At 37.1% G+C, this 144,179-nt stretch overlaps 1 protein-coding gene and 2 long non-coding RNA genes across 4 annotated transcripts; all 3 read right to left on the bottom strand.

Moving 5' to 3' along the window:
• Window positions 1–59,203: 59,203 nt before the first annotated feature.
• LOC112641953 (60S ribosomal protein L22-like) lies at window positions 59,204–59,696 on the bottom strand. The gene has a single exon (XM_049098781.1). The coding sequence runs from the start codon at window positions 59,652–59,654 to the stop codon at window positions 59,268–59,270; it is 387 nt and encodes a 128-aa protein (XP_048954738.1). The 5' UTR covers window positions 59,655–59,696; the 3' UTR covers window positions 59,204–59,267.
• Window positions 59,697–71,133: 11,437 nt separating this feature from the next.
• On the bottom strand, window positions 71,134–105,181 carry LOC112641964 (uncharacterized). The gene is made up of 4 exons (XR_003124906.3): window positions 105,078–105,181; window positions 90,855–90,919; window positions 90,224–90,333; window positions 71,134–71,225 (listed from the first exon to the last, which is right to left on the bottom strand). It is a non-coding gene; the product is annotated as an uncharacterized LOC112641964 (long non-coding RNA).
• Window positions 105,182–110,157: 4,976 nt separating this feature from the next.
• LOC118351767 (uncharacterized) lies at window positions 110,158–134,275 on the bottom strand. 2 transcript variants are annotated; one of them, XR_007404439.1, is made up of 3 exons: window positions 134,120–134,275; window positions 117,272–117,331; window positions 110,158–110,308 (listed from the first exon to the last, which is right to left on the bottom strand). It is a non-coding gene; the product is annotated as an uncharacterized LOC118351767 (long non-coding RNA). The 2 variants fall into 2 exon arrangements; XR_004807697.2 differs by lacking the exon at window positions 134,120–134,275 and adding an exon at window positions 130,503–130,640.
• Window positions 134,276–144,179: the final 9,904 nt, after the last annotated feature.

The following is a 144,179-nucleotide window of genomic DNA, read 5'->3' as shown; positions in this document are numbered from 1 at the left end:
TCTGTGACTTGCCTATTTATATCCTCTGCTTATTTTATACTAGATTGCTTGTCTTTTTCGTACTGGAATTTCTAATACATTCTGGATACTAATCTTTTGTCAGTAACATCTTTCTTTTTCCCCTCTGTTCTCAGCAGAGTTAACGATGTCAGTCTTTTCCGTAATGATGTGTGATTTTGTCTAAAAAAATCATTTCTGACTCTGAATTTATAAAAATGTTTTCTAATACTTATTTGATATTTTCTACGTGAAAATATTATCCCTTAACCATTTATAGACTAATCCACATTCTTTTTCCACCAACATATAATGCTGTGATTTTATACTAAGCTTCCATACAGATGTGTACCATGTTTCTGGTCCACCAGGAGGGAGGCAAGGGTACAGACTTCCATTGGAGAAAGCAAAAGAAAAAACTTTTAAATCAATAATAAAACTGGATCTAACTTCTTCTTTTTTTTTTTTATCATGCATAAACAATTTTAAACAAAGTCAGTCACAAAATACTCCGGACTGCCAGGGTAGGCTGTGCCTCTGCTCTCCTCCTCTATCTTGCTATATATGCACACAGCTCTATTTTCTCCTATTGATAAATTTGTGCACCAAATCTAAAATTTGAAATTTGTACAAGTTTGTGCATATGAACACATATGCCACATTGTTTATTTATTTTTTATTTGTATTTTTTTTTTTTTGCCACATTGTTTAAATCCTAAAATGTGTCAAAGGCATTGATATCTGATAGGACAGATTTCCCTTCTTTGCTTTTTTTTAAAAGATTTTATTTATTTAGTCATGATAGACACAGAGAGAGAGAGAGAGGCAGAGACATAGAGGGAGAAGCAGGCTCCCAGCAAGGAGCCCGATGCAAGACTCCATCCCAACCCCAGAATCATGCCCTGAGCCAAAGGCAGACACCCAACCACTAAGCTACCCATGAGTCTCTCTTTGCTTTTTTTGAATAAGCCCTGTTCTTGACCTTTTCCTCATCCATTGATTTTGGTATCACTTTGTCTAATTCCACCAAACCAAAACCAGTTGATGGGTTAATTGCATTGGATTGAATTTATAGATCAAGTTTAGGAGAATTGTCATCTTCTGACATTTTTGAGTATTCTTATCCATGTGTATTATTAATCATTTTCATTTTCTTCTGTCTTAATACTCCCAATACTATTTTGCAACTTTCTCCAAAATAAGTCCATGAATCCTAGTTCATTCCTTCACACCATGGAATTTTAGTAGTTATTACAAATGGAATTTTTTCCTGCTATAAATTGGTTATTTCTGGTGTGTTGGACTGTCAGTGATTTTTGTATAATGAGCTTATATACCAGGAACAATGCTGAACTCTGTATTTCTAAAGTTTGTCTATAAATTCCACTACATATCTTCCTCTAAGTTCTGTACTTTTACTTCGTCTAACTGCAAACCTAGGAGAAGCAAATAACAATAGGCCGCATTCTGATTTTAAAGAGCATGCTTCTTAAATTTCATCATTGAATATGATCCTTGCTATAAGGATATATTTATCCATTATAGAGATAAATATTTTTCCTTCTTACCCTACTTAAGAGTTTTTAATCATTAGTAGATGTTGAATTGATATTTTTACATGTAGTAAGATGATAAGATGTTAAAATAGAAAATTGAAGTAACAGATTGTCTAATATTAAACAATTCTGGCATTCCTTGTGTAAGCCCAATAGTGGTGTATTTTGATATATTTTGATATATATATATATATTTGATATATTTTGATATATTTTTACTGATTCTTTTTCAGGACTTTCCATCTATATTTGTTAAGTGAGACTGATCAGTATTTTTCCTACTTTCACTCTAATTGTTTGGTTTTGCTCTGAAGGTTTTATGACCCTGATAAAATATGACCAATGTTCTCACTTTTTCTAGTCTCTGGAATTATTTGTATTACATTGAGATTGATTGGAGCTTGAAAATTGGGTACAAAACTTCGTGACTTATGTGTAATTTTGAAGTATGTTTTTAAAATCTTCCAATGTATACTTTTATGTCATCTTTTTTATTATTGACTTATAACTTAAATGCTTTAAAGTCAGAAAATGAAAGTTTAAAGAGCAATCTTTAATACCTGTTGAGCCTTGCTTTATGGCATAGAATATGGAAGGTATGATTATACACTTGAGAAAAATGTGTAAAATATTCTTGGGTGAACTGTGCTATGAATATTTTTTTGAATTTTTATATTTTCCTTACTCTTATTAATGATTTTATCTATAAGATCTGTCAATTTTTGAGAGAAGTATATTGAAATCTCCCATAATGGTGGTAAGTTTGTCCTTTTCTCTGTGTGTATCTGTCAAGTTTTTGCTTTATATATTTTAATATTATGTCATTTCATGTATATAATTTAAAAATGCTTTGGCTTCATAGTGATAAATACCTAGGAATTAATTTTGCCTTAAAGGCTACTGTCTGTATATTAAGTAAGCTACACCATCTTTCTTTTGGTTAGTATGATTTAAACTATTATGGTGCTGCATCCTATTTAGGTTCATCAGTATGGCAAGTTAACCCCATAAAACATGTAAATATGATTCTAGAAAGATAATAAAATTTTATGAACCTCAAAAAAAAATAAAAAAAATAAAAAAAATTATGAACCTCAATTTCCTCACTTACATAAAGAGTGTTTAAATAATTATGATGATCTTGAATATCCTTTACCACTCAGACATTCTATGATCTTCCACCTTTTCTTCCTAGATTTGTACTGTGCCAAAGTCCTCCATTTATTCCACTTACATTTGGCTAGCTGTGGAATAATGTAAATGTCCAGATATTCCAGGTAATTCTATCTTGCCAAGTGGAAAGAGAGGTCACAAGTCCATGCTATTCTGAAATTACAAAACAAACAAACAGGGATCCCTGGGTGGCGCAGCAGTTTGGCGCCTGCCTTTGGCCCAGGGCGTGATCCTGGAGACGCGGGATCGAATCCCATATCAGGCTCCCGGTGCATGGAGCCTGCTTCTCCCTCTGCCTGTGTCTCTACCTCTCTCTCTCTCTGTGACTATCATAAGTAAATAAATAAAAATTAAACAAACAAACAAACAAATCCAGTTACTTTTACAACTGTGGCTTTCATCATAGTCATGCAAACAAAATATCCAAGTTGAGATCTGTCTTGGATTTTGGTCTGTTCTATAAAATCTTTGGATCATTAATGACTAAATAGAAACAGAGAGAAGAAAGTTCAATGTGAGAGAAACAAGGGCAGAGATGATGCCTTTATCTCAGCAGGAGAAGGCAATTTACAATAATTTGTACACCATTGCCTGTATTCTTGCCAAATACATTTCATTCAAAGGCTGCCGGCCAGCAGGCTTATCATCAAATATGACATAATCCAATAAATAAATATTAATGCTTTATGTCTAACACAAAGAGTAGTAAGAACTTAAAGCCAGAAAAGATACTAGGAGTCATCAAGTCCAGACTTTTCATTTTAGAAACAGAAAATCTGGGATGCCTACATGGCTCAGCGGTTGAGTGTCTGCCTTTGGCTCAGGGCGTGATCCTGGGGTTCAGGATCAGGTCCTGCATTAGGCTCCTTATGAGGAACCTGCTTCTCCCTCTGCCTCTCTCTCTCTTAAATAAATAAATAAATAAACAAATAAATAAATACTTAAAATAAAGAAACAGAAAATTAGAACCCAAAGAGTGATTTACCATATTGTTTGTTTTTAACATAGTATACTTCTGATTTTCATGTATTGATCATCAATTTCTTTTATCTAGAACCTGCCAGAGAAGTCCTCCCTTAGGCCTATGTAGATGTATAACTCCCTTTTACTACTTCAGTATATTTTGCATTATAAGAACTTATTTTTGTTTACACAATTTTTGCTACTATATCCTTACATACATTTTAAGAAAGATTCAAAAACCATATTGAGACATTACAAATACTTTGACTCAAAGATTTTGAAAATCATTTGTGATATCAACTTGAAAATATTTCTTCTTAATTTAACACTTTTCCTCTTCCTGGGGCTGACGGATGCCGGATTTTTGTTCCTTATCATTGACATAAGTGAATATGACTTAGGACTTTTCATATTATAAATTTATGTTGACCCTACTCTAGTTGGATTGTCTCCAAAGTACCTCTTCAAGACCTTGTGGGCTTTAAGTTTTGAGGGGTACATATACCTGGCATTGAATTATATGACTTTATGTACTCATTCTTAATAGTTTAAAATATGATTGGAATTATAAAACAACTAGCATTTTTAAAAATTGATAATAAAACCACCACATCAGAGAAAACATTTAACTAAAAGACTGGCTTTTGGAAACTTTATGATAGCACTATTTCTTGTAGTGCATAGCACTTCAGAGAAAAAATATTCCTAAAGATTGTCTGGGTCAATGGTTCACAGAGTGTGCTCCAAGACCAGATTCTGTATCAGAAGCTCTGTGGGGAAAGTAAGGGGATCCATCAAACTATGTTCTAACATTCTCCCAGGTAATAGACACACAACCAGGTCTAAGAACCATTAATCTAGGCCATCCTCTACCTATCTTTTTGTAAACAAGGGCAAGCAAAGTACAGAGAGATACTACAGTCCCTTGTGCCTTGAATATTCTGATTCCTTGACTTTCTTCAGGTTGCACAAACACCACTAATAGACCAAAGATGAGAACATGTATCTCCTTACTCATGTATAACTGAGGTGTAGAATGATAGAATGCTAGAGGTAAAAAATATCTAAGATCAATGTATTCAATGTGTTTTATGTTCCCCTACACTTCTATTTACTAGCTATTATACTCATAACCGTTAACGTCCATCTGTCCTACTAAATTCAAATATCGATAAAGCGATAGACCATAATTATTTTGATCATCATGGATTCTCCAGTGCCTTCACAGTAATCTGTAATGTGATATCTGCTTAATAATATCTACTGATCAAATAATGATTGACTATATAAACATAATTTCAGAGAATAATGCCAGGATTCCCATAATCATACTGAGTTTCAATCACATCTTTTTTCTAAACTGGTAAACTTTAATAAAACCATTTATATTCTGCTAATCCTTATACAAACATAAATTGAGAGATTTGGAAGAAGTCACTGGCAGGTGGGGAAGAATGATTTATATTAATTAGAAGTATACTCTAAAGTGTCCTGAAATAGAAAATCCATGGCACATTTGACTTACCTCTGACTCACAGAGACCCTGGAACAAAGGAAAACTACTATGCTTGTATAATAAGAACAAATCAGAAGAGAGAATAAACAATTTTTAATATGTGTGAACCTCTATTACTTAACCTTTTCATTTACAAAAAATGCATCTTCTCTTTAACAGATAAATCAACTATAATTCATCTTGACACTAATATGAATGCATATATATGTATATTCATCATATGTCAATTTCTCCCTCTTTGGGTTAATTGAAACCTGTAATTCTAAAAGAAAATCTGAGATTTTATGGGAGTATGTGGAATAATCCTTTGGTTTTTTGTTTTGTTTTGTCTTGTTTTTTTTTTTTGAAGAGATAAAGATCAGGCTTCTAACAAAGAGGAAAGCATGAGAGTTTAGACAGGAATAAAAACCAAAAATGTATCACATCATAGTTCACCAGGTAGGCTCTGCATCCAGACATCTGTATTCAAATTTCACCTCTAATATGTACCAGTTGTGCAATCTTGGGCTCATGCCTCCTTTTTCTTTCTTTAAAATGTTGGGTAGTAATAGTATCTTCCTTGTAAGGATAAGAGGATCAATGCATTAATACATACATAAAGTACTTAGATATAAATATTAGCTATTATTATAGAGAACAGAGTGCTAATTTAGGACCTAAACTAGGTTCTCACTATTAAAAATGAATTGGCAACCAAGAAATTCTTTCAAGTAACTAGATTTATGTTGCAAGTATGGATAGCCCCCTATTGTCTCCTCTGATCATCCCACCTGAATTCACAAAATCCAGGTCAAAAAAGTGACATTTTGTATGAAAGTACTTTGAAAATGGCAAAATACAACAGAAATGAAAGTTAAAAACAAAGTAACAAATATTCAAATTCCTTTTTTTAATTTAAACTCAATTAGCCAACATATAGTACATCATTAGTTTCAGATGTAGTTTTCAATAATTTTTCAGTTGAGTATAACACCCAGTGCTCTTTACATCATGTGTCCTCCTTAATGCAAGTTCTTTACATAGCTTTCCATGCCTCTCTGGCCTCTTTCCTTGCCACTCTCCCCATCCCTTGCAAGACATCAGGCCTCTTAGAGGTCTGTGAACATGTTTCTCTTCCCTCTTCTTGGAAAGCTGCCTCCCAACAAATGTCCTAATCACCAATGCCTTATCCTTTAGGCTCTGCTTAAACATCATTACCTCAAAGAAGCCTTCTTTGGGTAGAAAGGGTAGGGAAGTAGGTCCCCTTTTATATCTTTTCATATTTACTGGACTTATGCTATATTTATGATAAATTATATGTGTAATGTCTATCTACTATGAAGACCTCAAGCACCCCAAAAGTGAGATCTGTGTCCATCCTGTCTTTCACATAGTAGGAACTCAAAACAACAATAACAACTGTTGACTGAATGGGTGAGTAAAACATTTGTATAATCTAATAATAAATAAAGTAAAAGAAGAGGTTAAGGAGAAAAATCAGAATCCCCATGGTTCTCCAACACAATCCTTTTATTTTATGGACCTTAAAAAAATCTTCACTGGGTTTTGTGGGAAAAGAAAATGGTTCTGAAGTTAATCCACCATAAATAGCTGACAAAGAAGACTGGTGCTAGATTTTTCCATAAACATACTGAAAAATTAAGCTGCTTCTGTACACATATTTCTAACTTTGTATAAATACACAATGAAGACATGTTTTCCTTTTTTGTATCTTAGTATGACTATAAATATTGTTTTTGAAATCAGTAATCATTTGATTACTAAATTAATTTTAGATTCTAAAAATAGCTCCCTGGTTCCCATTCTCATTGAAACTCCAGTGGAGTCTTTGCAACTATGCCAGACCCACCACACTTAGCAGATGCACCACACTTAGCAACTGCCAAAGGATAAAGCAAGGATTCAGGTACCTTCTCTTGGGTTCTTTATAGTTCATTGACAAAACTGTAAATTTGGAGGTTGCCCAAATTTAGAAGAAATAGCAAGATTGTTTATTTGAAATACCGTCTTGGGCCCAAATAGTGTCTTATAAGAGAAACAAAATCATTTATCTAAGAAAGGCAGAAGGTACATTTTATCCTCAGCAAGTGTTATAGTAACAAGATTCAACTTGCAGAATGATGAGAGTTGATGTACCTGGGGGGAGGTAATCTAAAACAGAGCTAGTCAATTGCTATAAAGAAACTTGCAAACAATATCAGGGAATAAAACCTGGAGTTAGTAATGGGGAACAAATTGATAAGAATTAACATCAAGACGGTACAGACTCTGCAGAAAGTCAGTTAGGAGTAACTGCAGAGCTTCAGGAAAATGAGGGACCCGAGTGGTTCTGCAGCCACTCCTCCTCTACAAAATGTCCCTGGATCAACCAGTATGTCTTTTTCTTGTTCTTCTCTTTGTATATCTGTTTCACAAAGCACCTTGCACCTTTTTGGTATCTAGCTTCCCCCCACCAACAGATGGGGAACAGTGTAGAACATCAAAAAGATGCAAGAGAAGACAGTGTAGAAGCATGGAGGCAGGAGGAGAGAAGAAACACATTCACTGATTTTCTATATCATTTATTTACAATTTATTTAAAGATTTATTTATTTATTTTATAGAGAGAGAGCATGAGCAGAGGGGCAGAGGGAGCAAGAAACTCAAGCAATGTCGGTAGGGCCTTTTATAGGTGCCATTCAAGGGAACCAATATGATTTTTGGATTTTTCTGGAGTTTTCTTTACTGATATAATAGTACATCAGGTTATCTCAGCCTCCTACCATTAAATATTCAAATCTTGTAATTAATTCCTCTTGTTGATTTCCTGCTTGACCAGTAAACTTCCAATAATTTGGTTTCCATAGTGGCTTGTTCATGGGGATTGAAAGTAGAACTCAGTTTAGTGCTGGCGCGCCTGGGTGGCTCCGTCAGTTAAGCATCTGCCTTCAACTCAGGTCATGACCCCAGGGTCTTGGGATCGAGCCCTGCATCAGGCTCCTGCTCATCTCTCTCTCTCTCTCAAATACATAAATAAAATCTTAAAAAAATACCTCAGTCTTGTCCTATTATTTATTATCTTAAGCAATTACAGTTTTCACTATAATTTAAGAGTCTGGCCTTATTCTCCTGAAGCTTTGTTGTCACAAGCCACTGTTCCACAGGTGCACCCATCTCTGGAACACTGACATGAACAGGTTTTTGAACATGAAAGCCTAAGTTCTAAACCTTGTACAGCAGTGTGTTTCCTCAAGATGAACATGGAACACTATGAACGTAAGTATTCCACTACTGGGAGTTACCTGAGAGAGAACAGGAAACAGAAGTTTAGTCCATTTTCCCTGCCACCCTCCCCTATGCAATTATTCTGGTAGGAGAGAGAAATGCATGGCAGAATCTAATCAATGAGTGAGTAGAGAAGGATGGTCCAGTCACGATGAAGACCATAATTGGCTATTAGAGAAGCAATGTGCAGAGATTATCTATGTCTTTGTTTATGGCTTCATAGACATTGTGGAGTGGTATTAGGTATTATAATTGAAACAAGATTATATTTTTTATTTATTACTATCATAATTACCAAAGTAAAACATGATTCTTGAAAAAAATAAAGAAAATATTTATGAAGAACTTCAAGATAAATGTAGTAAACTAAAAACGAGACCTTATATACGTATTCCTTCTAAATCCCACAAATATTATATTAAAGAAATTGCCATGTTATAACTCGACAATGCTAAAGAGAGCAGACAGAGTGGAATAGCAAAGCAGAATTTTCAACAAAATTCTGAAAGAAAGAAAGAAAGAAAGAAAGAAAGAAAGAAAGAAAGAAAGAAAGAGGAACTAGTGCACAGTTAGTCTTTAACTTTCTTAGATTTGTTGTGTGCAGGCAGATGAGGAAGGCAGAAAGAAACTCATTTTTTTTCTCCTAAATACAAAATTGAACCTCAGGAACAAGAGGCTCCAGTTATTTATCAATGCAAGAAGATATGGAGAGATCATAAATAGGAGAATAGGCTAAAAATTTGTATAAGAAGTTATTAGAAACCAGATCCCCTCTGCCACCTGAAAGAAAGATGGAATTTATTTCCTCCAAGATCTCTGGTGACTCCTTACACCTAGATAAGAAAATGGAAGATTTGTATTGAGAAAAAGCACCCACTGATACGCTCAGAAGTGATTCAACAAAAAGTCAGTTCTCCACCCATCTATTCACAGTGAAGCCTATGAATTAAGAAGCTCTGTACCATCATAAAGATCTTACAATAACCTTTTGTTTTTTAGCAATTCCAACTTAATTATAAAGACATTTCCTATCTCAAGAAAGCCTCTAACCTAAAAGACAGAAGCAAAAGGGAAGAGAAATAAGAAACAAATAAAAAATATGGAAAGCAAGCAATAACTTCAAAAATTAATCTGCCTATTTTCAGAAAGATATATACAAAGTTGAAAGAATATGCTAATTTCTTTAAAAAAGTAACAGCATAAGAAGGAAGCTCTTGAATTAAGAACTATGACTAAAACAGTCAATAGAGGATTGGAGGATAAACTTGGAGAACTCTTCCAGAAACCAGAAAAAATAAAATAAAAAGAGATAGAAACCAGATGAGAAAATCAAAAGCTCAATTCAAGAAGTCCACCATCTAACTCAAATAAGAAAGAGAGAAAGTACAAATAATGAAGTTTTCCATAACTGGGACATAATATTTTTCAGAATAAAGAGATCACTAAATATCCAACACAGTAAATGAAAAAAAAATGTTCAAGAAAGCTCACTATTGTGAAATTTCAGGATACAAAAGTCAAAAAGAATATTCTAAAGATACCTAGATGAAAAAAATGTATTATGTGCAACATTAGTAATTATAATGCCACTGGATATTTCAACCCCAAAAGTGGAAGCTGAACATGTAAGTATGTCTTCAAACTTCTGAGGGAAAATTATTTCAACACTCTAAGATTCAATATCGAACCAAATTATAAATCAAGTATTTGAGCAGAATGACTGTTTTTTCAGATATGAATAATTTCAAATAATTTATCTCCTATGTGTCCTTTGACATGGAACCACTAAAGATTGCGCTTTACTAACACAAAGCAGCAAGCTAAGAAATGGAGAGGAAAAAACAAACAAAACTATTTCAAGTAGGAGAGAATAAAGAAAGTTTCCAGAATAGGAATAAATAAAAGTTCTACAACAGCCGTGAATAATCCCCATCAGTTCATAACAATTATATAGAAAGATAGAAGATTCCAGAAATGAAGTCTCAAAAAAAAAAAAAAGAAAAACCCAACAAAACAACAAAACTGGTATGTTATTATATCTGTGCATAGAAAGAGGAGTTCTATATTTCTATCAGAGAAGTTACAAAGATTAGGCTCATGAAAAATTAACAAGACAATTACTAGCTTCAAGAAAAAAAAGTATGAATAAGAAAGACTATGTAATCATAGTAAACTATGCAGTTTAACAATAAACATTATTTTTTACTATAATAAATTCAACACAGAATACTGAGCATTCAAAGTTTATGATATAATATATTGATATGGTTGATGGAAGGGGAAGTGTTTGTGATTGTTGAGTGAAACAAAAGGAAGATAAATCCTAATGTGATTTTATAAGAAGTCAATAGAATACATCTGGAATCAACAACAGAGTCAAGAAATAGCAAGTAACTTACATGGAGGTAATCACAAGGAAAAATAGCTTTAAAAAGTTGAGTTGTTGCTTCAGGGAAGTTGAATAAGGAGGTGGGGGAAAAGCAAAATTTTATTTATTTTTAATCCACTTAGTGTTATTTGAAATTTCAAATTATGCATGTGTATTGAATGGATAGAAAAAAGTACTTAATTAAAAGGAAAGAAAAAAACAGTTGAGAAATGAAAAGACAAAATTATTTGCCATTTCCCATTCATTAACAATCATTCTAAAGCATCCTTGTATGAACCCTTTTAGTCAGTTTTGTTTTGTGTATAAGTGCTAATATACATCTTGACAAAGTGACAAGAGAATGAAATTTCTTTTCAATTACAGAATAGTGAACATATTCTATACCACACATATTTCTTTCACATACAGTGAGTGCATATCATTCTACTTTAGGAATATGTCACAATTTATTTAATCATCCTCTATTTTTGGAAATTTAGATATCTTCCAATTACTTATTATTATAAATAGCATTACTATGAAGATTAGCCCTATATTTGCACATCTTCTAGGCATTCTCATTAAAATTAAATTTTTATAATTTTCTAAAAGTTAATATATTTTTTCAGCTATTGACTTCAGGTGTAAGTCAATGCTTCTGAACATTTTTTTCATTATTACTCACCAAAGGGTTTTTTAAGATTTTTTTTCCTAATCATTTCCTCATGTAATTTTAATATTCCTGATCACCCCCTCATGTAATTTTAATATATATATAAATATACACATATACACACACACACTTCATACATTAAAAGAATTAAAATAATTAGATTCCCCCCACCACAAATTTGTCTCCTAGTTGGAGGTGATATCACTGTTGAAAATTATGACATAAACATTCATTGGTTTTCATCACATATTACCAAATTCTCTTCAAAGAGATTATCAGTTTCAAGTTTTATCAGCAACATGTGGAAATATGTTTTTCCACTTTCCCAGCAAATAGGGTTTGTAAAATAAATACATGATATTTTTAAAAATGGAAGTTTCTAAATGCAAAGTTTAAAATTACATAATTTGCTTATAAATACTCTTTAGCACTAAATGCTAAAAATTAAAATGTTTACTTGCTTCCCATAATAATGGGACAAAGGCTCATTTCAAACTTTCAGGCAATTTACATTTAGAAAGTATGCTTCTAAGTGCCATCATGGTTCTCCCTATAATTTAGACTGTTTTTAAGTCAATTTGCTATCGATTCAACCAGAATGGTCAATTATATCCTGTAGATCTTCTTTAGTTCTCAAATTACTGACCTGGTCAAATCAATTTGTAATTAGACAACTTTTTAAAAAGTGCTTTCTCTCCGTAACTATAACGGCAGCTATCAAACTGTTGTGAGTTCTCTCAGACTTCATGATTATCTGGGTCTAATACTGTTTTTATCTACAGCAATTATTTTTTAATGAAGTATACCTTCTGTCTGTAAAAGAAGTTAAAAAATTTACTGAGAACACTCCAATCCTGGACCGGGTTGGGTAGTTCAGTATTAGGTAAAAATCCTATGAAACTGTCATTTTTGAAGTCAAAATGATTAAATACCAGCAATTCCATATGATTCAACCTAATAGTTTACTCTCCTTTTACATGCCCTAGAAAGGAAATGAGTGTGTATGAAGTATTAGAACTGCCCATGCCCTGACATAGATTTTAAATATTATGTTGAGATTTATACTCTTTATAAGGACACAACAGCCAAAATAGCCAAACTAACCTAACAGTAGAGGATTAGAGATGCTATTTACTTCCAGATTGATACAGCTACTGCACAGTCTCTGTCTTCAGAGTCAGGAAAGTAGTTGCAACTCCATCAACCTTGTGTAGGGAAGTGAGCATTGCAACAAAAAAGTTCAGGAACCTGAAACTGAAATGCATTCCAGGCTTTTCCATTTCTGCCTGTGGGAGTATGGGCCAGGCCCCACTGCTTAGTCATACTTCAGGTCTTAGTAACAGGATGGGTATTGGCTCCCCAGAGAGGCCTTCCCTGGGTCTCATTTAGGCTGAGCACTCCATAGTACCCTTTGCTTTCCCTTTTGTGAAAGGGAAACATACTAAACATCATTTATGTCCTGCCAGTGCTCCTCACTAAGTAAGCAGCATGAGGGTCAGGAGATGTTTGTCTTGTTTATTCTTTTATCCCTGGTCTCTAATACAATGGTTGTCACACAATGAATGACCAGTGTGCATCTGTTCATTGAATAAGTGAATGAAAAGAATCTAATGGTTCAAAGCTTCAGTTTCATCATCTGTAAAGGACATAATAGTTCCAACCCTACCACTCACAGAGTTTCTATGGTGTTGAGATAAGATGATTGGGTAGAATGGAGTGAACAGAGGATATATATTTCACTATGACCTCTACCCAAATTGAAGAGAGTTAATGTTTGTGGAATTGTTTTGAAAACTGAACAGCTCTATAATGGGTAAGATTTACTACTGTGTTTCCTATAAGTAAAGACTTTATTATATCCATCATATGAGGATTTCCTTAGAGTGTCATTCCACTGGACTAGGCCTCATGACTACATGCACATTTGCTTTTCCCCAATTTGTTATGTGCACCAGTTCACACCAATCCCCTAAGCTCTACACACTTTGGTGTTTTGTTTTCTTTCCCTGGGAACACATCCCAATTACAAAGACCCTTTATCAATTGGTGCTCAGGCAGCAAAACAGAAGCCATTATGGATGGCCCAAGAAGGAAGGGCTTAATACAGAATTACAGGTTTATTCAACCATCAGAAGGGCTGAGAACAAAGGTCAGAGGAGTAGCTACCAATGAGCCTAGCTACTTACAGCACTGAAGTGGGCTTCCCAGAAGGCACTGCAAATGTCAAGAATCTCCAGGAAGCAACCACCAATGGTCCCAATGGTGTATAACACCATTGATACATCATATACAGGATCGTGTCCAAGAAGCTGCTAAAAAAACTCATGCAGCTTCTCCTATATCTGCTGATAATTTCTCTAGGGAATAATGGTTTCTAAAAAAACTTTAAATACCATGAAAACAGAAATGAAACTGTTTCAAAGATATTGACTAGAGGTAAGCATAGCCACTCCCATTTCTACCTCTTGCTTCCTAGATCCTCATATTTTGGCAATGGGAGAAATTATTTCATATGTAGGTCACCAAGTATAAACAACATATTGATAATACCATTGAGTGGCAAGGTGCCATCACATGACCTGAGGTATAACTGTATCTTTAAGAGTTGCTTTGGCGCAAGAGGCTACCTCTAAGGCCTGTGAAGTCTCTAGGCATGAGCCCAATACTTCTCTACATCTGTTACGTCAATGTTTTTGGAATGCTATGACACAGTGAATAAAATTTGGAGGGTTTCCTATCCTTCCTCAGAAACATATGGGCTTCCTCCTCCAGGGGTAAGGGGTAAGAGGATGTATCATTCTCTTACACTACCACCCCACAAGGGTCTTAAGGCTGTTTCTTAAGAAGAAAGAGTCAGAGAAACAGATATTATGGTCTGCCTGTCTCCCACATCTGCCCATCAAAGGCAGGCTCTTTCTGATATCCAAGGCAGTGATTTTTATGTTTTATTCAGTCTATTTCTATACCTAAATACTGCATGGCTAGTACATAGTAATACTTGATTTTGAGGATTAGATGAGTACATATTAAATAAGGAAGATGGCCATAATTCAAATGATATAATTTAAATTCAGAAAAAAATCCTTAAGTTTGAAAATGTTTAGATAATCTGGCAATTTTTTCTCTATTAAAAGGATGTCCTCATACCTTTCCTGACAATATGAATATCTTACTAACTTGTATATAAAATGTATTATTTTTTTTCAAACCTAAGTTGAAAACATTCACTAATGGCCCATACCATTTACTGTCATTGATATTTTAGTAAGAAGCCCAGAATTTTACACTTACTCACTTGCAAAACTTGCATGGCAGAGCTTGCACAATTGGCCATGTGCAGACTGGGATTTAAATCTCAGATCTTGGGGTGTCTGGGTAGCTCAGTTGGTTAAGTGTCTGCCTTCAGCTCAGGTCATGATCCTGGACCCTGCTAATCAGTGAGTCTGCTTCTTCTTCTCCCTCTCCCTCTGCACCCCTCACTTATGTGCTCTCTCTCTCTCTAAGAAATAAAGAAAATCTTTAAAAATAAGAAAAGATAAGATAAGATAAGATAAGATAACATAACATAACATAACATAACATAAAATAAAATAAAATAAAATAAAATAAAATAAAATAAAATAAAATAAAGCTCTGATCTTTCTTGGGGTACCTGGGTGGCTTATGAAATTGAGTACCTATCTCATCAGGCTCCATAGCGGGTGTGGAGCCTGCCTAAGATATTTTTCTCTCCCTCTGCCTCTCCCCCACCTCTTTTGTTCTTTCTCCCTCTCTTAAAAAAAAAAAAATCTGAGATCTTCCATATTCTAGTTGGATTACTATGAATAAATCACCTAACCTCTTTAACCCTGTTTTCCCTTCTGTGTAATTTAGGTAATTACAATATTTACTAGGGTTACTGTGATTTTTATTTTAAGAATTGTGAACATATATACATACATATATGCACACATTTAAAAACCCATTACAATATTTATTAGTAGTGAACAATAAACAAAACGTTTATTTATCTTGGCTTTATTTTTCATGGTTCTCTGTAAATATATCTTATCTCTATAACAAAACTGTAAATTCTCTAGGATCAAAGGGCTGATTTTGAGATTGTGTAAAATCCCCTCAACAGGAAAATCATGTGTTCTAGGTCCATGATTTTTCACAAATGAATCTTATTGAATATAGAAATGTTAACATGGAGGGCAAAAGTGTTTTCTATTTTTCTCCATTTCTATTCCATATAGCCCTCCTTCCATTTTTTATTATATCACTTTTTTATTGTATCATTTTTTTATTATATCATCCATTTATTGTTCTGATAATTTTCATTATCTGAATTAGAATCCAGTTGAGAAACATTTGTTTTATCTTAGCAGAAACAGAACTAGCACTATCCTCCAGGGAGTCAAATTCCTTTCATTCCACACCCACTTACCTGGTTTTCTCTATGCAAAAGAAACAACCATGAAACAGACACATTTCCTATACCTAAGATCCCTGGGCATTGGGAGTCATTAGGAGCTTGGGCCTGCAACATCCTGACCTTTCCTGCAAGGACAGGAAATCTGTACTCTAACTGCAAACCCCCATGAAACATTTCATCATGGTTTGTTCGCGTTTTTTTCTTTTCTTTTTTTTTTTTTTAAACTTTATATATTCATGAAAGACACAAAGAGAGAGGGAGAGACACAGTCAGAGGGAGATGCAGGCTCCCTGTGAAGAGCCTGATGTGGGGCTCAATCCCAGGACTCCGGGATCACACTGTGAGCTAAAGGCTAAAGGCAAACACTCAATTGCTGAGCCACCCAGGTGTCCCTGTTCTTGCTTTTTCAAAATAATGACACTATCTTATATTGACATGGTGATTCCAGTAACTGAAGGCACATGTTCTACCTCAGTTCATCTTCACCTCACCATATTGTGTGGAACAAATGCTTTTTTTTTTTTTAATGGAGAAATAGAGGCTCAGAAGGGTTACATTTCTTTAAATGAATCACACAGGTTATTATTGCATGACCTGGCGCCATGTTTAAAGTCTTCTGACTTCTTAGCGTATGTTCTTTTCCCAGCAATGTGATAATTAGAAATTACTTCAAACTCTGTAATATTGAAGGGAGGAAAGGTAGGGTGCAAAACAGTAGCATAACTGAGGGTTCAGAGGCATTGTAGTGCCAGTGATCATGATCTTCCTGGGGCAGGATCTGGTGTAGTAAAGTGAGTACAAGAATTAGTGTCAGGAGACTACATATTAGTGTTACCATTTCAAGTAAGAAAATAAAGTGCCCTGGGGGATCCCTGGGTGGCGCAGTGGTTTAGCGCCTGCCTTTGGCCCAGGGCGCGATCCTGGAGACCCGGGATCGAATCCCACGTCAGGCTCCCGGTGCATGGAGCCTGCTTCTCCCTCTGCCTGTGTCTCTGCCTTTCTCTCTCTCTCTCTGTGACTATCATAAATAAAAAAATAAAAAAAAAAGAAAATAAAGTGCCCTGACATTAGAATGGCCAAAATCTAGGACATGAACAATATCAAATGCTATTGAGGATGTAGAATGATAGGGTCTCTCTACATTGTTGGTGGAAATGTAAAACAGTACAATAACATTGAAAGTTTCTTGAAAAACTAAACATACTCTTAGCATATAATATGGCAATCACATTTCTTGCTATTTACCCAAATGAACTGGAAACTTATGTCCACACAAAAACCTGTACATGTATGTTTATACCAAATGTTTATACCAACTTTATTCGTAATTGCCAAAACTGAGGTGTCTTTCAGTAGGTGAATGGATGAACTGTAGTACATCCAGAAAATTGAATATTATTCAGCACTAAAAGAAAAGTTTTCAAGACATGAAAAATATGGAGGTACCTTAAATGCATATTATTAACTGACAGAAGCCAATGTGAAATGGTTATATACCATATGATTCTACTTATATGACATTCTGTAAAAGGTAAAACTCTGGAGATGGTAGAAAGATCATAGATACAGAGAAGAGATTGGTTGTTGTTGTTGTTTTCATACTTGCACCCATCTCAGGATTGCCCTTAGCTAATGGGAGCTACCTACCCCAGAGATGCCTAAGAGGCTCCATTCTGCTTATTCCAGGGAGTCACTAAATTCTCCAAGGAGCCTTGATTCATTGTAATGGAGACCAATGGAAACCAAGGTCTGGGTACAGGGAGCACTCATTTCTTCTGAAGAATGAGTTTTATTGCTAATACCAATTCTGATTCATTATCACAGGGTTCATTCTGACTTTACTCCTGTCCTTTTTAGTAATTTCTTTCTCAGATGGTGAGAAATATGGCTTCTAATATCTATAATATATTTATTTATTTGTTCAACCCTAGTATATATATAAAGTAATTTTGGAATTACTAAAACATACCCCTCTGAGAAGTGATTTTTACCAATTAGAGTACACGATTGGTGGAGAATTTTTTGTTTAATTGTTTGTCTTTAGCTTTTAGTTTCTAATCAAAATACTGCTTTTCAAAATTATGTGGGATGGTTCCTTTTTTTCTTATTCCCTTCAGTCTGGTTATGAGTCATTTGTAACATAGTTAGATTCCTTGGTAATAGTCTGCTTTTCATTTTAGGTAGCTCTCATGACCTGGAAAATAGTTTGCAATTTTCATACAGTAAAATTCCCTCATTGTGACACACAGCTCTATAGGTTTTAATAAATGCAAGGAGTTGTATACCATCACCACAGTTCCATAAGGAACATTTCTGTTACTCCTCAAATTCCCTCACAATGCTCTTTTATAGTAAACTAATCCCAGGCCCAACTTCAGTCAACCACTGATCTGTGTTCCATCTCTACAGTTTTTCTTTTTCCTGGAATGTCATATAAATTAAGCCATGCAGTGTATAGATTTGAGCCCTGTTTCTTTCACTTAGCCTAATAATTCTTGAAATTTATTCACATGGTTTTACATTATCAATAGTTATTTTTTATTGTGGAGTAGTAGTCCATGGTATAGATATTATATAATTTATTTAAACATTTATATATTGGTGGACATTTGGGCTGTTTCTCATTTTTACTATTATGACTAAGGTTGCTATTTAGATTCATATACAGGTCTTTATGTGGACATATGTTGTCGTTGATCTTGAGTAAATAATTAGGAGTGGGATTGCTGGATCATAAGGAACCTCCATGCTATTTTCCAAAGTGCCAATTTACATTCCCACCAACAGTGCACAAGGGTTCGCTTTCTCCACATCCCAGCCAACACTTGTTATTTCTTGCCTTTTTTGCCAATAGCCATTCTGACTGATGTGAAGTGATATCTCACTGTGGTTTTGATTTGCAATTCCCTGATGATTAATGATATAGAGCATCTTTCACATACCTGTTGACCATCTATATATCTTCTTTGGAAAAATGTCTATTCAGATCTACTACTCATTTTTTTTAATTGAATATTTTTTGTGCTGTTGAGTTGTTTGAGTTCTTTATATATCTTAGATATTAGCTTGTCGGATGTATGATTTGCAAATATTTTCTCCCATTCACTAAGTTGCTTATTCATTTAACTGGTGGTTTCCTTTGCTATTCAAAGGAAAACATACATAGATATATATAATGGATATCTATTTATCAATCAATCTATCTATCTATACAGCTATTGAAAGGTTTTTAATGAAACTCTCTGAATTACATATCACTTTCTTCAAGCCACAGGGATCAAGTGAAATACAAAGATGGAAGCCGTGTTTGTTAACAAACTTTATTCTATTGTATTGTCAGATGAGAAGTAGGATCCAAAAGGTCAATAATCCTTTGAATGCTATTAGCAAATGTGGCAACAGAGTGTCATGTTCTACATAGACAGAAGGTCTGAGCGACTCTGTGTGTGTGCACGCATGCATGAGCTTACACACATGCATGAGAGAAAGAGAAAGAGGTCTGGAAAGTGACTAGCATGGAAATCCTTCTTTCATAGTAAACTCCTGAAGGACAATTCAACCTCCTGATATAGACTGTACTGTACTCTCAATTCTTCTAGACTCCTACTCCACTAATTGACGTATTCCCTTCTGTATATTCATACTACTCCCCTGTTGCATATAAATGAATAACTTCTTTTATTTTAAAGAAAAGTAAAGGCCTGCTATTGACTTCATGACACATAGCTCCTTTCTTTTCAGAGGTACTTTTCTGTAAAGAGTATTTTCTGCTTACATGTGGAAAAAAAAAGCACTAGTTGTCAGGGGTTGGGGAAGTGAGGGATGAATAGCCAGAACACAGAGGATTTTTAGAGTAGTTAAAATATTCCATATGATATTTTTGTGATGGATATATGTCACCGTATATTTGTCTAAACCCACAGAATGTACAATACCAGGAGTGAATTCTAATGTAAATTATGGATTTGGGTCATTATGATTATGATGTGTCAGTGCTGTGGATCTTGGTTTTGGCATCTGAGAAATACATGCCTCACTCCTCACAGGCTTGTTATAATGATCAAATAGCATCATATATGTTAAAGTATAAATGTAAGCAAATAGATATGATATCCCTAAACAGGTTAGCCATTGTTACTATGACTTGGCATAGCTTGTGCCTGATATCATAAATTCTATGAAAGCACAAGCAAGGCTCACACACTGCCTCGTGCTGCCAGTGTAATTACTGTTCCAAAGTCGGGACATAAAAATAGTGGGAGAAAAAAAACAATCCAGAACAACATGACAACAAAAAAAAACTACATTGTGTCAGACTGACTTGGACTAGAGTTCTGGTTCAGAGATACCTGAGATGGGTGGTCTGGAGAAAGTTCTTAAATTTCTTTTAATGTTTTCTGATTTTTAATATGAAGATGGAATATACTTAAAAATATATATTTTTTTATTTATTTGAGAGGGAGAGAGAGCACAGAGGGAGAGTGAGAGGGAGAAGCAAACTCCCCACTGAGCAGAGAGCCTGATGTGGGGCTCACTCCCAGGACCCCGAGAGCATGACCTGAGCTGAATGTAGATGCCCAACCAACTGAGCCACCCAGGGCCCCCGAGATATACTTTTTTAGTATTCTTGGGAGGACTAAAAAGAAATGTAAATAAGACCTTCACTATCATGCCACAGATAGATGTTCTAAACATATTAGCTTTATCATTTTTGTTTTTATTTGTTTATATGTTTGTTGAGTCATATTTGAACACCTGCTTTGTGCTGGACACTGGCCTTTTGTCTCTTCTGCCTCTCACTTTAGAAATGACGCTTCCAAAGGCTAAGAGCCCTTATCAATATCCTGCTTCCACAGATTACGATTCAACAACTCAAACCCTCTCTTTCAAAAAGCGTCATTGATCAGCAAGTCCAATGACAAAATGTATTGTGATTTGGCAGAAGAAACACCATGATTAAAAGAGAAGAAGAGAAGCAGGTATACTCAGCAGAGCATGGGAAGAAGGTCAGAGATGGGAGAAGGAATAACCAGGTAGCAGGCAGATCGAATACGCCACACCCAGGAGGAAGTGAGAATCTGAAGAGATCTCAGTACAGAGGAAAGAATATTTTTCTCTTTGTTCATCCTTTCACTGAGTATCTATGTATTGAGTCCTATTTTTTGCCAGCCTTCCTCAAGGTGCTGAAGCTAAGACACCCTTATTGCGACCAGGTGGTGATGTCTGAGAGGAACTTAAGATTTATTACAAGCCATGGCTTCAAGGTAAAAATTTTCAGATGCCATTGCCAATCCCTGAAGTCATTTAGTCATCAGTATGGGCTATAATGGATTATTGATCTTATGGACTATAAAAGCTCTCGAAGATCTATCATAGGCTATTGGGTTAATCTGGCAACTGAACCTGCATACTTATTTGTCCATTGTCTGTCCTCATTCTCATGTGTAATTCTCCATTCTGGAGTTAATGGGAGTCATGTGCCTGTTTCCAAGGGGAAAGAAACACTTTTTTTAGGTTTCATGCTTCAAATCCCAATGAAATAATAGCTCAGAGAATAAAGCCTCTGAACGTTTAAATTTAAGTCCTTCAAATGTTGCATTCATTTATGTGTCCATCATCATTAAAACAATGGAGAAATAGGGGTCTGGCAAATTTAATTTTAATTCAGATTCTTTGTGAAGCTATAGCATACACATGTACTAGATGTTGTATCTGTAGTGGTTTCACGTCTTTGTTTTTAATTTGTTTGTGGGGTGTGTGTGTGTGTGTGTAAGAGAGACAGGGAAAGTGAGAGAGTACTGTGAGGCTTTCTGCCAACATTCTAAAATTAAATATCCTTAACCAAGAGCCCGTGTCATGATTTGCCAAAAGTGGACCTTGACTGAAAAGGTCTAAGCTCTTAAAAAATGAGCTACATAATGGAATACCTGTGCAGTTGTCACCATAAAGCAGCAAATATGCATCACCAATAGTCTTGCTCTACATGAGAGAGACATCTCAATAAAGAGCACAACAATGTCACAGTGAACACATCTTTTCTGTATAGAAAGTCAATCAAGTGGCAAATTCATCCAAGCCAAGCCATTGAATTAAACAGGAGTGATTATGTATTGGGAATATCTATCTGTATTTCAGAAATTCCTTGTGCAATATCCCAGAAACTCAGGAAAATCATGACATGAGGTACAGGGGTTGTTTCCTCTCAGTATCACTCCAGGCCGAGGCAGGACAAAGGAGGCTCATAGATGCTCTAACATCGAATCAAAAACATAGAATCATGATCTAATCTTTCATTTTGTTGATGTACTGCAGACCCAGAGAGGTCATGGGATTTTCTATTTCCAGAAATGGGGCAGATTTTAGTAAGAATTACTTCTCTATTTCTTAGACCATTCTTCTGTTCCCTCTCTTATATCTCCTCTCAAGAAGGATAGTCTGAAGAAAAAAAATACACATATTTATATAAATGCATTTTATATATATATATACATATATGCATATATGTATATATGTGTGATATATTTTACATATATACATACAGACATATTATATATGCATATATATTATATATACATATTATATATGTATATCATTTATGTATAATATACATATTATTTATGTATAATATACATTAATATGTATATTATTTATATGCATATTATATGTATATATGTATAATATATACATATATAATTCATATATTTTATATATATATAGATATACCCATATCTTTAAAAAATTTTATTTAAATTCAATTTGCCAACATATAACATCCAGTGTTCATTTCACCGTGTGGTGTCTTTAATGCCAGTTACCCAGTTACCCTATCCCACATCCACCTGCTGTTCTGCAACCCTTTGTTTCATAGAGTTAGGAGTCTCTCATGGTTTGTGTTTCTCTCTAAAGTTTCCCCATTCAGTTTCCCCCCCTTCCCTTATGGTCTCTTTCACTATTTCTTATATTCCACGTGTGAGTGAAACCATATAACTATGGTTCTCTGATTGACTTATTTCATTCAGCATGATATCCTCCAGTGCCATCCATATCGATGTAAGTAGTGGGTATTCATCCTTTTTAATTGCTGAGTAATATTCCAAAGAAGTACCACATCTTCTTTATCCATTCATCTGTCAAAGGACATCATAGCTCCTTCTTCAGTTTGGCTATTGTGGACATTGCTGCTATGAACATTGGGGTGCAGGTGTCTGATCATTTCACTACACTTGTATCTTTGAGGTAAATACCCAGCAGAGATATCCATCTATCTATCTGTCTATCTATCTGAAACCAGTAGTTTCAGAGAGTCTAGATACAAAAAAAAAATATATTGGTTCATCTGTTTCTATTCTTCATTTTCAAAACTGTAGTATTATTATGATATGCTATTTGAAACCAAGAATACTACTATACAGTAGTATAAGATACAATGTCTATTTATTTCTAATAATCGTACATAAATGTAGCCTTTCACTAATTTTTAAATCTATACTAGAGCATCTAGAATATTCTGAAGAAATCTGGTACAGTTTTTATTTCCAGTACAAATCAGTAAAAATATCCTAAAGACACCTAGTCGAGGTCCAGCTTTAGCTTCATCTTCTCCATGAAGCCTCTCCTCATTTCTTCCCGCTCTAATCTGCCATCTATACCCTATAGTCATACCTACAGCTTATGAAAACAGTGTGCATTTCACTGTTTTCTGGTGTTTCATGGAGAGTCCCTTTGCCTTTCAGACTAGTGTGATTAGAAGGGAGAAAACATTCTCTAGAACTCAGGACCTGTTCATCTTCACCAGCTCTATGGCATCACAAGGTTTTCTTTAAAAAATATGTAAATTGGGCTTTCAGTACACCATAGGGATGAATATAAGAGACATTGTCACTGACTCTTTTTATGGATCCAAGTACTCTACTTGTTTTGACCAAAGACATTTTCTGGCTGTAGACTAATGGGCCATGACTAATGAGCTTGTTCATCCAAGCATGGGTTTAGTTACTTGAGTATGCAGAAGAGGAGAAATTAGCTTGGAAAAGCAAATACTAGTAGTAGTAGTAGTAGTAGTAGTAGTAGTAGTAGTAGCAGCAGCCGCAGTAGTAAATATGCCTCACACTTCACATTAGTATTTATTTTGGAGTTTAACAATCACTTATATTTTCCACATTTACATATCACAATTAATCCTTCCAATAGCTGTTGAATAGGTGGTATAAAATAATGAATCAGATTGTGAGTTCTGTAGTCAGACAGATCCTGGTTTTAATCTAACATTCCCTATGATTTTAGTTTCTTCAATGGGGGGTAATCATTCCCTTATAATAAAGTGAGGATAATAAGGTCCTTAGTTTATGGTAAAGGTTAATAGACATAATGTATATAAAGCAAATAATTCATAGCAGAGAAAAAATGATCAGTAAATCTTAAATATTATTAGCGTTTTCCTTGCAATTATTGATCTGCTGGTATCACAGAAGAATTACTTTCATGCCATTCTTCTTATTTATAAAGTTCTTGGCACCTGACTTAGAGTCTACACTAACCAATTTCTGCAGATATCTTGTGTGATTGTAATATCTACCCACACTTCACAGTTTGTTGACCTTCTCAGGCCTGAAGATTTCTCTTCCACTCACCTCAGCATCCATAGTCATAATTGTGTCTCTTCATTATCCAAATTCTCTGCTCCCGAATCACTAATTTAAGCATCCTTTTTTCTGACAATCATCTCCTGTTCTATCTTGCTTACTCAAAGTCATGTGGAATCATCAGCACCTCCACTTCATTTATACTTCTGCCTAAAAATTTTATTCTCCTCCTGCCTTTAATTACTTTTAATCCAAGTTTAGAACTCATACTCTTCATTTTAAAACTCCTCTGCCAAATCTAATCTTTCCTTCCTGCTCTATTTTTTTAAGTCAAACCCATCTAGAAAATCCTACACCATTTCAAACCTCTTTTCTCCATTCTTATGCCTAAGAAGTCAAACATTGGTATGAAAAATTTACACAGATTTAAACTGGTTTAAATTTGTGATGAATAACCTCAATAGGTCTAAACACCTAAACAATTCTGTGGTATTTCTTAGATAATTCTTAATCTATTTTCTGCAGGACCTTTCTCAGACCTCCTCAATTCTCCTCAAATCTCTGAATATATCAGTTCTTTCTTACTTTAATAGATACCCGTATTGCGATTTACACAATCACACACACACACACACACACACACACACACATGCACACCCTCCTCCTGAAATGTTGATGTTCTTTAGGCTTTGGACATATGTTCCTTTGCCTACACTCTCTTCCTTCTGACTATTGTGCAATGCTTTTTTTTCCCCTCAGGATACTCTCAACATCTATGCCCAAAGCATTACTTACTATTCATATATTATCAGCTTCTTATATATCTCCAGCTAAGATCTTTTGAGTTCCAAACCTAAATTCCAACTTGGTTCCTTAGTATCCCCACTTGAATGCCTCAGTGGCATCTCAAATTTAGCATGCTGAGAACTAAATTTATCTTCCTCTTCAAACCTAATTCTCATTTATACTTTTCCATCTCAACAAATGGCAGAGCCATCTATCCATTCCAATACCTAAGTCAGAAATCAAAGGTGTTTCTTTAATCCCCTTTCTCCTTCGTCAAGTCTCACTGAGGATACCTCAAATTTTTAAAATCTGTCCATTTCTCTTCATCTTCAAAAACACCACTACTACCTGTGCCAGACTTCAGTCTACACTGTCATTGTCTCTCACTGCAACCATTTTTTGATCATATGCCTCCTCATTCATTGGTCATTATCTAGCCAGACTCCACATTTACATAAAACATATCTGATCAAATCATTCTTTTTTTTAAAGATTTTATTTTATTTATTTATTCATGAGAGACACACAGAGAGAGGCAGAGACACAGGCAGAGGGAGAAGTAAGCTCCGTATGCAGGGAGCCTGATGTGGGACTCGATTCTAAGATCAGGATCATGCCATGAGCCAAAGACAGACCCTCAACCACTGAGCCACCCAGGCATCCCTGATCAAATCATTCTTATACTTAAAATCTTTCCAAGGTTTCTTAACCATTTTAGAATAAAAACAATGTTCTTAACATATCTTGAAGGTACCATAGGATCAGGGCCCTATCTATCTTTCTGACACATCTTAGCTTATATACTCCTCATTCTCTATGCTTTCTAGTCTGCAGTGTCTGTGAGGGAAATGCCAGGCTATTTTGTTCCCATCTTATTCTTAGTGTGTTCCAAAATCCCTAGAACCTGGGTGGTGCCAAATATATAAAAATTGATAAATTAGTAGCTAAGTGACTTATTCAAGACTCTTAGTACAACAGTAGGAAAGACCAAATCAAAGACCCTAAAAATTTTCTAGCAGAGTCCAGACTAATCTCATCATTAACATATTAGAGATGAATTGAGCTAAATATGGACCAGGAAAAAGAAAGGCAATAGTATCTTTCTTGCCAGATGCATCCACAATTCCTAATCATTAATATCATTAACCCAGATTGAATTGGCATTTCTAAAATATCACCAGAAAAGGAGGAAGAGGAGGAAGAGAAGAAAAAGGAGACGAGGAAGAGGAAAAAGGAGGGGAGGTAAATAAAAGGCGGGGGGAAGAAGACTGCTGAGGCTTTCAGAATGCACATCTGAACTCTAATTACAAACTATTCATTAGGAAAAAAAAAAAAAAGTAAGATGACCAAACAGAAGAGAGCTTAAGAAAAGCAAAACCAAAACCATTTTGTTTTTATTTTCCCCCTTGCTTCTCTTTCATTTTACCTTCTTTGTAATAAGTCTTGAAAATCATCGTTTTTAGCACAGCAAACTAAACAAGCTCTTGGCATTTCTGATACAAAAGAGGTGCCATAATTTCATGCCTTTACAAACACACACTGTGAGCAATCAAGGGAAAAAGGAAATTAAAAACTAATTCTGGTGTTTATTCTACTCATTTATTTTATCAGTCATCTCAGTCTCACACTGAATAACAATCAACAGTGTTTGACAGACACACCTAGGGGAGGCGAGACATCTTCTCTCAAAATCTCCAGAAAGCTTGGAAAGGAAAGCCAAATAGCAATGCTTCAGGGGGCCGTCTCTAATTATGCGATCAAAAAGCATCAGCACTAACATTTCCAGTAAGTGTAGAACTACTAAAATCAGAAGTTGCAATGAGATATCAACAATTTTAAAAACTGGAGTTCCTTTATCACAAACTCAAAATATTTGACATCCCAAAACCATGACAAGGAAGACTGTCTCTAGAAAAATAGACACTTAAAGGAATGGTAACCAATCACTAAAGTTTATCTGTGGCCACACCTAAATATAATTATGTAGTTTGAAGTTCATCTTGAGGCCCGTGGTGATCCCTTTAGTGCAGATTCCATTTATGCCTCACCAGCATTATGGAAGTGATTCATAATGCATAAAACCAAATTACCCATCAGAGGAGAGCTAGTCATTTGCTGCTTTTGAAACTCTACTCAAGAGCTTGAGGTGGGAGCTAGACAGGATGGGAGCCATTTACTTTAATTATCCTTAAACATCAACATTACAAGTAATAAGGAGGCCTAACTTTACTCAAAACAGTACAAAGATATGCGCAGAACACACAACACAAAAAGAATGCTACTGAGGCATATGGATTTCTGTCTTAATAATCTACCTCTAATATTTGTAGCAGTCAGTAATAAGTACAATGTATGCTTTATTCCAGTCTTTATTCCTAAATAAATCTTAGCAACCAATGAATCAGTAAGTATTTATTGAGAAGTGGTTGCAGGTTGGTTTCCCTGGAAGCAAACTCTGTGATGGATAGTTGCAGGCAGGAATCTATTGAAGATCAAAACTTGTGAGGGAGTGAAGGTAACAGCACTGGATGGAAAGAGAAGCTGAACAGTTAAGTCACAACTTAGGCCTTTGATGATCCTAGATTCCATGTAGAGCCCTGCACTGGAAGAACTTCACCTCCAGAGAGAAACCTTCAGATGGAGGCAGGAAAACTGGGCCTTTTGTATCTCTCTCACCCTCAACAACAAGTTTTTGAATACAAGCTCTCCTCAGTAAAGAAAGCTCCAAAAGAATGACTCCTTGGAATGGTATTGAAGGTCTGGGTGACACGGCATAAAACTTACTAAAAACTTATTATGTATCTGCTCTGTGAAACCCCTGATATTAGTAAAATTATAGGGAACACAAATTGACATCCAGCAAATTCGTACTTACCCTTTGTGTCCCAGCCCAAATATTTACGAGGCCTGTGGAGATTTTCTAGACAAAAAACATTTGCTTCCCACTCTGTTTTCTCATCACCACTGTTTGTGGTAATCCTTATCAAACCCAATCACTCGTCATTGATTCCTGGTCTGTGTCCCACACTGGCCTATGTGTTCTTTGAGGGTAGGTTGCAATTTAGATGTCACTTTCCTAATGAAAATCTTTCAAAACACCCTAAGTAGCCATACTTCATTTGTGATTCTCAAGAACATCAAGCTTATGTTTCTACCTAGCTTTATCCTGACTCATAATTTTTAGGTTTATTTGCCTATTGTGAGACTACTGATGAAACCATCTAAATAAAACTAATCATTTAAATGTTGATGGTTTTATATTTGTATTGGATCTAATTAGTGACCTACAACAAATCAAATTTTGGTTATGTATTTAAACACTGCTGGAATTTAACAAAACTTCCATTTTTTATACCAAGAAGCCAGTTTCTGTATATATATATATATATATATATATATATATATATATATATATATATCTTGTTTATTTCCAAATCTCAATTTGAGGTATTTATTTCATGGCTGCTCCTTCTTTAAGACTATTTTTTTTTAGAAGAGTTTGTAAGTTCAAAGCAAAATTGAGGAGCATAGAAATTTTCCAGTTACCTCCTGCCCCCACACATGCTTGATCTCTCCCATGATCACCCCCACCCCCAGAGGTGTACATTTCTAATAACTGATGAACCTACAGGGACACATCAAAATCAATCAAAGTCCATAGTTTACACCAGGGCTTACTCTTGGTATTGTACATTCTATGAATTTGGACAAACGTATGATGACATATATCTATCATAGCATATCATACAGAGTATTTTTCATTGCCCTAAAAATCCTCTGTGTCCTATTCATCTCTACTCCTCTCTATACCTCGCAACCCCTGGAAACCACTGATTTTTCACTGTCTCCATAAATTTGCCCTTTACAGTACACTATATAGTTGGTATCTTATTGTATGTGCCCTTTCAATATTGGCTTCTTTCACTTAGTAATATGTATTTAAAGTACTTCCATGACTTTTCATGGCTTGATAGCTCATTTCCATTTAGCACTGAATAAATATTACATTTTCTGATTGCATCACAGTTTTCTCACCTACTGAAGGGCATTGTGGTTGCTTCCAAGTTTGGCAGTTATAAATAAAGCCATCATAAACATCTGTATTTGTGTGGACAGAAGTGACCAATTCCTTTGAGAGTGTGATTATTGAATCATATGGTTAGATTATGTTTATCTTTGTACAAAACTGCTAAACTGTCTTCCAAAGTGGCTGCATCATTTTGCATTTCCGCCAACAATGAATGAGGGTTCCTGCTGCTCCACATCCTTGCTAGCATTTGATGTTGTCAGTGTTCTAGAGCTTGGCCATACTAATAGGCGCATGGTGCTATCTCACTGTGGTTTTAATCTGCATTTCTATGATGACATATGATGTGGACCATCTTTTCATATTTGCCATCTGTATACCTATATTGGTTAAGGTTCACTAAGGTGTTTGGTCTACTTTTTAATCAGCTTGTTTATTTTTTTATTGTTGAGATTTAAAGTTCTTTGTATATTTTGGATAATAGTTCATCAAATGTGTCTTTGTAATTATTTACTGCCAGTCTGTAGCTTGCCTTATTTTCTTGATATTACTTTTGCAGAGTGAAAGTATTTTAGTTTTAATAAAGTTCAGCTTATCAATTATTTCTTTCATGGATCCTGTTTTTGGTGTTTCATCTTAATGCATTACCACATCCAATGTCATCTAGGCTTATTCTATTAATATTTTAGTTACTGATGCATTTACTTAAGTCACTTGCTTCAACCCCCAATTAATACATAATTAAGCTGTGAGTATTAGAAAGCATAATTGCCAAAGTGTTTGGATTTCTACAATTCAATGTTTCTCCTCTACAATCAGGATTTATAAAACTACTAAAACAGTAACTTTTTTAAAAAAGACAATCAGGGTAACTCATAGATATGTAAGAGTTTGTCTACTAGATCTTGTAGGTGATATTGCCTTTGGTCATTCAGAGGGAGTTAAATATCATAAATTGAATATATTCAACAGGTGTTTGAAATTTAGAAAGGGGAAATTGGAATCTTTTTTTTTTTCAGTACAGTCCCTTATTTCTTCATCTTTCTCTGCTACAGTAGTATATTTTGGCTGCAAAGCCCTCTGTCCACAGAGATAAATTTTCCTCCAGGTAAATTAGGCTGTTTTATTATTAAACACTCCCTCAGGGATCCCTGGGTGGCGTAGTGGTTTGGCGCCTGCCTTTGGCCCAGGGTGCGATCCTGGAGACCCGGGATCGAATCCCATGTCGGGCTCCCTACATGGAGCCTGCTTCTCCCTCTGCCTCTCTCTCTCTCTCTCTGTGTGTGTGTGTGACTATCATAAATAAATAAAAAAATTAAAAAAAACTCCCTCTACTATTGCTAAAAAGCCTCTAAGAGCATAAGTAGATTTAATGATATCAACAATTACTATATCTGAAATTTAGGTCATTGAAGCTGAGCTCAAGGTCAAAACCAGGCCAGTTTCTGATTTATAAACATTCACTTTGCAAAAAAAGTTTAAAAGGTCGTTGCCCACCTGGTGTGAGATTTCCTATCACCCATCACTCAAGCTTTGTGAAAAGCAATTCTTTGAATTCAGAAATGGAAACTGAATGATATGAAAATAGGAACACAAAAAGGAACTTGATCCTGAAGTCTAGGTTTGGGCTGGACGCATGACATGGTAGTCCACTTACCCCAAAATATCTTCCACAAACTGCTTGATATGCCTAAAATGACAATAATTTATTCAGTCTAACACAGGATAACACAATGGTTAAATGTTTTGACTCTAGAATCAAACAACCTGGATTCAAATCTCAGTTCTACTCTCACAAGGTATTTGTTATAAACACACTTTTATATTCTTCTGTGTTCATTTGCTCACCTGTAAAAAGTGATAATAAGAGGACTTGCCTCATTGGATATCTGTGGAACTAATGAATTCTTCTACAGAAATTGCTCAGAACCATGCCTAATATGTATGAAGTGGTATTAAAGATAGTATGTGAATTACTGTTATTGAACCATGCTTCTATCATCTCTATTTTTTAAAATTTATTTATTTGAGAGAGAGTGAGAATGAGAGAGCACAAGCAGGGGGAGCAGCAGAGGGAACAGCAGAGGGAGAAGGAGAAGCAGGGCCCCATGTGGCTGATCCCAGGATCCTAGGTTCGTGACCTAAGCCAAAGAAAGGCAGACTGAGCCACACAGGTGCCCCTGTCATCTCTTTAGTAACAAATTAACTGAGGCAATAGAAATTCTAATAGAAGGAAAGAAGGGAAGAAGGAAAAACTAGAGTGATATAGAATGAAGAAATATTTATTCAGAAGTGAAGGAAGGTACAAAGTGAAAGAAGGAAAGGCACCAGAAGAAAAGTACAGAGTGGGATGTGGCATGGTGTCAAGAAACATTTAACCTGATCATTAAAATCTTGGCCATGACTGAAATTATATCGGAAGGAAACAGCCACTTCCTTACCCTTCTATATCTTCCTTTCTTTTGCACAAAATGAACCAGTGAGTCTTAAGGTGCAGAACTCAATCTAGGGCTAAGGCCTTCAAAGATCTCTCAGATAATATGAGCCAAATGTTTTTAACATTGTTTCTATTGCAAATCTAAGTTTAAATTATAACTAGGATTTCACAATTCAAAGTTTGGATATAGTCTTTTGCCAAACCTTATGTAACTCCAAGCAGAAATCTGTGGAAAAACCTCCATATGAAGCCCAAGGAATAGAAATACAATGAAAAGGACAAGAGTCCTGATGACAACAGCTGATACACAGAACCCAAAATGGAAATATAAAAACCATCTGTTAAAAATTCACGTTTGATGAGTTGCAAGCCACTGGGACTTTTTAGGGCTTTACTATCTAAGCATGGCTGGAACTGCACTGGTTGCTGGATGCTCAGAGAAGAAGCCGACTCCAGTTTACCTGGAGCTTGGGCACTAGTAGTTAAGCGGAAGCAAGAATAAAGGGAAGATGACCATTAAGTAGCCCTTCTCAGAGAGCAACACAGGAGAAAGAGGAAGGAGGCTGAACAGATCTATTTCCCTAAGAGTGCAGATTCTGATACCTTAGGCCAAAGGGAGAGCCATTTCAAACAAGGTCATGTTAAAGCAAGAAGAGAGAAACTCTTTTTCCAAAAATTATGTAACTCAAGCTTTCTAAGAATCTCTAAGCTTCTTATATTGAGCACTTAGTCTGTGCCAGAATGAAGGCAGATCACTTACATGTAATATCTTACTTAATCATTATTAAAAAATTTTTTGATTGACTGATTTTTTTAGTCCATTTTATAGATAAGGGAACTGAGAACCACAGTGAATAAGATAGTAAGTGGTTTTAATAAGGTCACAAAACTGTTTTGTGGTGAAACTTCAAATTCCTCATTAGAACCTGAAAAGCAATATAGTTTATACTAATAATAGGATATTCCATAAAATTTTTTGTTCTCTATTTCCCAAGCAAAGAAAGAAAAAGTAATAATAACAATTTAGAATTTCACCAGGAAACTCAGACTTGTTTCAAACATAATAAACTTCTGCAATTTCAGATACACTGATGATTCTTAGAGGCAAATAATCACCTCTTGCATATATAATTCAGTAAATTATCTCTCCCAAGTAGATAGCATTACAAAGCTTTGTAACAGATCATGTGAGTTAGTAGATTCAGAAAAAAGTTTATTTTTTCTTTAAAAAAATAAAACTACTTAAAAAAGTGATATAGTCTTGTTTCCTTTCCCAATACATATGATTTCACAGATGCTTATGTACACACACACACACACACACACCCTCTTACATCTACTCATCTCCTCAAGAGAGACAAGAGTCCATTATAAACACATTAGATTAATTTAGCCCTGTCTTTTCTGTATCGTTAACTTGTTTTATTCTGGCTGTCTATATGTCAGTGTACATTAACTTCTAAGAGAAAAATTAGAATATCCATCCCAAAGCTTAGCTAAACTTCATCATCATTCTTCCTTGACAACTCGGTTCTTTGACCCCTTTTTAATCTATGTCCCAAGTTTACAGTTAGAGAAAGAAGCAAGAGGGTGAAGTTGATGTTAAGTAAGAAAGCATTTTTGTCTTTCCAGTGTATAAAATCATTAACTTCAGGAACCAGAATAGGGTATAAAATGCCATCTTTTAATATTATTTTCAAAGATTTTTTTCAAGCAAGCCAGCATAAAAATAGAAATGGTGCAAGCAGACTGATGGAGACATATCAGACATGTAATTAAAGCTATAGGTGTGCAGAGTACTGTCAGCCCAGACATGTATTGTCACTGATAAAGAAAAAAGAAAAGAGCTACAGACTTTTAAAAAATCTTTTACCAGTTAAATATATCAAAAATATTTCCAAGACTTTGGAAATGTTGTACAATATGTGTCAAAGAGAAGTCTCATTCTCTCTACAGCTCTGCTTAATGTTTTATGTTCCCATCACTTCTGTTCCCTCCTCTTTTGGTGATATACATGTTGTGTCTGTGGACCTAAAGGGAAAAATCATGTAAACACAATGTCTGCATTGATATTTTTATAGTTTGTCCAGAGTGAAGACAGCATCTATTGAGTGTGATGCTATTCCATGGCAGTGTATCAGTGAGAGACTTTGTAAAAAAGAAAGGCTAGATGCTAAGTTCCTATTCTGCCTACTAGGTAAATTATGTATATTGCCTATTTTTTAAAAATTCTAATGCCCCAGTTAGATAAAAAATTAGTAATTAAAAGATTTTATGTCATTTTTTAAAATGCCATGACTGGATGTGAAATGGGATAGCCATTCATTGACCTTGTGTGAAATTCCCATTTGGAAAATACTGGAAGTTAATTAATGCAATATTATTCTATTTTATTTTATCAATTTTTAATTTAAATTCATTTTAGTTAACATATAATGTATTATTAGTTTCAGGGGTAGAATTTAGTGATTGACCAGTTGCATATAACATCTAGTGCTCATTACATCAAGTACCGTCTTTAATGCCCATCACCCAACTGCCCTGTCCCCCCACCCACCTCCTGTCCAGCAACCTTCAGTTTGTTCCCTAGAGTTGAGTTTCTTATAGTTTAGGCCTCTAGAATATGCCATTAATTGAGATTTTACAAATCTAGCATTTACATGGAAGGCAACGAAGATAGCAAATATTTGACTAAACTAAATGATCCTTTGGTCAGAAGTGACAAAAATCCAACAAGGCTAGTTTAAACAATACTGAGGAAAGCAATGAAAAAGAATGATTATTGAGAACTTTCTGTATTCTAGGCATCTAGCTAAGTATTTCTCATATATTAGCTCTCAGAGAATATCCCATGGAGCAATGACTATTGTTATCTGTTTCTTGACAGATGAGGAAATGAGGCTTAGAGAGCTCAAGGTACTTGTCCACACCCACAGCTAGATAGTGATGGTTTGAGTTTAGAAATGAGATAGTTTGATACTGATGCCACTGGGAAAGAAAGGAAATGTAGTAGAAGAAAACTAGAGATGTTCACAAATCAAAGGAAGAACATAACAATGCCTCACAAAGGCAGGAAAGAGGACAGGAAATAAAATCAAGAATTCTTTTTCACCAAAATCTTCTTGTATCCTCTCCTCTTATACATTAGCAATGACCACATGTCAAGGAGAGCAGGCTCCCAATTACCTACTTTCACTACTAAACTGGAAAGGACACAGCCTCACTATGACCAGTACCCAGCATTAGAACATTCTAGGGAAAGGTCTATGAATACCTGCCCTTGGCCATGACACTATGCTGGTGAAATGCTACAAATGGTCCATTTGCAGGTTTGAAGGAGGTGGGAAGTGTTTGGAGCCATCATGGAATCTCATGTAGGGAATTGGGAAGGAGAGGTTCCCCCAAAAAAAGAAAAGTAAAAGTGCTGTTAACAGAGAAAATAAAGATGATTGTATTAGAATGGAAATAACAGTGGGTGTCCATTATGCTTGGGCTCAGGTTCTAGATTCCAGCTTTGGCTTAAGTTTGATGTGTCAGGGGTCTTGGGGAATACAAATGTCTTTGCAAATGTCTTGGCATTCCCCATGTCTTTTAAATTGTCTATAAAAGAATAGTCATTCCTATCCAACTTATTTCACAATCCTTTCCAATAAGAGAATGTTTTTAAAAAAATAAAAACCATTCATGTGATTTATGATCATTTCAACAAGGCAATACTTTGTACTATTTATGGAGATAAAAATGTTTATGAACTTAGTAAATTGTGTACAAGATTTTGGCTTGCTGAAGAGACAATTTCTTTCAAGGGCTTTAATAATACCGCATAAAATACCAAACTCCAAGTGTGAAATGTATACTAAATATAATTTTAATTTTTTTTATGAAAGTAGATATAGAAAGCCTTTAGCTGACAGTAAATCCTATTAACACTTTTCATACTTCTATATTAAAATAATCATAACAAAATCTTCTATACACTTTTCACTAAATATTTTTGTAATTTACTCTTTAATTCATCTATGCATGTACTTACTTGTTCATCCAAGGTGTATTAAACTCCTACCACAATGAGCTCAAATTAATAAGTCTGACTCTGTTAATAAAGACACAGCCACTAGGCTCTGTTGATTTCACTCTAACAAATCTTACTAGTAAAAATGACCTCAAATTTGTCTGCTTTACTGATTCTAATAGTCTTGCTCTGCCATCAAATATAATTTTCCCCCCGAGGCAATGAGAATTTCATAATAAAAGTTTAATTTTCTAGAATCACAGGTAGCCTGTGATTTTGTTTTACATGTTACCTTAGCATTCTACCCAAAACTTGGTAGGTCAAACACCATACTACTAGATGGCTCAGCCCATATCAGTCCACTGGAAGAGTTAAAACATGTTTTAACAGAGAAGAGACAAACTCTCCCCCTGGGTTTGAGAGTTTCAAGAGATAATCGGACATTTATAATAACAATTTAAAAATTCCTTGAACCATTTCATTCTTCTAACCCCTCCTAAAATTTACCTAATCATGAGGGTAAATGTCTACTCAAAGAATTAAAATGAGGAAAAAGCATTCCTTGCTATCTCAATTAGTAATATCCAACCTAGGAACAGAAATAACAGCAAAACATAAACATCCTTTCTATTTGTTTCATGCACTATCATTAAACACCCAAGATTATGTTTGCCCATTTCCATAATACTAAGTCTTTTCTTATACATAAATGACCCACATAAATATTATTTTTCTTTACTCAGTGGTTCAAGAAAAACTTCATTTCCACTGCCAATTCTTGCATACATGTCACCATATAAATAAACAGTTCCTATGGATAACTTTACATGTCACATAAGCAGACCTGCATATCTTGAAAGAATAGGTATAAATATTGAGGCCCACTGGGTCCACATTAACAGGGAATCAAAATAGGATTAGAAAGAAACTTCTACAACTCAGAAAGTTCAGCATTGGTTTCTCCCATAGTGACAGGGGTCAGAATAGCCAGTGCATCGTCCTGTCTTTTAAACTTATTTTACTCAGTGGCTGGGAAGAAATTACAAATACACCTTGAAAGTAAAAATAATTCTGAAATCAAAAAGAACCACCCAAATGAAATTTGATGTGAAAGCTCCTGACCCCATTTGGCAGAATAGAAACCTCTGCTCAGATTTGGTTATCTCTAAGGCAAATCCCCTAGAGTAGTCCAATCTATGTTCCCAGAACATTTAAATTTAGAATGTAATTTACACAGGAGCCCTCCAAATCTGACACATTCAGAAGCTCTCACTGAGTGGAGTCATATTTGTATTCAGCACTGGAAGATGCTAACTGCTACTTGCTAAAGTGGTGCAATTTGCTGAAATTTCTATTTTAAATCCAGCATCCTTTATTAAAGAAGTTAGTATGTGGCATTGTGTTCTTAGTTACCTGCCAAAAGGCAACCCCCATTTTCTGGAAGTAGCTGACAGATGCTTCCTTCATGATAGAACCTGACTGCCCATCAATGTGTTTTAAGATGTCCTGTTGAAAGTTGGGCTTTCCCATCAGTTTTATGCATCTCTCCTGACAAAGGAGAAACTGTAATGATAAAAAGAAGCTACCAGAGAAGGGAAAGAGCATATTGTCTTCTACTTGAAACTGAAGACTGCTATGTTTGTTTCTACATCCCCAAAAAGCAGCTGAAATCTAAAAAGAAAATGGGAACAGATTTTTCTTAAAAGTATTTCAAAAGAGTGATAAGCAGAGAGGAGAGCTTATCATTCAGAATAGAATTTCCAAATGTCTGAGTATCATGTCCATTTCTTTTTTTATAATTTTTTTAAATTTTTATTTATTTATGATAGTCACACACAGAGAGAGAGAGAGAGAGAGGCAGAGACACAGGCAGAGGGAGAAGCAGGCTCCATGAACCGGGAGCCCGACGTGGGATTCGATTCCGGGTCTCCAGGATCGCGCCCTGGGCCAAAGGCAGGTGCTAAACCACTGCGCCACCCAGGGATCCCTTATGTCCATTTCTAAGAGTGTTCTCTGACATGCTCTGTCCCTGCCTACTCACTCAGTATCCACACTGTCAAAACTCCTACCTCTCCTGACATCCAGGCTTGCAAGACACAAGGCAAACCCTTCCTCCAGCAAAACCGACAAGGAGTGAAAGTGTCCCTAGGACTTCAAGTCTCCACAGAAGTGGCTCCTCCTCAGAGAAGGCCTTCCCTCACATGCAGACTTGATTAGCTCTCCCATTATAGGTTTTATTGGAATCCTGCACTTTTCCTTCATACTACTTATTCTGATTGCACAAATGCCATTAAATGATTATTTATGATATTATTTGCTTACTGCAGATAGTTTGAAGGAAATGAATAAGCAAATGTCACTAAAGCGTGGGGAAATACCTGGGTTAAAACTATGAGAAATTTAATTATTTAGTATGCTTTTCTACAAAACACCTAATAAAACAGAAGAAAAAGGAAGAAGGAAACAGCAGAGTGAGAGAGAGAAGAAGGGAGTGAGGGAGAGAAAAACAGATTCACCTGAGGGAATAGCCCATGGTAAATACAGTTTAAGATGATGGTGCATCTGGAGTTAAAACAATGTGACCACATCTGGATTCCCTCTCTCTTTTCTGAGCTCTGTTTCTACAGGTTGGCTCCTTTTGGTGGCCTTGCTTCATGCTTTCATGCTTACTGGTTAGTGCAAATAAAAGAGTCTAGTGCAAAAATAAAGAGTCTGCTTCTTTAACAGCAGCTGAAGTCATAGAATTGAGTCCTTTTGGCCATGAGTTGACTTGGCACATGTGCCCATCCTTGAGCCAGTCACTGTGGCAGGGATTTGTGGACATGCTAATTAGCTTAAGCCAATCAAAACTCATTCTCAGAGCCAAGCATAGGCTATTCCTTTCCAAATCTCATGCTTGGAAAATTCAGGGAACTATTCAAAAGATCAAAAGTAAAAATGGATGCTCTGAGCACAGGAAACAAATGTTTGCATCAATGACCTATTACATTTTGCACTGGAAGCCACAACAAGGTTTTCCATGGAGAAATAGCTAATCCAGATTCAGGTTTTTAACTGGCATCAATGTGAAATAGGTATCAAGGGAAGAGCATATTCAAAAAAGCACTGAATTCCAGTTCATTGAAACAAAATGCCTAACTCCATTTCCCCGTATTTTAGAGAAGGTGTCAAAAACTAGGCTACCTTTGAGCAGCCTTTGAGCTGCAGCCTTTTACTAATGTAAAAGCTGCAACTCAAATAGATGCATCCACCTAATTTACTACGGACTGAATATTTATGTCCTCCTCCAAAAATTCATGTGTTGAAACCTGGTCCACAGTATGATGGTACTTGGAAGTAGCCTTCTGTATGTGATTAGGTCATGGGGGTGGAGCCTCATAAATGTGATTGGTGCCATTATAAAAGGGACCGCAGAGAGCATCCTTGCCCCTTCTGCCATGTGAGGGCACAGTGAGAAGATGGCTGTGATCCAGGATGTGGGCCCTCACCAGACACCAAATCTTGTACTTCCTGGCTTCTAGAACTGTGAGAAATAAATGTTTAGTCGTCAGTCTATGGTATTTTTGCTATAGCAGCCCTAACAAACTAAGACATAATTCCAGTACTATTTGTGCTACACACAGGAAGAAGGGGAAACTTTCCTATCTCAGCTGATGTCACACCAACTAAAAAAGTTTATCAGTTAGCTTTGCTGCATAAAAATTCACACCAAAAGTTAACGGTTTAAATAGCAACCAAATATTCAGCACACAATCTTATAGAATGCAATTTGAGCTAGGCTTAGCTAATTTGGGCCTACAGAGTTAACCTTAGCCAGGAGTCACTAAAGCCAGCTATCAGGTCATATGGGGTCCCTTATTTCTCCTTAATGTTATCTATCAATGTTCAGTAGGTTATCCCAAGTTTACAAACAGAGCAGCAGTCTTCCAGGGGAGGAAGAAACCAAGAACCAATGTGCAAGTGCTTTTCAAATTTCTAGTTACATCACATTTGCAAATATCCATTGGCTACATCAAGCCACATGGTCAATGCCCAAGTTAGTGTGAGAAACCAGTACTCAGAGGCATGGAGAGAGGAATATGTGAACAAACTGGGGATATCTTGACAAACAATCTACCACAGTGACCAATAATTTGACCCAAAGTATTAACCACAGGATCGCTTCTTACTTTTAAACTTGAAAAAACATTATTTCTAAGTACGACTTCATAAATTCTTAGTGCTGTCAGGATTTAGAATAGTATTTCTTATTCAGACAATTACCCTAAGACTCCAGTTCTGGAACATTGGAGGGATAAGTTTTCGCTTTACTATCTCACTTAACATCACTGCATTAGCCCTCTCTGACACAAATATTCACAACTACACTGCTAGTAAAATTCATAAGGCTTTTTTTTCCTTAGCTAAAAAATATAACATAGAAATTATAATTAGTGCTAATTTAATTTAATTCTGATCTTAATATTATCAGTGTTGTTTTCATTATTAATCTGCACTCACCAGTTTCAATCAATTCTCAACAGTGAATCTCAATCTAAAAGCTCATGATAACCTGTTCAACTTGCAAATCAGGTACGATTAAGTTCCTGACAATAACAAAGTCTACTAAAAACTCCATGAATCGGGTAAATTAATATCTATCTTAATGAAGCTGAGAAAGTATTAAATCAAGAAATCTAAAAACCCAACTTTCCTTTTTAGCCATGAGGGAATGACAAGGACCAGATTTACTTTCTCACTTGAAATAACTAAAAACCATAGAAAATGTATGAAAGAATAATTTTCAGATTTCAGACAACAGGTAGTGCAGGACAGTGATCCTTTAGAGAAAGGAAACATACAAACTAAATCTACTATTTCCCACTTAGTGACTGAAGAGAGTTTCCGGGTTGCAATACAAGGGAAGAGAACCCAAACAGAGCCTAGAGTCTTCCTGATTTAGAGAGAGAATTGAGAATTCAGAAAGGCCATGGTGACTAGAATTTATAGGGCAGAGTATCAGAGAGGACAGGTATACAGATGGGTGAAAACTAGAAAGAGAACGGGATGGTGGGAGTTTCAAAGATTGCAAAGTTCCTCTCATGTCTTCAGCAGAGCACCTAAGGCCAAGTAAAGAACTACCAAAAAGGAGCAGATGAAATAATCTGTAGGGTTCACAGAAAGCTTGGAGGGGTTTGTGTTCTCATCAGCTAGAGTGGAAAAACCTTGTGATACATGAGTAGGGTACTGGGGCGGGGAATAGCCCTAGGTTAAAGATTTCTCTGGTTATGCCTAAAAAGGCTTAAGAGCAAGCTGTAAAAGAATCAAACTGTTTCTAAGCAATTGAATTACATTCCAGAATATGATCAAGAATATTTATAAAAATGCAAAAATATCCAAGGTTAAATTCAATTCTTCATTCCAAAAAATTATTAAATTTAAAAAAAATTATTAGGCATGGAAAGAAGCAGCAAAATCCACAATAAAGGGGTAAAACATTAATAGAATCAGGAATGTAAATGGCACATGATAAATTGGTAAACAAAGACCATAAAACAGTTGTTGTAATTCTAATCCATATAACTAATGTCCATACATTAAAGAGGATAAAGGAAATCATGAGCTCACCGAAGTTTTTCATAGAAATTGATTTTAAAATTTATATAGAAAATCAAAAGACCTACTGTACCCAAAATTATTTTAAATAATTGTTAGAAAATTATTCTAGCTGATTTTAAGATTTACTATCAAGCTACATAATAAGACAGTGTGCTAGTGATATAAAGATAGACAAACAGACCAGGGGAATAGAACTAAATTATACCCACATGTACATTGTTATGATCGTTGACAAAGATGCCAATGCAGTTAAGTGGGGAAAGGATAATATTTTCAACAAATGGTGATAAAAATATATATACCATAACCCTTACATCATTTATAAAAATTATCTAGAAATAGACCAGAGACTTAAATGTAAGAGATAAAATTATTTGAGGAAAGGAAAAGGGACATTGGTTTTGCAGAAGTTTCTTAAATGTGGCACAAAAAGCCTAAACTATAATAGAAAAAATGTTTAGGGGCACATGGCTCAGGTGGTTAAACTTCTGCCTTCAGCTCAGGTCATGATCCTAGGGTCCCTGGATCACCCTTCATCAAACCTGCTTCTCCTTCTCCTCCCCACTTGTGCTATCTCAGTTGCTATCTCTGTCTCTCTCTCTGAAATAAATAAATAAAGTCTTTAAAAAGAGAGAAAAATCAATAAATTAGACTTCATCAAAATTTTTAAACTTTGGTTTTCAAAAGACACTGTCATAACAATAAAAAAGCAACTCAATGTTTATGGGGAATATTTTTGAAACACATATCAACAAAAGACTTGTATCTAGAATATAGAATAAACTCCTGCCACTCAATAACAGGAAAATTTGAAGAGATGCTTCACCAAAGAAGATATACTGATGGCAAATAAACAGATACAAGTCATTTTGAGAAATGTAAACTAAGACTACAATAAGACAGTAGGACAGATCCACAAGAAAGGCAAAAATTAAAAAGATTGATCATATCAATTGTTGGCAAGGATGTGGAGCAACTGAAACTCTCAAACACTGATCATGGGGATATAAAATAGTTAAGTCACTTTGGGAAACAGTCTGGTAGGTTTCTTTCTTTCTTTCTTTCTTTCTTTCTTTCTTTCTTTCTTTCTTTCTTTCTTTTTCCTTTTCCCCTAATAATCTTAGTCCTAATTTATGTCATTGAACCAACTTTGATTTAAAAAAAATCCAAAACAAAAACAGGAAATGTAGGAAGAAGTAGAGGAGTAGAAGTGTTTTTCCCTATTTCTACCACTGGGTGCAACTGAAATTCCCAGACATATATACAACAAACATGAGAAGACCAAAATGTAGAGAGAAAAGATAGATGAGCTAGAGGCTATAGGACTCAAGCAAGGAATGACTCAGTGATAAGTCTCCTGGTTTTCTTTTCCTTTTTTAAATTAATGAATTAATTGTTTTATTGAAGTATAGTTTTTGTTTTTGTTTGGGTTTTTTTGTGGGTTTTGGGGGAGTAAGCGGCCTGGCTAACAATAGTTTGGCAGTTTCTTTAAAAAATACATCTACCAAATGATCAAGCCATTACATACCTAGGTGTTTATCCCAAATAAATAACAGGATATGTCAAAATAAAGACTTGTATATGAATTTTTCCTGGTAATAGACAAAATGTGGAAACAATCCAAATGCTCATCAACAAATACATGGATCAACCAGGTATCATAGGTCTATCCATTCAATGAAATATTACTCATCAATGAAGGAATCGACTATTGAAAAATACATCAACATGGATGAATCTCATATAATTAAACTAAAAAAATACATAATGTACAATCCCACCTATATAAAATTCTAGAACAAATTGATCCATAATGATAGCAGGCAAAACAAAGCTAGTAATGTGTTCTTTTTATTTGCTGAATATATTCTATTGTACAAATATAGCATGATTTGTTTATCTACTCATTTTTTGATGAAGGGTTATTTCCAGTTTGGGATTATTAAGAATAAGAATATTATGAATTTTCTTATACAAGTGATTCTGTGGACAAATGTTTTCATTTATCTCAGTAAAAAACCCAAGTGGAATTTCTGGGCTGTGTAATAAGTATTTGTTCAATCTCACAAGATATTGCTAAAGAGTTTCTGAAGTGGATGCACCATTTCCATTCCCTGAATGAAACTGAATATATGAAATATATGAGTTTCAGTTCTCCACATCCTCATCAACAGTTAGTGTTGTCAGTCTTTTTCATTTTCACCATCCTAGTGAGTGTGAAAGGGTGTTTCATCATGATTTCAATTCAAATTCCTCTGATGACTTATGATGTTAATAAATTTTCATATGCTCTTAATTCATTCATATGTTATCTGATGTGGAGTACCCAAGTCTTGCCCATCTTAATTGGGTTAGTTATACTTTGATATTTATAGAAGTTCTTTATATATTCTCAGTCTCAGTCCTTTGTCAGATGTATATGCTATAAATATTTTCTCCAGGCTAGTTTACCTATTTATTTCCTCAATGGTGTGTTTTGATAAGTACGTATAATTTTGATACTAAAAATTATAATTTTTTTTACAGTTAGTACTTTTATGTGAAACCTAAAAACATTGCAAGATGTACCATATTCATAAATTGGAAGGTTAAATATTGTTAAGATGTCAGTTGACTATATTGCTCTCTGGGTTCAACATAATCCTACTGCAAAATACAGCAGTTTTTTGAAGAAACTCACAAGTAAATTCTAAAATTTTAAAGAAAATGCCAGCTATATACCTCTAAGCATCAGATTAGTATTGAAAAAAGAGAACTAGTTTAAATCACCAATACCATTTTATTTTTTTAACTTTTTAAAAAGATTTTATTTATTTATTTCAGAGAGACAGAGAACATTAGCACAGAGAGAGGCAGAAGAAGAGGGAAAAGTAGACTCCCCACTGAGTGTGGAGCCCAATGCAGGGCTTGATCCTAGGACCTCAGAATCATCAATGGAGGTGAAAGCAGATGCTTAACCAACAGAACCACCCAGGTGCCCCCCAATACCACTTTATCTTAATAATTGCTATAAAATCACAGTAATCAAGCCAGTATGATATTTTAATGAGGACAGAAAATAGATCATGGGACATTATAAAGAGTTCATATTTTGACACACATAAATATGGTCAATTGATTTCATCAAGACTCCTAGTCAGTTAAATGGGGAAAGAAAAAGGATCTTGAACAGTGTTAGAAATCTTAGGTGTACATAAGGAGAAAAACAAAACAAAACAAAACAAAAACCTTGATCACACTGTATTCCCAAGAAGTGATTTAGAATGGATAGCGAAGGTAAACTTAAAACATAGAACAATAAAGCTACTACAAGAAAACAGGAGAAAATCTTCATGTTCTTGAAATAGGCAAAGATTTCTTGGACAGAAATCTTAATTATACTTTTTCAAATTCTTCCCAGGCTATGGAATGAAACAGATTGGATTCATTCATCTGAGCTCATTTGTACATGATGTATAAAAGGTGTAAAACATGGCCTCTCAGAAAACAGCAAGAGAATATTTGGATAAACTAATCTTAAGAGGAATTTAGTACATAAGATTAAGAAGAAATTATATTGAAGCAGAAGAAACCTCCCCAGGTGCCTTTGTAATAAAAAGACTGCTTTCTTACTTTTGGGGCACCTGGGTGGCTCAGTCAGTTAAGCACCTGCCTTCAACTCAGGTCATGATTTCAGGGTTCTGGTATCAAGCCCCACATCAGCTTCCTGCTTCTGCTTTTGCTTCTTCCTTTGCCTTCCCCCCTACTTTTATCTCTCAAATAGATAAATAAAATCTTTAAACAGGAGACTGCCTTCTTACTTTTAAGTTGTATCTTGCTGCATGAATAGTTATGCTGCAGTGACTAATGTACTGTGGAGACCTTCCAGGACTGATCTGCATTATTAGGGTTAATGAGTGAGATTTCCTGGAAAGAGAGGTCATTTCCCAATGTCAATCATCTGATAAGAGGTGGGTCATCAGGTAGGAAACAGGAACCAGGAGGCATGGTGAATTTTCTACTTTTCTTGGTTTAGATAGAGACCAAGAATTTATCAAGCAATGGCAAGTACCTAGTACATGGTGTCTCATTTAAATCTTTGCAGTCTTGGGCGGTGGCCTAGCAGTTTAGCACTGCCTTCAGCCCGGGGTGTGATCCAAGACCTGGGATAGAGTCCCGCATCGGGCTCCCTGCATGGAGCCTGCTTCTCCCTCTAAATGTGTCTCTGCCTCTCTCTCTCTCTCTGTCATGAATAAATAAATAAAATCTTTAAAATAAATAAATAAATAAATAAATAAATAAATAAATAAATAAATAATAATTCTTTGCAGTCTTTAGAAGACACAACTAATCTAACATGTATCTGTCCAACTGAGTTCAGAAATGGGTTCAAAAATCTTATTGCATATAATGGCTTAAATGATAACCACATATTAGACTTGGCATGTAATATTATATGTTGGCAAACTGAATTTAAATAAAATATTTTTAAAAACTCAGGGACATTCCTGGTCTAAATGATTAGAAGAGGTCTCCTAAGTGGTATGTTTTAAGATAGTATCTATTAGGTGAAGTCCAGCTGTCTCTCTTTCCTAGGGAGAAACATAGAGAAGATTTTTCACATGGATGGTACAGACATTAGAGGCTCAAGAAAACAAATTATAACATTCCAGACTTCTGACACTCTGTATTGATTGGTTTTGGTTATTTCCTAGATTTTAAAAAATTTTACATTTTAGCTCGGTCTATGCAATGCAATATTCATTTCCCATCTTCTTTCTGCCTTCCTAGCAAAACCCTGTTCTGTTGTATAACCTAACCTATTTCACATTGCCTTGTGCTTCAGACAGTCTATTGAGTCCTGATTGGTCGAAAATAATTATGGACAGTCTCAATTTTGTTATCAGTGATTGGTGTTTGGATAGGTATGTGATACAGGCTGGCCGATGAGACACAAAAAATCTGAGGGCATCTAAGAAAGACTCCCTTACTCTTTAAAAGGAACACATGAAAAGCTAGTTCTCTACTTCCCCTGAATATCCTCATGCCTAGAAATGACTTCTGAAATTGTTGCAATTATCTTGTGACTCTAAGTGACACCAAACTTAAGAAGATGAAACTTGATGATATCACTGAATCTCTGATCATATGGTGCTGTAGATCTGCCTTCCTCTGGATTTCTTGATATAGTCCCATAAATTAAAGTAACTTTGAGTACAAAGTTACCATTTCTTGCTACTAAAGCCACTCTAAATAATATCCTTTTTTATTAAAAAATTCTCATCCCTATCCCCATTTTAACAATTAGGCCATGGGGATATATGAAACGGGCTTTGGTTCATAAGTGATCTGAGTTAAAAGTGGAGTAGAACAGTTTCATGCCTTTCTGTCCCTGTCCTCACTTTGCCCAAAGACAGTGCCAACTTTGGAGAGTTTCAGTTTTAATTAAGGAAGACACTATTTCTGCTCAGACCTCCAAATCACACTAACGAGATCATTCTCTGGCAGTTCAGCCTTTCTGCACGTGGCCATTCTGCTCCGTAGCAGTAAGTAGGAGGGAGAAAAGAAAGCTACATAGATGTCTGCTGGCTGAGCAGGTACTTATCCAGGGAAGGAAAGTCAGCTTCATTAAACAATGATTATCAGATTCCAAAAAGTCACTCCTATATTTGCTTTTGTGTTTTAGAAGTTAGAACATTTAGGAGGCAAGATGGTTTTTATTTTAAACTTTCTTTTTTTTTTTTTTAAACTTTCTTTTTTGATGCTAATCACTAAATAACATTTTTTCCTTCTGGCCTGAGGTTTTCCACATTTGGTCTCTGTCTTCTTTTTGGCTTAATTAATTGGAGCCAGAATACCTTTCCCATCTGCCCTGTGTTACCCACTGATTTTCAGAGCAATCTTACAGAGGTGAAACAAGAACAAGAATGTGGTTCTTGGCTGAATGTGGTTCTTGGCTGATGTAGCAGCCGAGGAACTAGAAATCTGGTGGCTGGAGATATTGCTGGCTAGAGACCACATTATGAACATTCATAGGGAACCAATGGACTCCCCACACTGCTCTTACCCTACAAAACTCTGGTGTGTCCCAGCAAGTGAAGAGGCCACATCTGAACATGTTTACACATCCTAAGGTTAATCCTTTCACATACTGATGATAGTTATCATTCATATTGGCCCTAAGTGCTTTCAATTCAGCATTCCACTTATAGTAATGGTCCATCTTTGAACACTGAGTATGTGCCAGGCACTATGCTACCTGTTTTGCAGGTGATTAATCTTATTCAGTCCTCACAGCTGTCTTGCATAGCAGAGATTATATTTCTTTTATACCTGAGAAACTAAGTAAAGGAGAGTAATCTGCCCAGAGTCCCATACAATCTAAGTAGCATAGCCTATATTTCACTTTAGTCCTATCTGACTCCTAAGCCAATTCTCTTAAGCACTAAACTTCTTTCTTTTTGTTTGGCATACCTCTCCCAAATATATGTCCCTGAGGGTATATACTCAACAATTAGCTCAAACTAAGTAGGCACACAAATGCTCAATACCCAGTTGCTGTTATTAGTATGGGATAATGTGAATAATATAGGAAAAAAAGCAATTTTATTGATCCAGAAACAAATCTGGCTGAGTAACTCCTGTCTATGATGAAATTATCTTAAGTATGGCACTTATCTTGGTTATTTAAAATACAATTTTCATTAATCTAGGTCTAGGAGTTGGTGGCTATAATAGCTGCTTAGCCAAACTGTTCTTGGTAACAGGCTGAATCTAATTTGTGCCTTTGTCTATTGAAAAGAACATTAATTGATTAGTAGGTCACCCTATTACAGTGTTAATAAATGGGAAAACCTTGAGAGTCTACTGTTGGCAATTCAGTTCACATTGTTTTTTCATTAGTGTATATCAACAACTAGAATCTAAGGTTCTTGTGAGACTAAGATTGTCCTAAACGATGAGCCCTTTGGTGGCAAGAACTATGTCCAATTTATCTCATTTCCCCCAAGAAATAACACACTGCCTGGCACATAGAAAATACTCAATAAATATTTGTTAAGTTGAATAAAATGTTTTACTTAGGTGGAATGAAAGTACATTTTATTTCTATAATGAAAATAATTTTTAATATAAGTATAAAGGGACTTTTAGCTGAATTTCTATTTTAAATGTATTTTGTGAGTCTGATATTAAAAGAGAATAGAGGTTGGCAAGTCAGGAACATGTGCTCAGGTCTTACTTCTTTACTAAGAATTTTTTGATTCTGAATAAAATGACTAACTTCCTAATCCTGTTTTCATAGAAATAATATAGAAAATAATACCTCGTGGAGTTATGATTAGAAAGATAGACATAACAGTTCATTCAGATTATATAATCTATATGTGTAATATATGTATAATTACATATGTATACATACATATGTATACATATACATATGTATATCATATGTATATCACATGATGACACAATATATAACACCATAGCACGGTGTGTTTGGTCTTTTTTTCTTTTTTTGTAGTAATCAATTCTAAAATCTCAATGATCTACAGTAATGAATATTTACTTCTTGCTCACTTTACAGGGGGGCTTTGAGATGTAGGCTATAGTTCTGCTCTAGGTTGGATATAGACCTATACCATGTGTCACCCAGAACCCAGGCTGAAGGACCTACCTGAAGGCTCATGGAAGAGAGAAGAAACACAAAGGACTAGTAGAAAGTTGCCATGTTTCTAAAAGCTTTTCCCATTTAGTTGTTCACATGGCCAAGCCAAAATCAGCGCGTCAGGAAGCATCCTCATCTACAGGGAGAGAGGAAATTAATAATTTGACTAATTATGTCTACTATGATGTATTTTAACCTACTATATGTATATATGATGTACTATAAAGATGAATTTTAAAATTTAGTTTCCTTTTTCATTAACAATCAAACCAACCACGCACCTCTTGAGTGTTAGCTATGTTCCAGACATTGTGCTGGTGGCTAGGAGCCACCGGATTTAATTCTGTTCTCAAGGAGCACAAAAATGTTTCCTAATTTTTACAATCTTAGTCTGGTACTATTGTGTTCCAAGCTATGCAAAGTGTTGAACAAGAAAATAATATTTTTCTAGTTAGTGTCTATTAGAAAGTATATTTTTGCTAACTTCTCTCACTTTAAAATTTTCATCTAAGTGACCTGAAAGAAACAATGTTGCTGAAAAACCATTTGACATTAAAGATTAGCAGGCAGCATCCAAGTTAGGAACTAAGTAGTTACATAAGTTAGCTCAATTTCTCTATATTCCATATTTTCAGCTACTTACTATCTTGTTAAAAGCTTTTGAATACTACCTGTTAAAGATGATTGTATTCAAATTGACATGAAAGACACTATATTTCCTTATTTTCCATTTATAACTTTTAAACATTGTTCAGAAAATAGTTTTCCTATTTCATTTCCTAATGAAAATGTATTGTTTCAAAAGGCCAGAAAGCTGACAGAACTGCTAAATTGGAAATGTGGTCTGGGTTTTGTGAAGTTACTCTCTAAAAGCAGTGCTGAGCTTGGAAGTGCACATGTGTATTTATAAACACATGCAAAAACTTTCAGCAAAAAAGTTTTAGGCAGGTCTTGCATCAAATTACCGCATTTCGTGAGTTGCTGTGGAAACAGATTAGCCCTCTGGAAGTGCAAAACCGTGTTTAAGTCTAATGCAAAGAACAATCCATAGCATGAAAGAGAAGAACAGCTGGGAGCTGAGGTAGCATAAGCTGACATGTCAGACAGTAGCCAGACAAAGTGAGCCAGGCACTGTCTGGAAAAAAAGGGCAGTGGGGGTTGGGAAGAGCAACAGAACACTGTCAACAGAGTCAACAAAATGGACCAGCTGTTCACTCTCATCATAACAAGAAAATATAGAGAATTCCAGGGATGAGGGTTAAATGTGCTGAGAGAATAAAAATTTTAAAAATCAAATGAATAAACAAGATTACCCAAAGCAACCTCTACTGAGAAGCTTCTGACAGGAAAATGCAATGCAAGACTCTAGGTTCTGGACCCTGTGCACTCACTGTTGACTTGTTTGGGATATAAACACTGATACTAGTTTCTCTCTCTTCTTAGGATATTACCCTCTTGCTTCATGGCTCTTTGGGAAATTGCCTACTTCAGAAAAGTCATGCTGCAGCACCTCTCTTCTCGCACCATCTCGAAGAGGAGAGGAAATGTCTATACTGAAATTGACTCAAGGAGGCATCTTGGGAGCATAGTATTGATAGAGTATTTTGGCAGAATTTTCTGGGAGGCAGGACATCTAGAGCTAAGTTAACTTGCTTTTCTGAGTTGCATTTTCCTTGCTGGGCAAAGGTAGGACAGCATATGTCAAGTGTGCTGGTGTCAGAGAAAAAGATTTGGGGATCAAATGGGTTGAAAAACATTATCTTCTTGAATTCTAAAGATTCACAATATCCTCTTATACACTAAATGTGCTAAGAAATCTCAAAGAGGGGAAAGGGCTGTTCAACTATGTTTAATCCAATGTGTCTCTCATTATTTGGCCAGAGAAGCTTTTTATTATTTAATATCTATTAAGATCCCCCAGTGACATTGTACCCTAGAGTTTGTGTTGGGAAATAATGGAGTAACTTTTCTCAAGGACATTTGCAGCTCTGAAATCTGCATTCTAGTCTATATTTTTCAACAAAAGTTGACGTGTGTCAATGCTTAAAAGCCCAACCTTGGCTAGCACATGAGAGAAAAGATTCAGTATCTTTGAAATGATCATTAAAACACAGAAGATGGCGTTGGTTTCACATATAAAGCATGGTCAGGTGATAAGTACAAATAGATTATTTTAAGGAGTAGGTGCTCTTCCAGCCTCCAGAGTATAATTGAAATGCAAGTCAAGCTCTTATCCACAGGCAGCATCAGGATAATATAGTTTAAAAATAGCATAAAGAGCAAACACTCTACAATCCCACAGTTTAAAACTTAGCTCTATCATTAATTAAGTGTAACGATAGGCAAGTTACTTAACCTCCCTACATCTCAATCTCTTTTTCTAGAAAATACAAATAACCATAGTGTTCACCAACACAATACCTGACACATAATAGTTGTTTGGTAAAGGTTAAAAAACACAATTCAATTAATAAGAAATTAGGATGAACCTTAAAAAAATAAAAAAAGAAATCCTTAAGTCAGACCTTTTGATGACTTTCTTTCCAGTTTGAGTTAAGGAGGATATCTAGAGTTAACAACCAACACTGAAGCCACAAAACTGGTTTTTTCTTTTACTTTTACATGTTCCCCCTCCAAATTTATTCTCTCAGTGATACTCTTTCTAAAATCCAAATAAATATAATTGTGTCATCTGCCTACTTAAAGTCTTTCAATATCTCTTTATTGTCTGAAAGGTGAAAGTTAACTCATGTCACAAAGGACCTCACTTTCCTGGTGACTGTCCTCCCCTGCACGTCACGTCCCTGCGTGCTGAAGTTCTCACCTAACCCCCTGGGATATTCTGAATGCACTGCCTGTGTCCTAGGTGGATGTCTTTCACACTTGCTGCTCCATTTGCCTGAAATAACCTCACACCCTCACTTGCCTGCAATTTTCTGAATTCCAGACTCAGCTTCCATCACCTCCTCTATCACCCTTCTCAGAGCTTCCTCCCACTCCAGTCCTCCCAGAGTCAAGTCTGCCCTCTGGGTGTCCTTACTAAACTCTCATATCCCATTGCATCATCCTTGGGCTGCACTGAGCCCATCTTAATATGCCAAACTTTCTGCTCTAGTGTTCCTCCTTCTAGCGATGCCATCCATCTACCTCTAGACTATTGAAAAAAAAATCTGCTAACTGAAGACAGAAAGTAATAGGGAAAAATTTCTCGAAACCCTTATCCTCGATAAATGTCTTTATGGCATGGAAAGATGTTTCCCTGAAATAAATGTTTGTATGTAATAAGTGTTCATAGAAGAACTGGAAGCTCAGGCGGTGCCTAGGTTTAAATCCAGGTTCCTCTTCTTCCCAGCTCAAAAAAAAAAAAAAAAAAAAAAACCTTGAGCATATTCATTTTCCTCTGGGCCTGTTTCCATTTCTGTAAATTATCATACCCACTCCAGTCTTTGTACAAGGTCAAGTCTAAAGTAACTGCTTTTTAGTTGTTAGTTGTGCTGTTTTTACTATTAGTTGTAGAATTTCAAGTTTTTCTTTACTATAAGTTCAAAAGATTCAATATATCATCCCCATGTGAAAGTGTCTACAAACTTTAAAGAGCTATTGAACTGTTAGCTATTGAACTCAACTATTGAGTTGTTAGTATTGCTTATTTTATTAAACTCAACAGAATACTCAGTCAGTTGTGAACTGGCCTCTAGGTGTGGTAGTTTGGTTTGGGGCTGTAAGTATCATAAATAGTGTAGGCTACTTAGAAATTAAGATTGGGAAAGAATTTCTGAAATATCTCACCAGCCTGAATATTCAGTGTTGGGAGCCCTCACTGGTTCTGTGGCCTTAAGACTATTGTTCCCAGATGGCATCCCAGATTTGCTCTAAGCATTGCAAATTCCATCTTCTCTAAAATGATGGGTAATTGAGTAAAGAATGAAACTGACACCGCAACTGTCTGGCTCATCCATGTTTCCTCATTCTCAGTAATTCAGTAATTTAACAGAGAGCAGATGAAGGTTGAAGAACCAAATCCTGAAACTTCATTCATTCAGCAAACAGCTGTGACCTTGGGAGAAAAGTAAATGGGAACCCACATATAATAATTCTTTTTTCAGTTTGTTTGTTTTTATTTTCCCTTTTAGTAATGACGTGGCTCTGGAGAGATTCTCTTGGGGGAGAATCTGACTAAATGGTGAGCTGGGTGATTAAGTAACAAAGTGTTGTGTTTCCATTGTCTCACAGATGAGCACAACTCTCCTGTCCTCTAATCTGCTAATTCCTACATCAATAGGGTATCTTATAAGTCATGAATAAACATAAAATTTACAGAGCCCAATTAAGGGATTTATTTTATTACTTACACTGAATTATAAGCACAATTATTTCCTCCCTTCAACTATAACCACAAAGGACATTTTAAATTAGGATGCCTAGACTGAACAGCCCAGAAGACCGACTAGCAGGAAACAGGGACAAACCTAAGGCTGGATTTCTAGGCTGGCTTCCAAGTTTATACTCCTTCCAGAGATCAGAAATGAGACCTGGGCAGCATTTAGACTTTGAGGCCTCAGACAATAGATTTTTCCCGCTGACCTTTGAATTTAGGTGGCCAATTGGACGGCTATCAGTTATAATTAGGAATGCCAAGTGGAATACAGAACATCTGCTCAAAAATAAATTTCATATAAACAACACTTTTAGTATGACTAGAGACATACAGTAAAAATTTGGAATATACTAAAGAAATTGTTTTTCTGAAATTCAAATTTAATTGGGTCCTATGCATTTTTATTTGCTAAATTGACAATCCTGGTTATAATCAAACTAATGGCCTTATCCAGCTCCCTACATAAATTTTCCAATAAAGAAAAAAATAGAAGTTAAGTTCTTCCAGATCGTGGAGTGCTAGTCCCTGGCCACCGCCTCCCTTATATTCTACTTTCAAATCCAGAAAGAAATAGTTCCTTCGATGGTAATAAGGTACCAGTTACTTCCTTTGCCTAACGGACCTCTTCCCCAGTCTTCCCCTTAATTCTTATTCAGGTAGGAGTAGAGAATGGGAAGGTGATGGAGTATTTCAGCCAACGTGAAAATGTGCAAATTGCAAAGCAAACACTTGTAACAGAGAGAAACTGTTTCTAGATTTCTGTACTTTCCTTCTGAATAATTTATCTAGGCAAATAATGTAAGAAGATACTTTCTTCTTTTGGGAGATATTTCAATATGGAAGAAAGAACATGAGTTTGGGAATCAGGGAATATCGTTTCAAATCCAGCTCCCGTGATTTACAAGCTGGATGAGCTCTGTTTCTCAATATTTTTGATCTATAGGGATGCCTGGGTGGCTCAGTGGTTGAGCTGCTGCCTTCAGCTCAGGACATGATCCCGGGGGGTCTGGGATCAAGTCCCACATTGGGCCCCCTACATGGAGCCTGCTTCTCCCTCTGCTCATGTCTCTGCCTCTCTCTCTGTCTCTCTCTCTCATAAATGAAATCTTTAAAAAAATATTTTGACCTATTATATGTAACAATAATACAATATCAGTCTTATAGGGTTATTGTGAGGGTTTACATGGTATGATGTAGGAGAAGACTCAAAATGTTGGTTTTAGGTTCTCCTCCTCCTTTCCCATGAGATAGTAGAAAAAAATATGTATTTGTTTCTGCTCTGGCTTCTGACATAGAGCTCTTAAACCCCTTGTAATTTCTTGGGTGATAGGACTGTGTATTGTGTTTTAATGAGGTAACTCTGGATGGGCTTTTGGAGGACTCCTGGATGGGGGCTGATCAGTTGGAAGGCCAAGCTGTGATTGGAAGCTTCAAATGTAGGGACACCTGGTAGCTCAGCAGTTAAGTGTCTGCCTTCAGCTCAGGCATGATTCTGGGGTCCTGGGTTCGAGTACCACATCAGGGTCCCTGCATGGAACCTGCTTCTTTCTCTGCCTATGTCTCTGCTTCTCTCTTTGTGTGTCTCTCATGAATAAATAAATAAAATCTTAAAAAAAAAAAGGAGCTTCAAATGTTTAGCCCCATACCCTATTTGCTTGAAGAGGGTGGAGATGTGACAATGGAGTTAATGACTGATCATGCCTACATGATGAAGCATCCATAAAAATCCCCAAAGTATGAGGTTTTGGGAGCTTTTCACATCTATATACTGAGAAAGTGACCCATCCTAATTCTGCAGGAACAGAAGCTGCAGCACTCAGACCCTCATAAACCTTGCCCCATGTACCTTCTCCTCTGGTTGTCCATCTATATCTTTTATCAAATCTTTTAATGAACTAGTAATTGTTAAATGTTTCTTGAGTTCTGTGAACTGCTCTACAGTTTTAATTGGCATCTAAAGTAGTATGAGGACGAGGGGGTCAGGCTTATGTGACTGAGTCCTTACCCTGTGGGATCTGACATTATCTCCTGGTAGACGGCATCAGAACTGATTTAAATTTATAGGATACCTAACTGGTATCACAAAGAATTGGTTGGATGGGGGCACATCGTTTGTGACCAGACGTGTCAAAAGTGAAGTGCTGTCTATGAAGGTAAAAGAAGATACACAGTCATTCTGACAGGTGTAAGGTATATGCCATCTATGTTTATTGCAGCATTATTTACATTAGCCAAGATATGGAAGCAGCCCACTTGTCCATCAATAAATGAATGAATAAAGAAAATGTATAAACACACACACACGCACACACACTATTACTCAGCCATAAGAAAATAATAAAATCTTGCTATTTTTAACAATATAGATGGATCTAGAGAGTATAAATAAGTCAGTCAGAGAAAGACAAATACCATATGAATTTAAGAACACAAAAAAATGAACAAAGAAAAAAGAGACAATCCAAAAAACAGACTCCTAAATGCAGAGAACTGGTGGTTGCCAGAGGAGAGGTGGATGAGGGGAATGTATGAAATAGCTAAAGGGAGTTATGAGTACTATCATGATGAGCACTAAGTAATGTATAGAATTGTTGAATAATTATGTTACACATCTCAAATTAATATGTTTGTATGTTAATTATACAGACTTCAATTTTTAAAATTATACTTCAATTTTTAAGAACAGGAAAACAGAGGAGACACACAGTGAAGAAAGACATAGATAGGGAAGAACTGAATTTTTCCCCATGCAGAAAGGTGGAAAAGAGTTTTCCTTCACATTCTCCTTCTGGATTCTTAATTCTTTAGAGGTTTATTCATTCATGAAAGAATGAAAAGATGAAACTTTTCATCTTTTAAACATAAACATAGCACTGCTTCCCTATTAATCATAATTTCTCCTATTAATCATAATTTCTCACTATATTTTCCTAACTTAGAAATAAGTCCATCCAATCAGGAAAATGTGAAACTATCCATTCCCTTTGCTTGTCTATCAGCATATTTTCATACAGAAGATTTTGATCTTTGTTATCACGGCTGCCTCCATTCTAATATCCATTCTGCCATAGCTAAATACCACTTACACATGCATAACAATCTCATGTGAGCACTCAGAGAGGAGTGCTGCCTTAGAGATAATCTCTTCTACACCCTGCCTAAAGCACAAATGCTTTTAGATGTTCGTCCAACTTGGGCCTGAAGAAGATTAGTGCCAGGGAATTGCTATTTGGCAAAGCCGTTTGGAATACAGGAAATGGTTAGAATATGTTTGCAAAATTAGGCTGAAACCTGCCTAACTGCCACTTGTTCAGAGGTAAGCTTTCTGGACTCATAAAATTCTTATCTCTTCTACTTTAGGACTGCCTTTCAAATGTTTTTAGACATATCAGGAATTGCTAAATGATTTTCTTCCCTTCTTTTGGCTAATACTGTAAAAAATATTAAGCCTCCTCCTCAACTCTCATCTTCATGTAACTTTTGATTTCCTACCTTGTTTTTGGTATCTTGAAGTAATATGAATATATTAGAGTGACACCAGCTGCTATAACAAGCAGATCCAAAAAATATACGGTGTCTCAAATACATCAGAAGTTTATTTTTTGCTAGTGCAACAGTCCAAGACAGCTGTTCATGGCTGGCAGGTAGCTTTTCCCAACTTGATGTTATAGACACGCAGGATCTTCACATCACTTGACTCTCCGATGCCCTAGACCTTCATTAGCATTGTCTGCATCCAACAAATGAAAGGAAAAAGAAAAGTGTGGAGAACATACACATTTTTCTTAAAAACCCTTTCCTAGATGAGATAATCATCACTTATGCTTATATTTTAAGTGGGAAAAAAATCATATGTTCTCATCTAAATGCAAGGAGGGGATGAAGATGACCTTGGGAGGTATGGCCTCCACCTGGGTTGTCTCTTTCCTGCAACAACCTTATATCGTTGCAAAACAATTTTTTTGCCACAATAACTATTTCTGCTATAGTGTGGGCGTAAATCAGATTTGGCGATGGAGTCGCAAAGTGCTATGAGCGTCAGATGACAAGAACCACTCCTCTATCGGCCTTCTTTCTTGGCTGTGGCTGTGCTACCATCACTTTTACCTTCACACTCCTTCAGTATCTTCTACTCTGTTCCACCAAAAGACTGACCCATTTAGCCCCGGTGGCGTAGCTGCTTAGTGCTGCCTGAGCCCGGGGTGTGATCCTGGAGACCTGGGATCGAGTCCCACACTGGGCTCCCTGCATGGAGCCTGCTTCTCCCTCTGCCTGTGTCTCTGTCTGTCTGTCTCTCTCTCTCCCTCTGAATGGATAAATAAATATTTTTTTTTTTAAAAAAAGACTGACCCATTACTTTATGTGCCCAAAAGACAAGAAAAATGCTGTTAATTATTCTGACACAGTAGTTTCATAGTATGACTATATATCTCAATTTCTAAGATTTTAAAATTTGAAAAAAGAAGAATCTTAAAATCATCACATATGTTATCTGCTGTTTTACACACACACACACACACACACACACACACACATACACACACACACACAGCAATGCATACCTTACTTTGTTGGGTCTTTTTTCCCCCCTTTACTTCAGAACTTCCATGTATTATTCCTCTTATCCAATATACCTACAGCACATAGGGGATTGTTTTAGCAATTTAAGAATCTCCTAATCACAGGATATTCATTGATCCATTCTGCCAAAACTGTGTTATAAGAAGTGTGATTTGAGATTGGGATTTAGAGTGTTTATGTTTTCTAACCTTATCACTGCAGTTAGTCACATTGAGCTAAGCAATGACCAATGTAAGTGGCCTGAGAGTTTGAAACTCTGTGAACTCTCATCTCACGTTTAGTTCATTAAGATCAAACCACACAAGCAGTCGTGTCATTCACTTTTAATTTTAACTGAAGATAAAAGTTATAGTGAATTCCACAAAATGGGACAACCCTTCTGCATAAAAAGAATTGAGAACTTTCCTTCTGCTAAGTTTTGCAAATGATGAAAAAGCCTCTTTGGGCCTCACAGATACTCTTTCAGTGGACTCTCATGGGCCATAAAGATTTCACTATAAATCACTACATGGGACTGAGGCATGGAAGGATCCAATAAAGTGGAGATATGTTATTTGTGAGGAGTAAGTTCCTATGAAACTTTTTTTTTTTTTTTACCAGCCAAGTCAATAAATATTTATTGAGAAAGGTCTATGTAAAAAGACACTCTTTCAAGTGTTGTTTTGAATAGTAAGAGAAGGGAGTTTCAGGGACAAGCAAGTTGCAGGGATCTGGCAGGGGTGAAATAGGGCTCTCTGGGCAGTCAAGGGGGAACATTGTTTCTTTGTTTTTTAAAGATTTTATTTATTTATTCATAAGAGATACACACAGAGAGGGGCAGAGACACAGGCAGAGGGAGAAGCAGGCTGCCCACAGAGAGCCCAATGTGGGACTCCATCCCAGTCCCCAGTATCATGCCCGGAGCCTAAGACAGATGCTCAACCATTGGAGCCACCCAGGAGCCCCTGTTTGTTTTTTAAGTAGGTTCCATGCCCGGAGTGAACCCAGATGCGAGGCTTGAACTCATGACCCTGAAATCCAACACTTGAATTGAGACCGAGTCTGATGCCTAACTGACTGAGGCACCCAGTTGCCCTGGCAGTCAAGGAGAAATGGTAGCCCCTCCACGTCCAGACAGGCAGTGTGGAGTTCACTCCAGTATGAATTGCACTATTATTATAAGGCTCAAAACTCAAACAGCAAGTTTGAAGATTTTCTTTTAATTAGGCTAAATGATCGTAAATATTATTATTTTTTTGGGGGGGTTCCAAGTTTTATTCAAGAACTCATACAAAATATTTGAGGTAAATGAGTTTTAATCCTCATCTTCCTCCTCTTCCTCGTCCTGGTTAATCTGGAAGTAACGCAACTCGTAACTCTCTTTGCTGTTAGCAACTACGCGCAACCAGTCATGGAGGTTATTCTTCTTCAAATATTTTTTGGTGAGATATTTCAAATACCTTTTGGAAAAAGGCACCTCAGAAGTTACAGTAATTTTGCTCTTGCTTCTTTCGATGGTTACATCCCCTCCACCGAGATTCCCAGCTTTTCCATTCACTGTGATTCTCCCTTGAAGAAACTGCTCAAAATTGGCAGCCTCCATGATTCCATCTTCTACCGGGTGGGTGCAATCAAGGGTAAACTTCAGAACTTGCTTCTTTTTTTTACCCCCCTTCGCCACAAGCTTTTTCACGGGTGCCATGGCGGCAGCAAAGGCAGAAAGGGAGCATGATCTGTAAATATTAAAGCATCTTGGAATTCCTTAGCCAAACTTATGGCCCAAGGTTGGTCCTGTGTTCAAGCAGAGGTGGATTGCTAAAGGACAACACAGACAACGTGGAACTGCATTTGAGCCAGCAAGGAGACCTGAAGAGAGCAGACAATACAGGTCTCTAAGATGCCAACCATGCCCAGTATACACTCTTGGAAACAAAAACAAAAGACAAACAAAAATAACTGTTTCCTTTAAATTATTCATTCTCCCAATGCTATGGATATGAGCTAAACCTTAAAACTGGAAAATCCAGTTTTAAAAAAAAATCCTCTTCTTCTCTTTTTTAGAGATGAGACAGATGAATACTGTTAAACTCTCTCATTTTCCCCCTTGCCCAGTCACTATTTATTCATTCAGCCACCTACATTTTTGCAAAGCTTACTTTTTGCAGTAAAGGCCAAAGGCTTCCTAATGGACTCTGAAAATGGCTGCATAGCCATGATGAGTGATCAGAACTCCTTGTCTCTGTCAGGAAAACAACCCGGGAGCTGCCTGCCATTTCCATTGGGGAGTTTTGGAAAGTTTCACTTCCAATAGCCCTATGAATGCATTGTTTTGGGGGCAGAGGAGAGCTCAAGAGGCTTGTGGAACATGAGCCCTGGCTTTTGAAGTTACTTTTTCCTGTACATTGATTTTTCAGAGTTTGATTTTACTTTTAAGACAGGAAATATAGAGCTAGGTTCCATTCACACTGTAAGTCATTTACCAGAAGAAAATCAAATCAGAAAGCAACAGAGTTGCCCCAAAGGCCCTAGGGCAGGCTTGGGGGAGAGGGACATGGGAGCAGTGGAGGAGAGAGGGAAGAAGGAGGAAAAGAAAAGGAGACTGGAACTCCAGACTGCAAGGAAAGCCTATAAGCCTTTAATCTCTTAAGCACTGCAAAATGATTAAACTCACCTACCCAACACCTGCCTTAAAAAGAATGCAGATATGTGGAAGAAAAGAAAATTCAGAAATTTACAAAAGTGCACTTTGGACATCATGAAATATTCATTTGGGATTCAGAGGGCTGATCCCACTTAGCATGTTAAACACATATAGGTTCTGCTTGCAGAATTGGAGAAGAGTCTGAGCATTTATAAAACAGAACCCTGTCTCACATTTTTCCAGAGGGAGTGGACTAAGAACAATCCAAAGTAGTAGGTGGTTTCTGGAAGGACAGGTCTGCAAATGGAGCATAAAAGGGCATTCCTTAGGTTGCTGAGGATTTTCTTGGATTGTACTCTGCTAATATGTGCTCAAGGCAGATATAACAGATGTGTGGGGAGACTCTAGAGGCATTTCTTACAAATTTTGTCTGGTTTTAGGGAGGATTTTTCCTCCCATTACAGTGTCATTATCACGGGTTGGATTAAGAAGGTTAACATAAGGGCTGTGTGTGTCCTTTACAGGACCATGTTCACTGTACCAAGAGAGATGAGTTCACTGCATTTGCTTCATTTTTTGTGATGGTTTCATTTTGTCCTCTAACAAGTTCAATATGCATTTCCAAAAATTAAAAATGCCATTCAACATAATCTTATCACTCTTACTTTTAAAACTTTTCCATTATTTTTCAAGTGATAGAATGGTTAATATAATTGTTTCAGTAGATAATTAGGCGCAGAATACAATAAGCAGCTGGAAACTCAATACACCAGTGACAAAAGAATATGATGAGGGAAAACTAAACAAGTGCCTGGCCAATAGAAATATATGCAGTAAAATTAGAATTATTAAATGGTCTTCTGCAAAAATAACAATCTGAAGACTTTGCATTTCTATACCATCATTATCATCATTATTAAGATTTTTATTATTGGGTCTGATCCTATGAAGAGCCAAAGAAAATAAACTACTATCTGGGAGTAATTTGTTCCCCCATATGATGTGAATTAACTTTGCTTGGAAAATAGGGTCCCATTCTGAGCACTGGGAAGAGATCACCTCTAGGGAGTCCATCCAATGTGAGTGCAGCAGCAGAGGCAGCAGCCAGGAAAACAGGAAATTATGAGGCCAGCCCTTGACCAGAGGGAGTCCCAGTCTGCTACAGCTCACAGAAGCTGTGTCTGACAGTATATTCCCATGGTACCGCAATCTCTCCAGGACTCCCAATGGGCTACATTACTTCAATATTTATTGCAGGGATTGCAGATCGTAGAAAGTTCGGTTTTTTCAGGAGTGGCACAGAAGAAAAAGCAAGGACTTGATATCCTATGTAAGCCCTCATCTATTATCTGAGCACACAGTAGGGAAGGGGAAAGTAAAGAACAATTTTTTTTCTTATTTCAGGCAGCCTCTCCCTTCTATTTCTTTCCCTAGAGAGGTCTCAGACCCTTTCTACCCAATATATGCCTTATGCATGCTTGCCAAGTCAGTGCAATCATATCACAACTCAATCACTGGCACAAAAACTATTGACTCATGATTGAGATAGTCTAGTGGTCAAAAGCCCAGGATTTATCATGAAAACAACTTTACCACTTATGAGCTGTAGGCAAATGGTGTAATAATCACAAAACTGCCATTTTCTCATGTGTAAATTGGGTGATATTGAATTTAAGTTAAATAGATGAGGCACAGCATATGACCCAGTGTAAATACCCAATAAATGGCAGCCTTTAATATTATTTGATGCAGTCTTAAGAAATGACATAGAAGCCCTTTAGGCCTAGTATGTTGCTTCATTTGACAAAATTTTCTCTGTCCATCAAATGCTTTATGTTGGGTATATGAAAGGGATCATTGTTTCACCAAGGATCTTTTGTTTGCGTTAACTTAAACGAACTTGGTCTAGCTACAGCAAAAGAAAAAGGAGAGGAATGGAGAGGTGGAATATATAAGTGGTAGTACTTCTTAAAATCAAAGTAGCTACATCACCACAGAATCCTATTTCCTCAAAGCACCAAAAGTGACCATGTTGATAAAGAGACTGCTTTCAGCTATTTCAACTAGAAGATGCTAGTGTCCTGGATTATACGATTTAATTGAAGGAAATTCTGATGCAAACAAGATACATTTTGAGATGGATGGCTTACTCAGTGAAAGAATGAGTTTGTCTCTACTTGCTGGTGAGGTTTCAGATGATATTAATACTAGAATATATTAATAGTATACATGTAATATATATAATATATAGTAAGGTTATATTAATAACAGAAAAAAGAAATTTCAGGTGTTGTAGAAGGAATGAAACTAAATTCTTCAGTTATAGCAAAGAATGTTTTGATGAGGAGCCCTGAAAAAAAAATATACAATCACAAAATAACATCTCACAGGAAAAAGAAACTAAGATTGCTCAGAGAGTACCATCTGAAACTAAAAGTCTCACTACTGAATGCCAACTTCTTGATTCAACAGGCCTGAACTGCAGTAATACATTCACTCTGGTGGAGAGGAGACATTACCAGGCCAGACATTTCCTATGGTGATAACCTATTTACCTTTGTACTTCTAGGCCCTCAGTGAAGAACAACCAGAAGAATTTTGAACTTAAAAATAAATCCCAATATTTTTCTTCATATTATCCATGCAGTGATATATTCTTAGCATATGTAAAAATTGAAGAGTATTTGTGTTCAATTCTGTTCAATGAATTTGTATGTCATCATATAATGTTCTAATATTCAGTGTTCATCCAAGTATATTTTAGATATGATACTGTTTCTTGAGGGAAGTAGGGATATTCTGCACATTTACCATGCAGAATTTAAAATGTATTTTAAAATTTCTAGTAGGCACATTTTTTAAAGTAAAAAAGTCAGTGAAATTAATTTTAACCTATTTTAATATATTAATTAATATAATAATTAAATATTAATTATTTAATATATTAATTTTAATATATCCAAAGTATTATCATTTCACATGGAATAAGTCTGAAATATTGATGATATATTTTGTATTTTTTGTACCAAGTTTTTGAAATTTGGTGTACATTTTACACACACGCTATAACTCAATCTGGACTAGTCACATTTCAAGGGCCTAATAGCTACAGGTGGTGGGTGGATACTGTATTGGAGGGTAGCTCCAGTGTCTTCCCGAAATCAATCACTAGAAATCTCTCAGTAACCATGTACTAGTCTCTCTGTCTGATTCTCTTTTGCTCTTTGCTCATTTTCTTCTCCCTTTGGGATCATCTTTCTCTGATTTCTCTGTGCATGCTTAAAATGACTGACCCACAGCAAGAATATTTAACTCTACTTAAAATCTAACCACACTCAGATGCTAACTATAATCCAAATCCCTAATCCATCAGGAAAAAAGAACCTAATTACTTAACTTGCCATGTGTCCACCCCAGTTCCTATCAACTAAGAAGGACAGGAAGAGGTATAATCACTATGGTTATCCGGTTTGAAATAGATCGCTTAAACCTACAATAAAGCGCTAATTGACTGTTTTCTGGGATTCCTGCCAAGACTAACATTTTCTGCAGACAATAGCACCTACCCTGAATAAAAATTGTTAAACTATGTTGGTGTTTGATCTTTTTTTTAAAAATTGAAGACATTATTTTTTGTTTGTTTGTTTAAGGCCAGATAAATATTGTAGGCTCCGTGGGTCAGGAAACAAAATTAAGGACATTATATATATACTGTGTAACCATTTAAAAATAGTAAAGAACATTTAAATTGGGAGATACCGTGTTCTGGTTAAGAATGAAAAAGTCACAGGGAGGAAAGGCACCGCACAGAGAATATAGTCACTGATAGTGTAATAGTGTTGCATGGTGACAGGCAGTAGATAGATACACTTGTGGTGAGCACAGTATAAGGTATAGAGTCCTTGAATCACTATGTTGTACACCTGAAACTAATGTAACACTGTACGTCTATGTACTCCAATATAAATGCATACATAAGTGCATACATATCATTCTTGGTTCAAAGGCTGTGCCAAAACAGGCCAGGTTTGCAGGACAGGCCATAGTGTGCAGACCTTTTCCCTCCTATCTCTGTAACGTACTATTACTAAATGATGGCCTAGGTTAAGCCTGATTCTTTCATCATCCTGTGAAACCTGCAACAGCCTCTAATGCTAACAGTATGATGAATTTTAGCTCTGCTGTTCAGAAATTTAAAAGAAAGAGACTGTGCTCTGTTGCAGCCAAGTGATCCCCATGATTAAGTGGGCCATGCTTCCTCCCATTGCTTTTAGGTTCTCTACAGTCAGCTTTCGAAGGGGCATTTCTCTCTCTCACACACACAGAAGGTAGAGCTACTGAGGAAACCCACCTTCTAACAAGCCACGCCTGGTCACACAGATCCTGGCTCACCCCCAGGTAAGCTACTGCTACAAGTTTCACACTGGCAATTATCCTCACTAGCAATGAAATCAAGCTACTTTCCAGGACAGGCAGAAGTACCAGAGCATCTTCTGTATTTAGTTCCTTGTCTTGGACACGTGGCTGAACCTGAGGTCATGTTCCATTATATGAAAATTAGAGTTGGGATGCCTACCTCACAGGGTGGCTCTAAGGACAATATGACTAATGCAAATAAATCCCTCAGTACCATGATTGACTGACATATGTGAAACCTCTGAATATATGCAGCCATGATGACAGTGGTGGTAATATGACAATGTATGATGACAGTACTAGCGATTAAAATTAGATAATCAAACCAAAGAGTTTCTCCTAGGAACACATGAAATCACCTTCACATAATCTTAAGTTCCAAGGCCTGTTGCCCCATGAGCAAGCATGCTAATATCTGAGACTTACTTATATGATTCAGATCTGGAATTCCCACATCAGTGTCCATTCCACACATTTCCAGTCATTCCCACTTCAAATATTCTAGTGAGGGGCAGCATTTGCCAGCAATGTGTCCCATGAAAATTTAATTCTGTAAGTCAGACATTTTATACCACACATGTGCATGCATGCACCATATATATACAACTTCTCTGGAACAAATGAGTTTGGGAAATATTGAGCTAAATTAAGTTAAACATGTTTCCTGAAACAGACTTTTAAAACACTTATACTATGATAGTATACACTGTGACTCTGTATGAGGGTACTAAAGAAAAGTATCATTTTCCAAATTTATTTGACAGAGATAGCCTCACTGAGCTGCTGGTAGTGCCAGCTTTCTTTAAAATACCATAATAGACATTTATTGATCAATTAATATATGCCATGCTTTCTACTAGAACTATTATTTTACTCTTAAAATAATCCTATGAGGAAGGTACTATTCTATACTATCAATTCTGAGGGGAATCTGAGGAAAACTCTCAGATAATTTATATTCTCCAAGCTCAGATAATAGAACACAGATCTGAACCAGGTAATCTAATTCCAGAGCCTGTGCCCTTGATCCTCACTAAATCATTGAGAAGACCAGTATGTGATATCCTATAGTCCAGATTAGGAGCTAGATAAAGGCAAATCAACAGGTAAAAGTGGATGCTTTAGACTCATAACAATAACTTCCAGAGCAGCCCCGGTGGCGCAGCAGTTTAGCACCGCCTGCAGCCCAGGGCGTGATCCTGGAGACCCTGGATCGGGTCCCACGTCAGGCTCTCTGTATGATGCCTGCTTCTCCCTCTGCCTGTGTCTCTGCCTCTCTCTCTCTCTCTGTCTCTATGAATAAATAAATAAAATCTTAAAAAAAAAATAACTTCCAAACTCTTTCCCTTTTCTTTAAAATGGTGACTTTCTCAAAGTCCATTTTTTTTTTGACAGTATGAAGCTCAACCCACTTTTGCCCTGAGCCATTATATCGAATAATATTGAATTCGGATTCTCAGATTAAATGGCTTCTATTTGGATTGTGGGCTGTCTGCTGGAGTGCTCATGGTATAAGATCATATTCTTAGAGATATACAACCCTGCTTTCAGGTACTGGTTCAACCACTCAAAAGCTATGAGACCTTGAGCATATTATAAAACTTCTCAGAGGCTGGTTTCCCCATCTATAAATTGAAAATAATAATAGTTTTGAGCATCTTTCTAGATAGATCTCTGGAGGCAAGGAAAACAAAAGCAAAAATATACTATTGGGACTACATTAAAAAATGCTTCTGTATAACAAAGGAAACAACTAACAAAACTAAAAGACAACTTACTGAATGGGAGAAGATATTTGCAAATGACATATCTGATAAAGGGTTAGTATCCAAAATATATAAACTTATACAACTCAACACTCAAAAAACAAATAACCAATTAAAAATGGGCAAAAGATGTGAACAGACATTTCTCTAAAGAAGACATCCAAATGGCCAGCAGACACATGAAAAGATGCTCAACATCATTCATCATCAGGGAAATGCAAATCAAAACCACAATGATATATCACCTCACACCTGTCAGAATGGCTAAAATCAAAAACACAAGAAACAAGTGTTGTTGAGAATGTGGAGAAAAAGGAATGTTCCTGTATTGTTGGTGGGAATGCAAACTGGGGCAGCCACTGTGGAAAACAGTATGGAGGTTCCTCAAAAAATTAAAAAACAAAACAAAACAAAAAAACTAACCTGTGATCCAGTAATTTCACTACTAAGTATTTACGCAAAGAATACAAAAACACTAATTTGAAGGGATACATGTGCCCCTATGTTTATAGCAGAATTATTTATAATAGCCAAATTATGGAAAGAGCCCAAGTGTTTATTGACTTAAGAATAGATAAAAAAGATGTAATACATACACACACATGTGCACAGACACACATGCAATGAAATATTAGCCACAAAAAAGAATGAAATCTTGCCACTTGCAACAACATGGTTGAATCTAGAGAGTATGATGCTAAGTGAAATAAGCTAGTCAGGGAAAGATAAATACCATAAGATTTCACTCATATGTTTAATTTAAGAAACAAAACAAATGAACAAAGGGGGGGGGGAGGAGAGAGAAACCAAAAATCAGATCTTAACTATAGAGAACAAACAGATGGTTACCAAAGGGGAGTTGGGAGGATGAGTGACATAGGTGAAGGAGATTAAGACTACACTTATATTGATGAGCACTAGGTAATATATGAAATTGTTGAATTATTATATAGTACACCTGGAATGAATATAACACTATGTTAACTATACTAGAATTAAAATTAAAAAAAAGAAAAGCCTGTAAATTGGGAACAAGAGTGACACAGGAGGGATAAACTTAAAACTTCTCTAATTTCAGGATCCCTGGGTGGCTTAGCGGTTTGGCGCCTGCCTTTGGCCCAGGGTATGATCCTGGAGTCCTGGGATCGAGTCCTACATCGAGCTCCCTGCGTGGAGCCTGCTTTTCCCTCTGCCTGTGTCTCTGCCTCTCTCTCCCTTTCTCTGTGTATCTCATGAATAAATAAATAAAATCTTTTTAAAAAATGCTCTGATTTCTTTGAAATGCACATCAATTTCTATAATTATTAGCAACAGATTACTAGCGATACAACTTTTATTTGAGACCATGAAACAATGTGTCCTGATTCAGAGGGTGTAAACCTCTGCTTACAAAACTTGCCAGAAGAGTTAGGTGGTGATGGGAGGAGCCATTAAACTTGGAACATATTTCCCTGACTACTCATGTTGCTAACCTTAATTTTACTTGACAAAGTGATAGGTATGATTTTTCATTATTCCAGTAATGATGTTTGTACACACAGCAAGTCAAATTGCAGCATTCAATAAATCCTATGTTCCTGTTCAAAACAGAAAACAAATAAATACATAAATTACATATGTATTTATTTACATAGATAATTTCATATAAAATAATTTTTTTTGTAAAAAATAACAGTTTTGAGAAGTGAATGAGTATATGCATGTAAATATTCATTGGATTTAATAAGTTAATATTGGTATATAGTTCAGTAGAGTATCTGGTCTATAAACAAGCTTTATGTAAGCATTAGTTAAATAAAATAAACAAATAAATACAGAAAGTCTTTTTTAAAGTACACAGTGACCATTTGCTAATATTAGATATTACTATTATTGTGTTAGGAGAATTCATAAAATCTTACCAACTATAGATAATTAGGAAGTTGATAATTACTTTCATTAATAGAGAGTACCTGTATCCTTAAGTCTTTTGTAACTTAGTTCCTTATATACCAGCAAATTATTCTTTTTGTCTGGACACATCAATCATTATTAGATCCTTTGGGAACTGGAAAATAAAAGAAACTCCTTAAATCCTGAAATAACTGCTTAAATCCTTTGTACAAAATTTTAGTATTTTGTGGAACAAGAGAATATTCTTTCCATTTACACACAAGCCTACATGTCTCAATCACCTGAATTCTCACAGTTGCGCAGATTAGGAATCATGCATTAGAAGGCAGATTGCTACATGAGGCAAGCAGCCAGACCCTACAAATAACAGGACAGCTACAAATGAGAAAGAGAACAAAACTTATCCAATTAGAACTTGATGCAATTACTGATTGCTGTAATGCTCATTTTGAGTCAGTGAAAAAATGTCACATTATGATCTATACTTTTAAGAAAACATGAAGTTAAACAGTATAGAAAAATGTCTTCCAGGGACGCCTGGGTGGCTCAGGGGTGTAGCATCTGCCTTCGGCCCAGGGCATGATCCTGGAGTCCAGGGATCGAGTCCCACATTGGGCTCCCTGCATGGATTCTGCTTCTTCCCCTGCCTGTGTCTCTGCCTCTCTCCCTCTCTCTCTCTCTCTCTCTCTCTCTCTCTCTCTGTCTCTCATGAATAAATAAATAAAACCTTAAAAAAAAGAAAAATGTCTTCCAAAAATGGTTGAAAACATTTGGTCAAATGGTAAAATTTCAGTTACATCAGAACTTTTATTATCCCAAATTGCTCTGCAGTGACATGTCACTGTATTTGATTTGGTTAATGAGGACATGGGTTTACAGTATAAATTGTAACTTTTGTAACTTTGCCTACTAAATAAAAGAGAGATTGGTTGTTTCACCTGTGTAAAATTCTATTTGGGCATTATCTGGAAAATAATAAGATTTCTCTAAGCATAAGCCAAATACTTGGAAAATGGTGTGCTCATGAAATAAGTTTCATAAAAGTGATGAGTAAAAATATACCCCTGGCAATTATGTGTGGAGGCCTATTCACTAAAAATTGAAATTTTAGCAGGGTTTCTGGAGTGGTTTATTAGGTTAAGCAACAGACTCTTGGTTTCAGCTCAGGTCATATCTCAGGGTCATGAAATCAAGCCCCATGACAGGCTCTGCACTTAGCACAGAATCTACCTGGGGACTCTCTCTCCCTCACTCTGCCCCTCCCCCCTGCTCGCTGTCTCTCTCTCTCTCTCTCTCTCTCACTCTCAAATAAATAATATTTAAAAAATTGAAATTTTACCTTTTTTGCAGGTTTTTAAAGGCTCAAATTACAATGGATTAAATTATTGAACAATATCAAGTTGCTACCCAGTAATTATAATGCATAAAGAACTTTACAGGATGCTGTTTAGCTATTGTTTCATTTGATTTTCAGATAATAATCACAATAATAATGATGTTAGCAACAACAACAGTTATGTGTGGAACACTATCCTAATATTTTATATGGATTATCTCACTTACTACTTCAAAATAATCCTAAAGCTAAGTATCATTTTACCTAAGAAGAAACAGGTTTAGGATATTAGGTAACTAGTCACCCAGCTAATTATTTGCAGAGATTACATTTCCAACATAAGCAATACATTCTACATCACAATATACTATTAATTCCCAAAACTCTTTTTAGTATGATCATTTTTGAGAAAAATTAATTGTAAAGAAATTAAATAATTTCCAAGATAATTATCAGCAAGTAAACCCAAGCTTAAACTGAGACCTTTTTGACTAGTGATCCCATGCTTTTGTTATGTCCTTTTCACTTTCCCAGTTCAAGGAAGCACCTTATGTTTTCAAATTCTTAACTCAATAAAACCTCACACAAATAAACCCCCGCAGCACAGCTACAAAATGCCAAGCGAAGTGATCTCTAGGGTTTATAGGTAAGAACTCCTTTAAAAAAACAGAAATGCAGAAGTGACTTGGTCAATGACAGCTAGTGCATCAGGGGCTCTCTAGTTAAAATACCAGTCTCACTTACTCTGAGGCTTTAGCTCTAACTCCAGAAGCACACTCCTTTCTACATCTGATCTCAAATCATTTCTCATGAGCAGACAATTAGCATCAAAGTATCATTTACATAAGACAGGAAGGGAATGTGCTTATTATTTCGAGCCTGTTCCTCCTGCTGCAAATTTGTTAAAAGGAATGCCACTCTTGGAAAGGAAATTTATAGTCTGAGGACCAGTTTAGAAGTAATAGGAAAAAAAATGTAACATAATATAAAACATAATCCTCTACTTTCTGTTTGTCTCTGAACTCACTGGACGACTTCCCAGGTGAATGGGACGGACAGAGCCAGTGGTGGTCATTATGGCTGCTCAGGCTTTGGAATGATTCACAGCCTATACTCCACTTACCCACAGATCCTTATTAGACAGCCAAAGTAAGAGACTCACAAAAATCAAGGTGGCTGGGAGGTATGTTTCCATTTCTGAAGAGATATTCGCCCACCATCCTATGTAATTAAGACAAAAAAGTAGGTTGTTCATTGATAAGTCCACTGTGATATACTTCAGTGTTTAATTATGACATTCATCACCATTTGCCTTTGACTAAGAGAAATCCTGCCATATTTCCAGAGGCAACTAAATCCCAAGGTTGTATTAAACAATGCTTCTGGCCTAGGTAAAAACAGCATGGACTCTGGCTATGTCTGGTTCGTTAAAGAGCTCTTCCTGCGGCTCAACAGCAGGAGCCATGCACTGTGCCATTAGCAGCAGCAGTGGTACGCGGCCATCGCGGTGCGCAGCTGTGTGTATGCATTATGAAGCAGAGAATCCCTTTTCTGTTAAAGCCAGAAGGGAAACAAAAGAAGCTTCCAAATGTAGAATGCTTTCTCGTTTTCTTCCTATATTCAGCTCTTCACAGGGGCAAGTGGGAAAGAGGGAGACACAAAATAAAATTTCTAAAGCATAACAATTGTCCTGCAAATTAACAAGTCTTTGGTGACTCACTGGAAGAGAAAGAATTCTTCCATTTAAAGTGAATCCAATATTTGTAATATCATTTTTATCATACTAGAGCTACCTATTATGAATTCAAAAGTTGCCTTATGTTAACTTGTGTTATTTCATTACTGTATCACTTGTTTCGATTTTCATGAAGAATTTTCACAGGAAAGTTAACCCTTTACATTATATTTCCCTCTTGAATTTTGAAGTTTCAAACCAATAATATTGTTTTTGTTTTGCTGTTTTGTTTTGTTTTGTTTTGTTTTTAGTTTCCCCAAAGCACTTGTGGAGACCCTCTGTTCAGGTACCTTGGATTTGGAAGCTTTGGGGTATGCTCTGGTCATTGTTACACTAAGTGTACAATTTTCTAAGTACTTTAGGGAGTTCCTTTAGTTCATATAATAATGTTTCCAAAAAGTGTTATGTTAGGTACAGACAGTAGTTTTAAGCAAACGGAACTCCTTTGCAGCATTTCAAACTTAGATTATAAACTGAGTAGTGGTTAGGATCACAGTTTACTTAGTTATTTTTATGTAACATTTAGCCAAATACAAGTGTACCAAATACAAATATATATATAATATGTACAAGTCACATGTTTATTGTGTATTTTTCAATAGTAGGATGGTTTGTTAGTTTGTTAGTCTGTCTCCTCCTAAAACTGAAAAATACATATATACCTCTGAATCAGATATTCGTTTTATTAACCAAAAGGTAAATAATATTAAATTTAAGTAATATCTGGCCAAAAGAATGTTATCAAAAGAAGTTTACCACCCATGATCAACATTGCTTAAGACCAGAATTTAGGATGGACATATAAAACATTGAATGTGAGCCCTGTGATGGCAGAGAACATTGTCTATTTTGCTTACTGATGTATCACAAACCTCTAGAACCATCTTTGAAATAAAGTTGGCACTCAATTAAATATAAGTTGAATTTTTGAATGATTTTATTCATTTATTTATTTGAGAGAGTGTGTGAGTGGGGCCAGGGGAGGAGCAGAGGGAGAGGGACAAGCAGACTCAGGACACTGAGCACAGAGCTGGGCACAGGGCTCAATCTCACGACACTGACATCATGACCTGAGCCAAAATCAAGAGTTGCATGCTTAATTGACTGAGCAACTCAGGTGCCCCTAAATATAAGTTTAATTGTATTGATTTTTTACCATTTTTTTCAATCCACTTACAAATGCACAGGTTTTTATGATCCTGTGTGTGTGTGTGTGTGTGGCTTCTTCATCTAGAGGGACTCTTAGAACGGCTCTGGACCTTGCCCTTCCTGATAGCTATCTTTTTTTTTTTTTATTGCCTTTGCTTTATTTGTCAACCATCATCACATACTTCTAATGACACCTTCATGGCTTAAACTAGCCAGAATTCACATTTGCAACTTGCATCAAGGATCCCTAATAGAAATATTAGTTTTGTCACAAACTATCAGTCTCAAAACTCTATCCAATAGATGTAGTAATCCAGGACATTGTTGAAGGGAGGGGAGTGTGTGTGCATGTGCTAGGGAAAGTGGTTACTTTTTGTTTTGATGTTTAACTCTTTAACGTGGACCAAATGGGATTATATTGCTTACAACCACCTGGATGTGAAGTGAGCAGCCTTACTGAATAATATTTAATTATTGCTTAGACTTAGAGATGTGCCATATGGCTGCTCATTAATTGCTCATAATGATGCTTTAACTACAAATAATTGAAGTAACCAGGCCTTGGAGCTCTCTTAATTTATTTCCCAACCACTTCAGCCATTCTCTCGGATTCCTCTCCATACGGCCACCTCACTCCCTCAACCAGCCCATTCTTCCAGGCCAGAATTTCAGCCAGCCATGGGAGGAAGCAAGCCCAAACAACTCCTGTTTTCCTACTTTTCCCTTTGTAAGGTAGCTAGCCATTTACCATCTGAGAGGTCAGTCTCCCAGAAGGTCTCTGAAGCCAGAATACTTAAAAGGCCAGTATTCTTTTATGAGCAAAAAGCACATGCAGAATAGCCACATGGGCTAAATCCTATGCTTTTGGATCACTATGTTCTGCTCAGAAATCATCAAAGCCTTTTTATACCAGAAAAGTAACTACAAAACCTGCTGTGTGCACACAGGCTGGGTTTTCCTTGAGAAATTGGATATTATTATCAGTATCAGGACTTTAAACAATGGGTCATGACCCATTAGTGGGACTTAAAAATCAATTTAGTGGATTGAAGCCAGCATTTTGTTAAATGTTACTTAAAGTTTTGGAATTAGATTCTGTTGCTCTAAAAAAAAGAATCCTCATTTCACTTAAGCTTCACAAAATAGGTAAAGCTGAAACAAGCTATATAGATGTTCTGCGTAGGCAACACTCACAAAACGTGCCAAGAAGTCAATTTTGTGACCATGTTATGGTTCAAAGACATGTAAGCAATGCTGTGTGCCCTCCAGTGGTGCCTCATTCTTGGAAGGATGCTGGCTGATAGGCTCATTTGTCCTTCTATGCTGCTGAAAGAATGAGCATGCTGTGAACATGTAAAAATATACTCAAGTGATAATCTTTGTATATAACTATTTATATTTTTGAGCCATGGATAAGTACCAGATTGCCTTTCTAGGTATGGAGCTTAAGATGAGTATTAGGATTATCCTTTTTTTTTTTTTTTCAAATGAGGAAACTGAGGACCAAGGGGCTAGATAACTTGGCTAATAAGCAGCAGAGCTTAGAGACCTTTGGTCACCACAGCTCTACACTGCTTTTTTACAAAACTGTTCAGGGGTCAAGCCTATGACCTCAAAGCACAGCACCGAGTTTATTCAACTGTGTAAAAGTGCTCCATCAGTGCATCCTGAGCAAATGGTCACAGCTCAAGAACAAAACAGGGGAAGGAGTGTGGATCTCAGACGTTTCTTTGCCCAAATTCTCTTTTTCCTGAGCTGCTCTTTCTCTCTCTCTCTCTCTCTCTTTTTTTTTTTTTTCCAGCTTCACCAAAAAGAACTGCCTTGTGTGGGGTAACTATAATTTAATTTAAAAAGTTTGCTGAAACTCTCTCACCTTTCTTTTTTCCTTTGTGTAGTCTTCAAGATTTCTAGCTCTCATGAATTTCCTGATATCTTTTGTCTCCTCCATCTAATACAAAACTGGTTCGCTCCTACTCTGAATCACACTGTTTTCACTTATTAAATCTTCCATTTTTAATTTGCCTACTGAAGGCATTTGTCTATTACAGCTTAAAAATGCCATGACTTAATGACACCTAATAGACTGAGAAAAAAATTAAATCTAAACTATTGAAAACAGTCAGCTTTTTAAAAATATATATCATAAAACCACTCTCCAAGAATGCCCTGGAGAGCAAATTAGATAGATGGCTGCAGTTCAATAAAAACAACTTTGAAATGTATTGGGACTGGGTTATTACATGCTTCTGCTGCTTACAGCCGGCATATTTCCTCTTTACTGTAACTCGTAAGTTCAAGCTACAAATACTTCCTATTGACCTGAACTTAGCTGCACTTCAGGGTCCTTCTATCTTGACTGCCAGCTGCCTGCAGTATCTGCTAGAGGGATTTGGTAAGCTTTTACGATGACTCAGATTTTTGTCCATATAAGCCATGTTTTACGTTGGACAAGTGGATTTTATTTTATTACGTTATTAAGATCCTACAGAGTGGTAAGAAAACAGATGACACAAGAAGGTGGATGACATGGCACAGGGATAATCGTTTGCATCAGAAAGGCAAGGAGAATCAGATTCAAATTTTTGTTTCTCGCTATAACCATGCTACTTCCCACCTGGCCACTCCTTCCTCCACCTCAATGACTCTTGCCCCCTATTTCCCTTTGCCTTCACCATTGTCATCTGCATACTTTCCTTTCTTCCCCTATTTCAATGTTGAGGTTGAAAGGGAGCTGAATAGTCCAATTGGGGCTAGGATTGAAAAATGAGAGGGAAGTATTGCATAGTTCATGTGGGTACCCATTTCAAGGTACACATTCATTTGTTATGTAGACCCTCTAATCCTGCCAGCCACACTATGCTATGGTTTAAAGTATAGGACCATCTGTATGAGAGGCAAGATAGCATTGGATAGAAACGCTCTAACTCTGGAATCAGATGGACTGGGTTCAAATTATATTTCCATTAATTACTAACATGACCTCAGACAGGTTACTTTGCTTCCCAAAATCTCATTTATAAAATAAACAATAATAGGTACTTCATAGAGTGTCTGAAAATTAAATGAGGTAAGAGATATAAAATGTTTAATAAATGGCATATTGTGAGGACTCAATATATGCTATTTGAATTTTGTACTACCACTTGCCCCACCATCACTACTGTACCACACACTAGTGGAGTGATAGGAAGAAAACAAAGTTAGGTAGAGCTGTGACCACAACAGAAAGTCCACTACTGGGAGGAAAGGCAGAGAGGTAGATAAAATCATGGAAAAGGCAGAGAAAGATGGAGCTCAGAGGGTACATGTATGTGGGCTACAGTTCAGATGAGGTGGGCAAGATGAGAGAGCACTTGCCTCAGAGGGGCTTAGCAAAAAGAGCCCTGGACTCTGGTCACAGATCACACACTAACTGGTGAGAGCGCCAGGGCAGTCTCAGGTGCTTTGCCTCTTGTTCAACTTAGAGAACATAAAATGAAGGGCTAAACAGACCTCTGATGCCCCTTTCAGCAGGTGGATATTGTGGCACACACCATGAGTGGGTTATAGTCAGTGAAGGTGTGGAGAATCTAGAGGCAGGGGAAGAAGGAACACTGCAAGGCAGAGACAGAAGGGAGAAGGTATTAAATACATTGGATAATGGGAAATATGGGAGGTATAGAGACATCCAGAAGAAAAGTAATGAACACTGAATGCAATTTTTCCCATTTTCTTTAATGCCAGTGCATTTGTAGGAGGAATCATCCCACATGGGTACATCAAGGGTAGTTCCTCAAATATCTGAAAGTATATAAGGAGCTTTCCTCACATGAGTAACTGCCCTCATGAAACATAAAACAGTTCTGTGGTTGTTAGATATGGTATCACCCAGTGGCCTTAGGTTAAGCTACACACACACACACACACACACACACACACATTTCTGGAAAATACATTATCCCTAACCCCAATCAACCACCCTTATCTAAAACTAAACTTAATTACTTAAATTGAAGTTGTTAAAACTTCTAGTTAATTAAAATTTCTATATAAATACAAATAGGATTTCACACATATCAGCTGGCTGGTTCAAAATAAGAGGCTCCCGAACAGCATTTTAAAATATTCTCCCACAAAAATAACCCTGAATAATTATTTAGTCCCATAACATTCTGTTGAAAACTATCTTCCTGGAGCGCTCAATGAGCAATATTAAAACAGTAATATGCTCAATCATTTGTCTTTTTCCCCTTTGACTTGTTCCTCTCACATACACAAATAAAATGGCATTAGGAACACCTTAAAGTTTTCTTTCTTTAGCTTGCATTGTATTTTCTTATAATTATATATGTATATATAAACACATTGTGCGTATGCATGTGTGTATATTTTTTAAGCCATCCAACACTCATGCACTCTTCATCTGGTATCAGATATCTGCAGATATACCCTTCTTGACTTTATAGACAATATGGGATCCAAACCAAATCAAAGCAGAACACATGAATCAGGCGTACAAAAATCAGCACAGTATGTGACTTCCAGGCAATTCTGGTTCATTAATGGGCATATATTGCATCAGATCCTTTGAGATACAATGAGGATTTTGCTTGGACATTTGAACTTGAGCAGAATACTGGGACTACTTGTAGTATCTTGCCTCCATTATAGAAATCTTGCTAGGGAAGTAAGCATACACAGAGGAAACAGGCCTGAGAGATGGAGCAAGAGACTAATTGATTCCTGTTCCTACCATTTGAGCCCTTACCTAAAGCTTGAATGAGGTCAGCCTTACCCTCAAATTTTTCAACATACTCACTTTTTGCTTATAAGAAAAGACTGTTGAAAAATAAAAATAAATAAAAATTTTAAAAAAGAAAAGACTTATTTTAAAGAGATGAATATATAAATATATCTAATACAAATGAGATAAAAAAACACATTAAGCTTTATTAAATAAAATAATTATTTTCTAGTTGGAAGATACACTGAAATCTGACATTAAATCTGTGCATGCTCTTCCACACATGCACACACCCATCCATGCACACATACAACGTGGGCTGACTTTGAAGTTGAAAAAGGCCTGTGATATTTTTTATTTCAAGCATCAGTGACATTTTATTCTTTCTCACTAAAGCCTTGATGTGGTCTATTCTTTTTTTCAAACTAGCTTTTCATAGATATTCCTATTTCTTGGCTTACCAATGACAATTACACCATTCTGAGATATTCAAAGCATGGCCCTTCCAGCACGTAAAGACCTTAGGTTTTAGAAACCTAAATTTTCAGTTTGCCTTTTTATTCAACAGTCACTTAATTTTGCCAGTGATATTTCCTTTGAAAGAAACAGTTCACACTTTCTTCCTATCCAGTTTTTTAAGCCAGATATTTTTCAGGTAGATCACAGAGATAGCTAGCCTCAGATGAGAAAATTGTTCATTTTGAGGATTATCACAGGAACAATTTTCATTTACAGATGATTTTCTCTCCAAAATTTAGTCCCTCTCTGAATGACCTCTCTCTGGTAAATAACCCCAGCTAGTATGTCCAAGTATATCTGTAAGAAAACACACACATTTATTCAGATTTGTGGGGTGTCCCCAAGCACCCATCCTTGGCCTTCTTTCCCTTACTACATGTTCCTTTCTGGATAATTTCATCTATTCTCATGGCTTCAACTACCACCGAAATGCTGATGATGTGCAAATATATTTATCTGGCTCATTGTCATTTTCCAAATTCAGTTCTGAAATTTCTGAGTTGTCCCAGAGAATGCAAACCTTTAGCCAGACTCAGCAAGAAAAAAGAGAGAAAGGACCTCCAAAAAATAAAATCAGAAACAAGAGATGAAAAGCCAAAACTGGGCAGCCCAGGTGGCTCATCGGTTTAGTGCCGCCTTCAGCCCAGGGCCGGATCCTGGAGACCCGGGATCAAGTCCCACATGGGGCTCCCTGCATGGAACGTGCTTCTCCCTCTGCCTGTGTCTCTGCCTCTCTCTCTCTCTCTCTCTCTCTGTGTGTCTGTCATGAATAAATAAATAAAATCTTAAAAAAAAAAAAGAAAAGAAAAGCCAAAACTGACACCACAGAAATACAAAGGGTTATAAGAGAATACTATGAAAAATTATGTGGCAACAAATTGGACAACTAAAATAAATGGAAATATTCCTAGAAATACACGATCTTCCAAAACTGAATCAGGAAGAAATAGGAAATCTGAACAGATCTATTACTAGTTATGAAATTAAATCAATAATTTTAAAAAACTACCAAAAAATCAAAGTCCAGAACCAAATGGTTTCACAGGTAAATTTTTCCAAACATTTAAAAAAGAGTTAATAGCTATTCTTTCCATTAGGTTTCTAATAAAACTTCTCCCTATAAGTCAGGCAATATAATAGTTTTCTAGAGCTTCCATAACAAAGTACCACAATCTGTGTGGCTTAAACAACAGAAATTGATTTCCTCACAGTTTGGGAGGCTAGAAGTCCAAAATCAAGGTGTTGAAAAGTTTGATTTCCTTGGAGGTCTCTCTCCCTGGCTCATAAATGGCCATCTTTCTCTGGTGACTTCATACCATCTTCCCTCTATGGGTGTCTGTTCTAATGAACTCTTCATATGAGGATACAAGTTATATTGGATTTGGGACCATCCCAATGCCCTCCTTTTAACTTAATAACCTCTTTAAAGACCCTATGTAGTCATATTCTCAGATACATAGGGTTAGAACTTCAATATGAAATTTGACCATAACAGGCAACATAACAGGATTTTTTTTTTCTGAGTCAAATACCTGAGAACAGGGTGGATCAAGGGCAGTGTGATATAGTGAGAACTATCCGTCTCAGGTATAGTCAATTATGGGGTGCATTATATGGAGAGAATTTAAGCAAAATAGTACACTGGACTAAACATTGATTTTTTTTTAATCCCCATGTTGTGGCAAGTCTAAATAATGCCAGTGATAAAATTCTCCTCCTTCAAAAAAATTTTCTAAGTTCTAAATAATTGTCATGCTTATTCTTGAGTTTTAATAATATATGCACAAGTTTCAAATTAGCCTATTTTATGACATACTATAATAAATATTTTATTCTTCATGGAAATTAACCTGAGAATCTAGTTACATAGTTAACTCTCAACATACGCAGATACCTACACCTGTTTCTTTTTTTAAAGATTTTATTTATTTATTCTTGAGAGATACACAGAGAGAGAGGCAGAGACACAGGCAGAAGGAGAAGCAGGCTCCATGCAGGGAGCCTGACGTGGCACTCAATCCCGGGACTCCAGGATCACGACCTGAGCCAAAGGCAAGGCGGACACTCAACTGCTGAGCCACCCAGGCATCCCTACACCTGTTTCTTTAAAAAGTAACTTTGAATGAAATCATATGGCATGTCCTTCTCTGAGCTATTTCACTTAGCATAATACTTTCTAACTCCAACCATGTCATTGTAGATGGCAAGATTTTATTTTTCGATGGCTGAGTAATATTCCATTATATATATATATATATATATGAAGATGTGATATATATCATCATCATATATTTGTATAAATGAATATATATATAATATATATATATATATCACATCTTCCTTGTATTCATCAGTCAATGGACATTTGGGCTCTTTCCATAGGCCATTGTTGAAATGGTTCAGAAGCATTCAAGATTATTTTAGGTATAGTGTATATCCCCATTTTCCAATGATAACACATATTCTTGCATTAAAACAATAGATAAAAGTAGCACATTGATTGAAAAAATAAAGCAAGAGAACTTGAGGCTTCAGGTCTTTCATTAGAATGAAATGACCACTTGGAGTTGTCATTTGTGTTAAAAATTTAAAATATTGAAATAAATACGAACTGGGTGATACAATATTTTTGTTTGGAAAGCACAAACAATAAATATTTAGCAAATATATATAAAATATCTTGATGAATTTGAATAATGACTTTAAAATTTAAATGCATTCTTCTTTTGTGTATTGTTTTCAAAGTACAAATCAAGAAAGTAATGATGTATCAATTATTACATGATCATTATTGAAAATGATTTTATCATACAAAGAAAGGAAAGTTTAAAAATTATCTGCTCTGTGTGGCAAGAATTCTAGATAGGTAACTGAGAGACATTCATGATCCATCTCTTATTCTCCTTCCCTACCATTTAATATTAAATCCATACAGTCCTTTGGATTTTTGTTTTCAAAGCCTGTCTGATCTCTCCCTTCCTCTGTGTCCTTACTCCACCGGCCTTGTTTCAAGCTCCTACCACTTTTTGTTCAGGCTAATGCAATGTTCTTCTGTTTAGTCTTCTGATCTCGTTTCATCATATGTAATCATTGAAGAGAAGTGGCACAAAGATGTTTTGCATTTCGAGGTTAGGTTAGCAATTGTTTGGAGGGCTGTGAGAGTAAATATGAGTGACTATTTAAGGGACAATAGTAATAGTTCAAGAAGGAGATGATACTGCTTTTAGCTAGGGTGGTAGCAGGAGAGTTGGAGATATATGGACAATAGAAGTTCATAGAAGATCATATTCATTGTCTAAGGCTTTCATGACACCGTACCATAGACTGAGTATCTTAAATTATTTTTTCAGGTGTCTGGAGGCCAGAAGTCTGAAATCAAGGTATCAGCATGGTTAGTTTCCACTCAGGGCCTCTAGATGGAGATTTTCTCCCTCTGTCTTTTTATGGTCTTTCCTCTCTACATGTCCTAATTTCCTCTTCTTATAAGGATACCAGTCATACTGGATTAGTCATTTTAATGATATAATTATAATTTGATTACCTCTTTAAGATTTCTATCTCCAAATACAGTCACATTCTAAGGAACTGGCAGTTAGCATTCCAACATAAAAATTTGGGGGAAGAGGATGCCTGGGTGGTTCAGTTGTTTGAGCATCCAACTTTTGGTTTCAGCTCAGGCCATGATCTCTGGGTTATGAGACTGAGACCCATGTCAGGCTCTGCACTCAGTGCTGAGACTGCTTGAGATTCTTTTGACCTCTCTCTCCCTCCCCTTCTGCTCCTCCCTCTGTTTGCAGGTGCTCCCTGTTTCTAAAATAAATAAATAAAATATTTTTAAAAATTAAAAAAAATTAATTTAGGGGGAAGAACAATTCAATGACAGAAATATACTTCAGAAGCCTACTAGACAATAAAGACTACAAGAAGCTGTTGCATGAAATGCACTTACATCATGTCCAGTGTGCAGTGAGTTGCTCAGTAGACACCATAATAATGCCATGTGTCTCAGACATAACAAACTTCATGCAAATTTCAGATCACATCATGCTTTCTCATATGACTAGCCTGAATATGTCTATATTTCTGCCTAGATTGTCCTCTGATTCCCTCACCCTCCCACCATTCACCTTCAACTTTTATTTTCCCACTGAGTTCATTATTTGTCATTTAAGACTCAGTTCGAACATCACTTCCTCTTTGAAAATCTTTCCCTCTTCTCTTCTTACAATAAAAATGTATCACTCCTTCCTTTACAAATCTTTTGTAGCTGGTATGCTATATAGTGACTAATTTTATCTGGTGGTATTGTGATAATTATTATAAATGCCTAAATCTTATAAATCTCCAGCTTCTCAAGGCAGAGCTTTTGTCTTTCTTACTTTACTGGTCAAAATCTAGCAATGTGCCCTGTACACAGTAGTCACTCAGTAAATGTTTGTTAGATGAAATAACATATACTAAGTGCACAAATAAAGCTATAATCTATATAACAGCTTGCATCTTCACAAAGTACTTTTACGTATAAAATCCTTGAATGGCCCAATAAAGATGGTACAGAAGCAGAGCAGCATAGTGCAAGGGACAGCTAATTGTGATCTGTGAGGCCAAGTTTATCCCACCATCTGTTTCTATATGGCCTGTGAGTGGTGTATATATATATATATATATATATATATATATATATATATATATACTTGCAGGTGGGGATGAGGGAGCTTACATTTTTAAACACATTTAATAAACTTTTTTCCTTAGAATAATTTTAGATTTACAGAAGAGTTGCAAGCATGTCACAAATGCTCCCATATTCCCCACACCTAGTTTCCCTTGTTATTAACATCTTACATTACTATGGTATGGTTGTCACAACTAATATTGAAACATTATTATTAACTAATGTCAATATTATATTATAATTTCTTTAGATTTCTTTAGTTTTTGCCTAATGTTTCTGTTCCAGAATCCCATCCAGGATACCATAGTACATTCACTCAACATATTTCTTTAGCTCCTCTTGGGTGTAACAATTTCCCAGACTTTTCTTGTTTTTGATGACTTTGACTATTTTAATAAATACTGATCTTGTATTTGATAGAATATATTCTGATTCAAATCTAGTGTTTTTCTCATAGCTATATAGGGTTTACAGGTGGTCTGGAGGAAAGACATAAAAGTAGTCCCATTTTCATCATATATCAAGTATACTGACATGCTGGTTGCATAATTTTCCACTGATGATCTTAACTTTGATCACCTGGATGAGGTTAAAGAATGATTTTTACATCATTAAAGGTTGGAAAAATTTAAGTGACTGTAAATAAATTTTATTGGAACCCAGCCATGTTCACTTATTTACATGTTGCCTATGGCTTCTTTGACATTACAAAGACAGCAGTGAGAGTTGCAAAACAGACCCATGGCCCACAAAGCCAAAAATATCAGCAATCTGGCCCCGTATAGTGGAAGAATAACTGGATTGAATCACACATAGTTGGGTTCAAATTTTAGCTCTGGCATTACCATCTATCTATGTGATATGTGGTCAATTGCTTAATATCTCTGAAATGTGGTTTCCTTATCTGTAAAACAGGAATATTAATGCCTATTTTAAGATTGTAATGAGGATTATGGATAGCATTTATAAATATGTCAATAATTAGCATCCATTACTCATCAAATAGAAGTTATTATCCCCCATTAAACAGAGAAAAAAGATTCAGAGAGGTAGAGTGGTTTGCATACCCCCTGAAAAATGGCAAACTGGAGTTCCAGTTTTGATTTTTTTTAATAGGTGCTTCAGCAGAAGGAATACCACAAGCTTTAAACCCAGCCTCTGCAATATGACTCTAGACTCTGGGTCTTACTAACTGTGTGTCTTTGGGAACGTTAGTCTTCCTCCCTGAGACCAAGTTTATCTACAAAATGGGGCTAAACACATAATATTTATTACAGAAGACTGATGTGAAGATTAGCTGAGCTAATATATATAAATTCACTGTCACATGGGATAGAGTCAAGAAACATGAATTCAATTTTTCACAACATCAAGCTGCATTTATGGCAATAGAAAGCTATTTGAATAGCACTTCAAGGAAAATATTAAAAAGAGGACAAAAACACCAAAGGCAAAAAAACAAAACAAAACAAAACAAAACCCACAATAATCCCCTGATTATCTCTTGTTTGGATTATTTGTTTTGTACATTTTTCTATGAGCCCAGACATCGGGGTGACTACTAGGTATGAAGCATGGTGGACAGAGAAATAAATGTGATGCAGCCCCTGGCTGCGGCAGTTCTGAATTTTAGTTGATTGCAGTATAAGACTGGAAATGCATACTTCCTGTGAATTAAGAAATCCACAACTGAGGGGCAGCCTGGGTGGCCCAGCGGTTTAGCGCCGCCTTCAGGCCGGGGCGTGATCCTGGAGACCCGGGATCGGGTCCCACATCGGGCTCCCTGCATGGAGCCTGCTTCTCCCTCTGCCTGTGTCTCTGGCTCTTTCTCTCCTCTCTGTGTATTCTCATGAATAAATGAATAAAATCTTAAAAAAAAAAAAAAAAGAAATCCACAACTGAGATATAATGATAAATACATTTCTTCACGTGAGATACTCCACTTCTTTGAAGCACTTCGCAATTCCTATTGTCCTTACCTTCTCTGAATTCACCTCCAAACTATCCATGTATCATGATGTCATTCACACATATGCATGTTTTTGCAAACTCTTTTTTCTTACTCCATAAATGCTTTAGAGAAAGCCCCATCCTGGTTAAGAAGTTAGCTTTTAGAGTGCATCCTAGAGAAGCGTTTTATTTTCTTTCTGGATCCTCCCTTGGCCAGAGTGTTGCCATCAAGACATTGCGGGGGCTTCTCTTGGATGGTACAGGCATTTCTATTTTTTATTTTTTTGGGGGGCGCATTTCTATTTTTTAGATGCTCATCAAATATTAGAAACACTCTGAAAAGAGTAATATCTTACAATATTATAAGTAGTCCATGAAAAAATGCTTACTTTGATCAGCAAAATAGGAATTCAATGAATTTTTAGCTTGATCTCACTTGGTGTGTAGAGTGTATACTTCTTTAGGACAAGGATATGATCAGTTTTCATCTCTCTTTTATCCCCATGCCCAGAACAGCACTTGCACATAGTAGACTCAGCAGATACTTGCTAAAGGATCACTTATACAACAATCAGAAGGAAAAGATTTTCAGTGCCCAATGATTACTACATAACTTAATCATCATACTGTCATTTTCTTTCCCTTTTTTTTCCCTTCTCTGAATATTTAGAATACATATTCTGTACCATTCTAGATGCTAAGTGCTGGAATACAGTGATTAAGAAAATAGATACAGGGCAGCCCCGGTGGCGCAGCGGTTTAGCGCTGCCTGCAGCCCAGGGTGTGATCCTGGAGACCCTGGATCGAGTCCCACGTCAAGCTCCTGTAAGGAGCCTGTGTCTCTGCCTCTCTCTGTGTGTGTCTCTGTGAATAAATAAATAAAATCTTAAAAAAAAAGAAAATAGATACAGGCCTAACCCATATAGATATTACAGCACAAGGGAGGACAGAAACAAAGGTGCATTTACAATATAACTTGGTAAACGCTGTGATAGGAAGCATAAGTCACAGGAGATGCATCTAATGCAGACTCAGAGGTAAAGAAAAGCTTTCTGAAGGATGTGACTTATCTGAAACATGAAGAATGAGAAGAAGTACAATCTGAATGCAAGTTGGAACCTGCCACGGCCCGGTTTCTTCATAGAATCACAATCAGAAATTGTACATAGCACAGCCCATCAACAAAAAGTAATTAAAAATGAATTCTAATCTTTACTTACATCTCACAAAGAACATTAACATAGTCTGGTTCATTATGCACAGCACACATCTCAAAATACACTATGCTCTCCTTCCCAATTCTGCAAACTTGCACTATCTACAAAGCTATATAAATGTAAAAAATAAAATAAAATCTCCCTTCAACATCAGGCTCTCCACTGCTTCTGTGTACATGTGTCTCAGTCTACATTCCATTCTCCAACATAACTGGAAGATTCTCAGCAATTTCTACTTCTACCACCAGCAATGATGGGTCATTTCAGTAGATCCATGACTAGTCCAGCTTGGACAAAAGTTTGTGTTAAACTCTGTGAAGTATGGTTCCTCTCTTGCTAAATGAGATTAATTACTTAATTACTAATAAAAATAATTTTTAATTAATAAAATTCCCATAATCATTATTGGAATCAGTCTTGCAAATGAAAGGTGGTAGATACTGGAGGAATAATCTGAGCAGAGGAATCATTTTGGGGTGCCTGAAGTATGTTAGGACAATAAGAACATAGCATGCACAGTACAGAGGTACACAAGAGAAGACAGGGGACACAAGTAGAGCCCCTATCATGTAGGCCATATTACTTGCTTTAATAAATTTAAGTAGAGGAAATTAAGACTATCCTATTACTTTCAATTGATAGACACTAGCTCCCTTCAGTGAATGTTGTCCCTTATCATCTAGCTTAATCTCATCTGTGAAAAAATTTAAATCCAAGTATTAGAAAGTTAAAAATAAATATGTTAATTAATTAATTTCTTTATTAGTCACTGGGAACATTAATATCTCAGCTGGCTGTGACCAGCTTTGGCTCCCTCTGGCTTCCTCTTTCTGTTGCCTACAGTCTTCTCAAACACATTCCTTCCACACCAGCTTCTCTATGGCAGAGAACTACACTTTCCATGTCTAACCCAAAGTGCCTTCAAGGAAATGTCATGACAATTGACAAAATGAGCAAATGTTTTAGAAATAAACTAAGTAAAATTAACCCAAATGTAGGCTACATCATTAACTAACTCAAAGATATTTATAAACATGAAAGAGCTCTTTAACAGCTTACAAAGTATGCTCAGAGTTCAATGATATCAGCACATGGTATCCCTCTTACACATTCCATACATCATGTCTCCTACTTATGCTTCCACTTTGTGTATGTATCCCATGTGTACCGGTTCTATCAAATAGCCCTAGTCAAGTCTCCTAAATGTAATTTCCTCACTTATAAAGTACAGATAACAACACTTATCTTGGTGGTAAAAGCAGTGTGAAATGATTGTTGTGTAATAACTGTAGTATGTGAAATACCTGGCACAGGAATTTAACTAATGAATACTTAGGATATGCTAATTTCCTTCCCTTTCCTTTTTTGACATGTGGAAGAAACAAATTCAACTTTTGTTCTCTGCTTCATTCTTGGGAAAAAGAATAAAAATCTGACATTGATCTTTACCGTAGGGTATGCCATAGGTCTGAATGGATACAGTGCTATGGAAATGCTAACTCTTCCATGGGTCAAACTTTCACCTGTCTGGACACACACTTTAAAGGAATATATTATCCCAAAATGCTACCTTTCATCTCCATTGTCAATTCTGAGTATTTGTTGTGCTCAGAATGAGAACACATCTGTGAAGGCATTCTCATCTATCCATCCATCTTATCAGTAAAGGATTTATGAGAGGCAACTGGCTGGAGTTTAGCAAAGGCAAAGCTTCACTTCAGCTCCTTTTAGGCCAGGCAAAAAGTCCAGAAGTCCAGGAGAACAATGAGTTCTTCAGTTCTCTCATCTGCTCTGCACCAGGCTATGATTCATGTCATCCAATTCACCCAATGTTCTATATTAGCTACAAACGCAAGACAAAACACTTCATAGGAATTGAACTGTATTGTAAAATGTGGGTGGGACTTTGAGAAGAGATGGCAGAAAAGGACATTCTAAGTAGAGTAGATGCCATGAACAAAGGCCTAGGGGGAGAAGAAAACACAACATTATCTTGAAACAAGGATTAGCCTAATATAGAACATGCAGTGTAGAGTAGCTGCAAGTTTATATGAAGGAGAAAAAATAGAATATCTATTCTGAAAAAGAAAAACAAAATTAGAGAAATCAAACTACATGATTTTAAGACTTACTATAAAGCTACAATAATTAAATCAAGATCAGACAGTAAAGCTTTGCTAATACCAGAGAGATAGACACATAGATCAACAGGAGAAAATTGAGTCCAGAAACATACCCATAAAAATGTGGCCATTTGAACTTGGACAAATGTGCAAATATAATTCAATTGAGAGAGGATAACCTTTTCAATAAATTGGAACAAATGATTGTCCATATATAAAAAAAGAACTTTGACCTAAGCCTCATACATTTTATAAAGTTTAACTCAAATCATAATTCTAAATGTAAAACATATAGTTACAGGATATTTAGGGAAAAAATAGGATAAAATCTCTAATACATGGAATTAGGTAAAGAGTTCTTAAAAATGACACAGAAAAAAAAAAAAAAAAAACTGATAAACTGAGCTTCACCCAAATCTGAAGCTTTTGGTTTGCCAAAGACACTTAACAAAAGAATGGCAAGATACAGACTGGGTGAAAATATTTGTGAATTACATATCCAACAATGGGCTTTATCTAGAATATATAAAGAATTTAAAAAACTCAATAATAAGAAAACAAACCTAATCAAAAAAGGTCCTGAACTTTACAAATAGAATATAAGAATGGCAAATAAGAACTCAAAAAGTTCAACATCATTAGCCATCAGGACAATGCAAATTAAAAACCAGTTTTTTTTTTTGTTGTTGGTGGTGTTTGTTTGTTTGTTTAAGTAGGTTCCACACACAGCATGGAGCCCAACACGCGGCCAGAACTACAACTCCAAGATCAAGACCTGAGCTGAGATCAAAAGTTGACTGAGCTACCTGGGTATGCCTAAAAACCACTGTTTTAATAGCTATATTAACACTATTTGAGCAGCAAAAATAAAAATATTAAATACCAAGTGCTGACAAAGATGCTAAACAACTGGAACTTTCCTACATTATTGATGAGAATGCAAAGTGATACTGTAAAATCACGAGTGGCTGACTGCTGGTAATTTTTGTGTCAACACAGATGGGTCATGGGTGCCCAGGTATTTGATCAAACATTAACCTGGATGTTTCATTGAGGGTGTTATTAGATAAGATTAATGTTTAAATTGATAGGCTTTGAATAAAACAGATTGCTCTTCATAATGTGAGAGGTCCTCATCCAGTTGAAGGTCTTAGTAGAACAAAGACTGACCTTCTCAGAGCAAGAAGAAATACTTCTAGCAGACTGCTTTTGGATTCAAACTGCAATTGTTCCCTGAGTCTCTAGTCTGCTAGCCTAGAGATTTTGGATTCACTAAGCCTCCACAATCATGTGAGGTGTAGTCAATTCTTTAAAATTGACAGATAGAGGGAAGACTGGGTGGCTCTGTGGTTGAGTGTCTGCCTTCGGCTCAGGCCATGATCCCAGCGTCCTGGCATCAAGTTCCGAATTGGCCTCCCAGGGACAAGCCTGCTTCTCCCTCTACCTATGTCTCTGTCTCTCTCTCTCTCTGTGTCTCTCATGAATAAATAAATAAAATCTTTTTTTAAAAAAGATAGAAATACACGTGTGTACGCATGCATGTTAATATTCATATATGTGTACATATGTATGTGGAATACACACACATGCATATGCATGCACACACATGTTAAATGTAAAAAAATAAGTGATAAATTTCTGAAAGTTTCCTTAAAGGAGCTAAGTGGTTTAGTCACTCATTTACCCATACCAGAGATACTTTTGAGATGACATGTGGTACATACTCTTGCCAGTCAGGGGAAAGGAAATTGTCACAGACATCAGCCTACCTTTCTGAAACTCAGAATTTAAGGCCTTAAGCTATGGGAATAAAATATCTAAAAATTATTGACATTTTCACATAACCTCATACTTGTACTTTTGCTAAGACTTTGATCTTCTACTCTTGTTCCTAAGCACCAAGAGTTATTAGGCGTCCTGCATGGCCATTAGTGAATGGGCTTACTTGTATGAATAATGCAGCAGGAGAGACATTGCTATCTTCATCTCACTCTTTCACTAAGCTCACTGCTGGCTTTAGCTGTCATTTCCAAGGACCACAAGATCAGCAAGGATTATGTACTTAGGACTTCCTGAAAAATAGCACTGAGAATCAATAAAAAATGATTGGTCATTTAGCATAACATACCTTGGAATAATAGGAAGTTTCCCATTTGGTAACAGCTCGACGATGAAGCCCTGGTTTTTCGTGCAGCTTGTTGAGATGTATCTCAGGAGTCATCTCTTGGATGACTGGATCTGTCATGGGTCAGAGAGACAAGGATTTACTTTAATACCACAGACACTTGATGATGCTATGGCACCGTGATAATGAACAGCTGTTTGCAGCAGCTCTGCTTGCAGGCTGAATGGGCAGGCCCTTCCTTGGATTTTGGAGTTGCTTGTTAGGTGGATGAATATAAATTTTGAAGAAGACTTTCATCTGCCTTTAAAACTTTTCAAAAACTCATTTATTTCTTATCCTCACCTAGATAGTGGGCTCACAAAAGTGGTTTGTTTGTTTTTTTAAAACAAGGACGATAGAGATGGATAGTCTTATTTCCCCAACATTCTGTTACTAGGAGAGACTCGCTATTCTGAGTCCACTCAGGCAGATTTTCCCATTCTCTACTCCATTCCCAGCCTGCATGTATGGGGAAGCTCTTAGGGAGACAATGTGTTGAAATCCAAAGAGCAAAGGCTCTGGAATAAAAAACAGCTCTGACTGAATTCTGGCTCTGAGGCTTACAGACACTGGAATCCTTGGGAGACTTGCTTACCCCTGAGCTCAGCTGCCTCATATAAAGGCATAATGGTGATACTGCCTTATAAGGTAGTTCTGGGCCTAAAAAAGAAAGGAAAAATGTATATTAAAAGAGATGTCACATCAAACACACTTAACAAGTAGAGATTAGTATTGTTCTATTGAGGGGCATAATTGGATGATCCCAGGTTTGCAAGGCACTTCAAACCAGGTAGTGGTCCCAGGAAACAGCAGAGCATTCCTTTGTATGGGGCATCTCCTCTTTCCCTTAGGCAACTAGGTGAAGTATAATTGACTCCAGAAGTGTCATTCCATTTTCTCTAGGTAACCAGTTTACTGATACGAAATGAGAAAGTGCTATTCTTATCCAAGAATTGTTGGTTGTTTTTTCTTTTTAATAGAACAAGTGTTCTGTTAGTTTCATTAATGAGGCTCCACTAAACTTAAGTCAACAATTATCAATTGAGTGCTATCTTGTCTCAGACCATTCTGTTAATTTGTGAACAAGCCCGATATGGTCCTCGCCTTAAGAATCCCCAGTTTCGTGGGGTTTAGATAAAAATTAGCACACAATTTAAAAATTGAAATATGCTACAATAGAGAATATGTAGAATGCTATACAAACAAAATATCGGATTTAGGTAGAGGGTAGGGCAATATAGAAGATATTTAAGAGTTATTTATCTGTGGAAGTAGGAGAGCATTACATTATTCCAGACAGAAGGAACAGCAAAGGTGGGTGGAGTGGCAACAAAATAAGGAGCATTTTCTCTGGAGAGTGGAGCTATGAGAAGATAAGGCAGGGTCTTCTGGCTCAGTAGGTTGGACTTCATCCTAAGAACAGAGATAAGCCATCAGAGTGCTTTAAGCAAGGGCAGGCACAATCTTATCTGTGCTCTAGAAACTAGATTACTGTGAATGTAGGATGAAGAATGCATTCAAGGCAGCAAGGCTGAAGGCAGCACAATAGCTAGGAGGCTGAAACAAGCCAAGTGAGAGATGGTGTTTCACTAGAGAAGTGGCAATGGGATCTTGGAATGAAAAGGGCTTCATGGAAAATACTAATTCTACATTGTACACAAATCTTAGCAAATTTTACCAAAAAGTTAAGTTAAATATTTTAATTAGTTGTAAACACACTTTGTAGTTTCATTTTAACTGGTAAAGCATCCTCACACAAATAGGCTCTAGCTAGGGAATCATTTATTTAAAAAAAATCTGTTAGAACTTTTTATCCTGATGAAGTCCCAATAGTTCGTTTTTGCTTTTATTTCCCTGCCTTTGGAGATGTGTCTAGCAAGAAGTTGCTGCAGCTGAGGTCTAAAAGGTTGCTGCCTGTGTTCTCCTCTAGGATTTTGGTGGATTCTTGTCTCACATTTAGGACTTTCATCCATTTTGAGGTGTGTGTGTATGTGTGTGTGTGCATATGGTATAAGAAAGTGGTCCAGTTTATTCTTCTGTATGTGGCTGTTCATTTTCCCAACATCATTTATTGAAGAGACTTTCTTTTTTTGCATTGGATCTTCTTTCCTATTTTGTTGAAGATTGGTTGACCATAGAGTTTAGGGTCCATTTCTGGGTTCTCTATTCTGTTCCATTGATCTATGTGTCTGTTTTTGTACTAGCATCATACTGTCTTGATGATTATAGCTTTGTAATATGGCTTGAAGTCTAGAACTGTGATGCCTCCAGCTCTGGTTTTCTTTTTCAACATTACTTTGGCTATTCAAAGGAAATAGTTAACATAACTAAAAGGCAACCTACAGAATGGGAGAAGATTTTTATAAATGACTCATCAGATAAAGGGCTAGTATCCAAAATCTATAAAGAACTTCTCAAACTCAACACCCCAAAAAACAAACAAACAAACAAAATCCAGTCAAGGAATGGGTAGAAGTCATGAACAAACATTTCTCCAAAGAAGACATACAAATGGCCAGCAGACCATGAAAAAATGTTCAACATCACTTAGCTTCAGGAAAATACAAATCAAAACTACAAGAGATAGTATGTTACACCAGTCAGAATGGCTAAAATTAACAATAGATGTTGGTGAGGATGCAGAGAAAGGGGAACCATCTTATACTATTAGTGGGAATGCAAACTGGTATAGCTACTCTGGAAAACAGTATGGAAGTTCCTCAAAAAGTGAAAAATAGGGTGCCTGGGTGGCTCAGCAGTTAAGCCTCTGCCTTTAACTCAGGGCGTGATCCCAGAATCTGGGATCGAGTCCCACATTGGGCTCCCTGTGAGGACCCTGCTTCTCCCTCTGCCTGTGTCTCTGCCTCTCTCTCTTTCTCTGTGTCTCTCATGAATAAATAAATAAATATTTTCTTTAAAAAGTTAAAAATAGAACTGCTCTATGACCCAGAAATTGCACTACTAGGTATTCATTTGAAGGATACAAGCAGTGATTCAAAGGGGCACATGCGCCCCCACTGTTTATAGCAGCAATGTCCAAAATAGTCAAAATATGGGAAAAGCTCAGAGGTCCATCAACAGATGAATGAATAAAGATGTGAGATATATATTGAAATATTAGTCATCCATCATAAAGAATGAAATCTTGCCATTTGCAATGACATAGATGGAACTAGAGGGTATTATGCTAAGCAAAATAAGTCAATCAGAGAAAGACAAATACCATATGATTTTACTCATATGTGTAATTTAAGAAACAAAACAGATGAACAGAGGACAAGAGAAAGAAAAATAAAATAAGATAAAAACAGAGAGGGAGGGAAACATAAGAGACTCTAAACCAAAGGAAACAAACTGAGGGTTGCTGGAGGGGAGGTTGACAGGCTGATGGGATAACTGGATGATGGGCATTAAGGAGGGCATTTGATGTAATGTGAGCAGTGGGTGTTACATGCAATTGATGAATTACTGAATTCTACTCCTGAACTAATAATACTGAATATGTTAGCTGAATTGAATTTAAATTAAAGATTTTAAAAATAAATCCATGAGAATTGGCATACACAAAGCACTCTAGACTTACAAAGCTGAAGCTGCCACTGTCACATAGGACAACTGTGCCAAATAGAAAAATAACAGGAACAGAAAATAAATGTTTTTTGTGTTTTATGAAAAAGTTTTCATCAAATCTTGGTCAAATAAATGAACAAACAAATAAATAAGTGATGCTGGCTTGTATTTATAGAGTGGAGATGGCAGGGAAGTTCTGAGAAGAAGAAATAAGAATGAACATCCACGTGGAGGAGATGGTGGATGAAGATTCCAAGGTAGGAAAACACAAATGCTGAGGAGCTCTGAGCAGTGTGGTGCATGTTGTATGCATGGGCAGGGGCTGGTGTGGTAAAGAATGGCACACACAATACATGTAAGAGTTGGCAGGCAGAAAGTTTGGAGGATGGAGAGTTTAAAATTCTTTTATAAAAGTGGAAACACTTGAGGTTTCTGGGTGTGAAAATAGGTAAACAGTGCCAGACCCACCATCTTAATTTCTTCTTTTCTTCTCTTTTAATTTTTTATTAATTTTTAAAAACCCATCACCTGTTTCCCTTTTCACTCTTTATCTCTCTTTTGCCCCCTCATGTCCTGCTGTGTCAGTGTATGTGTGTGCACGTGCACATGTGCATGCATGTGTGTGCATGTGTGTGCACACATGTTGTAGAGGGTTATCAGGCTTATAATACAAATATCTCTTTCAAGGAATTGATCCCTCCATGCAAATCCTCATGATGTTTCCTTACACCTTGCACTTTCTTATCTTTGCTATTTTTTTTTTAAACAAATGCTTCACTTCAAACTCTTCCATTCTTTTTCTCATGCTGTGGGGCTTCCAACTCTCTTTTTGATCTGGTTGCTTTTGTGGTTCACATGACATCCTTGATGAGGCACAGGTTGTCATACACTCTCCAGGGCAGACTCCCCACTGCTCATGCTTCTGACCACAGTCCTCTCCATGGACCAGCACTCCCAGTACAGACCTCAATCTCTGACATCTAGAGGAAAAGCTGCATTTCATAGTAGAAGTGATGTCTATAGTTCTGTCCTAACTAGAAGTGGTAAGAACTAGTAATCAATTCCTTGGGAAACCCTGGCTTTGAAGCAAGAGCCTGGTTTCTTTAAAAAAAAAAATCCCATTAGGGGATCACTTTTCTAAGAGGCAAGACAACTAACTATGCCATACATGGTGCTTTTTGATTTCCTCCAAATGTCTCTAAAGCATCTTTAAGCAAGACTGAAATGGAGTTTTCTTTGATGGAGATCTACATAGCAGCAGAAGGAAATTAGACTCTTTGCCAATAGTGCTCACTGGATACTCAAGACCTAGTCTAGAGTAACTCTTTCATATGGATACTACTCAACTGCACCTACCCCAAGCCCCCACATATCAAATATTTCCTTTAAAGAATGGAAAATCCTTTTGCAATATAGAAATGGAGTACAAGAGGGCCTTAATATCTCTTGACCCCTTTCAAATTAAGACACACAGAACAAAGCTTTCTGAGCTATGTACTACATCCTAGAATAGAGCTTTACAGTTGCCATCAGTTCAGCAAATACTTATAATTCACTGTGTGCAAGGCCTGGAGAATCACCAGCAATGAGGTCTCTCCTCTCAAAGACCTTATAGTCTAGTAGGAGAAACAGGTAAATGAAGCCACATCATAAGGCACTGTAATAAGTGTTCTGATTGCCAAGTAAAACGTTCGTTAATAATTAGTACAGACGGCACAGAGGCTTAGGCACCAGGAGAAAGAGGAGATCAGAATTTCAGCTTAAATACTTCTTACCTTTGTGACGTTGGGCATATTTCACTCTGATTCCCTCCACTCTGGTGCCCTTTTACTCTGATGGCATGTATTAAAATCCTACTTATCTGTATTGGTTTTCTATAACTTCTATAACAAGTTGCTATAACAAATTACCACAAAAAAGGTTGCTTAAAACAACAGAAATTATTCTGTCATAGTTCTGAAGGCAAGAAGTTTAAAATCAAGGGGTCAGCGGGGCTTTACTCCTTCTGGAACTGGCCAGGGACCCTCCTCAGCTTCTATGGCTGTCCACATTTTTTTTTTTAGGTCCACATCGCTCCAATATCTGCTTCCATGGTCAGATTGCCTCTTTCTCTTCTGTCTGTCAAATTTTCCTCTGTCTCATTCTTATAAGGATACTTGTAATTGGATTGAACAGGTCCCACCTTGATAATCCAGGGGAAGTTGGGTAAGGTCCTTCTCTCAAAATATTTCAACTCACATAACATCTTTTGCCATATAAATTAATGCTTATTCTTGTAACATATAAAGTAATATACAAAGGTTCTAGGGATCTACACATAGACACATCTTTTGTGACCACCAGTCAGCTCACCTCTTAAGACCCAAATAAATACCACTTCCTGCATGAAGCCTTCCATGGTAGCCTCCAGCTCAAAATAGTCTTTACACAACCTGAGAATCCATAGCAATTCAATTTTATGACTCCTAGCACTTTATTATTCCTTAGCCTTTAAAAGTAATAATTTCTCTGCAAATCAAATTTGCCCTACCAGACTTCTTGATAGTTAGACCACATAAATTTAAACTTCCTTTCAACCTAAAGAGTTTATATTTCCTTTCTTGGGGCTCTTTGACTTTAGGGACCATGATGTTTCAACTCTATATGCCTAGGATGGCTATCAAACTCTTCCCCATATAGTAGTAGATGGAAGTAAATCTTTGTTGCATGAATGGATCACTGGATAGATGGATGTATGTATGATTGATGTTTTCAGCTTTTGAAAGTACTGTTGTTTCAGAAGCATTCAGAAGCAAATATTAACCACAATATTTGAAAGAGTGGTTCTGTGAAGATGTAATAAAAAAGAACAGCTTACTGACATTAGGCTGCATTTTTTGGATTCTGAATAATTTCTCCACCTATCATCCAGAACAAGAGATTATTCACCAATACAGCATTTTTTCTTCATGTCATTTAAAATGGAAAATGCATGTTCTTCTTCTCAGTGGCTAGAGATTCCCTTACTTCTTGGGCAATACCAATTAATACTCTAGGCATTGGCTTGAAGTTAAGGAAGTCCACTTTGCAGTTGGCAGGACACATAACTGAATCACAGGATATGCCTACTGCCCAGCTAGCTTCTAATTATCTGTGATCATGTTGAAGCCTGGAGGGCGAATTGTAGTTATAAAGTATGTATGGTAATACAGGTGTCCTCGGTTGGACCATCGTTTTGTAAAGTGTAAGCAGTGATTGATCTGACAGGCTAAACCACAGGCCATCTGCAGCCTGTCTAAAGGAAATGTCCAGCTCAAAAATCAGACTCAGACTACTCTCCAACTTGACCTTTTGCCTGAGCAGCTGGAAGGAACACGGGCTCATGGTACTGTGAACCAAGTGCACATTCACTCACAAGCTCCTTGGGTGAACACTAAATATGCTGATCTATATTTATTGCTGCTTACCAAGGTCTCAGTACTTGAAAGACTGTCTAATAGCTGCTCATTGTGTTAAACATTTCAAGAGAGAATGTAGACATTGCAGCAAGGGAGAACTCACCAGAATTATAAGGGGGAGTTCCATATAGATCTCTGAGGCTCCAAATCCAGAACCTTCTGTGGGCACACATGGGCATGCACCTGACTGCCAGGAAGCACAGAACCAAACACAGAGCTCAATCCTCTGTCTCTGGCTTCAATTCATAGCTTTGGATCTAACTCCCTATCCCCTCTCACTTTATTATTTTTTCATATCTTTTAAGTGACAAACAATAGTATATTGGATGGCTTTTCATGAAACAGTTTTTTGGAAGTAGAAGACATTTACAAATATAAATAAATAGAAATAATACAAACCTCTTTTCAAAGATTAAAATATGGAGAGGGTATTTTTAAAGGAAGAAAACCTTCTAGAAAAAGAAATGCCCTTGGTTTAAAAGAGGTAGGTAGATCATGGTTCAGCTCTGCCACAAAATCTGGGTCCTTAAAGAAGCCAGTCATTTTTCCCATGACTTGTGTCTTCTTTTGTCATTGAATAAACATATTCAAGCATCTTCTATGTGCCAAGAAATGTGCTAGAAAACATTATTATAGCTAACGTTTTCTGAGGATCTCCCTATGTACCAGAAACGTCTCCTACAAGCATCATCTCATTTGATATTACACCTACTCAGTGAGATCAGTGCTATCATCACCCCATCTTACAGATGGGGAAGTTAACATTAAAGAGTTTGTGGGGTGGTAAGCTGTGGAGCTATAATTCAAATCAGGCTTTAGAGCTCCAGAACCCTGAGCCAACACAACAGACCACCTTCAAGAAGTCCAGGACAGACAACTACCATGCTGTCTGGGACAATGTTTAGGAAAAAAAAATTGAGGAAAGGAAACTTGAAAATGTGTTTTGGTAACCTAGAAGAAGAGAGATTAGTGAAAAGATACAACAGAAAGGAAGAGGAAATAAACTTGTGATGATTGTGCTGTTTGAAGAGTTATTTATAAATCCCGCTGTAGGATACTAAATGTCTCCCTCATATGTGTAATGACTGCCCATTTATTACTTAGATCTACGCACAAACTCCTGCAGTACCAGCAGGGAATCTCTGTAAACATTCTTGAATGCGCCATAGCCCTGAGTGAGTAACATGGTCCCATAAAGACAACTCTAAAAATGTACTCTGCCCTTCAGAAGAGATGTTTGACAGCTTTACTGGAACTGTGTTACAGTCCTTTATTCAAGGTTTGCATGAGAATACTTATACTTTTCATTGGCAACAGATGGACCATCAGACGGTCCATCAGTTTAACCATGAAAATGAACCCAGGCATAGCAGCCAACGGTATTGTCGAAATAAGGCAGGTCCCAGGGAAGTATAGGAGGTGATGGGCACTACTATAGCTAAAAGAAGCTGCACACACAGAACACATTTTTCTGCCCACCTGTTATTTGCTGAGAATTAAAGTTATTTTAATACACAAAGCAGATGAGTACTTTCTTTACAAACTATTCCTTTTTTCTCCCAAAGATTTATTTATTTTGAGAGAGAAAGTGAGTAGGAGGGAGAGACAGAGGGAGAAGAAGAGGGAGAGGGAGAGAGAATCTCAAGCAGACTCCCTGCCATGCATGGAGCCCAATTGGGGCTCCATATCATGATACAGAGACCGCAATCGGAGCCAAAGACAAGAGCCAATTGCTTAACTGACTGAGCTTCCCAGGTGCCCCTATTCCTCATTTTTTAAATTGACCTATCACTGACACACAATGTTACTTAGTCTCAGATATAAACTATACCTCATTTAAGGCACAATTTGAACATCACCTCCACACAATTTGAACCGTTGCTGCCTTCTCTGGTTAAAGAGTTAATTAGCCCCACCAGAGCTGTGTAACTTCTATTAAAGCACTTATATCATTTATTATATTTAATTATACATTTACAGTCCCTGAATGGGTTATGAACCTCTGATACATGTATGCTCTAATAAGAAGAATATGGGTGTTAAAGTCAGAAAGAATCATCCAAGGTCAGAACTTGATATCGATAGAGTTAATTTAGTTAACCTTTTGAGCCTTCTTTCCTCCACCTGTCAATTGAGAGATGGTGATATCTACTTCTTAGAGTTCATGCAAGGAGGAATTAGGAGAATAGGTGGGAAGTGTTAGCACATTTCTAGTTACTCAACAAAAGATAGCTGTATTTTTATTATTCTTGTGTTGCTGATACCAAGTGCCACAGAATATATGTGCCCCCAAAATGTCCATTATTAACTGAATGAATATCACTTTCCTGTGGCTAATAATTAATTGATATGATAGAACATTAAAAATAAATTGAGGATTTATGAAATCTGTTCTAAGTGGTTTTTCCATGTCTTGGTGGCCCTATTTCAAGGGTAGTGGAGTGAAATAGGAGTTCAGACCCCCCTCTCCCTTGGCATCCAATGCATTCATAATATTCTTCTCCTATCCTCAATGAAATGTAAGCACTAAATGAAAGTAAGCACTAGAGAGTGCCTCCAGTTCTACACAGCCCTCAAGTAGCACTGTGGCCTTAAGCAAATTACTCAGTTTCTGAATCTTTAAAGGGGCAATCATAAATCTTGAATTATAAGAATCTCATAAGGTTTAAATTTGAAAATGTGACTAAAACAACTGCATAAAATATACTATCAAGGTAAACTTTTTCTCCCTATTTCCCACCTTCTCCACCTTTCTGATAAGCTGATGTGATTAAAACAAAACAAAACAAAACAAAACAAAAAAAAACGACGAGAATGATTGATTCAGCCAAACCAAGGTCAATGACTAAGGACTAGTTATTCAAAGTTTTTCTTTTTCTGGTCCCTACCTCTTTGGTTTGCTTCTCCCCACAGCTGAGACCACTTAATTCCCACATGCACATTGCTTCAGCTCCAGGAGGATTTAAACACCTCTCTCCTGATGTGGGGCCAAAGGATAGAAGGAAAATAAATCATTCATAAATCCACCCATCCATATACTCATGCCATCATTCAGTAAACACTTAAGGAATAGATATCACAGGCCAGGCTCTGAGCTAAGTATTGGAGACATGAAGATATAAAAACAATACTAGTAATAATAATAATAATTAATAATAAGAACACAGGGCCCATGCTCTCAAGTTGCTCACCATTTAGTGAAGGAGACAGAAATATAAGCAGACCACTGCAATGCAGCATGATGACTATAATGCAAGAGGCCAGTTTCCACGGGCAGATGCTTGAGCTGTGTCTGTGTCGTACACAAAAACTGCAGCACGTCAGTCCCCATCCCAAGTGCTAACTCCTGTTTCTGAACTTGGTCTCACTCACATTCTTGGCACCCCAGTGCTCCAAGGACAAGTGTCCTACTTTGTTCTAGTCAACCTGTAATCCAGGAACTCAAGTTTCTCCCTCATGTCCAATCCCATGATTAGGACCCACATCATGTTAATAGGCTGCCCTGATGTTTCTGCCCCTCCTGGATTCTGACACTGTCACCCTGGAGGCCCTGTCATAAGTCTGCTGAACACATTTGGCCTCTGCTGCTTTGTTAGCATTACCTTAAAATGGCCTGCACACTCCTGCAGACTAGGATTTCTCTCAGCACTTTGTCTCCTCCATCCTCACCACCACCTCCAAATACATCCTGACATATTTTCCACATGATCCTTCTATACTATAAACTCTGAAAACCACCTACAAGGAAGGTCAGTGGCATACTTTACTAGGGCTGGGAAACAAAGACTCTTTTGGGATTCTTTCCCATGACTCTTCTCTCCCTATCAAGTGATAGAAAGCATTCAAGATCAGTAACTTCTGAGTATTTGCTATATACCTGGCACTGTGGTAGACACTGGGGAGATATTGGGAAGTGAGCCGCATAGATGTGGACCCCCTCCAGTCACATCTATGACCCAAACCCCCGAAACAGCTCTTGCTACGGTATGAACAGCAGTGGACACGGAGGGGGTCGTTGGCTCCAGTGTCCCAAGGGGGGGGGGAGCTATTTTTGCAGAGGTCCTAGTATCTGAAGGTATAATTAAATCTTTCTCATCTTTGCTCTCTGTTTCTTTCCCATCTTAACTCTCTGATTCTCACATCCTCTTACGAGAGACATATATTAAATGTAATTATACTTTACAAAACTTTCAAACTTTCAAGAACAGCTGTGTTAAGTGCTAAAAATAAAGTGTCTCCTATATGCCTGGCATCGTGCTATATACAAAGCCCAAAGAAAGGTACATTAGAAGCAATTTCTGCCCTAAGTAGCTCACAGTATAGGGGGAAAAATGCAATATAAAAATTACCATAAAATATAAATTATAAAACGCACTATGTTCAAGTGATTGATTCTGCTTAAGAGTGGCATGTGGAAGAAGATTACATATGCCTAGAATCCAAACTGAAAAATGAGTCCTGCATTTCAGATACCATTGATGTGGAATCATAGACACCTAGTCATCTCATCTACATATCAGATTAGCAACATTCTGGACATATCTCAGTGTCAAAGTATTTCTCAAGAAAAATGTATTTTCAAGATCTTCACATATCTGTTGGAAAAGAGGGAAGTACGCAGCTACATAAAAAGTGCTACCATTTGCTGGTGCTAACATTCTGCTGAGCTTCATGCTAAGACATAGGACTGTAAATAATTCTCACAGCTGGCCTACAGTGTTGACATTAGTATTTTCCCCAGTCTTCTGATGAAGAAACTGAGTTTTGGAGATAATCCTTCGCTTGCTAGATCAAGTGCCAGGCAGTGACAGAGCTGGGGGTTAAACCCAGGTCTCCCTCCCTCAGAGTCTCAGCTACTTCCTGCTATGCTTTGCCACCTAGAAAGATTTTCTTCATCCCCTCCCAGCTCTGTCTTTTGTTTATTGTAGTATTTCTTTGGTAGAATTTTTCTGGGTGCTTTACATTTACATCATTTCATATTTACTCCTGCCAAGTGCTCAGCTGGAGACACAGACAAAAGCAAAACCTCCATTCCTGGAGGAAGTCATTTAAACCAATCCCAACACCATGTGATTAGAAAACATGACCCTACTGGTTATCAGGTGCTCCAGAGCTTGTCTTTCATTTGATAACTGAAACCCATCAGGAGCACCTACTTATTCCAGCTACTGGAGGCACACAAACTTAAAGAGATGGCCTCTCACCTCAAGGGGCAGAGAAGGCTTCTTGGAAAAGGAGGCACTTGCATGGAATCCAGAAAGGTGAGGAGAAACTGGGTAAAGTTGGGAGTGTGTTGTGAGGACATTTGAGGCAGAAAGATAGCAATGTGTGAAGGCCCTGAAGAAAAAGTCTCTGCCAAAAACAGGAGAACCATGCCTAGATTAATATTAATTTTCCTAACTCGTTATATAAGTGCTGAGCATAGGGTTAAGAAAACTGGCTTTAGCATTAGGCAGATCTGGTTTCAAACTTGGCTCTCTGTACCTTGATCCCTCACCTATAAAATGGGGATAATACCTATTGTGAGGAATGAATGAAACCACAGAGTTTAACAATGGTAAGCATTTTTTGTGTTGTTATTGGCACTTCTATAGCACTGGGTGACAGAAGAGACCATTACCATCCAATTAGGGACTTATATTATACGTTGTTTCAAGCCATAAAATACTATTGCAGAATCCCCCTCATAGTCTCCAAGGGAGGATATGGATCAGCACTGTTTATGGTATGAGAGCCATAATTCTCCTGTGATCAGGCCAGACACATCTATGAACAACGCATACAGGAGCAAGCAGTAACTGACATCCAGTTTTGCTGTGTTTTCTAAGAATTATAATGGCCTCAGCTTCCTTCCTTCCTCTCAGTGAGCTTGAGCAGAACAAAAACAGAATTTATTTCATTGTACTGCCAACACTTCATTTCATTTCCCTGGAATAATTCTCTGGGCACATCCTTGGCTGTTTCTTATTTGTCAGTCCTCTCCCAGTGCAGCTTAGGAGATCTTAGAGGAGAGAAGCCAAATCAATATTTGAGCTTTATGTGGGCCCTGAAAAAGCCCTGAATACACAGCTGAGGCCCAAAGCTTCCTTGAACACAGCCCTGTCCCACTGAGTAGGCTCCTGACCTGGAAGTGAGGCAGGGTGGCAAAGGCTACTCCACTGTGGTTTGCGCAGGACCCCAGAAGACACCAGATGCCTGGCACTCAGAGGTTATACAATGGCTGTCTCGTATTGACCACTACTGCCATACCCTCTTGACATCTGCAACTGCCCTGTCACTCTGAAGTGGGAGTCAGTGGGCCTGAGTTCTAGTCTTAGCTCTGCTGTGTGACTTTAAGAAAATCGTTGACTTCTCTGATCTGTTTTCTTGCCTGAAAATGGGCCAATTGGCCTGGTGAGTCTCATTCTGTGCTATTTAGAAAAATAAGAATGTTCTTTTTCATTATTTTAATAGCAATGTACTCATTCAATAAGTTATCCATGCATTCCATGAACATTAATTGCATACTTACACATACCAGGCCCTCTGCTGGGGATACTACTGAAAACAATGTATTTCATGGACTTTGCCACTCTTGCTGTCTTGCTTAAGAGTATGGACACAACACAATTACCTAATTGCAAATGTTATGAGTTAATATAAGGCAAGAAGGAAGTAATAGTAACTCTTTCCTACCCTTCTTAAAGCAGAACAGGCTTGGAGGCTTGCGCAGAGCATTGAGCAGTGTGCACAGGCTCATGAAGATGAAGTGGGTATGTTTAGATAGGCACAACATAAGGAGAGTCACTGAGATCCTAAAGAGACTTGAAACTCTCCACATGAAGGACTATAGAAGTATAATCAGAGAAGACCTGGTAGAGGGGATAGAAATTTTTTAAAAGTCTTCAAATAATTAAAGGATTATTACATGGAAGAAAGATTAAACTTGTTCTATGTGGTCTCACAGAGTAAAATTGTTACTGGTGACTGGAAGCTGGAGGGGAATGGATTTGGCTCAAAAATAAGAAATCTCACAAACTAAATACATAACAGAATAGTCTGTTTCAGGAGGTGGTGAGTTCCCTGTCACTGAAAGTATTGAAGCCAATGCTAGACAGATGACCGTAAAGGCAAAGCACACTTCACTGTAGTGAGTATCTAGACAGAGTCAGTGGTCCATCCACAGTGAGTGAACGAAGGAGTAAAGTAATCAATGTACCAAGGCCCAGAACACATACTGGTGCTTTGCCAGTGGGGCTGAAAAAAATTACCTGTAAAATTCTTCCCATTCTGAGAATCTAGAATTCTATAGATCTATGGTTCTAGTAGAAGTTTGCTGGGTGAAGAGGGATTGAGGAAAATAAAGGAAGTTCCCATCATACCAGATCTTTCACATCTGCTTGAAATTGCAAAGGCTCTCAATTTCTGACTGTGAAATGGGAGCAATAATACTTGTATCATAAGGTGTGTTTTTTAAAGACAGAAGAGAAGTCCTTAATATAGTGGGCTTAAATGAATGTATCCATGCAAAGCATTTAGAATAGTGCCCGGTAGATATTCATTTTAGCTTTGGGTAATGAGATTTTGTTCCTTTTACACTCAGAGACTTCTTTAGGGGAACAGCATGTTAACATGGTCGTTATATGAACCCTGAAAGAACTGGTTGGGGAAGGAGAAGGAGTGAAAGCTTGAATTCTCAAACTGATTGAACTTGAAATAGCTGAAAAGTCCCAGACAAAAGAAGTGTCCCTAAATCGGAACAGATAGGGAAACTACAGGAGCTTGGGCAGAGATGAGGAGAAATAGGAAAGAGAAAAATAAATGCAAGTTACCAAAGCAATCTCCTGAGTGTGACTAAGTGGACTAAGCTAATGGACTGTGCCTCAAAGATGTCTCTCCAATCTTTTTCTCCTCTTGAATTGCAGGGCTGCTGTCCTGAGGACAGAAAAAACACAGGTTAAACCAATGAAGCAGGAGCCAGAGCAAGCAGGCAGGGTCAACACTAAAGGTAGGAACCTAGAATGATTTCCTGAGGGATTAGAGAGCATATAGCTGCAGACCCATGTTGCTTGGTGAAAAAGGGAGAAAAAAAAAAAGTGTTAACCTGATTCAAACTACAGAAAAGTCTTCCACTTGGTGCCACTTGCCTGCTTCCACCCATCCTCCACATTGGTTAGTAGAATGGATTTGCAGGAAAACAAAGCTGATTATGTCTGCTTAAAAACTCTAATGAGCTCCCCATGACTGTAAGATACATTAGATGCCTTAGCTCCGGCCAGCCCAGGACCACTTCCTGGGCTTCATCTTCTCCCTTTTCACCACATATCACAGCATGCTCCCATCATGTGAGGCATTCCATCATCAGACCCTTTTTGGTCTTCCTGCCTTGAAGACATGTTCCATTCTCTCCACCTGGCTTCTGCCCACACAAACCCATCTTCTTCTTTCTTCTTTCCTTAAGACCTCATTTGGGAAGCCTTTGTCCAACACCTCCAGCACCTGAGCCCAACTTGAAGCCTCACTAGAGTTCGTTTTTCCCAGTGTTCTTCAAATTGTTACAGAGTTTTTAGAGTGAAGCCAGAGTCCCACTCCCCTAATTTGGTAATGATATCTTCAAAGACAAGGGAGTATATCATTATATCCCAAGTGTCCAGTGCGTGCCTGGCACTTAGTAGGTATACTATAGATATTTGTCAAACATTCAAACTGAACTTCTTGGAAGCAAGACTCTTTATAAACAAAATAAGATTGCTTGCATATCTGCTATAATTTGTCATCTCTTTTATTTATCTTTTCTCTCTCTCTACCTTTTTCTGTTCTTTGTACATCTGTACACTTATTTCAGCTTCACCAGACACTTATTCATCTCTTTTGATTTAATTTATCCCTCAAAAGATCTACTGTGCATGGGCATCTCGGCTACAGAGCCTCTCCTTCATAAATATCTGCTAGATAGTTTTACGGTTTGGATGCCTTCAACATTTTAACAGAAAATGCTTAAGAAGACTGCTCAATAAGCTGCATCATTTGCTCACACTCAAAAGGGACTGAGATGTGTCCATCAATAACAACTCACATTGCATTAAAATATAGATTAAAACACATAAAAGTAAAATAAACTTCATTTAGACTTAATAAAATTTAATGCATTTTTCAAGAGGGCCAAATATTTTCAAAGGTGGACACTTTCAGAAAAAGCTATCCTGACAAGGAAATGTCCCTCTGGAGGTTTGTTATTGGGATTCAGGATTGGTTAATGGCTTTGTTCTCATCATTTCATGATTTAATGTGCTAAAACTGACAGCTTTATCTCTGGATTTTTCAGATGGGCAGCAGCACTTCCTTAAAGGGAGGAAAAGGCACAGACACATCCTAGCGCCGAAGGAGGACCTGTGTCTTGAGGCACTGTGCCTTAATTGCAAACTTATGTTAATGAGAGAAGCAGGACAGATGGGTGTGGGGTGGAAGAAAGGAGAGCTTGTACACCATTCAGACCAAATTCATTCTCACCTAATTGAAAAGCAGAGCTGTTTCTGGCTTCCCTTAGCACTCAGCCCGGATGATCCAACATGTGGATTCTCTATTAACTGTTTCTGCCTGTGATTTTTGTGAATTAAGAGAGGAGCTGACTATGTTTTTCACCACATTAATAGCAGGGAAACATATGATGAAGTGCCATGCTCTTTTCTAGGACCAGCTGCACTTCCAGCCAGACTCTGGATGGAGAGGCCCACATGACCTCAGATTACTCAACTGTCTCTCCCCCACTGACAGTGAGTGTCACTGTGACCAGCAGCTCCCTGCTGGCCTGGGGCCCAATCATGGTCATGACCACACTGGTGACTGGGCAGAGAGATAAGTGTAGGCTTCACAAGCCACTGGGTAGATTTTCCAGGAAGAGAGAACTACTTGAATTCCTAGCCTCACTGACGTTTTTCTTAATGTTAAGCTGCACAGGAAGCTTCTTCAAATCATTCCTAAGGCTTTAAAAGAATAGCACTGCAATTCTAAGAAGCATCTCTGGCCTGTTATAGCATCTGTACAGGCGTAACAGTATTAGGTCAGTGAAAAAAGAAAGAGAAAGACACATAGGAGTCTGATGGCACATATCTCAGTAGTTTTCTCATGCTTCCTCTTATTTCTGGTAGATCATAATGCCTCATGACTCCAGGATGTTGCAGCAAGGTTTTATTTTTCCTTAACAATGTGGACATCTATGTGCACTCAACTGTGTGTATGAATGTATATGCAAATGTATATACATGCACTCATATGCCCATGAGTATCTTTACAATGACATCCAAGTCAAGGATCATTCCAAAAGTTGTATAATCCCCCCCACCCCCACCCCCAAATATTTCTATGGATTGGAATTACATTGTGACATCATCTACTTCAGGGACCGCAGCTGGGTTTAACCACAAGGACCACTCAGATATTTGACACTTGCTCCCCACAGACAACTCTACCACCCTGTCATACTTGTCACTGTAAAACCTGAATAAGGAGGTGGAGTCTGAGCACTCCTCTTCATCTTTCTTGCAATTCTGGTCTCACATAATGTGGAAGATGAGGCTGAAGTTTCTAGAGACAGGCAAGTATACAAATTTGCTAGGGCTACCATGACAAAATACTATAGACTGGGTAGCATAAACAATAGAAACTTATTTTCTCATAGTTCTGGAGGCTGGAAGTCCAAAATCAAGATATTAATAGGTTTGTTTCCTCCTGACGCCTCTCTCCCCACCTTGTAGAAGGCCACCTTTCCCTGTGTGAAAACACAGCCTTTTCTCTCTGTGTGCAGCCTTGATGCCTCTACTTCTTCTTATAAGGACACTGGTCATATGGGGATATAGGTCCACTCTAAAGGCCTCATTTTAACTTTATCACTTCTTTATTTTTAAGATTTTATTATTTATTTATTTATTTGTTTGTTTGTTTATTTATGAGAGAGAGCGCATGTGGAGGAAGGGGCAGAGGAGGGAGAGAAAGACAGAATCTCTCAAGCAACTCTGTGCTGAGCACAGAGCCTCATGTGGGTTTCGATCCCACAACCCTGAGATCATGACCTGAGCTGAACCAAGAGTCGGATGCTCAACCGATTGAGCCACCCAAGTGCCGTCTTAACCACCTCTTTAAAGACCTCATCTCCAAATATGGTTACATTCTGGGATACTGAGGGTTGGGAATTATACATATAAAATTTGAGAGGACATACTTCAGTCAAGAACACCAGGTTTCTTCAGTGATATCACTACAAATATCATCATCAAAGTTTTATTCAACTTGAGACTGCTGGCTTCTGGAAACTCCACATTTTGACAATGATATGCTTATATAAATCATTCTATAGATACCTAGTTTAGGGCAATAGTCACCTGTCTCTTGTTCATGGACAAAACAGAAGAGAAGATTTTAAGTTTAATCCACTTTATGTTTTGTAAGGGGAATATGTCAAGTGGTATCTTTTTTAATGAGACCATTTGAAAAGCATTTATTGTGACTAAAATAATAATTTGAAAAGAAATGCAGGCCATCCCTCATATAAAACTGGAGAAGCTCTCAGAGCTATATTTTTCTGACTCATTGAAATTTCTTCATCTGTTATCCTGCCTGCTCCTTTATTCCCAATTCACTTGTGATACTGGAGAAAATAAACTTTTAAAAAATCTTCAGCCAGACAATGTAGCTCAATCAAAATTAGAAATATGCAATATTCTTAAATAAGTTATAAAAGACTTCTTGGAATACTTCATCATAGTAAGATATTTTCTTCCTTCGTGCTGTCTCAATCATACTAATATTAAATACATTATTATTATTATTGCAAAACAAAAGCAACACTGTTATATTGTTGAGTTAAAGACACTTTGCTGAGAGCTTTATATTTCTTATTCCGGTTAATTTTCACAACAGCCCTATGAAATATGTATTATCAGTATTCCCATTAAGAAGATGAGAAAACCTAGGCTCTATTCATGGTCAAATTCTTAACTACTTGTTTTCTCCTTGGTCCCAAATCTGTGTCCAACTCCTGATGGTCCAACAAATCAGTCTTCTATCCTACTTGATTAAATAATTCTGTTGCTGAGCCTTAAAACAGCCTCGCTCACTTTTGCTGAAAATCTGACTCACTAATCCAATCAAGCCCAAAGTTCAAGCTGGTCCACTGGATTGGTGTCTTCTTAACCTTCCCCATCTTCATATGCAGGAATGTTTGAAAGCTTGAGACAAGGGTAATTTTTTGACTCTTATACTAGTTGAGCTCAAGAAGAATTTTGATAAATCAGGATATTTTTCACTATACAGGTTTGGAAAAATCTTGTTATTAACAATATAACAAACAAGAGATGATCAGCTGATGAAATTTAATATATTTCTCTCTTTTCAAAAGCATCCAATTGGACCTACCCAAATTGAGCAGATTCTCAGATTAATGTCCCAATAAAAAATAGAACAGAATCTCTTACAGAAGCAGAATGTCATCAATAAAATAAAGACATTATCTATAATATTAAGAGGCCACCAAGTTCTTTTTCTTCTTAGGCCTTCCCAAAAGGAATTGTAGTCAAGTGTCCAAACCTTCAGCAACTCTGATACTATCTTTCTTTCTTTTCTTTTTTTAAAATTTTATTTATTTATTCATGAGAGACACAGAGAAAGAGAGAGACAGAGAGAGAGAGAGAGAGGCAGAGGCACAGGTAGAGGGAGACGCAGGCTCCATGCAGGGAGCCCGACATGGGACTCGATCCCGGGTCTCCAGGATGATGCCCTGGGTCAAAGGCAGACACTCAACAGCTGAGCCAGCCAGGCGTCCCTGATACTGTCTTTCTTTGAAGACACCACTCTGTTGCTCTCTTACGGGGCCAACACAGACCTTACTGAGCATGAAGACCACTCAGAACAACCTAGTTGACATTGAACTTCTATTTATTCGTTTGCTTTTTTTGTGTCTTTATTCATTTTTCCCTTGAATCAGGAATGAAAAGTGAGGCTATCTTAATTACATGAAGGTATTCTGAGGGACTCATCTCTCCATCAAGATTCCATGCTTCTTCACAGTCTGGTAAAAAAAAAAAAACTAGCTGAAAACTATGTGGGAATTATTAAGATCATCGAGTAAATATCAAAGCTGGAAGACTGCTAATTGACTTTATTTAGTATGTTCACCTCAATGTTGACTAAAAGTTTGGGAGTAAGAATTGTTAATAAATACATATTTATTTAAAAAGTGGGAGGAGGGAAACAGCATTTCTAGCAGGTAGGAACACTGCTCAAGGGTTACAGACAGCAGTGTGTAAATTCACACAAACTCATAAAAATGGCCTAACTGTATGTAATAGAACACGAGGTTTAGGCAAGCTCAGGCAACACCAGGTGCGTGGCACATGAGAGAATATTCCATATTGCAAATAAATTCAAGTGCATGCCCCCAGTGGAGAAAGTAAAAATGCAGACCCCATTATTATTAATAGAATTACTTTATGCCTCCCATCAAAATATATTTTTCTGCACTATCCCAGAGCTGATAGTAACAACATGCACGTTTTGTATCATTTCAGAAGATTCTCTTGTCATCTCCCACAGCTATGAAATGTCCACTCACTCAGAGTTCAATTATTAAAATGTATTTGTCAGTACTCCAGTAGCTATAAATCAATGCCAGGCACCTCAAATGGATATATTTTTGGTTCATGGTATGCTGCATGAGTCTTTCTCTGCACATACAGCGGGGAGAGGTAAAGAATAGAAGGAAGTAGGCTCTACTTCCAACTGATTAGAGATATTCCCACACTAGAACACCAGCACACTTACTATGTCCTAGACATTTTTCTAGGTGCTTATGTTGATTTATTTAGTCCTTGCACCAAAACAACAGGAGTAGAGTTATTATTATACTATGTTGCAGATAAAGAAACCAGGGCACACAAAGGATTAGTAATTTGCCAAGGTCACTTCTAATGGTAGGTGGAGCTGGGACTGAGCCAGGGTGATCTGACTTCAGAGCTTGTGTGTTTAGCACTCCATCCTATAGAAATGGCCATGGTGCACCCAGTACTCATCTACTTGGAGCTCCTTGCTAAGCAAAACATGACAGAACTATTCTCACATCAGAACACTTGAGCCATGTTCCCAAATCTATCATCAACTCAATGCAGGACCTTGGAAAATGCCTTTTAAACTACTTGACAATTAGTGTTGTCATGAGAACACATAGCAAGTGTGAAACATATTTGCACAGCTTTAAACAGTATATAGATACAAAAGGCCCAAATTTTGTTTATTAAAAACATAGAGTTAAGGGGAATATTTCATTCTACCTTTGCTCAAACTTCATTTATTTATATAGTGTTGTCTTATTTATGTTATACATATGTAATATTTTTCTGTAACTTAGTTTCTAATAATTAAATACCTTTTAAAGATCCATCATGAGGAAAAATGTCATCTAATAATTTGCATTAATTTACATAATAAGTAAAATAAAAAGCAGTTATCAACATACTACCTAAAATCATTTCACATACCACTGGGGTTCAGGGTTGAGGGGCACGGAATAGATCTTCCAGAGATCTATTATGGAAAATACACATATATGGAAATTTTCTTATTTTATTTTTTTATTTTTCTTTTCTTCTACCTTCATTTCTTTCTTTTCTTTTTTTTTATTCTTTCCTTTTTTCCTTTCTTTCACAAATACTTAATGAGTACATATAATGTGCCAAGCAAGGTTCTGGAAAACTAGAGAGAATTCAGAATTAAATATTTCATCAAGTTCCCTTCCTACCATAAAAATAATAAACTAACCACAGCTAGCATTAAGTATGATGCTGGAGGCTCTAAAGCAAGTATAATGAGGCAAAGAGAGAGCGAAGTAGGCATGGGGAGATCTTCTCCATCCTCTCCAGATCCCCTCTGAACACATTTCTACATACTTCTTTCCGTTTGGGGTCGGCCAGTGGGAAAGGCTCTGACAGGAGATGGCAAAGTAGAGTAAGGGGGTCTTTCTTCCCACTCTTTCCCTGCAAGGCCATTGGGTGGGGAAGTGGGCTTTGGTGTTCCCCAGTCAGCTCTCTGCATGCTGGTCACAAGGACCTGACTGTAAGGGGAAGGGGATGCTGTTTCAGACAGGGGGCCACAGAAGACCCCTTGAGATGCTGACATTTCTTCTTTGAAGCAAAGAACGTTGAAGGACAGAAAACAAGATAAATACAGATTTTCACTAAGCCATAATTCAAATCAGGTTTTTTCCTTCCAGGTCCCTTGGATACAAAATTCAGAGAAGAGTCATCAGAGAACCAAGGAGAGTGAGCTCAGGCATGTAGATTAAAAGCAAGAAAAGGGACATAGGAGATGAATAGACAGAGAGAAAAGCAGCTCAAGAAAGAGAGAGTGTGGAAGGGGACAGAACTTCTGCTTAGGGCCAACCATGCCATGGCCCAGTCTAAATCCTCCACTCCCAAGTTTATGAAGACCAAAGATTCCCAGTATCTGATGACCTGGTTTATCCACACATACAGCTACCATTTGTTACCTGCACATTAAGCCATAATTTTATTTTTAGTTTTCCAAGAAATGCTACTTGAAACTAAAAAAATAGTTTAGGTATTTTTGAGCTAAAAGTATTCTCCTTTTAATTCCCTTTGCTTTAGTTTCTCTTTTTCCTTAATTCTTTATGGCTGGAAGAATATAATTAATTCAACATGGTTGCTTAGGGACATTTTCCAGGTCCTGCTAGGCAAACTGTAGACATTTATTCAAAATTGGGCCTAGGGAATAGAATCTCAAGTAAATAATTTATTGTATTTGATATTAATTCCTCTAGATCATCTTACTTTTGTGAAAAACACATGCTAGTTTTCTTAGACAATGGGAAATATTTGTAGCATCACCTATTTCTGGAATATCTTTATCACCCCACAACTTGTGCTTAGACAAGCACAAATTGGAGTTCAGCATCTCAGGGCATTATTCTGAAAATGTGCTCATTTGACAAGGTTTTTTGAGCCTTATGGACTTTATCCAGAGCACAGTAAATTAAACTTTCTAGGATGAGAGAGAAATACATTTTTTATATTATAGTTATCAGGAACCTGCCTTTTGGGGAGCCCTTCACTCTAAAATTGGTGGCCACTCATTTGACCCATCTTCTGTGGTTAATCTGAAATTTTAAAATGTATGTTTTGCTGAATTTTGATATGGCAACGGTTCTTTATTTTTCTAAATAACCATTTTGAAAGAATGAGCTTGCAATTTAAAAACTAGTACTTATTATTTCAGAGCTTTCTAACATATGACTCAGGCTGAGGGCTTGCCACTCACTTACTTTTGGCCTGTGTGAACATTACCTCCCGAAAATCTACAGAAATGTTTATACATGCTATGTTAACTGTGGGCTCTTCTGAGGATTGACTGGAAATTAAATACTCTATGCCTTTTTTTTTTAGTTTGGATTACTATAAATTAAAGCAAAAATAGAAACTGTATTTTTAGAGTAAATTAGAGTTTACTTTGAAAAATGTACAGGAGCAAAAAAAAAATCTTTGCCACATTTCACAATAAATAAAATATTGTTAACAAATGTGCCAGTGTTTCTGTGGGCAGCTTATATTTTATTTGGGAGTTTTCATATAAGTAAGTAATCATAGAAAATGTGGCTTTGCTTAGCTCAGACTTTGGTTCTGTAATGGGCCTTAAAAACTATTTACATAAACTCTTCATTTTACTGACAAGAATATCCAGAGCTTGAAGAAAGGAGTGAATTGGCCAAGAATGGCTTAATCTCTTCTGAATTTATAGAGAGGCACCCCAGAGCCTCTCTCTCTGCCCTCCTCAAAGCTTTGATGAGGACAACTGAAGTGGGTCAGACCAGGGAGAATGACTGGCAGGAACAGCAGAGACCCTCAAGGACCAATGAAGGGGAAGATATCCATGGTGACACTCTAAGAAGACAGGACCCAGTAATTAAAGCTGTACATTGTCCCACCTAACCATAACAGGATCCCAGAACTGTAGTCTCCTCTTACAATGAATCTCATTCTCTGCCTGGCACTTCAATATAGAAGCTAGTGAGTGGTTTATCCTCTCTAAGGCTTTCTGTACAGCTGTGTTGAATGGTCACGGCACAGAGTGTTCACCCACAGGGGCATAAGGACTGAAGCTTAACATTCCCATCCCCCACTCACTAAGGCATGCTTTGTGGCATAGAAACATATTGAACCACCACAGAAATACTAAATTATGATCTTTCCAAATGGGGTACCTTAATTCACCTACAGAAGTCATATGAACTGGTGGAGTCCTAGATAGATTCCATATTTGGAATGTCTTTTGGAAAAATCTACCTTTCAAGTGGGTAACGGCTAAATGACCTTCATTAACAAAAACGTTGACTTTTTTTTTTTTTTTTTTTTTTTTTTAGTTGTAGGAGTGAGAAGGAGGGTATCTATTCCTCCTTCTTTATGCCAATTCTTCATAAAATTTCTAAAGGAATATTTGGCCAGTTGACAGAATGTACAGGGCCCTGCCATTATAAATAGTCATTCGTGAATTTATAACCAGGGGCCATTTTTCATATTCCAGTAATGATTATTTCTATGAGATACTGTGGCATTTTCTTAAAGAAGGCACTTCTACAAATCCATGCCCTTGGACATGTTTTAATGCTTCAGTTGTGTTTTGACATTTTCATGTCTTCATTAGTGAACTCCTGCAAATCTCTTTTCCTTGAAACCATTGCCTGCCTCTACCACCTCTCTCAAGAGTCATTTGCTCACTGAAGAATTAGGGCAATTTTTATTACTCCCAACAATAAAATAATGTGATGTCTTTCTTTGTATGAACTATGAGGGCATCGGTTATTCTTATTTATCCCCCCATCACACTGAGAATTCAAGTCAGTTTAATTTAATTCAATCCATTGAATCACAGAATGTTAACCCTGGAGCAGTATTTATAAAGTGGCAACCACATAGGCAGGACATTGTGCACTGTGCCCTCCTCTGTGGCCACCATGTACTTTTCCAATTTTCCCTTCATCTCCCGTCCACTGAAGATACCCGGCAGATACTACTAGGATATGTGTTGAATAACAGAATGAATGTATAAAATAATTACTTTTCTTTTCATCAATGGCACTTTCAAGAGCCCCAGCGTGAAATTGCTCTATGAGCATATGGCCCAATAAAACACAGCAAGGCAACAAGAAAAATCCAGAAAACTTGCTGGAGCTACATTCAAGCTGATCTTAAGCTTCTAAACCCCACATCTGCCTGTATATTGTTTCTGCAACTGGACTAGAGGCCGCTAGAGTGGCTGTTGTGAGTGCTGCCTACTAATCCTAAGTAGCCCAAACTCTCCCTTCCATCTGCAACTCTCCTCCTTCCCCATAATCAAACAAATCTCATGGGTGGTCATTAATACCTGATCTCAATCTTGCTTTCTTCCATTTTCACCTCTACCAAGATCTCCAAAATCTTTATATTCTAGGTTATTTATTACAATATAGTAGGAAAAAAAATACATTCATAAACTAAAGCACTGATCTCAACTAGGTGAGAAAGATGATGGAAACAATGAGGTGGGGGTGAAGAAAATAATAAGATCAAATTAATTCCAGATTGCTATTTAGGATCCTTTGCATGAAATGAACATGAGATCCTCTAACACTAGAGCTCTGTTTCACTTCTTTACCATAGACACTAAGGTCGTCTCTGAAGTAATAAGTGCTCTGTTGGCCTGAGGAAGTTAGTACAATTGGCACACCTTACACCAGAACCTGTGCAGGCTTTGTGAGTGATTAATCACCTCAACTAATTTTATTCTGATTATGATGACTACCTATAGTTAATTCCCCACATACATATATAAGACTTTCAAGGGCAGCTGTGGAAAGACATTCTTTGGTAATCTCTTCCTCTGGTCATGTAACCAATGGAGTCAGGAGCTTCTCCACATGCCTGAGATAAACTTGCCTGCTGAAGGCATAGCCCTTTTCCAGAGTTTCTATGCTGGATAGAAACAAAGATAACATGGACCTCTGTATTCCTCCACTTTCCATCTTCTGCAGCAACTTAATAATCTGATTTACTACATTTTCATTTTCATGGGTGTGTTAAGATCTCTGAACAGAGCAGGATAATCAATGATTCTCTACCTTAACCTAAGATCTGAACGAATTAAGAAATGAGTGAAAGACAGTGGTCAAAATATCCCTTTATGACTAGTAATGGCTAAGGGAGAGATTTAACCCAGTATTAGAGTAAAACAGGCTTCTTAATACTATACCTACAAGTCAGGCTCCTTCCTCTCTATACCCTCCTCTGAGTCCCAGACCACGCAGGTAGGATTTGAGGAATGGAAGGGCAATGAAGAACCGCAACTCCCTGTGGGCACTTGTTCCCAAGAGGAGTTGATGAGCTGAGCTTTATTTTTCACATATTTCCTAGTCAGATTAGGCATTGGCCCTCCCCAGAGTGCTGAGTGAATAAAGGAGTGGAGAGGAGCCAGAAGTATTTAAGGAAAATCCCTTCTAATGTAAACCACAGGTTGCGAAGAGGCAAATTGACCAGTGGCCAACCCTACAGACAGAAACTGAATCTGTTTCTAACTTTACATTCTCATCTAGAGTGACTTGTCTATCATTTTTTGGGGTCTATTTGGCCATTCCAGGAGCAGTCTCTGCCATTTCTGAGATAGAGGCAGCCATGGGTAAGGGTTTTATTTCCCCTTCAATAATATTTACTTCTGAACATTCCTGGCTAATTATACCACTTGGTCAACCAAATCAGGCTGGCCAAACCTCCCACAGGAGCCACTGTAGAAACTGCCCAGAGACTACTCACTTCAATAGCCTGAAAGCTGATCTGGAGTCACTGATCAGTCTAGACCCTCTGGCTCAGCACATGGAACCCTATGTAGGCTGGGCAGTTAACTTGTTCAGAGCCTTTTCATTTTCCAAATTGCTACCGTGGCACTAATTCCACTCTTCAGTTGAGATGGCCAATGGATGATTTGGCACACTTACCACCTCTGCTGTCTTCTGAAAAGCTCACTGGGTAGATGTTAGGGTAATAGTGTTAAGTTCCTGGGAATAAGGTAGAATGAGGATAAGTTAGACTGACATCCACAGGATCAGTCTGTATCAGATAAACACACAGTGACACCTATAGATGTGTTGCTAGTTATCATAGGTATTTTTGTATTATACTATATTATACATTCCCTTAGGACAGGGATGGATGTCATTTTACTTCACAGTTTCTTCTCAGTGTCTTGAAAGCTTCTTATAAGAGGAAGGACCTAGTGTGTCCTGGAGGGAACATGGGCTTCAGAGCTTAGGGGTGGGGTTCAGCTCTCTTAATGGTTTGGGGGCACATCCCTCCACCTTCCTGATCTTCAGCTTTTTCATATGCAAAATAAATACAAAACTACCTCCATGTTCTTATGGTGAGAATTGAATGAGATTACTTAAATTGTTTAGTACACTACCTGAATCACAGCAGCAAAAAGTTGATTGTACTAGATAAATTCTTATTATGATAATCGACCACATAATCAAAGAGATGGCCTTCAGGTTCACACTTTGGGTATCTTCTAAAGCAAAAATTTTGACCAAGGAGCTTAGCCTTCAAAGAATAGGCTTTACTCTAATTAGCTGAGTTATCATTCATTCTTTGTGCTTGTTCTCTGGTCTTGACCCTGTTTTAATGGTACCAGCCTAGAGTAGTGCCATCTTACAATGGAAGCAGAAATAGGAGCCATGTCAGTGTGAGATTTCCAGGGGGAAATAAAAGGAATAGGACTGCATAGTTTAAGAACCTACATGGGACAGCTGCTCACAATTCATTCAGTTAAAAAGTAGCAAACCAGCAATTTGAACCCATATCTGTCTGCTTCCAAAGCATTTACTCTTCCCACTAAACCATTTGCCAGGCTAGTTAGTAGGTATCATTCAGATAAACAAACATGGCTTCCATGGGTACATTAGCAAACAGAACTCTTAAATTAATGGTAAGTCTAAATATACTGAATAGTAATCTCTTACGTCCGTAATATTTTCTAGGCAGTCATGGAGCCATGGGGGGAGGGGAGGGATATCAGATAAATGGACTGACTATAAATAAATTTTACTTCTTTTATTTGTGCCTTCTCAATCTTTATTCCAACATTCTCCTAAACTGACCTCCCTGCCTCCACAACAGTGTCTTTCCAATTCATCCAAATTTTAAATACTATTGTGCTTTGATATATAGTAAATGCTGGGTAAGTACATGCAGGATAAAAATATGAACTTATAGCCAGCATATTCTAAGTTAAAATCTTGCCTTTATGCTTTCCTTACAACATACTGATACCTCTTCATTGCCTTTAGGTTGTTGGAACTCAAGATACTCATCTGTAATCATACTATATGTCCAAGTCATACTGAAATTTTTACATAGCCCCAAACATATTTTTCCTCAATATCTTTATACATGCCTATTCCTGGGATACTCTTCTCACATTCTCTTTGTTTCCTATTCATTGATTTTCCTATCCATTTAATATAGAAGGAGGCCTTCTCCAAACTCTTATAAGACGAAGATAGGTAACTACTTTTTGCTTTTTCGTTAACCTATCTAGTGATATTTATCAACCTCTATCCTCTCCATATCTACCTATCTCCATTAAAATACAAGTATTTTGGTTTTTTATTTTTTTAAATTTTATTTATTCATTCTTGAGAGACACACAGAAAGAGAGAGAGAGAGAGGCAGAGACACAAGCAGAGGGAGAAGCAGGCTCGATGCAGGAAGCCTGACGTGGGACTCAATCCCAGGATTCCAGGATCACGCCTGGGCTGAAGGTGGTGCTAAAACACTGAGCCACCCGGGGTTCCCAAAATACAAGTATTTTGAGAGCAGCTATTCTTTCTGGGATAGCACTATGTCTAAGCTCAGTAAGGGTTTGTTGAATGAACAAATAAGTCAGTCACTGAGCAAGGTCACAGACATGAATATGAAAGTGTTTGGAAGAAATTGGCAGGATAGTACATGTGCACTGAGTCCAAAATCCTGGGAGGGTTCAACCTGATAGTTCCCCTACAGTCTTTGCCATTTTACACATGCATCTCCTAGGGAGTTTTTAGGCCATCTTTATCAACAAGAATCAAATCAACAAGTAAGGAAATTAAATGTATTTGTTGAATTAAATTTGAATTGAACAAGCAGGAACTTTTTAAAGACATAATCTTTATATTCAAACGTTATAGATCATTTTAGATCTCAACAATAAACTGGTAGAAGTTATCTAAGAAGACATTCATCCAAAAAATATTGAGTGCCTGCTCTGTGTTAGCAGAGTGCTAGAAAATGAGGTTATCAAGGTGAATAATACTCACTCTACATCTGTAGGTTTCATTTTTCTCACCTTAAAATAAGGATTTTAGAAAGTACCTATCTCATTGAATTACTGTGAGGCTGAAATGAGTTTATTCATATAGTTGTTTAGAATAATGCTGTCTCAGAGTAAGCATTCAATAAATGTCAGCTATGGTGAGGTGGTGATGAAGATAAGATAAGTATGATGACGACGATGGTGCTACCACATGCAGCTTACAATCTCATAGGAATGACACACTTAACTGAATTACTGTTCTATACTGTGAAAGGACCATAGAAGAGGAATTAAAAATGGTAACAGCATAACAAAGAGAGTAATCAGTTCTGCCTGGTGCTGGCAAAAAAGATAAAACTGATCAAAAAATCTTCATTGAAGAAGAGACAAATCTGACCCTTAAAGAATTAATAGGGAGCAACCTAAGTGTCCATCAACAGATACATGGATAGAGAAAAAATGGGTACATGTACATATATGCACACTGGAATACTACTCAGCCATAAAAAGGAATGAGATTTTGCCATTTATAAAAACAGGGATGGATTTAGAGAATATTACACTAAATGAAAGGAGTCAGAAACAGAAAGACACATACCATATGATTTCACTTACACATGGAATCTAAAAAACAAAACAAATGAATAAACAAAACAAAATGGAAACAGACTCATAAATGGTGATTGCCAAAAGGGAAAGGGTAGAGGGATGGATGGAAAAATAGAAGGGGATTAAGAGGTATAAACTTCCAGTTATAAAATAAATAAGTCAGTAATTTAAAGTACCGCATAGGGAATACAGACAATAATATTGTAACTTTGCATGGTAACAAATTGTAACTATACTTATTATGGTGAGCATTTCATAATGTATACAAAGTTGAATCACTGTGTTGTATACCTGAAACTAATATAATACTGTATGTCAATTATACTTCAATTTAAAATAAAAAGATTTAGTAGGAGTTTGCAGGCAGTTGAAAAACTTGTCTTCAGGTTCTCAAGGATTTCAATCCTGTTTTTAATCCCTCTATAATAAGAAGAATCTTTTCCATATATGAAGGTCTTAACAGCTGGGCTGCTCATCAGGAGAAAGACAAATGTAGAGGTACAGGAAATAAGTTTCCTCCCCACTAAGTTTTATTTGTCTATTCCAATTTTTCATAAAATATTTTTTATTTGAAATTCTTTTTTTAAAGGATTTTATTTATTTATTAATGAGAGATACAGAGAGAGCGGCAGAGCCACAGGCAGAGGGAGAAGCAGGCTCCATGCAGGGAGCCGGAGGTGGGACTCGATCCTCGGTCTCCAGGATCAGGCCCTGGGCTGAAGGCGGTGCTAAACCGCTAAGCCACCCAGGCTGCCCTTCATAAAATAATTTTAAAGTATTTCAATAAAATGTGTTAATTAGGTTGAAGTCTGGATATATTTTTAAATTTAATTTTTTAATGGCTCACCTATCAAAAAGAGATTATCTACCTAATTATTTTCATGGCACCTATCACAGGTATCTTCTTGCTTTGACAAATGCATTCTAGTTTTAGGCAAAACATATGTGCCAAGAAAATTACAGTGTCTGTCAAGCGTGGAGGAATCTGGAGTACACACTTTGCTATGGAATCATTCAACATAGAGTTTAAGAATATGGACACTGTCCTAAGATGAAATTGTAGGTCCTTGTGAAGATTTTTCAACCCCTTTAACTTTGTATTTACTGATATTTAAAAAAAAATCAAATAGATATCAAGTCAAAGAGGTCCCCTCACTCCATGTTATTCAACTGTTTTAATTCTAATGTGAGGATTGCTGTAACAGTATTCATATCCCAGGAATGAGCCTTTCTCCTGCTACAGCAATAATACTTCATCTTTAACAAGTATGGAAAGTATGATGGTCCAAACAGGTCCCCCTTTTCAGGAGGACAACTGCCTCAGAGCCAAGCTTGTAAAGCTATAATAGGCCTTAATTAGCCTCTAGTATTTTCACCCTTTCATTTGAATGTCCTCACTATCTAAAGTTTGTTCTATTGCTTTCTTTCTTTTTTTATTTTTATGTTGTAAAGTCATTATAAATCCACAGCAAATAAACTAGCCAGAGATTAATACCACTGGCAACAATATAACAACAGTAGATATAAAAAATACAGCTGGAATCCACCATAAACGGGTGAAACTGAGCTCCAAAGAGTGCTTCACTGTTCAGTTCATAAAAGGCTAAATGCTGTCAGCCCAGCCACAGGAGGACAATGAAACTGGCTTTCCCGGACAGGCACAGCAACTCATTGATCAACTCTGTCACTTCAGACAGAGTTAGCAAAGGGAAATAGATCTCTCTCCTTCCACTCTGGCAGTAGGAAGCCAGGGAAGGCATGGAAAGAGAGAAGAGGGCATGATGTGTAAATGTTAAGGCAAGCAGCCAGGCTTGTGGAGAACCATCGGGAAATCTCAGATGAACCTGCTTTGGGATACTCAGTATAATCCATCACTCACTACATGGAACCCTGCTGCACCCTCAAAGCCTGTTTCATAGGTGGCTAAGTGATACAGTTTAGAGACCAGGAAAGTGAGGACCAGACTTTTAAGTTGGTAGTCAAATATAAAAATATATACTTATAGGAAAATTAGAAAATGTACTGCAATAGGATTGTTTCAGAAAGTCTAGATACCATGGTTGGCAAATCCATGAGATACTAAATTTTCCAAACAGATTAAAGTATGTAAAAAAATTGCTGATGGCAGATGTCTATTTATTTCATTCATGGATTTATTATATGTAACTATATAACTAACCACACACACACACACACACACACACACAATGTGCTTAGCCTTTTCCTAGATACTAAGATTTAGGCTTCACACAAAGCATAATGAAAGTGTGGCAAAACAGAGATAACTAACATGTTTTGAGATTAGCTCAGGCAGGAAGCTTGAGGGACTCTTGGAAGACAGAGCATTTAAGTTGGATAAGTTGGATCTTAAAGCCTAAGTAAGATTTCAATAGGCTAAGTGGAAGGCAACAGGATGTTTCAGAAGAAACAGCACAAGGGATGCCACAAGGCTGTGAATGTGCATTCAGATAGGAGCAGACCGATAAAGTTAGAGCATGGGTAGGTAGAAGGGGGCAGTGGAAGGTAAAAACAGAAAAGTGAGAACACGCACCACACTAGAACTTTGAAATTTGCCCTCTAGACAGTGGAAGCAGTTGAAAGTTTGTGCAAGAGGACATGATATGTTTTAGGATAGGTATACATCAGTAGAAAGGATCAATTACAGGAGCAAGACTGAGAGCAGTAAGATCACTTAGGAGGTTACTGTGATATCACTGAAAGAGGGATTAAAAGACAAAATAGATTGAACTAGTTATTCATTAGATCTGGAGTTTGATGAATGGATAAAGAAGATGTGGTCAATATATACAATGGAATATTATTCAACCATTAAAATGACAAATACCCACCATTTGCTTCAACGTGGATAGAACTGGAGGATATTATGCTGAGTGAAGTAAGTCAATCGGAGAAGGACAAACATTATATGGTCTCAGTCATTCGGAGAATATAAAAAATTGTGAAAGGGATTAAAGGGGAAAAGAGAGAAAATGAATGGGATATAACAGAGAGGGTGAAAAACCATGAGAGACTCCTAACTCTGGGAAACAAACAAGGGGTAGTGAAAGGGGAGGTAGGCGGGGGATTAGGTGGCTGGGTGATGGGCACACGGGGGCACTTGACGGGATGAGCCCTGGGTGTTATGCTATATTTTGGCAAATTGAACTCCAATAAAGAAATACACACACACAAAAATGATCTGGAGTTTGAAGGAGAAGAGAGTTTTAGATCTACGGCTCTCAAACTTTGATATGTTTGTGAATCATTGGTCTTGTTAAAATGCAGATTCTCATTCAGTAGGTCTGGGTGGAGACAAAGACTGTATTTCTAACAAACTGCTTGTTCATTAGTCCCATACTTTGAGTAGCAAGGTTTGGGACCACCCCAGGGATACTATCCTTGAGAGGCTGGCTCCATGATGTTTCACTGAATGAGATATGTTTGGATCGTATGATGCTACTGACTTCATTACTGGACACTCAGTGTGAGGCACCCCAGCCAAGAGTTAGAAATTGGATTGTTTAGAAGGTAAAACTAAAGCTTGACTTTAAGAGTTGGAAATCATGGGAGGGGAAGAAAAAGGCCAAACCTGAGTGGACAAGATTGTCCAGGGAGAGAGAATGGTGAAACAAGGATTAAAAACAGTGCATTAGGGGAAATCTAGAACAAAAGGAGCACTTAAATAATTACTCATTGATGGAATGAATGAATGTGTCTATATTTAAAAAGCAAATGGGAAGGAAATAAAGAACCAGAAAAGAGAGAAGAAGCAGTTAAGAGGAGCTAGACAGGGATGTGTAGGTGGCTCAACAGTTGAGCATCTGCCTTTGACTCAGGATGTGATCCCGGATTCCCAGAATCAGGTCTCACATCGTGCTTCCCACATGGAGCCTGCTTCTCTCTTTGCCTGTGTCTCTGCCTCTCTCTCTCTGTCTCTCATGAATAAATAAATAAAGTCTTTAAAGAGAGAGAGAGATTGAAGCTCGACAGCTGAGTCACAGAAGGCAAAGGAGGGAAGGTGCCTGCTGAACAAGAAAAGCTCAGGAATCCTAACTGTCAGAGAGGGCTGGCATGGTCTTACACACAGCTGTACTGGTCGTGCGCCACCCAGACTTCTCCAGGATTGGAGCTCCCATGCTCCCAGATGCTGATAGAATTGGCCATGATGACTCAGCCGAATCTTTTTCTGCAAATTACCTTCCCCAGAAAACAGGAGCCCCACTCGTTTATCCCCCTTTCCTTATCCCTGGTAGGATAGAAAGGCTGAGACCCTTGCCTCAAAGTGCTACTCTTCCAAAGGGGCACCCAGCTCTCGAGAAGCTCATGGGAATCAGTTGAAGCCTTGCTGAACCTGCAGGACAGTCTGGCTCCTCCTGCCCAGGCCTGCTGCCTTCACTCCCTCACAGGTGGTGTTTCTAAGAGCACTCCCCAGTAAAATTTCATCACATAGTCTGTTTCCCAGAAACCTGACCTGAGGCAGATGTGGAGTTTATTCCTAGAGATTAAATTGCAGAAATCATTCATATTTGGAACTGCATCTCCCTTGGCCTTTTCCTGAACTGCGATCTCACTCCTTCACCTCAATCGCCCTTTGTGTTTCTGCTTTTGAAACTGTCCCAGTTAGGTGCTACCACACCATATGTGCAGAACAGCCTGGCAAACTTGGAGGGGGGGCATTTACTACAATAAGGTCACATTCCCAGCTGTTGTGTCATGTCTTCCACATCTTCTTTCATCCTCCTCCGCCTCCTTATTTTACAGAGAACTGTTTACGTACAAACTCCCTCCTTCCTTGTTTCTATTATCCACCTGCTGTTGCAGAAAACTGCCTTTATCTTATGTACACTTTAAAATGGAAGGACATGCAGCCCACTAATTAAATTTGCAGATCAAGCTAAAATGAAAGGCATAGAAAAACCACTAAGGACCAGCAAGTAACATAAAGGAGCTGCACAGCTTAGAAATATGGGCAGGAAATTACCAAATGAGCCTCAGCATGGAGACCTGAAAGCTAATCCAGCTGGAGGAAAAGAACCTGAAACACGGCTATTTAAATTTCCAGGGAGAAACCTGGAAAGCACAAGACCAGCAGGAAGGGGAGAAAAAAAAAAAAAAAGAAGAGGAAGGTGATATTTAGACACTTCAACATAAGCTTATGGTACAGTGAGCAGAATAAAAAACAGAGTGCATTTCTTGGCTGTATTTTAAGTCACATTACCACACATGGCTGCAAGGTGATCCCTACACGGAGCTGCCATGTGGTAGCACGAGGGTGGCTTTCAAGGGCTTGGGTAATTGACTGAAGTAGACAAACAAGGGGCACTGGAAAACAGGAACTGAAACAATCGAGGGATGGGAGTGACTGAACTGCAAGAAAAGGAGATGTGTTTGACATAGGTAATTCATCTGGTGCCAAGGGGGAATAAAGATGAAGATGAGCATGGGAACAACATGGGCCCTAATGAGGAGAAGCCTCTGCTGGAGTGTTGCATGTCAAAATGGGACTAAGGCTGGGAGAAGAAAAGGCAGTTTTGAAAAGCTGACAAGTACTTTCAAATGGGTGGCAACCATGGCATAGTCATCCAAAGGGAGCTGTAAGAGAAGCCCCTTCGATGATGCACCCAAGACTGTGAAAACAGCCTTTGGAGGCCAAGTCTGAATGAATCTAAGACCAGCTTCTGACATTCTGACAAGGTTCCATCATCATCAGTCCAGGTACAGAGTCAGTCAGATAACATCTGGTCTATTTTCATATTTTTAATAGATTCAAGAAAAATGGTTTAACAAGTAGAACATGTGTCTAGAAGTACAGTTGATGTTTCATTAGCCCAGAAGCTTATATAGGGCTGGCACCTTCTCTCACTCATCTCTGTATCCCAAGTGTTTAGTGCAATAAATAGACTTATTCAATGTGTTCTGAATTAATGAATGATGGAAAACTGGGTTCAAAAAATATATATTCTTGCAGGGAATTTCCAGCCCACATTTCTGGCAGTCTACAGGCTCAGCACTTCTGGGCTCTTTGGGAATTTTCCCCAAAGCGGCTGTATTCCAGAAAGAGATTTGTGCTTCTTTTGCTGTCCTGGGCTCATAGTATCCTTTTTCAGGGGTAGAAAACCCCTCAGCATGAGGTTGGGCAGGCTCCCACATTTAAAAATTAGATAGCTTCTTCCTTTCTAAAGTCCAAGTGAGAAACGGAAGAAGTTGATGGGAAGTGTTCATTAATTTATTGAACAAATGTTAGGATGCTGTACAGTTAAGCAGTTTAAGAGCATGGGACTAAGAGCCAGATGGCGAGATTTCAAATTCTGTCTCCGCTACTTCCTAATTGGTTATGTCCTTTGGCAAGTTATCCAACCTCACTGTGTTTCAGTTTCTTCATTTGTAAAATAAGAATAATAATAGCTCTTGATGAATGAGGTCGTTGTGAGGATTAAATGAAATAATCCATGTAAAGAATTTAGAATTCTGATCAGTAAATCTTTCCTGTGTGTGTGTGTGTGTGTGTGTGTGTGTGTGTGTGTGTGTGTTGAGCACTTACCATGGGCTAAGGCACTCCTATACACTCCCACACACTGAGGAGACAAGGTATTAGTCAGACTCTAAGCAAGGAAGTAAGTAAAGACTATAATTTCAAATGGAGATGAGTTCCATGAAAAAAATAAAATGACATAAGGTTCTGGAGACTGACTCAGGTGCCATATTTGAATAGCCAGAGAAATAATCTGAAAAAGTCTGACTTGAGATCTGAATGACCAGAAGGAGCCAACCATGGTCTGGGGCAGAGGAACACCATGTGGAGATTCTGACTTAAGGGGGAAATAGGCTTGTCATATTCAAGGAAGACAGAGCCACAAGGCCTTATGACGAGAGAGTATAGGTAGATGAACTCCAGGAGGTAAGCAAGGGCCAGACTATAGGCAGAGTCTCATCACCCAAGATAATGACTTTGGATTTTCGTTTTAATGCAATGGAAAGCCACTGGAGACATTTGAACAGAGAGTAGCATGATCTGATTCAAATGTTTAAAGGATCACTCTAACTTCTGTCTACAGAGTAGACTACATGGCCCAAGGGAAGAAGCAGAGGAACGAGGTGGAAGTGACTGGCTATTGCAGAATCCAGATTAAATACCATTTGAGATAGGGTATAGCAGTAGAGATAGAAGAATATGATACGTTTAAATATATTTTAGAATAGAACTAATTGGACATTCTCTCAGATAAAATGTGGTAGGAAGTTGAAAATAAAGAACCTATTAATATCTTCAGTGTCCAGAACTTGATTAAACCCAGAATATTTAATTTTTTAAAAACGTTCAAAACAATGATTATATATAGTGCCTAACTTTAAGTAGCTTTAAAACTACATTCCTCAGGATCCTGGCAGGAAACAGCATCCCACTCAGACTTTAATAAAGAAATAATCTACAGAGGCATGAGCAAAATGAAAAGAACCAGCAAGGTGGGTAGAGAACATGGAAACTATCAAAAGTGAAAAGAATTGGCCACCACCACTTCTACATCTGAAAAGGTAAAGGGAGGAAATAATATTAACAAGGTCCAGTGAAACCTGGAGCCATGGAACTGAGCCACCTGGCAGGAGATATAGTCCTGGAGGGACATGTCACTGCCACAAGCTGTGGCCCAGAGCACAAAGGATGTGAAAGTAGGGAGTAAATGTTTTGACCTCTCTCCTCTCACACTTTAATCTCCAGTTACTGCCTTCCATACCCAAACCCAACTGGAATGCAGACAGCAAAGAGCCTGCATGATAATATGTATTGTCAGCCTCCCCAAAGTACAGAACAGGATAAAAGAAAGCATAGGATAGATATGGGCTCATTGAGAGCACAGAGCAAAAGTTAAATTAAAGCATACAAACATACAAAATTGTTAAAGAAGAAAGAAAATACAATCTGGAACCAAGTATAACCTACCTTCAGGGTTTTTACACAGGCTCAGCCTAGATCCAGCCAGTGTCCAATGCAAATTCTTCCATGCAAAGGACTCAAGGATACAAGATTTCCCTTCTTCTCAAGGTAGCCACTACCTGTTCCCCTTCAAGGGTGTGGTGGGGTGGGGCAGAACCATGGCTACAGAGGGTCTTTTAATATCCTTGTTATCTCTGAGGCAAAATGCAGAGTTATTATTGCCAGTGGCTATGGGGAAATATATAGGGGATAATACAAAATAACTAGGACAAGGAAGTTATAAAACTCACAGTTCTGGGGCACCTAGGAGGCTCAGTAGGTTAAGTGTCTGCCTTTGGCTCAGGTCATGATCCTGGGGTCCCAGGATAAGGTCCCGTGTTGGGCTCCCTGCTCAGCAGGAATCCTGCTTCTTCCTCTTCCTCTGCCCCTCTCCCCTCCTCATGGGCACCCTCTCTCCTTCTCTCTCATAAATAAATAAATAAATAAATACATACATACATGCATACATACATACATACATACTCTTAAAAACAAAAACAAAAACCTCACAGTTTTAACTGCTATGGCCATGAATCTATGGTGCCTGAATCCCTGTGAGACTATAAATGAAAGACCCAGGGATCTGTCTTTTGCTTTTTTTTGTCTCTATCTCTCTGAAGCAACATAAAATCAGCTCAGTAGCCCCCTCCCTCCTAGCCTAGATAATACATAACTCCATGTTTTAATAGAACACCTTGACCAAAAAATACCCATCTCATCTCTCCAAAGAGCTGGAAATACCACTATGTCAGGATTCCATACAACTGTTGGTGAAAAAAAGTTTTCAGGACTCTCTGGGCTCTTATTCCTCTCATCTGTATCACCATCCTTATCCAAATCTACATTTCACCCAACTGCCTAACACTAAGCAGCTGTGCATGTTCAGGTCATAGTCTCTGAGGAGCTCCTTGTTTTCCCATGGAATGTGACTTGCCTCATCATCTTACAGCCTGCCTCCACTTTGTCTTCTTATCATATCAGAGGCTAGGGATGCCTGTATGCACAATAAATCAATGGCATTTTAAACTTTCCCTGTGGCCTCAATTACTATGCATCTTGGTGCAGCTTGCTGTGCTGATCATCTTTATGATTTAACCTAAATTTTTAATGCTCCATCTCAGTGCAAAGAAATAGGATTTTTTTATGAAAATGTAACTTTTAGTTTAGCCCACCAGACAATTGCTGAATAGGTCATGAAATCCTGTTAGAATTTACCATCTAGACTATAAACTCAACGAAGACATAGATCATGTCTGCCTTAAACATTACTATATTCCCTAGAGCTTATCAACATACCTAGTATACAGTTAGTGCTTAATAAATACTGATGAATACTGAATAGCAAATTAGTTTGCAAATGACATTTTCTAGCATCATTCCTGCCTCTGCCACCTTAAGTTGGTACAAACATGCATGCACACACATGTACACTCATTCTTTCTTCTTACTCATACACATAAAATGCCTTCGGTGCTACTTAAAGCCATGTTTAGCTAAAGGTATACAGAGACTTATCAATGGAAGAAAGCAGAGAATATTCCTTTAAAAAGAATGAGACAACAAAGCTTTCCCTTGGCAATGGTCCCAGGAATAGTACAACCCCCATCACTCTCAAGCTCTGTCTCTGCCAGTTCAGAGAATCTGTGCTCTGAGAGCCTTTGCCTATTTGCTTCCTCTCCACAATCAGTGGGAGGAATTCAGTTCAATCTCTTCATTCACTACTACCTTTGCTTCATCAAGTTTTTAATAGAGTAGGGCTTTTCCTCTCAAGGAATTCCACAACTTTTATTGGACATTCCAGAGCAAGCATCTGTATATCCTTGTTCCAATCTTCCTCTCCCCAAAAGCCTTTCCTGTATCTCCTCCCTCACCCTACAAAGGCCCATTTTGTATTTCTCCCACCTATCCCCACCCCTAGCCCCATCCTTACTCTGCATGTGGTATATTTGGTCCTTATGTAGTGATTATCTTTGCCTTGCTTAACTGCATATCTATTTCATAACTAGACTATAAACTCCTTGAGGAAATGCCCTGTCTTTTCATCTTTATATTCCCCACACATATGCCGCCTCCAATCAGAAATATGGTCTTCTCTTTGGTCCCAGAGCTGCCGTTTCTTTCCAGCTTTGATCTGTCAAAAGAAATATTATTTGGAAGAGGGATCTAAAAATAGAAAAAACAAAACAGTCAGGTTGAACCCATGAAAGTAAAATGCTCCCTGAGAAGTGCACTTGCAGAGCTCTAGGTTAAATGCTATTTGAATCCTGGAGATGGATTTCCTCTGGGAGTTCCTGCTTACCTTCCTCAGGCATTAACCGGTGTTGGCCCAACACCAGAAGCAGTGTGGTCCCTGTCTCCAAGCAGCATAGCACAGCAGGCTAGGGGCTGGACAGAGACAGCAATGATATATCAACAGCATCCTCATGTTGTAGTCTGTGATTACACCTTGCACATACTGGGTGGTGAAGAAAGAGTCTAATAATACTTAGAAGAAATAAAAAAATAGAAAAGAGAGACCTTGCATTTATATATATGGCTTAATATTGAAGAGTATTTCCATTGTTATAGCTGATATTCACAACAGCTTTGTGAAGCAGGCTGGTTAGTTATTATCTCCCATTTTATAGATGAGGACACTGAGGATTAATATTTTAATTACTTGCCTAAGGCTACATAGCTATAAATGGTAGAGTCAAGTTTCAAAACTAGGCCTCTTGACTCCTAGACTTGAAACTACCACACAAGTTTCAAATCTTTTGGGAAGATTTGAGAGAGGAAATGAGATTTCTCTAAAAAATTCTACTTCACTTCCTAAGTAATGTAAGTAGGCAAGGAGAGTGGATATCATAGAAATGGCCCTCCAGGGGACAGAAGACTAAGAAACTTCTTATTATGAATTCCAAGGTCGGGCCTCTGAGATCCACATTTGAGTTCGCGGTGCCACTTAAAACCAGAAGCATTTCCACCTTATTGCTTCAAATTTTACCAGAACTGGGACTATTCCATGAACAAAAGCTGCTCTAGAACAATAGAAGGCTTCTCACAGCATAAACCAAAATGCAGATGCCTACATAAGAGAAGCTCTATTCTAGCCCAGACCTCAGCAGTAAAGGCCAACCAACCACTCTTTTATCCTTTATGCACTAGTGCCATAGCTCATCTGCTTCTACAAAGCAATGGATAATTTATGCAATTTCCTTATGTAAGATCTTAAAGAATATCCAATGTAAACCTGCACATTTTCAGGTTCTGCTACTTAGAAATGCAAATTATTTACATGCTTGCCTTTGATATGTTGTTATTATATCTCATTACCAACAATTGGGATTTCCTGTAAGAGAAAATTGTACATCTTTCCTATGAAGATACATTTTAATAAAGCATAAAAATTTTCAACACTCAATTATTCATAGTTGTATAGGGAATACTTAAGATTCTATTTACCAGAAAAAAAAATCTATGCAGAGATGTATGCCTGTATTTTGTTGCCCAGGGGAATAGCATGTGCAGAATTCAGATTTGCATAGCCAGAGATGTTGCTAGATCTGAGACTTTTTCCCTCCTCTTCCAACCGTCTAAAACTTCTGGCTTTTAAAAATAGTTGTTATGTGTATGGATCTGAGATGAGGATGACAAAATCCTTCATGGTGTCAGAAGAATGCCATTTGCTAATCTGAAGTAATGGAGGCTACTTGGACAGAATTCACATTCATTTAAGCTGTACAAAAGGAAAGGAAGAAGAGACTTTGAATTCAAAACATTAAAGAGAAATTGGTAGAGGTTTGGAAGCTTGACTAGAACACCTTAAATTAATATTTAAACTGAATACTGAATACTAGCAGGGCCATGAGAGAATCTACCAGAATTCAAAAGTCTAAGAATATAGAGCAACCTAGGATTTGAGCTAGACCACCTGGCAATTCTTCTGCCTTCACTCATTGAATGACAAGCATTAGGTGGATTCTATGGAAAAGAAATAGAATAAACAAATACTTGGGCTCAGAACCAGCATGCCAAAAGGTAAACTGTTATTATATTTGGCTGAAAAGTTCAGTACCTAGAACAAGGGGTGAGAGTCAAGGCTAGAAAGACAGGTGGGGAATGTCTCAGGAATCCCCAAGCCACTTTCAGTTTCAGTAGTTTGCTTAGAAGAACTCAGAAAAGTTGGTTTAACTCATGATTTCTGTTTATTTCAACAAAAGGATACAGACTAAAATCAGCAAATCTTAGCAAGTACATGGGGCAGAGTCCAGGAGAGACAAGGTACAAACTTCCCATTGTCCTCTCCCAATGGAGTCCTAGGAACAGCACTTAATTCTGCCAGTAGCAATGTGTGACAACAGGTATGGAGTATGACCAACCAGGGAAGCTCACTCATGCTCTGATATCCATGTTTTTTTTTTAATATAAAGATTTTATTTATTTATTCATGAGCGACAGAGACAGAGAGAGAGGCAGAGACACAGGCAGAGGGAGAAGCAGGCTCCATGCAGGGAGCCTGACTTGGGACTTGATCCCGGGACTCCAGGATCACACCCTGGGCCAAAGGTAGGCGCCAAACCGCTGAGCCACCCAGGGATCTCTGATATCCATCGTTTTTATTGAGGGTCAGTCACATAGGCCTACGGCACCTTTCTGATGACCTTAATACCCAGTTTTCAGCCTCTCCAGAGATAGAGAGCATGGCCTAAAGCACCCACCATAAATCACACTCTTAGCACACACTATCTGTGCAAGATCCGCAGATACATAAAAACACTCTTGTCAGGCAGGATAATCTAAGGACTTAGGGGTTATCTTCAAGACACTGTCAAGTGCCAGTCCTTTCTTTAGTATGTACAGATTTGAGAAACTCAGAGCTCCTTAGTTAATTCTTTACTGCACAGGGACTAAAACATGGAGGGCTTCACGGGAATCCTTGAATGCCAGAGGGAGAATAGATAGCTTACTCTAATAACAGAATTTATAATGGTTAAAGGAGAAAAGGTAAAAAACTAGAGAACCAATTTTAAATGTTTGTACTTATCCAACTAAGATATTCTGAAAAAGTATAAGTTCCAAGGAGCATTTTAAAACAGGAATTACATGATGACATTTATGTAATGTTTAATCGGGCAGCAATGTGCAAGACTGCACTAAATTATCAAGAATAGGAAAGCTTCAATCCCAACATATTAAAACTTCAGTCAAGAAAGCACAGTAAACTCTCACCACAGACCATTGCTTGTACGTAGAGATGATCCCAGCATTTGGCAAGAGGCTATAATAATTGGTCTCTTGAAATGATTTCTAACTCCATGTGTTTAAAATGATATTCTACTAAAAATAAATGCTGCAGTAATATAATAATTTTTAAAATAACTATTTTTCCTGATTTCTATTTCTTTTTTTTTTTTCCATTTGGCCTGTTTCACCATTCCAGCTGTCAAGCTGTTTTCAAGGACTTAGGAAATGACTGTGACAGTCCCAAGAACAGAGAAGGGGAGAAGGAGAGAGAGGAGGGAGCCTCTTCTTTGATTTTTATGCATTAAAAGCTTAGGCACTTGAAAAGGTACATATAAAAATATATATACATTTATAAATAATATATAAATAATTTTATATATGTATATATAAATAGTATGTAAAGATATAAAATATTTTTATATATATAAACAAATCAGCTTGACCTAGCCTTTAGTCTCAAGGACTACTGAAAGGAAAAAATGTCAGAAATGAAAAGGGAGTCATGGTTTTGTGTGTCCCAGGGGGAGGAGCTCAAGACCAGCTCCGGAGGTGGCATGTGCTGTAAAGAACTGAATAGATGGAAAGTAGGATAACTCCATGATGCCTAGAAAAGTTCTTATAGATAGGACTTAGAGAACCTCAGAGACTTGCCTAGACCTCAAACACAGTCTAGAAGAATGACATGCATACCTCTAAGAGTAGCTGGAATGTGGCAACGCTAGTGGCCAGACTGAAAGTTGCCAGGTAGATGTAAACAGATGTCTCTAGGGACTCTTCTTTGTACCTCACACCAAGCCCTGGATGGAACAATAGGGGTCCCAGAGGAGGCCTGTATAACTACATGACAAAGAGGACCCAGTGGGCCTTGTGTCATAATGTTTTGCTATGAAATCAACTCTCTGGGATGTAACAAAATTCAGGGAAAATTTTAGAGTTTGACTCCCAGATTGAAATGATTTTTCTGACACTCTCCAACAGAGTGGCACATTAAAGAAACTGTCTGGTTACAGGAACAAATTAAGCTATACCTCTCACACATGTTAAGCTATACTCCCACATATGTGGGGCCAGATCCTATACTGGCTCTATGACTTCCTTACAATTTGTAAGGAAGTAAAGTGAGTTCCCCCATCACCCTGTGCCTACTGGCCTCCAGCGCATCATATATAAAAATTGTTTAGGTATCTGTCTCACTGAGATGAACTTTCGGAGGGAAGGAATTAGGTCTTACATACCTATCTTCAACGATCAGAATGCCTGGATGCCTTAGTAAATTTGATGAATGAATAAATGTTATTTCAGAAAAATAACAAGTATGGGAAACTGAAGTGGGTGAAAGCAAACCACAGTGCTGCCCATTAAACAAAGTTATCCAATCAGGTTTCTGCCAAATTACCAGTCAGAATTTCTTAATACAGTTTGACAGGGTTCTTCAGAAAATATATTTATCAATGGGTTGTTCTAGATTTGAGTGGACACAGTCTGACAGCCAGTGATAAAGTAAGCCTGACAAAGGAGGAATTTTTATTTTAAGATGTGGGAAATATACACTAGGATGAAAAGGCCCTATTTCCACTAGAGTTTATGGAAAACAATCTCTAGGCTGCCAATATCTCACTTCTGTGGTGAGATATTTCCAGGTTTCTCCCCTATTTATGTTTCTTGTAGGTTCTAGTATGAAAGACTTCAAACATGTGCGCGCACATGTACACACACACATACTTTTCATCACAGCCAGGTTTCAGATAGGAGTCATGTAGAATTCATAACAATCAAAGAAGAAACACAGCAGAGGCCAAAAAAAGAAAACAAATTACCCAAGTTTATAAAAACCAAGCAGTGTCCAACCTACTGCTGAGGAGCAACACTCTCTGGAATAGCAAATGAGGCAATGTTCCTTTACCATTTTGCAGACTGCTGAAAGGCAAATGTATCCTTCCAAAGTTAAATATCACTCCTTTTTTTTTTCTTTGAATTTAAATTTAACTTTAATTTCTGATCAAACTAACTGTCTGTGGAATGAAAGAAATTCATTATCATGGAGAAAAGCATTTCTCTTGGTGGCATGTATCTAGGCAAGGAAGAAAAAAAGAACAGTTACATGAAAACCATAAGGTTCAGGCTCATGGCGAGTTCTCTGTGCACATCACAGAGGGCTGTGATTTATTAATATATCCAAATTGGTCCCTAATTTGTCCCATGGATATTTAGCTGAAAAAAATTAAATATGGCCACAGAATGCCATTTAAGGAATGATCAAACCAGTTCTAAGACCTGAGGTGTGCCCTTGGCAGAGTTTTAAACAAAGCTTAAACCAGGCGTTTTCAATCTCCTCATGAGATAATTTAAACCCACCCGAAAACTGCCCTTCCATGCCTGCACACAGAGATCCCTGTGAGGAGACATGACTTCTCTCATCGTTTCCAACACTCAGAACTCCAAACCTGATTCTGGTAATAATTTCTCCAGACCAAGAGCACAAGGTATAGTTGGAAAGCCCATCATGACATTGTGGTTTTTGGAAGTGAAGTGAAAGGTAAGTTATTCCAACCTCCTATATGATACTGAAATCCCTTCTACATTATTGCCAAGTAATTAGGTAGTTTCTATACAACTGAACAAGTAGTATAATCCACCTTTTAAGAGGAACCACTTGTTTCTAACACTTAAATTTATAACAGAAACCTCCATTTCACAGATTGTTATATTTTGGGAAATTGACTTCTGATGATGTTGCAATGGCAGCATCAGTATTAGTTGGTGTTTTCAATGTGCCAGGCTCAATGCTTTTTACAAATTTAGAATTAAGTACAACGTAGATATTTATTTTACATTATTAAATATGAGTTCGAATGCAGAAAGAAATCACAATAAGTTAAAAACTTTGAAAAAAATTCTAAGTGCCAAAGATATGAAAAAATCCAGAAAGCATAATATTTTTCTTAAATACCTTCATTACACATCTCGATAGTATATTTATGCTTTATCTAAACTTTATTTTTTGGCTACATGCTCTTTGATCACATAATTACATGACAATAATTTTGTAATAACTTTGATGGTGGTGATAGAGTAATAATTTTGCCATTTCTCTAGCATGGTTGATTAAAATGTATTTTTATTATTTATAAATTAGAAAATCTTTTTGAGTAGTTCCACTACCTATTAATGGTAATGTCAGCAAAATTTGTAGAATTGCTATCATCTCTGAGAAAATCTGGATCAAGTTTTTTTCATGCCTGAACTGCAAGATCCCAGCCTGACTTTTGGGATGTCAAACATTCTTTCTCCTCTACCACACATGAAACACAAAAACTTGTAACTATTTTATGAATCTGAGAATTAATATTTCTGTCATCCATACTGGAAAATTCTGAGTCAAAATCTCTCCTCATTCTCTCTAGTCTCTCCTTCTAGGACTCCTATTGGCTTTGCATTAGACAGAAACATTCTACTTCTCTTTCTCTAATATTCACATCAAACTTGTAAGAAATTTTGGCTCTACTCAAAAATATGCCCAAGATCTGGTTATTTGTCTTTATTTCTGCTGTTACATCCTGGTCCAAAATATCATCATATGTTTCTTAAGTTTTTGCAAGTTTCCTCACTGATTTATTTCTCCATTTTCTCCCCATCGTTTATTCTCAAAACAGCACCAAGAAGAGTCCTGGTAAAAATATTTTTCAGATGATTTAACACGTAGTCGAAAGCCTCCAACGGCTTCCCATTTCACTCCAGATACAAGCAGAAGTCCTTACAGTCCCAAAAGGCCCAAAAACATCCCCATTTCCCAGCCCTGTTTACCTCTGTAGCTTCTTGTCCCTCTGCTCTGCCCCCCAGTCCACTACCAACCGGACTTCCTTCTTGCTCCTCTATCATGCCAAGGGTGTTCCCAACCCTTTCCCTTAGCCTAGAAACCTCTTTCCCAAGGTGTGTGCATCACTGATTTCTCATCCCAGATGTCTGCTCCAGTAAGAGTTCTCAGTGAAGATCTTGACTACTCTACTAAATTTGCACAACCATACCATACTGGCTCTTCATCTACACTTGCTATCATATATCTGCCCTATCCCAGGACAGTTACCAATATCTGAAATGCTGTGGATTTTAGTTACCAAAGTTCTTTACCATCTCTCTCATTTTCCCTATAAAATATATATTCCATTGAGGACAAGTATCCCTCTCCTCCTTCAGTTACATTTCCCAGCATTTAGAGAAATGTTAGAGATGTAGCTGGTGCCCAATTACTAGTGCTTGCAAAATGATCCGATGCATTCTCTATGTCTTTTAAACTCTCTTTTATATTTTTTTCTTTTCTCTTTGTGACCCATATTGGTTACTTTCTTCATATAAATCTCACATTGTATTGAATCTCTTCAGTTATGCCTAACATGCTCTTCAGACATAATGATTTAACATTCAGCATTGTTTTCCAATTTTATCAAAGTCTTTTAATAATAGCTCTACTGAGATATAATTTACATACCATAAAATTCATCCGTATATATTTATTTAATCAAGTTTTGTCATTTTTTCCACTCCATTTGGAATTTTTCATAGTAACCTATTATTTTCATTATGATTTGTATTCTTTCACATCTTTTAAAAATTATTTTAAACATAAGTTTATAGCCCTTTATGTTTTCCCATTATCTGAAATTCTTGGGTGGCTAATCCTCTAGGTCATTGTACATTGTATAGCATGTGGTTAGTGATTTTTGCTGTGAGCTTATCTTTCCTATAGAGTCTTTCATTGTGTATAGTCCATTTGTTCTGTGTCCTGGGAGCATCCCTACAATAGGTTTTTGTGTGTGCATCTGCCAAGAGTTCTAAGGCTTTCTCTGGTTCAGTACCAGACTTATATTAATCTCACAAAACCAGTACTGCAAGAATTGGAATCTGCATCCACATATGAAGAAGCCCTGAATTTAGAAATGCTCATGGGTAAATACTGCTTTTTTCCCCATTCAGAGCCAAAAAGTCACACTTCCAACAGCTTTATATTGGCTGGTAGAAGGTGTTTTTCTTGTCATCTTTTGGTATAAGGGCAGCCTTCCCAGGACCTCAACTCTGCCTATATTAGGCTCCCCCAGGGTCTTTACACTTCCAACTTGAGCATTTGCCTGGTTTTAAATTCCCTCTTTGTTTCTAGCATGTGAGAATTTCCAGCTTTTTCTTTTGAGTTTAGATACTTTTTTTTTGGGGGGGGGCCATGTTACATGCACCATTTCTATATGTTTGTAGTAAGGGAGTCTCTGTTAGCTCAATCCACCATACTGGAATTAAAAGATACCAGTTAAAGGGTTTTTTTTTTTAATTATTCACTTAAAAATTAGTAGAAATAAACTCTAAAAGAACTCAAAAACTCAACCTTAGTATCTTGAATTAAGAATCAATTAAGGGATCCCTGGGTGGCGCAGCGGTTTAGCGCCTGCCTTTGGCCCAGGGCGCGATCCTGGAGACCCGGGATCGAATCCCACGACGGGCTCCCGGTGCATGGGGCCTGCTTCTCCCTCTGCCTATGTCTCTGCCTCTCTCTCTCTCACTGTGTGCCTATCATAAATAAAATAAAATAAAAAATTAAAAAAGAAAAGAATCAATTAAAAATATAGGTTCTGGAGCTAGACTACCTGACACTGAATGTCAGCTCTGCTTCTACTTGTCTACTCAACTTGAGTAAATTACTTGACTATCTGTGTCTCCATTTCATCAAATTTAAAATATGGATAATATAGGACCTACATTTTAGGGTTTTCTGAACATTATGTGATTTTGATACACTTAAAGAACATAGAATAGCACCAGAAACACACAGTGAATGCTTGATGAGACTTAGTTGATAATATCATCCTCTTCATCATTGTTGTATTAAATTATGCACATGGAGCCCATCCCGTATATTTTTGTGGCCAATTACAGTCAGATGTCATATTCTTTTTGCCTACAAAAATGTCTGGCAAATAATTGGTATTCCTAAAATATTTGTTGAGCAAGAGTTGTTTTTAAAAAGCATTTTAATCTATTCAAAATAATGACACATTTTTGAAATGAGTGCTAGTAAAAACCAAGACAGTATGGACTGTTTATCAGTTCCTCAAGTCATACTATTTTAGATTCCAGCTTTAATCATATTAAAATAATACCTTCTAGATAAATTACTCAGAGAGGTTTTATAGCAAAACTAAAGACAAATATAACTTAAAAATTTAATAACAGAGACATTAGGGGAAAAACTGGTGGTAAGAATTTAAATCAGTTAAATATAACAAGAATAAACATTTGATATAAATATGGCTATAAATAGAATATAGATGAAAAAATGAAAGATGTACAAATAATGTATTAGTAATAATCACTGTATCTAAAAATCCCATGTTATACACAAAAAATAAACACAAAATGGATTAAAGACCTAAATGTAAAAAAAAAAAACATAAAAATCCTAGAAGAAAACAAAGGCAATAATCTCCTTGACATCAGCCTTAGCAACATTTTTCTAGACATATCTCCTCACACAATAGAAACAAAGGCAAAAATAAACTATTGGACTATACTAATAAAAAAGCTTTTGCAGAATGAAAGTAACCATCAACAAAATGAAAAGGTGATCTACAAAGTCAGAAAAGATATTTGCAAATGATTTATCAGATAAGGGGTTATTATCCAAAATATATAAAGAACTTATACAACTCAACATCACAAGAACCACACAAATAATCTGGTTAAAAATGGGCAGAGGACCTGAATAGACATTTTTCCAAAGAAAACATACAAATGGCCAACAGACACATGAAAAGATGTTCAACATCCCTAATTATCAGGGAAATGCAAATCAAAACCACAATGAGATATCACTTTGTACCTGTAAGAATGACTAGAATCAAAAAGACAAGAAATAACAAGCTTTGGTGAGGACATGGAGAAAAAAAGACACTTGTGCACTGTTGGTATGAATGTAAATTAGTACAGCCACTGTGAAAAACAGTATGGAGTTTCCTCAAAAAAATATTTATATATATAAATACCATATGATGCAGTAATTCCACTACTAGATATTTACCCAAAGAAAACAAAAACACTAATTTGAAAAGATACATACAACCTTATATTGATTGCAGCTTTGTTTACAATAGCCAAGATATGGAAGCAGTCTAGGTGTCCATCCATTGATGAATGGATAAAGAAGACATGGGATACACACACACACACACACACACACACACACACACAATAGAATATTACTCAGCCATAAAAAAGAATGAGATCTTGCCATGTGCAACGACATGAATGGACCTGGAGGATGTTATGCTAAGTTAAATGAGTCAGACAGAGAAAGACAAATACTATCTGATTTCACTTATATGCAGAATCTAAAACACAAACAAACAAATGAACAAAAAACTAGAAACAGACCCATAAATACAAAGAACAAGTTGGTAGTTGCCATGATGTGGGGAGGGGAAACGATGGGTAAAATGGGTGAAGAGGAGTGGGAGGTACTGCCTTTCAAGTATGGAATGAGCAAGTCAAGGGAATGAGAGGTACAGCACAGGGAAAACAGTCTCTCTCTATATAGTCTCTCTCTCTCTCTCTCTCTCTCTCTCTCTCTATATATATATATATATATATATATGAAAAAATGAAAGATGTACAAATAAACATATATATATGAATAGATTTATTTATTGAATAGCAAAATTAAAATAAATAAATAGATTTATTTATTCAATTTATATATATATATAAAATCAATGTTATTCGTAATAAAAATTAGGAAGTGGGTAGGGGAAAGGTGACAAGACTAAGGCATGCTACTTTTTTTATAGAGAAAAGCTAAATAGACTAAACCAATATTTTTCAAATTGTTCTCTGACTCTAATCCACAGTATCACATGCATTTTTCATTACTCTCCAGCACAAACGTATGTCCAACATCTTGATGTACATATACATTTGAGTGTAAAATAAAATGAGTTCTTAAGGTAGGCCATAGCTAAAAAGATTGAAACACATTGCACTAAATTGGTTTTATGTCCCACTATTATGCTGTGATGCACATTTTAAAGAACATTTAAAGAACATTTTAAATTTGACCTTGTGTTTTCTTAATTTTGATAATTAAAGATATGTTGGTTCTAGTGTTACTTTACAAACACATCTTTGAAGTACAATTTTTTATAAAGATGTGTAGGATATATTTCAGTAAAAGAAATGAATCAACAAAGAAGCATAAATGGAAAGCATAAATCAAAATGTAAACCTCAAATAAAACACATTTGTTCAAAATAGATTAGAACAGGTTAAATGCCCAAACGATAAGAGAAATAATCTGAAACCAGGTTCAAATGATCTAATCATGCGCTGCTAACTGCAATAACAAAAATCAACAAAAGTTTGTGATTTTAAGGTCCAGTAAAGATGTATTAGGGGAAAAAAGAAAAAAAAATGTAGTCTAATATATAAAAAATCAGCCCTGGTAGGATTCCAGAGAAAAACTCACTTTAAAAGACAAGGGACATGTCATATAACAAAGAGTGCAATTCAGGGGTGCGTGATCCCAGGATCCTGGGATAGATCCCAGGTCTGGCTCCCATCTCAGCAGGGAGTCTGGTCCTCCCTCTCCTTCTGCCTGCTGCTCCACCTGCTTGTGCTCTCTCTCCCAGTCAATAAATAAATAAAATCTTTTATAAAAAGTTCAATTCGAATTAGAAAAAAATTTTATACCATATAAGTGTATAATAAATAAATATAATAAATTTTGATGCCATTAATAAGGTTTTATTATTTTTATATATCATTTATATAAGAAGCTTTTATAAATCCTATTGTATTAGTTATCTGTTGCTAATTATTCCAAACTGAACTGCTTAAACAATAAGTCTTTATAATGTCACAGTTTCTTTTTTATTTTTTTAGGGTTTTATTTTATTTTATTTTTTTATTTGAGAGAGAGAGAGAGAGCAGGAAAGACAGCATGTGGGAGCAGGGAGGGCGGGAGGAGTGGAGGGACAGGGAGAAGCCGGCTCCATGCCAAGCAGGGAGACCGATGAGGGGCTCGATCATAGGACCCTGGGATCATGACCTGAGCTGAAGGCAGACACTTAACCAAATAAGCCACCCAGGCGCCCCAATGTCACTGTTTCTGTGGGTCAGGAATTAGCCAGATGATTTTGCCCCAAGTTCTCTCCTGAGGTTGCAGTCAAAATGTTGGTAGAAGCTGTTATCATTTGGAGCCTTCCCTGGGACTGAGGATTGATTTCCAAGATGGCTCATTCACATGACTTTTTTTTTTTTTTTTAAGATTTTATTTATTTATTTGACAGAGGGAGAGAGAGAGTGCACACAAGCAGAGGCAGCAGCTGGCAGAGGGAGAGGGAAAAATCAGGCCCCCCATGGAGCAGGGAGCCCGATGGGGGCTTGATGCCAGGACCCTGGAATCATGACCTGAACCGAAGGCAGATGCTTAACCAACTAAGCCACCCAGAAGCCCCCATTCACATGACTATTGACTGAAGGCCTCAGTGCCTTACCCTGTGAGACTTTCTGCAGGACTGCTTAAGTGTTCTTAGAACATGACAGCTGGCTTCCCCTAAAGAGAGTGATCTTAAAAAGAAGGAAAGGCATAAAACTGTGCTTTATGACCTAGCCTTGGAGATCATATACAATCACTTTTGCTACATTCTATCAATCACACAGAGAAAATCCTGTAACAATGTCAAAGGAGACCATGTAAAGGCATGAAATTTAGAAGCAGAGCTCATCTTAGAGGCTGGATACCCTTCACACCCCCCCCCCCCAAAAAAAAAAAAACCCAAATGCACAAAGGCTGTAAAGTTTCAAATCATAAAGTAAAACACACAATTAAACATGAAAAAAATCACAAATAATTTTTTTTTAAGAGATAGAGGTAAGGGGGAGCGGCAGGGAGAGAGCGAGAATCTTAAGCAGGCTCCATGCCCAGTGCAATGCCATGGCTCATACTGACCATCCTGAGACTATGAACTGAGCCAAAACCAAGAGCCAGGCACTTAACCAACTGAGTCACCCAGGTGCCCCAAACTCACTAATAACTTTTAAAAGCAAATATTTTAAATAATATCTCTCAGACTGTCAAAAAAATTATAAGTCTAAAAAACCAAGTGTTGGTGAGGTTTAGGAGTAACAACTCTTAAATTGCTTGTAAAAAATATAAGTGATTTCAGCCACATGAGAATTCAGAATTATCTACGAAAGATAAATTTCTTTCTTTTTTTTTTAAAAAGATTTTATTTATTTATTCATGGGAGACACAGAGGCAGAGACACAGGCAGAGGGAGAAGCAGGCTCCATGCAGGGAGCCCGATGTGGAACTTGATCCCAGGACTCCAGGATCATGCCCTGAGCCAAAGGCAGGAGCCAAACTGTTGAGCCACCCAGGGATCCCCCGAAAGTTAAATTTCTGAGTATCCTCAGATCTATCAAAACACCAGAATTCATTCAATTCTTCTCTTTGTTCCATAGAACTTCTTGCTCTACCCTAGAGAACTTCTTGCACCTGAGGATGTTTCCAAGAATATTTTTTGCTACATAATTTGTAATAGCAGGAAAAAAAAACCCCTAGAAATAAGATAAGTGATATTTATCTTTGTGTACTGAATTGTGATTGACTTCTAAATTTTCTTTTTATAGCTCCTTATTTCCCAAATTTACTATAATGGAGTCGTATTAGAAACAAAAATGCAATGGCTAATACAATCACGGTCTAGAAATA

This window comes from Canis lupus, chromosome 21 (assembly GCF_003254725.2).
Source record: "Canis lupus dingo isolate Sandy chromosome 21, ASM325472v2, whole genome shotgun sequence".
Lineage (NCBI taxonomy): Eukaryota > Metazoa > Chordata > Mammalia > Carnivora > Canidae > Canis > Canis lupus.
Note: the sequence above shows the minus strand (reverse complement) of the source record. Positions and strands in the feature narration are given on the sequence as shown.

Excerpts from the sequence above, each read along its gene's own strand:
- LOC112641953 (XM_049098781.1), bottom strand. The coding sequence starts at position 59,654 with ATGGCACCCGTGAAAAAGCTTGTGGCGAAGGGGGGTAAAAAAAAGAAG.